Source organism: Nelumbo lutea, chromosome 3, assembly GCF_056320005.1.
Source record: "Nelumbo lutea isolate HS-2025 chromosome 3, American lotus-T2T, whole genome shotgun sequence".
Taxonomy (NCBI): domain Eukaryota; kingdom Viridiplantae; phylum Streptophyta; class Magnoliopsida; order Proteales; family Nelumbonaceae; genus Nelumbo; species Nelumbo lutea.
In genome coordinates this window covers 115,463,693-115,598,287 of record NC_142686.1, presented here as the reverse complement: position 1 = coordinate 115,598,287, position 134,595 = coordinate 115,463,693, and the positions used below count along the sequence as shown (strand labels likewise).

The 134,595-nt window shown below is 40.2% G+C and overlaps 9 protein-coding genes across 61 annotated transcripts; 4 read left to right on the top strand and 5 right to left on the bottom strand.

The window, feature by feature from the left end:
- Positions 1 to 16,182: 16,182 nt before the first annotated feature.
- Positions 16,183 to 25,156, top strand: LOC148867851 (uncharacterized). Of its 50 annotated transcripts, XM_088977662.1 has the most exons (10): positions 17,398 to 17,887; positions 18,694 to 18,850; positions 19,016 to 19,135; positions 19,255 to 19,350; positions 19,478 to 19,533; positions 19,648 to 19,719; positions 22,718 to 22,849; positions 23,969 to 24,120; positions 24,359 to 24,509; positions 24,730 to 25,156. In XM_088977662.1, exons 8-10 carry the CDS (start codon positions 24,008 to 24,010, stop codon positions 25,129 to 25,131), a joined length of 666 nt encoding a protein of 221 aa, XP_088833788.1. In that variant the 5' UTR covers positions 17,398 to 17,887; positions 18,694 to 18,850; positions 19,016 to 19,135; positions 19,255 to 19,350; positions 19,478 to 19,533; positions 19,648 to 19,719; positions 22,718 to 22,849; positions 23,969 to 24,007; the 3' UTR covers positions 25,132 to 25,156. The 50 variants fall into 50 exon arrangements, with proteins under 50 accessions (XP_088833778.1, XP_088833796.1, XP_088833806.1 ...); XM_088977652.1 differs by lacking the exons at positions 19,255 to 19,350; positions 19,478 to 19,533; positions 19,648 to 19,719 and adding exons at positions 16,183 to 16,657; positions 18,372 to 18,455 and having other exon boundaries at positions 16,731 to 17,887; XM_088977670.1 differs by lacking the exon at positions 19,648 to 19,719 and adding an exon at positions 16,186 to 16,657 and having other exon boundaries at positions 17,701 to 17,887; positions 19,255 to 19,533.
- Positions 25,157 to 26,183: 1,027 nt separating this feature from the next.
- LOC148867850 (calmodulin-binding transcription activator 1-like) lies at positions 26,184 to 61,922 on the top strand. 4 transcript variants are annotated; one of them, XM_088977645.1, is made up of 12 exons: positions 26,184 to 26,764; positions 27,391 to 27,510; positions 39,711 to 39,826; positions 40,653 to 40,741; positions 44,279 to 44,324; positions 48,323 to 48,599; positions 53,334 to 53,602; positions 54,125 to 54,526; positions 54,689 to 55,383; positions 56,963 to 57,545; positions 59,997 to 60,305; positions 61,360 to 61,922. In XM_088977645.1, exons 1-12 carry the CDS (start codon positions 26,725 to 26,727, stop codon positions 61,447 to 61,449), a joined length of 3,036 nt encoding a protein of 1,011 aa, XP_088833771.1. In that variant the 5' UTR covers positions 26,184 to 26,724; the 3' UTR covers positions 61,450 to 61,922. The 4 variants fall into 4 exon arrangements, with proteins under 4 accessions (XP_088833771.1, XP_088833773.1, XP_088833772.1 ...); XM_088977647.1 differs by having other exon boundaries at positions 26,385 to 26,764; positions 40,644 to 40,741; XM_088977646.1 differs by lacking the exon at positions 26,184 to 26,764 and adding an exon at positions 26,904 to 27,262.
- A 2,140-nt stretch (positions 61,923 to 64,062) lies between these two features.
- Positions 64,063 to 65,476, bottom strand: LOC148867849 (wall-associated receptor kinase carboxy-terminal protein). The gene is made up of 2 exons (XM_088977650.1): positions 64,571 to 65,476; positions 64,063 to 64,423 (listed from the first exon to the last, which is right to left on the bottom strand). Exons 1-2 carry the CDS (start codon positions 65,349 to 65,351, stop codon positions 64,323 to 64,325), a joined length of 882 nt encoding a protein of 293 aa, XP_088833776.1. The 5' UTR covers positions 65,352 to 65,476; the 3' UTR covers positions 64,063 to 64,322.
- A 307-nt stretch (positions 65,477 to 65,783) lies between these two features.
- Positions 65,784 to 66,957, bottom strand: LOC148867848 (1-Cys peroxiredoxin-like). The gene is made up of 3 exons (XM_088977705.1): positions 66,751 to 66,957; positions 66,488 to 66,636; positions 65,784 to 66,372 (listed from the first exon to the last, which is right to left on the bottom strand). The coding sequence occupies exons 1-3, from the start codon at positions 66,866 to 66,868 to the stop codon at positions 65,980 to 65,982; spliced, it is 660 nt and encodes a 219-aa protein (XP_088833831.1). The 5' UTR covers positions 66,869 to 66,957; the 3' UTR covers positions 65,784 to 65,979.
- Positions 66,958 to 73,165: 6,208 nt separating this feature from the next.
- Positions 73,166 to 76,294, bottom strand: LOC148867847 (uncharacterized). The gene has a single exon (XM_088977644.1). It carries the CDS (start codon positions 75,550 to 75,552, stop codon positions 73,597 to 73,599), a length of 1,956 nt encoding a protein of 651 aa, XP_088833770.1. The 5' UTR covers positions 75,553 to 76,294; the 3' UTR covers positions 73,166 to 73,596.
- A 12,294-nt stretch (positions 76,295 to 88,588) lies between these two features.
- LOC148867846 (uncharacterized) lies at positions 88,589 to 91,613 on the bottom strand. Its single transcript, XM_088977643.1, has one exon. It carries the CDS (start codon positions 90,869 to 90,871, stop codon positions 88,916 to 88,918), a length of 1,956 nt encoding a protein of 651 aa, XP_088833769.1. The 5' UTR covers positions 90,872 to 91,613; the 3' UTR covers positions 88,589 to 88,915.
- A 10,197-nt stretch (positions 91,614 to 101,810) lies between these two features.
- Positions 101,811 to 116,617, top strand: LOC148867845 (ARM repeat superfamily protein). The gene is made up of 21 exons (XM_088977786.1): positions 101,811 to 102,098; positions 102,255 to 102,427; positions 102,546 to 102,716; positions 103,082 to 103,192; positions 103,304 to 103,381; positions 105,255 to 105,451; positions 105,541 to 105,601; positions 106,397 to 106,471; positions 107,366 to 107,443; positions 107,610 to 107,672; positions 107,756 to 107,839; positions 107,935 to 108,110; positions 108,610 to 108,649; positions 108,734 to 108,877; positions 110,284 to 110,403; positions 110,497 to 110,715; positions 111,444 to 111,620; positions 112,280 to 112,961; positions 114,048 to 114,265; positions 114,638 to 114,773; positions 116,256 to 116,617. Exons 1-21 carry the CDS (start codon positions 101,954 to 101,956, stop codon positions 116,411 to 116,413), a joined length of 3,306 nt encoding a protein of 1,101 aa, XP_088833912.1. The 5' UTR covers positions 101,811 to 101,953; the 3' UTR covers positions 116,414 to 116,617.
- Positions 116,618 to 118,294: 1,677 nt separating this feature from the next.
- On the top strand, positions 118,295 to 119,187 carry LOC148867844 (ubiquitin-ribosomal protein eS31 fusion protein-like). Its single transcript, XM_088977788.1, has one exon. The coding sequence runs from the start codon at positions 118,447 to 118,449 to the stop codon at positions 118,915 to 118,917; it is 471 nt and encodes a 156-aa protein (XP_088833914.1). The 5' UTR covers positions 118,295 to 118,446; the 3' UTR covers positions 118,918 to 119,187.
- Positions 119,188 to 128,117: 8,930 nt separating this feature from the next.
- Positions 128,118 to 134,026, bottom strand: LOC148867843 (protein rolling protein). The gene is made up of 8 exons (XM_088977787.1): positions 133,406 to 134,026; positions 130,724 to 130,757; positions 130,044 to 130,265; positions 129,875 to 129,964; positions 129,043 to 129,108; positions 128,640 to 128,731; positions 128,496 to 128,543; positions 128,118 to 128,392 (listed from the first exon to the last, which is right to left on the bottom strand). The coding sequence occupies exons 1-8, from the start codon at positions 133,750 to 133,752 to the stop codon at positions 128,278 to 128,280; spliced, it is 1,014 nt and encodes a 337-aa protein (XP_088833913.1). The 5' UTR covers positions 133,753 to 134,026; the 3' UTR covers positions 128,118 to 128,277.
- Between the last annotated feature and the right edge of the window lie 569 nt (positions 134,027 to 134,595).

Here is a 134,595-nt window from a genome sequence, read left to right as displayed (position 1 = left end):
ACACCCACTAAGTGGGAGTCTATTTCGGCATAATCATGTTGGGACAAAACTCGCATCCAACGATAAAGAAGATGAGTCCAACTACTGTCCAAGTCTGGTAAAAGGAATTGTTTTCTTCTTGCACTCAGTTGAGCTGTTTTTGGCATCTCTCTTCCCATGAACCATGAATGCCTCCACCTCCATAAAAGGCCCACATAATTTGATCATGCAATGCCATGAATGGATGACCATTTGTGTAATCAGAATTCACAAACATGCCTAACCAAAAAAAAGAAAAAACCGAACCAAATCATCCATAATTAAACGTTGGATTGTATTTTAATTCCATTTAAGTGTTATATAGGTGTTTTCACTTTACCAAATCAAGATCTTCCTCATAAAGTATAAACATTTTGTATTGTATTATTCCCTTTCTTGATCTGATATATAGTACTCTAAAAACCGTGTCTCCACTCAGAATCAGCATCCTTGGCCATGATTTATGATTTGTGAGACTTGCCTAAAATTTTATTTATCATTATCATCATCATTATGATTCATCATTATGATCATGCATATAGTACTCTAAAAACCGTGTCTCCACACAAGTGTTCTGTTTTCCTTTTATTTTGAAAAATACAAAAAAAAAGGGAATAAGTTGATTGAGCGTTTAAAGTGATTTGACTTAGTGTTATAAGGGAAATTGTCTAAAACTCACCATGAGGGCACCGCACCCGACTGACTTGGGATCTAACGCTTGACGGCCGCACTCTAAAACGGCCACCTGCCACTACCACCTGACACCGCCATCTCCAATTAGAGAGACGGTTAGGCAGTGGCGATTCTGTCCCAGTAGAAAGGACGACGATCGAATTGACGGACGCAAGAGTAATCACACCCGACCTGACAAGGGCCTCGAAGCGAGTGCGCGAAGTGATTATAAGAACCCCCTGCCCCCAACAAACAAGGTATGTGAACTTTGCGCTATCTGGTCTACACTTTGCCTTTGAGAGATTACTGACTTGAGCTTCGGAGTTATCACACCGGGTTCCCCCCGGAGCTCTCTTCTTTCCCGTTTCAGGCTCCCCGACGCTCCAGCTCAGAGGCGAGTTCGTTGACAGCTAAGACCGGCCGGATTGTGCTCCATCAATTGGCGCCATCTGTGGGAATAGCTTCTAAAAGCCTCCCTCTAAATCTCTTCTACCTACCCTCCTTTCAAAAACTCCAACACCCACTCCAACACTGAAATGGCCTCCTCCAGCAGTGTCGGACGTGGAACCGAAACAGCCACTACCGGAGAGCAACTTCATGCTCCGACGGTGTGCATTGGGCAGTTCACCATCCCCCTTTCAGTGGATGGGATCCCAAGCTTGAATGTGCCACACGCGGTGGCACCTCTCCCACTACCCATCGAAACGAACTTCGCGGAACCAACTGTTGTCCCACTGGCATCCCACCAAAACCAAATAGATGATCTGATGCAATGCATGCGGGCAATGCAAGCCTAAATGCAGCAGTTCCAGCAACACCAACTCTAGCAACACAAGGTGTTGCACCACCTCTCCCAACACCATTATCAACAACAATTCCCTCAGCTATCCTTGAACCAGCCGCTCCCCCCCCCCGGCACCCTGTTTCAAAGCCGCTCAAGGCCTCCCCCCAAGGTGGACGACCTCACCAAGGAGAGGCTTCCCGACCGCAAAACCCCCCTAACAGTCAGGCCTCATCCCCGAGCCAAAAGAAAAGAAAGATCACCCCCACCTCGCAGCCCGCGGGTGGGTCAAGAACCTCGCCAACAAAGTCACCTCGGTGCTCCAAGCACGAGTTCCCACTCACGGAGAACTGCTTCAGCGCCTTAGCAGCAGGCCAGCAATCCGGGCCCATCAAGCTCGGCAACACGGAGGCAAGCATCACCGGCACCAGGCCCACTCAAAGAAGGCACCGACAAAGTCGCCGAACTACTACTCGCGTGCTACCCGAGCTCAGAGGCAAGGAAGAAACGAGCTCAAGCGAGGTAAAAACCGTCCCCATTCTCTCAGTTCCTTCCCCCCTTTCAGCAGAACTTTTGGCAATCCCCTTGCCTAGAGATTTCAAAATCCCTTCTCTCGACAAGTATGATGGGTCCTTCGACCACGTCGACGCGTTTCAGTCGCAAATGCACCTCGCTAGGGCAAGCGAGTCGTGCATGTGTGTGGCCTTCACCACCACCTTCAGAGGGGTGGTCCGCACCTGGTACCGGAACCTAGCTTCCGGGTCAATAAAAAGCTAGCCCCAGTTCGTGTAGATATTCACTGCGCACTTTGTCACCAGTAAAAGGTGTCCCAAAATTGAGGAAAGTATCTTCGGGGTAATCCAAAGAGAGGGAGAACCTATTCGGATCTACATCAAACGGTTCAATGAAGCATGTTTGCAGATCCCTCGGTTAGACCCCACGGTACAACTCGCCGCGGCCAAAAGAGGGGTGACGCACAAAGAGTTCAAATGGCACATGGTGGCCAGTCAACCAGCAACCGTGGCCGACTTCCTCAAGCTCGCGAACAAGTTTATGAGAACAGAGGAAGAGATCAACCACAGAATCAAAGGCGGATTTGAAAAAAGAAAAAGAGAGGGTGAGCAGCCCTCCAACCCCGGCGACAGAAGAGGCCATAACCGAGAGGTGAAGCCGAGCCAGCCGTCCCGAGCTCCCTTAGCAGTTGGACGGATTACACGCCATTGAACGCAAGGTGGACCAAGATTCTGATGACGATCAAGGACGCGCCTTACGTAAAGTGGTCACCTCGCCTGAAGAGCAACCCCAACGAGAGGAACAAAAATTTATATTGTAGTTTTCATAAAGATCACGGTCATAGCACTGAGCAATGTAATAATCTCCGCGACGAGATAGAAGGACTCATCCGTCGCGGGTACTTAAGAAATTTTGTACACTACGACAATAGTAATAAAGCAGGTCGGCAAGGGGAACACAGGAAGGATGTCCCCGAGCCAAGCAACAGACCGGCCGAAGTCTTGCAGCGACCTCCCCCAGAAGAAAGGCCAGTCCGGGGAACCATCTACGTGATAGTGGGCGGTTCGGTGGTGGCAGGATGCACTTCGGCGGCAGCAAGGTCGTCAGTCCGCGAAGCAGCCCGAGAGGAGCAGAACCCTCCCAAGAGGCCGAAGAAGGAAGAACCGATCTTTTTTACAGAAGACGACGCGCGAGGTGTTCACTACCCCCACGACGACGCGCTCGTCATAAAGCTAAGGATCAACGACTTCGAAGTTCGGCGCGTGTTGGTCGACTCAGGCAGTTCGGAGGACTTACTATTCAAATCGGCGTTCGACCAATTGCAGTTGCAGAAAAGCGATTTGAAACTCGCTCACACTCCTCTGGTGGCTTCAGCGGAGAGGAAGTCAGGCCCTTGGGAAAAATAACATTACCTGTGGAAGTCGGCACATGGTCGTGCGCGGTAAGACTCAACAACGATTTCCTCGTGGTCGCGACCCCCTCCCCATACAACGCCATAATAGGGCGACCAATTACGCATATTTTGCGTGCAGTGGTCTCCACCTATTATCTAGCAATGAAGTTCCCCACGGACTTCGGTGTGGGGGTAGCGCGGGGCAACCAACTCGAGTCCCGCAAATGCTATGTTGCTGTCATAAAGGGAAAAAACAAGGCAGCCGACGACCTCGAACTAGAGCGACCTGCGGAGCAGGGCGAGGAACGAGCTTCGCCCACTGAGGAAACAGTCGCAGTCCCGACCTCGGCTACAGATTCGACGCGAACTCTACAGATCAGCGCCTCCGTCAAGGAGCCTTTGCGAACTGAACTGGTGAGTTTCTTACTCCAAAATTTAGATATTTTTGCATGGTCCGCGACAGATATGCCCGGTATTGACCCTGGCCTCATAACTCACAAGCTTAACACTGACCCTGTAGTCAGACCCATTAGACAGAAGAAACGCAACTTAGCCCCAGAGCGCTGGAGGGCGGTCGACGAAGAAGTCGAAAAGCTCCTCGCAGCGGACTTCATAAGGGAAGTTCATTACCCGAGCTGGGTAGCCAACCCTGTGCTGGTGAAAAAAGCCAACGACAAGTGGTGCATGTGCGTCGACTACACTGATCTGAACCGAGCTTGCCCAAAAGACTGCTTCCCCCTACACCGAATTGACCGCCTCGTGGACGCGACCTCGGGACACGAGCTGCTAAGCTTCCTGGACGCCTACTCAGGCTACAATCAGATTAAGATGGACCAATCCGACCAAGAAAAAACTTCATTACCGAGTTCGACCTGTACTGTTACAAGGTCATGCCCTTCGGGCTTGTAAATAAACTTTTTCGGCCTTTAATTGGCACAAAAATCGAATGTTATGTAGACGACATGGTCGTCAAAACACAGTTTTCGCGAGAATTAATAAGTGATTTGGATTTTGTCTTCCAAATTCTGCGTCAGTATAATATGAGACTAAACCCAAACAAGTATGTATTCGGTGTCACCTCGGGTAAGTTCCTATGGTACATTGTCAACCGACGCGGCATTGAGGCCAACCCGGACAAAATAAAGGCCATCCTTGATATGAGACCACATCGGAAAGTAAAAGAAGTTCAAAGGCTAAACGGCCGCATAGCCGCTTCATTTCCAAGTCGGCAAACCGTTGCCTGCCTTTCTTCAAGGCAATCAAAGGCAAAGGGTTCGATTGGACCCAAGATTGTCAGCTCGCGTTCGACGAGCTAAAGACTTACCTCACCACCGTACCAACCTTAGCCAGACCCGAGGAGGGCGAAGTCCTAGAACTGTACCTCTCGGCGAGCGACGAAGTGGTCAGTTTGGTATTAGTAAAGCAAGTAGATCGAGTCCAGCGGCCCGTCTATTATGTTAGTAAAATTCTGCAGGGAGCAAAAACAAGGTACCCGCAGATAGAAAAAATTGCCTACGCACTAGTGATATCAGCTCAGAAACTCCGCCCGTACTTCCAAGCTCACACCGTCATTGTCTTAACTGACAAACCCCTAAGACAAGTTTTGCTGAAGCCCGAGGTCTCTGGTAGGCTAACGAAATGGGCCATCGAACTCAACGAGTACGATCTCCAGTACAAACCCCGGACCGCAATTAAGGCCCAAGCTCTAGCAGATTTTATCACCGAGTGCACTTTCAGCCACGAAACCCTACAGGTCGAGCCCGAGGTCCCCAATTCTGGCGAACCCAGAGCTCCCGAGCCAATAGAGTCTGAACCCCGTGAAGTAGCAGCCAGTGTGGCATCTCTCCTGGTCAGGCGAAACATGAACTGGGATGAGGAGCCCTGGATCCTTCACGTGGATGGTTCCTCGAACCAGCAAGGCAGCGGGGCTAGAATAGTCTTATGCGGCCCGGGCGGCACAAAATTAGAATACGCACTACGCTTTGAGTTCGCGGCATCCAACAATGAGGCAGAGTACGAAGCACTGATAGCCGAGCTGAACTTAGCGCGAAAGGTAAAGGCAAAGCACTTGGTCATCTGCAGCGATTCCCAGCTCGTAGTCAACCAAGTTACGGGCGAGTATGAAGCACGCGAGCTCTCCATGATCGCATATTTGGCGAAAGTAAAAGAGGCCCTGCTCAACTTCCAGTCACACTTCATCACGCATATCACGAGGTCAGAGAACACTGAGGCCGACGCTCTGTCCCGGTTAGCCAGCACAAGTCACAACAACATGAGAACTGTGTACATAGAGGATTTACCTTGGCCTAGTATTCTCGGGGGGGCAGAGGAGGTCGCTCCCGTCATCGAAGTAGATCCGAGCTAGATCGACCCACTCGTGAGCTTCCTGATAGACGGAACCCTCCCTGCAGAATGCAATGTAGTCAAGAGGGTGCAGCGCCGGGCAACCAAATACGTCATAATAGACGAACGGTTATACCGATGGTCCTACACGCTCCCCTACTTGCATTGCCTGCGACCTGCCGAAGCCGAGTTCGTACTCTGTGACACTCACGAAGGCCTGTGCGGCGGACACTTGGGGGGCAGAGCACTCGCCCAAAAAGCACTTCGATAAGGATACTACTGGCCAAAGATGAAGGCATAAGCTGTCGAGCTCGTCAGAAAATGCGACAAGTGTCAGAAACACGCCAATATCCACCATCAGCCTGCTTCCAAACTCAAATACCTCGCCAGCCCGTGGCCCTTTGCGCAATGGGGTATTGACCTCCTGGGATCATTCCCGCCAGCAACAGGCAGAAGAAAATTCTTAGTTGTTACAGTAGATTACTTCACGAAATGGATAGAAGCCGAACCTCTGGCAACTGTTACGGCTCGGAACATACAGAACTTCTTTTGGAAGAACATAGTATATCGTTTCGGGTTACCTCGGGTACTAATTTTCGACAACGGCAAACAGTTCGAGGATATCAAGTTCCAAGAGTGGTGCCAGAACATGGGGATTCGGCAAAACTTCACATCAGTCGCGCACCCGCAGGCAAATGGTCAGACGGAAGTAATGAACAGAGCCATCCTGCGCAGACTGAAAGTATGTCTGGATCGAGCTAAGGGACTGTGGGCCGAAGAGCTACCAAGTGTCTTGTGGGCTCACCAAACTACAGAAAAAACCGTCATGGGAGAAACCCCCTTCAACCTCACCTACAGCACTGAAGCAGTGATCCCGGTGGAAATCGAAGTACCAACATTGCGACTAGAAACGTACGACAATCGGACAAACGGAGATGAGTTACGTACCAACCTTGACCTACCGGATGAGGTAAGGGACCTCGCACATATCCGGACATCGGCCTATCAGCAGCAGGTAGCTCGCTACTACAATGCCAAAGTAAAGCAACGAAGCTTCCGAGTCGGCGACCTGGTCCTTCGTAAGATTATGGTGCTCGAACCCGGCGTGGGCAAACTTGGACCAAACTTGGAAGGGCCCTATAAAGTAAAGAGAGTGCTCGGGGATGCATACGAGCTCAAAACCTTGGAAGGCAAACAAGTACCTCAAGTGTGGAACATCGTGAACTTAAGGTGATATTATCTATAAACCGCCAAACGAAGTGGACGAAATCAGGTCCTATGGGCCACGATGCAGAGCCAAGAGGAACATCAGCGTAAACAAGCAAAGAAAAGTCGAGCATATTATCAGCTCGGCAAAAAATCAGTTCGCCACAAAAGACTCGCGGCAAAATAGGTCGTGGAAGTATAATAACCCGGACAAGTGGCATATTATCAGCTCGACAAAGAAACAGTTCGAGAAAAAGGAACATGTGGGCAAAAAGATTATCTATTCTGTTGCAAGAAACAGTACATTGGCCATCAAAAGGCACTTAACAAAAAAAAATTACATGCTCGGAGCTACTTCTTCGCCATCAGAAGGCACTTCAACAACACCCGAAGGCCCTGCCTCTCCTTCAGAGTCCGGATCGCCATTGGCAGCATTGGCCATCTCCTGAGTTATACGCGAAGTGGATATGGCTCTAACATCACGGTCGGGGTACGTGTTCCGGATCATCCACCGGCTCAATTTGAAACCCCTTCTGTAAGAATCCACCATTAGATCGTCAAAACGCGGAGAGCCAATGTAGTCTTCAACGGCCTTCTTCTTGGCGTCTTCAATGCCTTGGGAAAAAATCTGCGTTTTCTCCCTGATGTCCTCCTGAAGATATTCGACTTGATGCTGCAAATCCAACTTCAAGTCTGCCATGTGCTTGACAACGACCCCCATGGCCTCGGCATCACGCTGAGACCTTGCCTTCCTGGCCATTGCGACGCTAGCAGCCTCTTCGGCAGCATAAGCGGCCGCCTCAGCAGCTCGGGTATTCGCCTCTGCAGCAGCATGAGCGGCAGCCTCAGCAGCTCGCGCCTGTCGCGAGCTCCTCTCCACTTGGGCTGCTAAGGCATGAATTGAAGAATTCACCTACCAAAAGAAACAAGTGAGCAATGACAGCAAAAGCGATAGAAAATGAAAAAGGCAGACAAAATCTAACTTACCACCATAGCATGAGTTACGACGCAACAGGCGACCTGGTTCAAAGGAAGATCGGTCCACGCCGCAATCTCCTCAGGGAAAGTAGCCTCCCTACTCTTCTGAAGAGCGTAGTTCGGCGTAAACACGCTCCTGAACTCCCCTTGAGCTCCCGAACCCGAGGGCCCAGCCCGCGTTTGAGCGGACCCAGAGTGAGCAGGAGCACTTGAGTATGCAGGAGCACCCGTATAAGTGGTCTCAGCGTTAGGCACCCCGGCAGCTTCATGCATCGGTGGAGTCACCTCGGGCTCCCTGGGTAGATCCTCCGGCGTGTTGTCTGGAACTTGAGGCTCCTCTTCCGGGGGCAGCTCGGTACGAGTTTGCTTGGCGACCCGCTTCCTCCTCTTCATACCTTGGAACAGACGCCCCCCACGAGTTCTCTTCGTGTCCATCACACCTGTAGAAATGAGTTCGACATCAGAAAAAATAAAGGAACAAAGCAACAAGAAACCGCAGAACTAGAAACCTACCCGAACTCAGGCCGACCGCAATAAGCTTGGCCTCCGTTAAGTAGTAATGACACTTCAAACCTAGTCGTGCCCATTGCCGGAGGCCCTTCACTGTCTCTTTGTCGAGAGTAACACCTGAATCAGGAGTGGCCTCACCCCACCCGGTCTGAAAAGGGCCATCCTTGTGCACTTCGCACACCGAAGTAGTCCCGCTTCCACGCTGGGACTTTATTAGGAAGATCGTGCAGAAGCTTAAAGCCCGGGCGAGGAGAAAGGTAATACGCCCGTCTTCCCCCAGGAAGAGAACCTGCCTATCTCTTGAGCATCAAGATGGAGTTGAATATCTCTAAGTCTAAAGGGAAATTCTGCTCGAAAAAAAGGGAGACTGTCCCCACCAGGTTCCGAATAGAGTTCGGATGAAATTGGCCAATGGTGACACCGAAGTGGTTTATGACTTCGACGAGAAGGGGGTGGAAAGGAAGTCGCAACCCCGCAGCGAGCTGCTCTCGAAAAATCACGATCTCATCAGGACCATGTTTCCAAGGAAAGCTACCCGAATGAATAAATTATGTATACCCCCCAGGCAGATTGTAAGACACAAGTATAGAATGAAGCCCCTCAGGCGTCATGGTCGAGGGACCAAACCTGTCTAGCATCCGACCTCGGCGAGAGGTAGACACCAAACTGCCCGAAGCGGCTCGGCCTACTAGTTCATAGTCCTCGGGTTCCACCTCAGGATCACTGAGGCAGTCGGGGGATACGGCTCGGTTTGTAGAACCTACGTCAGTCCTACTTGAAGAGTCGTCCGAGCTATCAAAGGTAGACATTGAGGAAAGGAGGTGGATTCAGGAAAGTACTCACCGGAAGAAAGTTTTGAAGGCTCCGGAGTTGGGAACAATCCAAAAAACCTTGGAGGCTATGTAACCAGCCTAGATGCGAGCTGAAAAAACTTGGACGCGAGCTGAAAAGTTGGACGCGAGCTCAATAGGCAAATCGCAGAAGTGACAAATCGACTGGGGTCCCTCACTATTTATAGCTATAGTAACCAAGAACCGACCGTGTAGATCAAAGACGATCCGATGGCCCACATTTGCGCTGACTGCACATCCCCTGAGGTCGAGACGTGATTGGCGCACGTCTTTCCGAAAAAAGTGAAACGTAAGCGCACGTCTTTTTGAAACCGATGTCGCGCTGACGCATGTCTTTCTAAAACTGACTGCGCCGCACGTCTCCCTGACAAATGCCAGCGCACGTCCAGCAGTGGCGTGCCTTTTTTTGACCCGTTGTCACATACCAGCGGCGCGAATTTTTGAAATTCAAAACGCGCCATCAGTTTCCCGCCTTCTCGGAAACCAAAGAACCCTTGCAAAAGCAACTCGCGCAGTCAAGATTCAAAGAACGGGACAAATCCACCTACCACCTCGCAAAACTCCCCGTACCAAGGCAAGACCCTTGGCACGAGGAGTGGGGGGCAATTGATGAAGGAAGATTTGGCCCGAACTCACAGTTATGCGACACGTGGCAAAGACAATAGCTCGACACAAAAGCAAGCCTAAAGCGCAAACACCAAGGGGACACCAGCGGACCGAGCTCTCTACTGGGGGCCCGAACTCACCCTTGGCCCCAAACCAGAAAGTAATCCGAGTTGGCCTACATTGTAACAGTTCGGGATACACCTCGCCGAACTGGCCGATCTTGTAACAGTTCGGGCTACACCTCGCCGAACTGGCCAACATTGTAAACAGTTCGGGATACACGCCGAACTGGCCTACCTTATCAGTTTGGGATATACCTCGCCGAACTGGCCAACCTTGTAGCAGTTCGGGATACACCTCGCCGAACTGGCCCGCCCTATACATACCTCCGAACTCAAGACTTTGCCTCGTTCACCACTCCGCATCACCTTCTGGGCACCAAAAACAAACTAGTCGTACCATGCCTGGCACTGAGGAAGTCCGTACCCGAGGGCACCGCACCCGACTGACTTGGGATCTGACGCTTGACGGTCGCACTCTAAAACGACCACCTGCCACCGCCACCTGACACCGCCATCTCCAGTTAGAGAGACGGTTAGGTAGTGGCGGTTCTGTCCCAGCAGAAAGGACGACGACCGAATTGATGGACGCAAGAGTAATCATACCCGACCTGACAAGGGCCTCGGAGCGAGTGCGCGAAGTGATTATAAGAACCCCCTGCCCCCAACAAACAAGGTATGTGAACTTTGCGCTATCTGGTCTACACTTTGCCTTTGAGAGATTACTGACTTGAGCTTCGGAGTTATCACACCGGGTTCCCCCTTGAGCTCTCTTCTTTCCCGTTTCAGGCTCCCCGACGCTCCAGCTCAGAGGCGAGTTCGTTGACAGCTAAGACCGGCCGGATTGCGCTCCATCAATACTATTTATTGACTAAGTTAATATATTTTTTGTACTTATTTTATTTTTGTAATTATTATATTTTTCACTATCAATATATTTTCAATAATTGTGTATTTTTTCTATAAAATTTCAATAATTATTGGAGATTAAATTATTCTTATTTATCAGAGATGAGACTATTAATTTAGCTAAAATTATGAGTGTTCGTGAGTTGGTTCAGTTCGGTCGTAGGTTATTTGGCCAATCAAACTAACTTGGTTATGTGTTGGTAAGCTAAAACCGATTGACCTTTTGTGAAATTCAACCCACTCAAATTGTATCGGATTGGGTCATTTTTTTGGTTTGGTCACTCGGTTCAAAAGATTTAAACTTAAAAATTAAATTAAATTTTAAAATTTACACTACAATTATTACAAAATAAATTTATGATATAAAAAATTTTAGAGTAAGAAATGTGTGAAATTTCCCACATTTCCATGTTAAAAATTATATTTAAAATATAAAATATTAATATATATCCATGGTTAGGTCATTCGATTTTGGTCGATTTACAAATGACCAAAGTGAAACTGATCCAACTTGGTCGAATTGGGAAATTTTTGAACCAAAGCTGAGCTAAAATACTAGAAAAACGAGCAACTCAAGTCGAGTTGATCGAGTTGGTCGATTTTCATCAGTTTGATGAATAAACCTAACTAAAATTAATTAGTTATTTTTGTATTATAAAAAATTTATTAAAAATAGTATATAAAATATGAATAAGTATTAGTTATTTAAAAAGTTGAAAATATAAAACAATCGTATACTCTTATGTGTTTTTATTAGGGTCATTTACTAGAACACACATTTAGGGATGGCAATTTTCCCTATCCTCGATAGGGATCCGACTTCCCCTGACCTGACCTGATGGGGTTGGGGATGGGGATTGCTTTGTCAGGGCGAGGGTGGGGGCGGGGATTAATAGGAATCCCCAATCGGGATCGGGGATGGGGATTGAGGTCCCCGCCCCACCCCGACCCTGATTATATATATATATATATATATATATATAAACATATTTAAAACATTATTTATAATTTAAAAATTTTATTTATTTTAAATAAATTTATGTAAAAAAATAATATTTTTCTGAAAAACATTTTGGGGATTCGGGTCCCCACAGGAAACCCATCCCGTCGGGGATCGGGGATGGGGATTAATTTCAGAATCGGGGTCGAGGACGAGGAATATGATCCCCGCCCCGTTGCCATTCCTACACACCTTATAGTTTTACATATTTACTTTAACCTACCTTATAGTTTTCATTTTACTAAAACATCCCATATATTTTACAACTTATTTATTTAATCAACCTTTCATTAAGGAGTGATTGTTTTGCCATTAGACCCATGATTTTTTCCAAAAATACCCTTAACACTTTTTTGTATAGGAAACAAAATTGACCAAATATAGCCAATAGAGTGGTTGTCCGTGTCTTATTAAGGGCAAAAATGATATTTTTATTTTCTTTTGATTAAATTTATTTAAATGATCATTAAGGTCAACACTATCATTTTTCACTGTCATATAATAAAATATTGATTAAATCCATTACAAATTATAAATAATGTTTTAATAAAATACTAAATATAAGATAGATTTTAATCCATAAAACTATAAAAAGTCCCCGCTAGCTTATATAACACACATGACACATCAATAGAAACTGAACGCTTGTCAAACACCTCCAACCTAATGTTATACAGTGGTAGAGACGTTGTATGAATCCCTGGGATATAATAATACTAATACGTGGTTTATTTATTCAATGATTATCACGTCATTATTTTCCTAAATCTCCTCTTATTTTGAATTTTTGGGGGCTGTGAGTCTACTTGAAAGGAACCAAAACCTTGAATTGGCTATGGTTGAATTTTTGGTTGACGTACGTACAGGCAAGCATTGGTTTGTGTTAATGGCTCATCAGTATTCAGTAAACTTCCAACCAAATAAGCACCACCACCACCTCCTCTAGTCCTCTTCTTCCATCCATCTAGTGTTATTATTGCATCTGTTTTAGCTGGGTGCCCTTCTGTACCACAAAAGCTTTGCTCTAATTGATAAATAAATAAGACTTTTTTTATTACTTTGTTCTTTCTTTTTTTCCTCTCTGTAGCTTTCTCTTCTCTCATCCATTTGAATGATTTGCTTGATGGCAATTCTTCTCCTTTGGGTTTTTCTATAGGAAGACGTGATTTTAACAATGTTTTAAAAAATGATTTAGAGGTTGAATCATTTTTGTCTACAGGTTATGGGTCATTGGTTTGATCATTATGGTTGAATGAATCAATTTGTATTGCATCAACATTTTATATATTTAATTATATGTATAGTTATATATTTATATACATATGTATATGTGTGTAAACACATATTTTATCAATAAATAATGCATAATTATATTCATATATAATATATGTATTATTTTATATTTAATTTATATTTTATACTTATTATTTATAATAAATATTAAAATTTGTGATTTGAGGCAAAAAGACTGTTTATTTATTTTTAAATAAGACACCTATAATACATTGGGATGCATAGACTTCAGAAAGTTATCAAAATGAAAAAGAGATTGTCCTAGTCAGACATAGTAGTGCAAAGTTATGACATATCGAAGTTTGCATGCATAATTAACATGCAACTCATGACTTGGTCACTGGGTTGAATGATCAATGGTTCACCGACCAGGTTAGATTCTTTTTTACTTGATTAACAATTTTTAGGTTTACTTAGAATCATGACTAAGTAAGGGTTTTCAACCAACCAATCAAAAACACTGAGTTTTAGAGGTTGAATGAAAAAGAGGGTAAAATTGTTTAAGCTGCACATGACATCACGTGTTTGGGATAATTACTCGTATGCTAATGATTAGATTTGAGTACTTTTCAAAAAAGAATCATTTGCTAGAACACCCCCTATGGTTTTTATAGATTTACTTAAACCTACCCTATAGTTTTCATTTTACTAAAATGTCCCTTGTAATTTGCAACCTATTTGCTTAATCGACCTTTCATTAATAACTGCTTGCTTTACCATATGAAAATAGTAACATGATCACGTAAACTAAGAGGAAAATGTTTAAGGGCGTGGATCCATGATTGTTTATTCCAAAAGTACCCTTAAACTGAGTAGAAAATGTTCAAGGGTATGGATCTATTGTTGTTTATTCCCAATACGTCTAACACTTTTTTGTATAAAAAACAAAATTGATCAAATAGAGAAAAATAGAATGGCTGTTCGTGTTTTATTAGGGGCAAAAATGATATTTTTATTTTTATTTTCTTTTGATTAGATTTATTTGAATTTTTTAAACTACTTTTGTGGTTTAGCTAATTGACTACGTGTACCCTTACTTTTTGAAAATTGACTAACGCTATTCCTACTCTTTATGACAATTGACTAACTCTACCCTTACCGTTAGCATCCATTAACTTTCCATTACATGTGTTATCATGTGACTAATATATTATCAAAAATTCCAAAAATACCCTTCCCATCTCTATTCCTAAAAAGCCACATTTATTCCTAAAGTATCATCCCTAAAACCTCTCCATCCACAGACGGTAAAGACAGTGGTTCAAATGTGAGTTTCGCCATAAACCAAGGGACGAACGGAGATTCAACAAGGGTTTTTGATAGTCTTTGGTTGAGCTTTAGTCAAAGAGAGAAAAAGGCGATTTAATGGAGGGAGGTTACTACCGTTGGTTCGCCTTCTCAAACACAACTGAGTAGAACATATCCATTGAAAACAATTACTTTAAATCTCGATATAAAAAGGAGCCATAGGATGCAAATGGGTGTATCGAATCAAGTACAACACTGATGGGACAGTGGAAAGATACAACGCCCGTCTCGTGATTTTTGGGAACAAGCAGGTTGAGGGAATTGATTATAATGAAACTTTTGCCATAGTTGCAAAAATGGTTATGTCTATATCTTTCTTGCAGTCACAGTAGCTAGAAATTGGGAGCTTCATCAAATGGACGTACATAACGCATGTTGCACGGTGACCTTCATGAAGAAGTCTACATGCGAATGCCTCATGGTTTTCAGTCAGATAAACTAGGTATGGTGTGTCGGTTGGGAAAATCTTTGTATGGCCTGAAACAAGCGCCGAAATGTTGGTTTGCTAAATTAACCATAGACTTGAAGACATATGAGTTTCAACAATCAGGTTCAGATTACTCCCTATTCACTTTTCATCAAGACAGGGTGCATGTGCTTGTTCTCATGTATGTGGACGACATTATCGTGTCAGGTAATGATCGTATGGCAATTCAAGTCTTCAAGAAATATTTGAGTGATTGCTTCCATATGAAAGACTTGAGACTATTGAAATATTTTTTGGGCATTGAAGTTGCCCGAATCTCAATAGGAATTTTTTTTTGTCTCAAAGAAAGTATGCTCTAGATATTATCTCTGAAGTTGGATTATTTGGTGCAAAACTTGCTCTTTTTCCTATGGAGTAGAATCACAATCTCACCTTGACAGATGGGCCACTCTTATCTGATCCTGAGCGATACAGGCGCTTGGTGGGCAGGCTTATTTATCTCTCAACAATTCGTCTTGAGTTGTCTTATTGCGTGCATGTTCTGTCTCAATTTATGCAGCAATTACAAGAAAGACATTGGGAGGCTGCATTGCGAGTGGTGTGCTACTTGAAAGGAAATCCTGGTTAAGGAATTCTCTTGCGTTTAGATTGTGACTTGCAATTATATGCATGGTGTGATTCAAACTGGGTGAGCTGTCCTCTGTCCCAACGTTCTCTGTCTGGATGGTTTATTCTTCTTGGAAAATCACCGATCTCCTGGAAAACTAAGAAACAACACACTATGGCTCGTTCTTCAGCGGAAGCAGAGTATTGTTCTATGGCCACGACCACGTGTGAATTAAAATGGCTGAAGGGATTGTTATTGGCTCTTGGAGTTACGCATTCAAACTCAATGCGATTATATTATGAAAGTCAGGCAACCTTGTATATTACAGCAAACCCAATGTTTCATGAACGTACGAAACATATTGAAGTTGATTGCTATTTTGTACGTGGTGAGATTCAAAATGGTTACATTTGTCCTATTTACGTGTTGACTACCATTCCACTGCATGACATTTTTATAAAGACACCAGGTCGTAAAGAATTTAAATACTTTCTCCGCAAGTTGGGCATTTACAATTTGCATGCTCCAACGTAATGGGGTGTGTGTTAGGATTAGGAGTCTGTTCATGTATATATCCTCTATGTATACCTTCTTTCCTTTTTTAATCATGAAAGATTAAGTCCCTCTAAACTTAAAATTGCCACAGGAGTTCGGTGGCTGTGTGGCTGTGCATTCATGTATATATATTTGATTTTTCGATGAATAATAGACAATAAAAACAAACCAGAAAAGCTTGGTTTTACAAAGGCTCTCTCTCTCGACAAGTCACAAGTTTCTGTCCATGCGTCTTGGTGCTCTGTCCCGTTGCTCTACCGCTGCGAGTCTCGGAGCTCGAACTTTAGGCAGTCATTCTTCATCTCTCTAATTTTCACCTTTGAAAATCGTCTTTCCTCTGCAGATGAATCCCCTTCTCTTTGCTTGAAGCAAATCTGGGAGTTGCATATCAAGAGCACATTGGCGTTGGACTGTGTATTTCCCAAATCTGGGAGTTACAGATGAATCCCCTTCCCTCAGTCCCCTTCGCTCCGCTCGAAGCAGATCTAGGAGTTGCATATACCATTTGATAGATCATCTGGGATCTGCGAGTTGCAAATCCCCTTTCCCTCCATCCCATTTGATATGTCTGGAAGCTAAAGACGATGCTCCATTTGATAGATTATCAATTCTTCGTTGATTTTCAAAGGTAAATACCGCTGTCATCTGGGTTTTTAGAAGCCATAATTTCTTCTCAATTTCTTATGGTGGTGCTTGTCTAGTTAGCTGCCAGGGAGCTTGGACGGAAGGGCTAATCACATGGTTGAGCTCAACTGCTTCCCTCTCCGTCACTCTTATCTCTTTTATCTCTGTGTATTCACGGCTGAGATCAAATGGTATAGGATGAAAGGGTCTTTTGATACTGGTTTCTTGGGTTCTAGAGCTGTAATTCACCGGACGCAGATGCAGTGGGATAATGGCAAGCGGTGTATTGAAAATAGAGAGCACAGATGATTCATGTGGAAGAATAGGGTCGCTAACATTGCAGTGGAATGGCCATGAATTAAGAGAGACCTGAGACCTACGAATTTATCTAAAGTGTAAAATGGTTATTTTATGTTTAAGGAGTATTAACGGTAAAAAATGTTAATCAATTCTCAAAAACAATAGTTTAATATTTTTATTCAATTCGCTAAACTATAAAATGTAGTTTAAGAAATTTATCCAAAACGAAAGGAGTGTTCTCACTTTACCAAAACGGAATCTTACTGTTCAATTATATTATTTGTTTAAATCTAATTTGCATGAATAACCACTTGTCTGTCCCTCTATTTTGCATGTACGACGCGTGTTTACGTTTTCCTCGTGTTTACAGAACTTTTTTCCCGCTCTCCCCATCTTCCACTTACCGCTTCATCTCACTACTCCTCTCTCTTCCTTTGACGCATTTCTTTCTCTCTCCCAGCTTCCATGTCTATCTTCCCGCTCTCTCTCTCCACTTCCTTCGAAAAACCGGAGACTTCTATCACTTCTTCTTCAAGGTTTCTCCTCCTGCTTGCCATTGAGACTATACACCACCGACAATATTACACGCGTGCCATCAAAACAAGTTCCTTAAGAAGAGCTACGGTGCCATCAATGTTTAGGGTTTGAACTGCTTGCTTCAGGCGGAGGATGTAGAAGAAAACTTTCTTGCCTTGCATAGGGTTGATTTGCCAGAAGTCTAAATCTCGTCTCTTTCTTCGTCTACAGTTTCCCAAAGTAGTTCTTCGCCGGCAGCATCACCCTCTTTAAAACATTGGTCGGGCATCAGTCAGCATTGCTTTGTTTTCCCTTTAACAGAAATTGTTCCCCCAGCTGCAGCCATCTATTTCAAACCATGATTTTAGCCGAAGCTCCCCTGTTCTCTTGATCGAATCAGACCAAAATCCCATCTCAGGTAAGTTCTAACTTACTCTGCAACCTTTTTTTTTTTTTCATTCTTCTTTAAATTTCATTTTCGTTTTCTTCTCTCTAATGTTGCATCTGGTTGTCAACCAACAGAGGCGGCAATGAGGTACTGGGAAACCATCCTCTGTAATTGTTTGGTTGACGCCATAGTTGATAATAAACCCCTGTAATTGATTTTGGAGTCGGTAATTAGGAGTAGCGAACGTGTTGGCAGTAATTAAAAGAGGAAAATCAATAGTTTCCATATTTATTTTTCTTTTTTTCTTCACTTGATTTTACTATTAAAAGGGCCATTGATCTCATCGTGTTTTATCCAGTTTTTTTTTTTTTCTTGAACGAGTTGCCGATCCTATCACATTTCTTGCTTAATTGTTTCCTAGCAGTAGTTATAATATCTGTGGTGTTTAGAAATTTATTCGACTGTGAGATTTGCTTCGTTCACTCAGTTGATGATCAGAATCATATTTCTTTAGTTGTTTCAGCCGGTTGAATGGATGCATTTGTACTTATCCGATTGATTTAACTTCACTGGACTGGGATTAGAGATTTCCAAATCGGTAGGTTACTTTGTCAACCAAGGAAGACTACGTCTCAATGTTTAGGGAATTGATCCTCATAGCTAAATAAGAAATGAGAAAAAGGACAAAAAAATAATTAAAAAAATACAATAATTAACAGTGTGAATTACAATCTCATTGGAAAAATATATATATTTTTTGCATGAAAAACAAGTGGCAATTCTCATTGCATGAAAAACAATTGTCAATACTTTTTCCCTCCTTTGCTCTGTTCTAGCGGTCTGGGCGGTGCACTATGGTGGAACTGAGTCCTTCATCAGCACTCTCAAAAGATTGAGGGCTTTCTTCGTTGCCTTTTTTGATTGAGTTTTCATGAACTGCTGGCTTTTCCACTCCCAAGTGACTCCATTCCATTATTTTCACACACGCATGGGGTTTGCCTTCTCAAACATTCTTTATTACTGGTTTTTAATTTTTAGGATTTAGTTATGCGATATTCTTTTTTCTGTTGTAAAAGTCTTGGAGCTTAAAACTTTGATTTTCTTGGTTCCATGCGTTTAAGAGGAACACTGAAAGAGCCCCTTGTTGTGATAAGCAAGGACTGGGAAAGGGACATGCTGGATGAACGAATGGCTATTGGAATCGAGATGCGCAAGCCCCCTCGCCGTTGTTCCTCGAGTTGGTGAGAAGGTCTTCTACCTCCCAGACACATCGAGCAGGTTCTATTTTTCTCTTGTATCTCTTTCACTGTTTCATTCCTGTGATCTGAGTATTCAGTGCTGTACAATAATCATTTGTTTTCTTTTCAGTTTGTATTAACTATCTAAATTCTTTGTAGGTTAAGGCCTTCTCAAAGCTTGATAATGATCTGAAAATGCCCATCTACCATATACCTTCCAACATTCTGTGCACAGTTGTAAATGTTGAATTAAAGGTCTGTCTCATTGTCAGTCTGTCTGTATATCTTTCTCTCTCTGCTTCCCACCTTCAGTTCGGGTGGGAGGTGGTCGATATTTCGTTTTCTAATAACGTTCTTGGCTGGTTTTTTCTTGGTTTGCAAGCGGAAAAGGAAACAGATGAGGTGTTCGCTCGAATAACACTTCTTCCAGAAACGAAGGTTGCCTACTGACTTGCTGAAATTGGAGAATAGTTTATATACCCACTTGTTTGATTGCAGTTGATCTACTTTTCTAGGTCTTAGATACGGCTAACGTTTGGATTTTTGCATCAGAATGACAATAACCTGCGGCATGGACTGCTTGAATCTCTCCCTCGGAGTCCTCAGAGGCCTAAAGTTTTTCCAGTATTATATCTTTCCCATGTCATAGTTGAACCAAGCAGATATGGAAAGATATTTTCTTTTCTCTTGTTTTCTGAATAAACCAAGCAGAGTCTAAGGATGTGAATCAGGATGCTCTGGTTCAGTGGTTAAGGCCACCACTGATGTAACTGTTTTCGGCCACGTACCAATGTTTTGTGATGTAAAAATTTTTTGGCTAAGTACCTCGTTATTCGACCTGGTGGTGACGTGCCTTAGTGATGAGCTACTTGGTGGCGAACTGCCTGGTGAACTGCCTGGGGGCGAACTGCCTGGTGGCGAACTGCCTGGTGGCGAACTGCCTGGTGGCGAACTGCTTGGTGGCGAACTGCCTGGTGGCGAACTGCCTGGTGGCGAACTGCTTGGTGGAGAGCTACCTGGTGGCGAACTGCCTGGTGGAGAGCTACCTGGTGGAGAACTCCCTACTAGGCGGCCTGTGACTTGGAGAATGGTGGAGACCCCTGGTGCAGCGCAACTCGACTGCCCTCAGCATGAGGTGGTCTTCTTTCCTTTGTAGTCAGTGGGTGCTGAGGGACCTGCGAGAACTCCATCTTTTCCTCATCTTTGTAGGTGACGGGAGTTGAGAGGCCTGAGAGAACTCCATCTTTTCCTCCTCTTTGTAGGCGGCGGGAGCTGAGGGACCTGCGAGAACTCCATTTTTTCCTCCTCTTTGTATGCGGTGGGAGTTGAGGGACCTGTGAGAACTGAATCAGAGGACCCGGGGGTATTTTCCCGGCAGGGGCTCTCCGACGCTTAAGTTAGCACTCTGATTGTAGAGAGCTTTGAAGATAATATTGGAGAAACGAGAGAGCTAGAGAGCAGGGATTACCTCCACATTTCCCCCCCTTTGGGGGGTGAGGTCTTTACCAAAGCTAAGTGAGGACTTAGCTTTGGTAAGATGAGAACTTAGCTTTTTGTAGCATGTTCCCATAGACGGCGCCAATTGATGTAACCGTTTTCGGCCACGTACCAATGTTTTGTGATGTAAAATATTTTTGGCTAAGTACCTCGTTATTCGACCTGGTGGTGACGTGCCTTAGTGATGAGCTACTTGGTGGCGAACTGCCTGGTGAACTGCTTGGTGGCGAATTGCTTGGTGGCGAACTGCCTGGTGGCGAACTGCCTGGTGGAGAACTACCTGGTGGCGAACTGCCTAGTGGCGAACTGCCTGGTGGAAAACTCCCTACTAGGCGGCTTGTGACTTAGAGAATGGTGGAGCCCTCTGGTGCAACGCAACCCGACTGCCCTCAGCATGAGGTGGTCTTCTTTCCTTTGTAGTCAGTGGGTGCTGAGGGACCTGCGAGAACTCCATCTTTTCCTCCTCTTTGTAGGTGACGGGAGCTGAGAGACCTGCGAGAACTCCATCTTTTCCTCCTCTTTGTAAGCGGCGGGAGTTGAGGGACCTACGAGAACTCCATTTTTTCTCCTCTTTGTATGTGATGGGAGCTGAGGGACCTGCGAGAACTGAATCAGAGGACCTGGGGGTATTTTCTCGGTGGGGGCTCTCCGACGCTTAAGTTAGCACTCTGATTGTGGAGAGCTTTGAAGATAATATTGGAGAAACGAGAGAGCTAGACAGCAGGGATTACCTCCACATCCCCCCCCCCCCCCTTTGGGGGGTGAGGTCTTTATATACCGGAGTCCTCGCGGGTTAGGTGGGTGAAAAGCCTCCAAACGGTAAGACTCGTCACACCTCGTCAGGACTGGGGTACGGTGGTGAACTCCTTGAGGTCGTTAGGCTGGCGCTTGTGTCAGGCGGCTAGGTCGGCGCCTAGGCCAGGTTGTCAGGGCGGCGCCTGCGTCAGTCGGTGGGTCGGTGTCTGGGCCAGGTTTTCAGGTCGGCGCCCGTGTCAGTCGGCGGGTCAGTGTTTGGGCCATGTCGTCAAGCAGGAGATCTTCCTGCGATACACCAAACTACTCTTGTACCGAGCTTCTCTACAAGTGACGAGTTGCCTGTGGCGAGCTGCTTATGGCTAGCTGCTTATGGCAAGTTGCTTGTGGCGAGCTGCCTGTGGGAAGCCTTGGCACTTGCCTGTGGCAAGCTGCCTATGGCGAGCTGCCTGTGGCAAGCCTTGGCACTTGCTTGTGGCAAGCTGCCTATGGCGAGTTGCCTATGGTGAGCTGCATGTGGCGGGCTGCCTATGGCGAGCTGCTGCCTATGCCTGTGGCAGGCTTCCTATGGTGAGCTGCCTATGGTGAACTGCCTATGGCGAGTTGCCTATGGCGAGCTGCCTGTGGAAGCTGCCTATGGTGAGCTAGGCCATACTTAGTTGGCACGAGGTGCCACATGTCACAATTCCACTGGAGGGCTAAATCTTCCCTCATCAATCATCTCTTTTGATAAACCAAGCAGAGCCTAAGGATGTGAATCAGGATGCTCTGGTTCAGTGGTTAAGGCCACCACCATCTCTTTTGAGAAGAGAGAGAGAAGGATGTTAAAGATACAACTGAACTGCTTTGTCATCACCAATCACACAGCTTTAAATTTTAATCCTTTATCTTTCCCCTACTAGGCCAATTCCCACATCCTAACTTTCTTGGTAAGCATTGTCAGTCATTACCTTGTCTCATCCATATCTTTCACATCACCCTTGCCAATTGGGTGGAAGCTGGTTCTAAATTCTAATGATATTGTTTATAGTCGAATATGGGGTGAGGGTGACCAACACGTATCTTGAATTTTCTTAGTTAACCACACATGATAAAAAAAGAAACAAAGAAAATTTTATCTTGCTTCAATAGTTGAAGCTTGAAATACATACTCACATGTCTCTTTGCTTCTCTAAATTGTCATCTTTATCCTGTGAAAAATTTTCAGAACTTTATTCAATTGCTTGAATCTCTCTCTCTCTCTCTTTCTCTCTTGAAATGCGTCTCCTCACTTCCATGCAATGACCTTAACTTTAGCTCTTGAGATTGTGAATCAATCAGGTGTATACATTTTCTTGTAACATAACTGAACCTTTATTTAAACGTTTTCCAGGTTATGGGTTATTCTGACACTGATGTTGCGGAATATCTTTTTAAAGCAAAGCCTTCGATTGATGCATTGGTAAAGTTTCTCTGCAATGACCTTACAAAAGCATGTGCAGTTGAGCCACCTCCGGTTCCTAAGGTAAGCACAAAAGCATGATCTCTAACTATTAAGGCCATGGGTTCAGTCACCAGGTTAAGGCCAAGATATTTGCATATAGTAAGTAGGGCCCCTTGTAATTTATACTGTTTACACAAACTACTTCAGTTATATTCTATATTCTTTTGAGTTGATTATATTTATATATAATAATTAACATTAATAATCTAATATCCACTAATTAATAATTTAACGCTGTGTTTGGTTGCAGTGCAATTTTATTTGCATTAGTATAAATGTATGGGACTGCAAATAAAAAAAATGCAAATTCTGGCTTCATTTTATTTTGTGTTTTATTTATACATTAGTATAAATATATGGGAGTGCATTAGTGTAAATGTATGCAGTACAATTTACTTCATTTGTACTGCAATCAAACAAAATAAGCTAAAATTTGAAACAAAAATAGCTCAGAATTTACACTCGAATCATTTGCACTGTTATAGTTTTGATTGGTCAAACAATTTTCATTTGGCGTTGATGTCTGTATACGACTTAACCAAACAATTTTCATTTTTCATTTCGAATCTACAAAGTTGCAGTTATCATTTTTTTTCCTCCTTATTGCTTTGAGTTGTTTCCTCGGGAAATTTTTGCAGGCTATTGATATTAATGTGGTTTTTTCTTAGATCAGATTCCCCCTCCAAACTTCGTTATTTAACTTATTCCTATTTAAGTATATTGTTCTGTCTGCAGCGTTGTGAAAGTTGGAGTTTGGTTGTTTCAGTTCTTCCACCCGATACGCAATCTCTATCTTTATTTATTTATTTTTTATTTTTTGGTGGCAGTCCTCGAGACAGCTGAGACTGAACCTTAAGGCTGTATCTCAAGCATCTGCACCTATTAACTGATCTAACAAGGGTTCTCAGTGAGATCTTTGGAGGAGTCCTAGATGGCAGTGATGAAACATATTTAAATCCTTATTCCAAGTGAAAACCTTTAAGGGCTAAGTTGAACATATATGGACAGAAATTCTCTTAATAAATTACATACAGAAGGCTGAATAGGAGTTCCAGAAATTAATAGCTTATAGGAGATTAAGTCAGATTATTCTTTATTTCTTTCACCTTAGTGCTGAAGTTGATGACACATTGATTATAGATAAAGTAAAGTGAATTCATTGCAAAACACATTGGGGAGATGGAAGGCATCTTGTTGGAAGATGAAACAGGGGCTTTTCTTGGGAAACACCGGGGGTTTTGGTTTTATACTATTGATCAACGCCAAGGTCTACGCCTTCCTGGAGGACTCTGGTATGTTTTCTTCCCTTTTGGATGCAGTGGTTATTCTTTGTAGTTTTGATTAACAAAGTCCAGTAATTTTAATCACCCCAAAACTCTTCTCTTTTATTTCTTATATCCTATCATATTAATGTTAATAATATGCTCCTACCAGTCTTGTATGTCGAGATTATTCTTTCTACATGGTGGTCGTAGTTTTTATTATCCAATGAATGGTTTTACCCATGAAAATGCCGTGTATTGCATGTAGGTATGTTGTGGAAAAGGATGTCAAAAATAATGTTGTGTTTGTCTCAAGAAATTATTATTCATTTGACAAAAGAAGGCGCAGATTCCGTGTTGGATCCCTGAAATGGCTTGCTAGATTGCCTCCGTGTCAGTTTAATAAGCTTCAGCGCAAGGTAGGAATTCCCAAATTTATTTCTTATTTTCCATACCTTGCCAGTTCTTGGTAATAGTTTCCACAGGCAAACTATTTCGATGCATATAATGTGTTTTCTACTCTTGGTAATGATGTTTATTCTGTCTTGATGAGATTTAACATCAGATAAATCTATTCGTGTGTGCTTCTAATGTAATTATGATTATTGATAATTTAATTAGATGATGTACAAATTTCAGGTTCGACATGGTCCTGGCTTTTATGATTGTAGTTTAATAATGGAAACTGGTGAAGATGGTGGCAGAACTACTGCTGTTGCTCATTTATCTGAGGATGATCAAAGCTTGGCTGTTGGGCAGTTTGCAGCCTTTTTACCAAGGAAAAACTTGCATAGAGGCTCTGGCACAATCTTGGCGTGTTGGGATGGCCAAGGCTTCCCTGTCTGTGCAAAGGCTCTTGAAATTGCAAGAATGGAAGATAAATCCAAGCTTGGGAAACCTGTTAAGATTAAGGCCAATCCAGAAAATTCTTTAAAGAGTTTTAAAATTACAGATAAAGTGGAACTTAATGGAAAATTTTTGAATTCAGAAGATACTACCCTTGTAAAAGTAAACAATCATTTCAAGGATTTTAAAATGTAAACTGGTTTCAAAAGCTTAGAGAGAAGTGGTTGTAGATATTCTAATTTTCTAGACTTTCTGACCGTTGAACTCACAGTGCAGAGAGAGAAATATAATCTTTACTCGTCTCTTCTCACGGAGGTTAATTCTTGCAATGTATTGCCTGGTAATGGAAATCTGTGGAAAGCTCTCTTTCGTTCTTGTTTTACTTCCAAGTTATGGTGCCATTTTCGCCATCTCGTTGATAATTTAATGGCTGTGTTATAATGGTAAATGTTTTGGAGTCTGGGCCTCCTTGGACTTGGTAGGAAGTAGGAACTTTTAAGAGCAGCAAGATCCTATTGAAATTTGCTTTATTTTCTTAAATTATTATATACTCAAGTCATGTAACAACTCGCTCACGGGCGCCCCTTGCTAGTGTTTTAATAAAACACCAACTATGTGTAGATTTTAATAGATGACCCTTCTCGCATGTATATTTTTTTAAAAGTTCCACAACGTACTCCATTTGTTATTTATCTGTCGACGGAAAACGGTATGACCTATCACCGTTGGATGGTCGTTCACGCCATCTCTATCCTAATTCGCAGACATTTTGCCCTCCAGCTTGCGGGATTGGATCTGTAATCATTCTCATATATAATTCAAACTTCAAAGCCCCAGACCACGTCAGATCCCTTCAATTTTTTTTTTTTTTTTTAACTTCATTAATGATGACGAGGATGAGGAAGAGCTCTAGAGCGGGCCCCAACGTTCCACCCAAGCCATCCCTGACCCTGATCGTGATCCCTCTCATGTCGAGGGAAAACATTTTATACGTGGATCCCTACATCTATTTGCTAGGGACTCATGATATGCCCAATCTCGACCTTACGTCAGATTGCAACTTGGGTGGGTCCAATTACACTGACATCATGCTTGGTGGGCCCACCACCACATATTGCTGGGTCTTGGGACATGAAAGATTTCGTGGTCAATACGTTACTCCAACAAAGCTGCCACGTGTGGTACTTCTTGCCAGGGCAATAACAGGAGCCAGGCTCAGGTACTGTTAACGGCTGGGTTAAATTGTAAATTTACATTTCGACCAGCAGCTGGCCAGTCCCCCACTTCTCTCTTTGAACAGGTAGAATGCAAAAATGGGTGTTTTTCGGTCTGGATAAAGATCTTGACTTTCCTCTCTCTCTCTCTCTCTCCTGAAATATTTTTAGTGGCTTTGATTCGCTTCATATAAGGACGGTTGTTCTCCATCGCTCTCTTCTTTTTTGCCCTTTCTTTCTTTTTCTTTTCCTATGTCGAGCAGTAGAGGGGGCCACATGAAGCTTTTATTAGGGTTTTAATTTATGGAATCTCTCTCTGATCGTCTTTTTCATTGATCACTGTCCTACCTCTCTCTCTCTCTCTCTCTCCATCTGCACTTTTCTCGACGAAGGTTGTTTTTCATCTTCTTACGGTTTTATGATTTTCGACCGAGAGTGGATTGGTCGAAGCTTTTTCTTTCCTTTTTTTTTCCCCCTGAGATTATTCTTTGCAGAAGCTTGTTTTCGCTCTTGCTCGTCTGCAATCGCATGTTCTGCTGATGAAAGCGGGTTCCTGTCCTAGTCTTTCTTGCGAATGGCTGAGAGCAGAAGATATGCCTCAAATCAACAATTAGGTCAGCTTTTTCTACCCGTCTACTGTAATTCTTGTGTTCTTGTGCCGAATTGAAATTTTTGGCCTGTTCCATGCACGTGCACATGTTTGTTTTTGGTAATGGTGATCAATAATTTAGTTTGCATGCCAAGTATGAGAATGGTGGATGAATATGCTTTTTCCTTTTCCTCTACCACCTTTATTTCTTAATGTCTTGATATTGCCTCGCTCTATAGCAACTTTTGTATGTGTTTCAGCTTCTGTAATTGAAAACCATATACGAAGAATGATATTTTCTTTTTCATTTCATTCTATATTTTTGTTCACCTTATCCAGTACTTTGCAAGCTGCTTGTAATAGTGGGACTGTTGAGGTGTATAATCCTTTACCTCTCTCCAGAGTACGCATTTGGTAACTGTCAAAATTGGCAGTTATGGACGGTGTGGTTCCTAAACTTCCAAATCAAGGCAGCAGAAATGACATACTTCACTTGATAAATTCCAATATTTGTACTCACAATGTATTTCGATATAATGTATCTCGTATTTTATTGCTACCTCCACTTCTGAGGGATATTCTCATCACTATATTCATCTATCAAATGAAAGATAGTGTTTCTTACTATCTCTTCTTACATGCATTTGGCAGACATTACACAAATATTGTTAGAAGCACAACACCGTTGGCTCCGGCCAAATGAAGTTTGTGAAATCCTTCGCAACTATCAAAAGTTCCACTTAACACCAGATCCGCCTTATAAGCCTCCAGGTAAGTTGTCAGGTTCTTCTGTAGTTGATGTGGCATTTTGTTGATTTTAGTAAAGCAAGGTATAACATTCTTGTTTCAGGGTATATCAATAATTGGTAGCCATTGGTCAACTTTCATTTTATTTAGCAGTGTAACAACGATGAACTTTTGCTATCTCATAGTTGCATAAAATGTAGAGTTTTAAGAAATTTGATTTTTCTATTCATTTCATTTGGATTGGATTTTGCATCCATTGTATATTTAATGAGTCATTTCTGTTTGAGTTATTAATGCTTTGCTTTTATGCTTTCTGTATGCTATGGGTGAAGTTGAGCAAAACAAAATGGATATCTAGGGATAGAGAGAGCCCCAAATTCATGCAAGGATGTTGGAATGACCTCTTTGGATTGGAAATGCCATCCACCTGTAATATATTTGGACCAATGTTTTAAAATGTGGAGGCATGACGCGAGGTGTTCTGTACTAGAGTCGTGAGGCATAGTTCAAACAAAATGTAAGAGGCATAAGCCTGCCGAACACAAGGAGGCACAAGCCTCCTTAAGAGGATGGGGATGAGGAGGAAGAAGAGGATCTCATTTTTATTTATTTTTATAAAAATCTTTTTATATTAAGAAGAACGAAGATGCATAAAACTAGATGGGGAGGGGGGGGGTCTTGTTGAAGCAAAGGCAAGTGAGCGAAGCGAGCGATTGAGCCCCAACCTAAACTTTCTTTCCCCATCTCTTTCCTTCCCCTTTCTTTTCTTACTTCTCTCTCTCTCTCTCTCTCCCTCTCTCCTCTTCTTCTTCTTCTTCTCTTTTCTCTTCTCTTCTCTTCCTTTTCCTTTTCCTTTTCTTTTCCTTTTCTTTTCTTTTCTTTTCTTTTCCTTTCCTTGACTTTACCTTTTTTATCTTTTGTCTCTTTGTATGAGGTGTGTGTGAGGCACATGAGGTGTACGCCTTAGCACGCCTCATGAATTAGGCATATGAGGCATATGGCTCTTGCACCCGAAGTGTATGCCTCAAGGTGTTTTGGGGCACCTTGCCTGGAGGCGCGTCTCCAGGTGTAAACCTCCCACGCCTTTTAAAATACTGATTTGAACTAGGTTAATGTTGGAATTAAAATACAACTCCTAGTTTGTAGTGGGATGAAAGCTAAATTCCACTTTGGTGTCTTTACCTTCCCATGTAATTGTTTTAGCAAACAAGCATGTGTGAAGAACTCATGGTCATGTTCAAGATAACTAGCTTTTTGCATATAAGAATCTTTTAGCCCTCCGATAAAGCTCCTCCTTTCACTGAACTTCTTTGCTTTTTTCTGTATGTAGGGGTTGAACTTGGGTTGAGTTGTGTTGGAAACTTGATGAATTTTTTATTGGCCCGAGCCCAATTCTGAGCCAATATGATTGAAGTTCCTCAAATAGGGGCAACCCGACTTGTACCCCAATCTTTACGGGAGTAGGGGATGAGATTGCTATTATAGAGAGATAGAAGTGCATCAAAGACTTTTTCTTGAGTGGAAGAATTAGGAGTGTTGATTTCCACCTTTAGGAGTTAGAAAAAAAAAAGAGTTCCAAGTTTTGTTGCAAATGTTTTCTTTATTCTTATTCATCAACAAAAATGTTTTCTTTATTCTTTTTCCCTTTAATTGGTAACAGAAGGTTTTATTACAAAAAGTAGCGAAACCAGTACACATGTACAACATTACTGATACTCCTCAGGAGAGACTAACCAAAACAGGAAATAAGGGTACACAGTTTCAAAAGAAATATGGACTAGCCAAGGTGGCATGGGCTGCATGGTATATACCCCAGTCATGCATCTCCTCCCAAATCCAAACATGCCCAAGTTGTCAACAATCCAATTAGCCTGCCTTGGAATCCATTTGAAGTTTCAAACAAGCTGTTTACTTTAGAGTTTGGGGTTCTAGCCTCTATAATGGTGATGGTGCAGTTGTCAGGAGTTGGGGTACAACTTAGGTTGAATATTAATGAAATTTTGAATGGACTTGAGCCCAAACCCAAGTTTGACATAGTTGAAACATTTCAACTCAGGCAATCTGACTTGTATCTCAACCAGGGATCATCTCCAATCATCCATCCAATAACCCCCTGAGAATTTTGTTTAATCTTCATTATTTTAAAGCCCCGTGATAAAGAGAAAACAAGCTCATTGACAAGATCTATAATTTGAGGATTAAGGAATCCCTGAGTTTTGTTGGCATATTTGATGTGATTTGTTCCCTGATCTCCGTTTGGGATTATTAAAGATTCTGTGGTTACAGATAGTGGAGATACACGGTGGGATTGTAGTGATTTTGGTGGTCAGTAGATTGCATATTTGCAGTTTTTTTTTTGGGTTCTGAAGTGTAGAATCTAAAAAGTAGGTATATGGGATCCTTGTGAGAATTGGTGAGTTGCATTAGCTGAAATTCATGGATGCTCACAAACAATTTTCTCTAATCTCCTAGCCACAGGCACTGGGATCCTGAAGAAACAATTTTTTGATCAGTAATATTGGTGGTAACTTGGTGTCATGGAGTAGCAAGAAACAATTGGTTGATGAAAGTTCAAGTACTAAAACTGAATACAAAGAAATTGCTCATGGAGTTTCAGAAAAATTTTTTGATTGGTAATATTGTGTATAAAACTTTATTGCAAATCTGCAATAATCAGCTAGTAATTAACATATCTCATAACCCAATTCAGTGTGAAGAACCAAACACATTGAGGTTGACCACCATTTTATTAGGGGGAAGTGGCTAGTGGAAAAGTGTGCCTACCATTTAAAGTCAAGAATCAGCTAGTGATGTATTCACAAAGGGGGTTGTTAAATCTAAGTTGTTTGGATATTCTAGGCAAGCCAGGCCTAATTATTATAGCTCTCCTTACGGTGGTATGTAACATATTGAGTTGTTCAATTAGTAAGATTGAAGCCGTTGTCTTTTCTTCTCTTTTTTCTTCTTTCTTCTTTCTTCCTACTCTTTCTCCCACAATCTACACTCTTTTTGTATTGTTTTGATCACAACTCTTGATTGCTCCACCCTTCTGAATAGAGGATGTCACTTGTATAACAGGGTTGCAAGGAGCCAAGGACATGATATGTATATTAGTGTCCTTTTTTTTGTCAGTAACAGTGAAATTTTATTAATGATAAAAACAAGGTTACAATGGGATGGAGCTAAAAGGTCTTAACTCCAGTTACCCAAGAGCTTTCTGATCTTGTAGCGGTTACAAAACTGCCCAGAATAATGTGTCTCTATTTACCCCTTGCCTAACTAAACCATCAGCCAATGCATTTGCACTTCTCTTTATCCAATTACATTGAATTTCCATGTCCCTGGTTAACCAGTTATATTTCCTCTTTTCATTGCTGTATTTCCACATCACAGCACTGTCCTCTGTTAGCCATTTCACCACCATTGCAGAATCACCATTGCATATTAGTGTCCTTCACTGATATGATATGATCTTTATATCATTAATTGATAATGTGTATATTTATGATAAAAGTTTGTAGTTTCTGTTTACAACAGTGTTTTCAACTTTCAATCAAACTGGCCAATTCATCATCTGGCTATATTTCTTTCACCCCCGAACTGCTCACCTGTAAAAAACCATTGGCCCAGTCAGCAACTTGGTAACCTAGCTGGTTGAACTGCTGAGCTGTTTGGCCCAGTCACAAGTTAGATATTTATTCTTTTTTTTTTCTGGTTCTTTTTGTATTTTTAGCCATTTCCATCATTAATAAAAATAATTCTCATTGTCACGCTTTTTTTTATTTAATATTTTTTTTTGGAAAAGGTAAGGTAGATTTATTCAATCAAAGAGGAGAAAATACAAACAATACCCAGGCCAAAAGACAGCCCAAGAGCAAATCAGGTTACAGACTCCACCAAGACTGAGACCAAAACAAGTGAGACAAATTCAGGTGTTTAAATTCCTCAGTAATTGATACCCAAGAGAACAGCTTGCCCATAGCTCTCTGCACTAACGTTTATTTTTATTTAATATGAAAAACAAATAATATCTATCTCTCCTACGATCCCAGATACCTGGGATCAACATTGGGTAATGTCTTTTAATTGACGATTGATGAAACTAATGAATGATTAAATGCAAAGTTGAACTTACGGACAAACAAGAGGTTTTAAAATAAGTAGGACTAAAATAGAATACATGATATGTAAATTTAATAATAATAGGATTGATAAAAAAATTTAATAATAATAGGAGCAATTATAAAAAAAAATTAATAATAATAGGAGTGCAAATCAGGGTGCACTTGGGATTGGAGACCAAGAGATAATTCAATGTGATCTTTCTTGGTACCATGGTTATATAATTCATAAGCAGGAAGATATTGTGGAGGATTTTTCCATAGAATTAATGCAAGAAGGGCAAAATGGAGGGTTGCATCCAAAGTATTTATGTGATAGTCAAATACCACTTAGATTAAAAGGAAATTTCCATAAAATAGTTGTAAGGGAAGCTATGCTGCATGAAGCGAAGTGTTGGGCAGTCAAGAAACAATATGTCCCAAAAACGACTGTGGTAGAAATGTGTATACTGAGACGAACGAGTGGAAAAACTAGAAAAGGATAGGATTAGAAATGAAGATTGGAATACCAAGGAAACAAGTAATAGATTTTCTAAGGGGATTATCAACCATCATTCCTATGCAACCCTCGTAACATCTCATTTCTTTAAGACTGACTGTGCTTTGCGAATGATGTCTAGAGTCCATCTCATTTCTATCAATATTCTAGATTTCAAGGTTTACAATGGTAGGAGTTGCTATGGAAGATGTTGGCAAATTGGAAGAGATTAAAATGGATGGATTCATGCTTGGTGGGTAGGCTTATCAATTTTGATATGGAGGAAATTAATGTTTTGGGATGGGCCAAAGAAGAATGGTGCAGTTTGAGATTAGTCGACATTAGAAATTGAATGCTGGATTGTTTTTATTGATGTTTAAAAATAGAGAAAATGTAGATGTTATTCTCAAGTTTTAAGCTGATTGCTTGTTGTGTAGTTGCGACGTGAGGCTTGGAAGGTGTTTGCTTGTGGTAGGTTGGATTGGAAACTTGGCAAGAAGGAATTTTGTTTGGATTGATCAATGATTTAAAAGGCGTGCCTAGGTGCATGGGTGAGGCGCATTTTAGGGTAGGCGCCTTGCCTAGGTCCTAGGCGCAATAACACTTTCAAAAGGCACACGCTTAGTGCGCCTAGGCGTGCATTTGCTAATGTTATTCATCCATTCATCTTAATAAAATATCTTCTTAAAAGGCAATTAAAATTATAAAATCATTATTATTTTTGTGTGAGAATTAAGAATTTAAGACCCAAACATGGACTTGTTTGGGCTTGCCTCAAGGGGCGTGGCACGAAGACGACTCGTAGAATTAGGAATGTAATATGTTCTACATCACTTTAGCTGCTTGAAGTAACACAATTGAGGAAAAAAAGAGATTGTGGGCTTTACATGCTTGAAAACGTTTTATATGTTTGGTTTTATTTTTAAATTTTCATTTGAATATGCTTTACATGTTATGTTTAATTGTTTCTGTATTTTAATTTTAGATAATAGGTTTTTAAACCATTAATTTTAAAACTTAAGTTTATATTTCTTGTTAATACTATGTTTAATATCTTCTATTTTTTTTTTTGCATTTTTTGAATGTTTTTGGCATTGTTTGAATTTTTTGACCTTTTTTTTTTATTTTTAGCAATTTTTTGTATTTTGCACCTTGCTTCAAAAAAGGCACCTCGCGCCTCTCGCCTTGGGTGCAAATTGTCCCTTGCGCCTTGAGCTTTTAAAACACTGGGATTGATGTGTTTGGTATCCTATTGCGTGCTTGGTACACCTAGACCTTTAGGGCAATTGGAGATGCTTGTGGATGTTTCAAGATATTTGGTTTTCAAAATAGGAAGCACTATAAGTTGTAGTATGTAGGTATTTTGATCAATTTAGGTGATGTTCAATCTACCCCAGTTTAGTTGAGTTTTTTTTTTGCAAGTGAAAGTTATGAGCTAAGGGTTGTGATTGAAGGAGTCAATCCCTCATTGTTGTGGTAGGGAAAATACAAGATGATGAAAAAGATTTAATTGAAAGGAGTCAATCCAACATTTACCATGGTAAAGAAAATATAAACAAGATGGTGAAAAAACTTTAGGTGGATGGAGAGTAGATGTTGTGAAAGATACTTGGGAGTTAGAGGAAGAAGATGAAGCTAAATAGTTATGGGGGGTTAAGGGTAAAAAAGGAAAATTTCCAAAAGATGACAAAAAGAGTCAGGGAGATCAAGGGGGAAAGAACTTGAAAGGTAAACAAGTGATTGTTTACATGGAGGGGAGGGAGGAGACAAGTGGGACTAGTGGTTAGAAAGAGGGACTTAACAAGTGGGGAAAGTTAAAAGAAATGATAAAAGAGATGTTAAGAGAGCTTGGTTAAACCTTAATAGGGGGAATCGATCCAGTAACTTGTTGGTCCAACCTGGAACCAGATGGGCTTATCTAGTGGGTTGAGTATTAATGCTAATGGGTTTGGGCTGAATAAAGTGTTTGCCCATTCGAGGAATTAAGCGAGGAAGTTTTTTATCAAATGGGTTGAGTTGAGAAAAGAGAAGGCCCAACTAAGGATCCAGGAAGACCATTTTACAAATAAGGGGGCTCAATTTGAGATCCTAACAGAGGATCAAATGAAGGAAGAAAGATTCGGAGCTCAACACAAGGGTTTCCCAAGAGTTTGGTTGGTGTGCTACTAGGTATATATACATTGATTTGTATGTGGAAGATGAGGCTCAAACGAGAGCATTGAAGTAGACTATGGAAGTTGGAGGTGATAGAGAAGTAGAGGAGAAAACAGAGCAAACTTGACTCAAGGAATGGTGGGAGAGTAGGAAGTTAGGGATGAGGTTATTATAGATGTTGGCATTGATGTGATCAAAAGGAGAACATGTGCAAGTATTTAAGATGTTCCAAGAATAGTTGTTAGTGCGATTGATAATAAGGGGCAAATAGAAGCCTTGCAAAGTGCAATCACATTGATCTTGGTTATAGTTATAGAGTTGGTATTCAAGAGATGGATGTTTAGGTTGAGATTGTGGAAGAATTTTTTTGGCGTCTATGCGACATCTTTTCTAGGGTAGAGGTCAATTGAAAGTGTATTTTATGTTGTAGGAAGTGGGTGGGAAGGTGTTAAGTATTGGGAATCAAATTGACTTGGAGAGGGTGGCAAGAAAAGGAGGGAAGAGAGGGCAGGATATTATGAAGGAGGGAGTTTTTGGTGTTGGATTACATGAAGAAAAGGAAAGGGAAAACATTAGAGAACAACGCAAGAGGAGGGAAGTGGTGATAGGGTGGGCGCTATAAATGCAAGGGTGCGGGTTGAATTAGAAAAGGAGGGTATGGTTGTAGAGATGGAGAAGTAAGACTAGGGTGTTTGGAGGATGGGGATCTTTAGGTTTCAAGTGAGGAAGGTGAAAGGGTTAAAATTGAAAAGGTTTTGGTTTATTAGGGGTGATTAAATCAGAGATTGGTGATGGCAGAGATCTGGGGGTAGGGTGTTTAGAGGGTGAAGGTGATGAAAGTTCTATAGAGCTGAGCTGTTATAGGATGGTGTTGAGGTTGAAGCTGAAATTAGTGAAGAAATGGGTTCAAATGAGGAAGATGTTGTTATTGATGAAGCTCATGTATTTGGAAGAGCAATTGGAGGAAAGGTTTGCAAGGGAGAAAAATATGACAAATAATGGAAGAGTTCTCTTAAGGTTGTGTGAGTGGCCTTAGACTGATTGGAGATGCCATTAAAGAGGATGGTGAGGCAGGTGCAGAACAGATATTTAAGAAGAATGCAGTTTTGGGGTTAAAACGGATCATTGCCAAGCCTAGGGACTCTTAGGTTATTGAGAATATTCCTAATGCAATTAAACAATTTTAAAGGAAATAACATCGAATTGACCAAGTTTTGAAAGTTTTTGCAAGATTAAAAGGGAGATTATTTGGTTTTGGGCCTAGCAAGAAAGTGAAGAAGGCTAAGAAAGTTTGCAAGTAGAGTATTGAACAAAATAAAGTCTGCACGAGGAGCAAAGTGGGTCTCGATCAAGCTATTGGAGTTGATGAGTAGTTGATTAAGATTAGGAGTAGTCTTGCTGGATTTTTTCCCTTTGATGTTGGGTTTTGGTGTTCGTGAATGGGTTTGAAGTCTTTGATGTTTTTTTTTTTTTTCTTTGATTATTTGGTGTTCGTCAATTTGGTGTTTGATTAATTGGTTGTGGTGGGTATAGGTTTTTTTCCCCTTTCTTCTCTTGGATGACTTCTGGTCACCTTTCTTGTAATTTCTTTTATATTTAATGAATTTTATTTTATTACCAAAAAGGATAAGAAATGAAATCATTTGAAGGAACCTAGGAATAGCTCTAATAGGTGATAAAATGAGAGAAAGTAGACATAAATGGTCTGGTCACGTGCATGTGAAGACCACCAGTTTTTTTGAAATAGTAAAAGAAAAGATTCATTAAAAGTAAAAAGATGATTACAATCACTTTGGTGTTGAATATGGATCCCTTCATCCGGCTCTTTCTTTTGTGCTTCATTTCTTGAGACATTTGTCCAACCTGCTACTCCGCTTGGGTTATCATTCCCTGTTAAAGAGATTTAGAGCAAATCCATTCCTCCTCGGGTTGGTAGTTTTCCTGGAAAGAGTTAACACAAATGGTTTGCTTCAAAGAAAGATGCCCAACTGTTGTTTACTTCCCAATAGGTGTATTCTTTGCAAAGATGATGGGGAAACGGGTTATCATATTATGGTTACTTATCCAATTACTAAGACTGTTTGGGAGTGGGTGTTTTCCCTTTTTGGGTATACTTGGAATCCCCCTGTGAGTGTGCAATGCTTGTTCTCTCCTTCTTTCTTTAGTTGACCTAATAAAAGGGGGAAGATTATGTGGAGAAGCATTAGGGCTGCAGTGTGCTGGTCAATATGGGAAGAAAGAAATTCACGATTTTTTTCAGATAATGAAAGAACCACAGAAAACCTAACAGATTTGATACTTTCAAGGGTTGCTCATTGGCTGAAACCAATGGAGATATTCTCTGAATTCTCTATGGCAGACTTGCTGAGAATGTTGAAAGATGTTGCTACTGCTGCTATGTATAAAAGGAACTGTAGTCCCACTTGGACCCCCCCTCCCGCTGGATTCATAAAACTGAATTTTGATGGATGTAGCTTAACGAATCCGGGGCCTTCTGGGGTAGGGGGTGTTTTCAGGAATGAGGAGGGGTATATTACTACCATGTTCTCTGGGCCAATTGGAGAGGGTGACTCTCTTAGGGCCGAAATTCTAGCTGTTCTTGAAGGAATCCAAAGAGCAAGAGAATTAAACATCAGATGCTTAGTGATTGAGGGGGACTCAAAAGTGGTGATTAGGTGGCTGAAAGGAGATATCAGTGGCTTGTGGAGCTACAGCAATGAGAAGAAGAAATTTAATTGGCTGTGTAAGGACTTAGAGGTACAATACACCTGGGTGAAGAGAAGTGCTAACTCAATGGTTGATGGGTTAGCTAAGCAAGGGGTGGCTAAGGATTCTTTGTTTTGGGCACATTTTTACCTCCCCATTTTCTATAATTAATTTTCACAAGTATTATTCATTAATAAAGATTTCTGTTATCAATACCAAAAAAATCACTCTGGTGTTGAGGGAACACCGAGGCATAGGCAGGTAGATTACAAAAAATTCCAAAATTACAATTTTTTAGTTCAAAACATTCCAAAAGTCAGCCCTTATCTCTGATCGACGAACGTGATCCAATTTAGTTAAGATGACACCCAATCTGCAACAGATGTTCTGATGGTTGCCACAGTCTTCTTAATCTTCCATTGTCCCCACCTTCTGTCCTACTTTTGAGAGCACACAAGGGTCCCAAATTGTCACTTCCTCCAGAAATACTACTTCATTCAGTACCACCCAAACCTTACAACTCAGGCCCAAATTCAGAATTATATCTCACATCCACTCATTCCAGCTTTGATGCTTGAAGCATCACCACCTCTGACTTATACTTCTGATCAAGTTTCTGGGCACTACCCGCTTTCTAATTTCCTTTAAACCTCTGATATTCCAGGTAAGTATTTGTATCCCCTCCTTTTGTTGTTTTTGTTCTTCTTCTTTTTCTACTTCCCTTTTTCTATTACCTCTTCCACACCCCTCCTCTTCTGTCTTCCCCTTCGAATGTTTCCTCCTAAAACTCCTCTCCGTCCTGAATTCACCTCCCTCCACCAACTTTTCTGATCTCTCTCCTCTCTTCTCCTCTTCTTGAAATGCTCAAATGCCTTCCTGGAAAACCCTTCTCCTCCCAGAAGAACAGGCTGTTAAAACCCTCCTCCTTTTGTTAAAATTCTTATCTGCCCTACCACTCCCTTCGCTTCCTCCAAACTCTACCTTTTTTCCCCCACCCCTCTCTCCTTACCAATACTTCCCTATGACTCCTTTTTTTTAGCCAAGACAAACTCAGGACAAAAGGGAACACAACTTACCTCTTCAAGTTCAATCGTCCTCCCCGTCTCCCTAGAAGCTGCAAGAACTTCAAGCTTAGGAACCAACTTCTCAAACTCCATGTCCTTTGCAGCAACCTCAGTGAGAATCTCAATGAAGGCTCGATGACTCATAAGAAGTGATTTGTTGCAAATTGAAGTGGCTAGGCATAGACCAAAAAGGAGGTGGGTATAAATAGTAAGAAATGATTTAAATGATTTAAGTGTGTTGCTTGAGGAGTGTGGGAGGAAAGGAATAACACAATTTTTGCTGGAAAAGTAGAACTTTGGAAGAGGTAATGGACAGCATAAAAGTGAGAGTTGCCTTGTGGATAAAAACCTTAAACAGTTTTCAACTTTTCTCAGTAACCGACATCCTAAGGGCATGGAAGGAAATAGCGCAGTCCTCTAGAGAAAAGGAAATTCTAAGAGTCGAGTGGAAACTGTCAGAGGTTAGCAAAGTAAAAGTGAGTTTGGATGGAAGCTTTATGGGCAACCTAGGATTGGCATGAATAGGTGGAGCTATCAGGAATTTTGAATATAAGATATTGGCTCATATTCAGGACCAATTGGCATTGCAAATTCAACAAGTCAGACCTACTGGCTTTACTGCAGGGGCTCCAGTTGGCAAAGCAATTGGGTTTTTGACAGGTGGAAGTGGAAGGGGATTCAAAGTAGTTATTATCTTGGACAAGATGTAACAGACATTCCATGGACCCTTAAACATATCTTCAGGGAAGCAGAAAGATTAGCGAAGGATATAAATGCTGGTTGTACTTCTTGGGGATGACATTAAGGTCATCAGGTTGCACTTAATCCCATATTTTTTTAATTAATGAATCAATCTTTATTGCTGATAAAAAAAAGAAAGGTTTTAAGTGCCAGTAATTGAACAACAGATGTGACATTAAACAGAATGGAATAGCGAAATAGGATTCATGTAGCTGGCCCCATATAGTTGGGATAAGGCTTCAATGATGATGATGATGATGACATAATTTTTTCTGCAACTTCTCTATAATTTTATATATTTAGTACTTGCCAAAAGAATAATTTTATATGTTTGTATTTTTATTATTTAATTATTATTATTATTATTATTATTATTATTATGACATCATGGTTTTGCTTGGATGGCTCAACCACTGACCTGCTACCTGGATGGAAAAGCAGTTCTATTATTGGGTTGGTTTTAAAAACATTGGTTCACAATAGGAAGTAGTTATTGTATACAACTGTATTCACTATTGAGCTATCCTATTTGATGGTACCCCATAGCTCGTGGAGCCCCTAATGCCAAATTCCTTTTCTTTGCTGATAATATGTTGGCATGACGCTTTGAAAACCTGAAATACAGATATTTCTATTCAGTTCATGTCTTATTTTACATGTTCTTGAAATAATGCAGCTCATCTAATGTGCTATATGTAGAGGATTTAGACTAGACCGATCTGCCTCAAAAACTAAATATATGGTGTGTTACTATATAAGTAATATCAATAAAAAACTGAAAGTGAGGTGTTTTTTTTTTTTTGTTTAAAAAAGAGCGTTGGCATGTACTTGATCTGAAAAATGCATGGTGTTTGGCACTGCTAAACTTCTGAACTGAGTATTATTTGTTGGGTAGGTTGTTGACCTAACATCCTGGTATATAAAAAGCAGTTGGTGAATGTTAATTCGTTTTTATATTAGGTGGTTCCTTGTTCTTGTTTGACCGAAAAGCACTTCGGTATTTCCGTAAGGATGGCCACAACTGGAGAAAGAAGAAAGATGGAAAGACTGTACGTGAAGCTCATGAAAAATTGAAGGTGTGTTGCTTTTCTATTACTTTAAGTTCAGAACTTTTTGGTGGACTGCATATTGCAGTTGCTACTGAATACACCGCGTGATTGATACTATTTGTGCGTGAGAAGATATCGAAGATTATTGTGTTTTGTTATTAGGTGTATGAAGTATGTCAGAATTCTGCCCTTTTATAATATTGATTTTCTAGTTTGTTTGACAGAGTAAATTTGAACATCTTATTGAAGTACTGTCCTTTTATAATATTGATTTCCTAGTTCATTTCTACTTGTATAAGCTATCATCTCTACTTATATAACCCTTCTGTTTATGCTACATTAGGTTCCATACCATGCACTTTCTATTCCCCTCTCTTTTTTTTTTTTGATAAATATTCCCCTCTCTCTTTCCTTCTCATCCATCTAGTACTTCCCATCCATGTTCCCAGATATTTCTAGGACATGGCTGTAGGGGTGTAACTTGTATACCCAAGTTGAAAATTTTGCATTGCATCAGGGCCAGGCCCTTGTGCGGACCCATTCAAAATTTAACAAAAGCTTGACCCTTCTACAGACTACAGGTATCTAGGTATTATAGCTTCCCATTTTCCCATCAATATGGGCTTGTCTATTTCAATTCCATAGTTCTTAAAGATCTATGGGTCCAACTTCAACGCTTTTTTCTCTATATTAGATTGGTTCTGGCATATTTTGTTGCATTTCCTTTATACCTAGTTTTTCTTATCCAGTCTGGAAGTTTGATAGAGTTTATGTTCTTAATGCCTTTTTTCTAGCATATTATGTTCCATTTCTTGTATACTTTTACCTAATTTTTCTCATCTAGTTTGAATAGGCTGGGAGTGTGGATGTTCTTCACTGTTACTATGCCCATGGTGAGGATAATGAGAACTTCCAGAGACGGAGTTATTGGATGCTTGATGGGTGAGTGATGCTCCATTTGCTGTTGATTTTAAAATTAATTTTGTATAGTTTCATCTAGACCTAGTGCTACACTGAATTGGGAATTGCAGTCTCTTACCTTAAGACCTCTAGTGTCATGCCATTAACTGTCCTACTCACTCCACCACTATCTCAGTAATAACCAAAGTTGGTCACTAATATATTGAGAGATAATTGATGGATAACCCTATTTGTCCATAATAACTACTACTGTCAGTCTGTTATCATTCTTATGGTTGATGGGTGAATAGTGATGAAATAAAAAACTTAACAATAAATAGAATAATGATGACAATAATAACGAAGTAAGAATGCAAAATAGAGACAATAACTACTACTGTTATTGTTGATAGGTGACTCAATTTTATTGAGAAGATAAATGAAAAGGTGCTATACAATAATACACAGAAAGAAACTGTAACTCATTAAGAAATGATTGGGTGAAATATAAAAAAATATAAATGGTAATTAACAGGGAAAAAGTAAATGGTGAGTCAAAAGAATAAAAAAAGTAAATAGTTCTTACTGATCAAAAAAAGCAAATAGTTCTTTATCTTCTTATCTCTTCCCATCTTTTACCACTCTCAGTTAGAAATGATATGTTTGAACACTTTTATTTGTGAAAATAATCTGTTAGTGTTTTAGTAATATAAATAAATTATTCAAGTAAATATTTGTTTAAGGGTTTTAGAGTACAAATAACTTGATTCAAATTAGTACAACTCACTTCCATATAGACACAAACCTAGACCTTGTTACTGTTGGTACTGTGCTCTCAGCTAAGGAAACTGATGCTTTAGTAGTTCTCTTGGCAATACTTTCACATTTATCATTGTTGTTGTCTTTGCTTGCTAATGATGACAATGATGTTCTTGATCATTGACCAGTTCCACTTTTATTAATTTAATATTGTACTATATGTGATTCTTCAGGGTTGTTTTCATGATTACAAATAGTAGCGAGGATACAATTAGGGACTTCTTATAGGACCCTAGAAAGACAAATAAAGATTATTTAGGTGAAACTGAAAGTGGTCTATGTGCAAAGAAGATGGTGGGCAGACATAGGGGATAGGGCACATTAGGAAGAGGGTTATTGCTAGAAAAGCATCTATGGTATTCATCATAATGGTTGGGGTTCTGGAATCTATGATATCTGGACTCTTGAGGCCTTTACATGGGTATTGTGTTGTGTCAAACATGTAAATTCTGTGTCTGACACCTTATCCAGCTGTCATTTTTTGATAAATAATGAAATTTTATTAAAAATAAGATAAAAGTGTTACAGTAAAGTATTACAATAAAGCAACCCAACAGAGGCACGAGATGCAGCCCCCATTACAGAATCAGAATTACAACTGAGCCAGAAACAGTGGAAAACTGGAATGGACAAAGTCAGAAGTGATGATGAATGTTTTATCTTGAATGATGGGAGGGACCATGCTTGGGTCTTTGAATACATGCTAAGTTCACCCATAATCTTTCTTTGGGTCTTTGTGTACAACATGATTTTCATCCCTCACCCTTCTTTAAGTTATTACTTATTACTAGGTAATGACCACCCCATACTAAGTATGGGGCAACTACACCTATCATATCGTTTGAGGTTCACTATTTATCTGGTACATCTAATTTCTGTTCCTTATTTAACTTAAAAGAATTAAATCAGGTTTAATTTGTAATTGACAACCAATTTCATCTAAAAGAATGGGATCGGAACCACTGAAAGTCTTTATAATGAGTCTTTTATTTGGATTAGGAAGTTGAATTAGATAGATTGATGAGTCTCATATATTTTGAAGTAGGGTTTTTTTCATAGGTAGTCATGCATCTGAAGTTAGTACTTTTTCTGAGAGTGGAGTCAACTACTCTTAACTTTTTCTAAGAGTGGGTAGACATGCGTCAGAAGGAGGCTTCTATTTGAGAGTGGACTGAACCACTATCTGGATACTCTTTCTTGAGAAGATAGGTTGCCACTTGTTTGAAGCAGAAACCCTCTAGTCTGAGAGTTTTCCTTTAATATATTAGATATGGTAGGATAATAGCCCTCAGAAAACACACTTTTTTTTCCTGGAAGGTGACTAATGGGAGAATTTGTATTTGATGGATGCTTCTAAGAAAAGGTGGGACATGTTCCTTATCCTATATGAATGTTGTGCCTCTAAACCTTAGTCAGGAGATAAGAATGTTTTTAACATAAACTGGAGCTGTCCACTGAACCTCCTCTAGGAGGAGAAAACCCAACTCATCATAGGCTAGCTAACATTGGAGAAGCTGGGTCTCCTATGGTGTTTATTGTTATTGTTATGGTTCTCTAGGTGCCCCCCTCCCCCAGCAATACAATTGATATCTATTCACCCCTTGTCATGCCAAAGTATCTGCCAAACTATTGTGTGACTTTTATATGCAAAGCTTGTTCTCAATTCACTTACAATGTATCTCACCTCCCTCATGGTGTGCGTATTCTTGCCAAGATCCAATTCTATTATTCTTGGACCAGCCCATTATAACTCAAAGTGTCCCCTTCCACCACAAGGTCTCTGTAGTTTAGATAATTTAGTCTTTAAACTGAAGCCATGTAAAACCACCCATAGTTGTTCCCTTGTTGAATCACCATATCCTATGGGTTTAGAAAATACTTTGCCCAAGTATCACAACTATTCCCCAAACTACACCAATTCCAGAGTTTCCAGGATTACCCGAACTGCAACCACCAAGATTTAACTTTATGATGTCTGTGGCAGGACAAGACCATTGCTTGATAAGAAGAAATTGCAAAATACTGCCAATTTCTGACTATGTCATTAATGGAGAAAGGGCCAAAAATGCTCAAAGAATTTACCCAATGCACCATGTTCGTAGAATTATAGTTTCCTTGCTCTGGATATTGTCTTTAAAGGTTCTTGCATTCCTTTGCTCTCAAGTGGGTCCGTAATATTGCTGTCCTTCTCTTTGAGGATTCTTGCTTTCCTGATCTCCTGCATTTTAGCATGAAGTGTTGCTCTTAGGATTGACCTGCCTTCTTATACTTTTCTGCCCGAGATTTACCCATCATACCAAGCAGTGGCCCCACCATTCCTTTTTCAATTTATAAGCATTACAAAAAATGGAGGAATAGGCGGAAAAACTCCTAGAGCTACCAGTAGATGTGGTTGAAAGGATAGGCATATCAAGGCAGGCATGCTTTCATTTTCTCTTCATTATTTTCTTTTGTTTTCTCTTTTGAAATAATTGTAACCCTTTTACCATGATAGTCTCTTTTACTTGACAGTGAGAACAATTTAGCCCTCCCAACCTAACTCTTAGCTAAGCTATTAGCTAGAGTTAGCAGATGGTACTGCTCTCCATTCTCTTGGTCATACCAAGTGCAATTAAGGCTATTTTGAGTATTCCTTTTTTCTCTCACCATGGTACTGCTCTGCTTAGTCCATTTCACTGTGCACTTCTCCTATTATGATATTATCATCATAGCTTTTTATTTGTTTGGTTTGGTACTCATTCCCTTTTTTCTTGTTTTCAGGCAGTTAGAGCACATTGTTCTGGTGCACTACAGAGAGGTTAAAGAGGTACTTTTTGCATCTTCTATTTAAGTGTGCTTCTCTTTCTAATTTTCCATTGATTTTTCAAGAGTTGTTTCAGATAAAGAAGATAATCATCTAAAGATGCAAAAACCATTTAGGCACCAATTTCTTTTTAATATATACAAAAGAGTTTGGCATATGAGAATTTAGTAGTGGAAGGAACTATCAGACACTTGTCAGCTAGTAGAGAAATGGGGTTGCAGGTCCATTGCAGATTCTTGTTAAGTTGGGGGTGGAGGGGGTGGGGGATAGAGCCTTGGATTCTATGGATGCTACCAATAACACCAGATTCTTCTTAGTTCCTAGACTGGCAATTGCTATCATGAATTTTGTATATGGCGAGAGTCAGACGATAGTTCTTTTTTTTTGTTCTGATATTATCTGGGGTTGTATGCGTGTGGATGGGAGAGTGGGTCTATCTTCTCCTAGTGGGTGCAGAGTTGATAGCTTTCTTTTTTCATTGTAACATTATCCTTGTGGGCTTGTACTTCATTTTGATTATTTCTGGTTTAACTAAGAAACGATCAGTACATGTAAAAATAGCTCTCTTTTTGTAATATATAGAAACAGGTAGTTTCTTATAGCTTGATTTTTTACTATGCTGTACATCTACCCTCCCGTAAATGCCCTGCTAGTTAATTTGTGGTTTGTTGCTGTAATATTTAAAAAACATTCAGCTATCATTTTCATTTTGTATGACATAATCCTTTCACTGCAATACTTACCAATACCTGTACTTTTTACATACTATCTAAGCTTGTTTCCATGATCCCATCAATCAACAATAGAAATTTAGAATGTATGTCTAGTGTTGTCAATGTGAATTCATCTGGTTACCAATGGTGGAAACAGAAAAAAAAAATAGAATTCTATTCAATTGAATGGAATAAATTGTTCTCTATAAGACCTGTTGACACCCTTTTATAGACCCAAAGTAGCAACTTCCAGCTTCTATTTGGACTCTAAGGTTCTAGTTTCCAAATGCATACTTCCAAGTCGTATTTTGACTCTAAGACTAACTTCAATTCCTACTTGTATTCAAACATAGAAAAAAAAATAGAAACTTTCTTTTAAAACTAGGACACTATAACTCGCTAGTTCACCAAACATAAGAAACTAGAAATTGCAAGTCATCTTTTACTATAAATACTAATATTTCTACTAGTAAATTTGTTGACTAAGATTTTGAACATGACTTGCAGAACCAAAAAATCAGCCAACATATTATTAGTGTACTTAATTCTATGGTATTTACAGTATTATTGTTGTACTTAAATGCCACTCAATTTCAGCCAAATCGAACAAGGTTTGACTGCTCAAACAGTCACTTCTTTTCCAGTTGATGATGCATTCTGTAGGTATACTAACTTCAATTTCTTTCTTTGCTTCCATATTTGCATCAATTTAATTGTTAAAATAGGCCATTACCCGGTCCTGTGGGAGTGGGGGATCCCATTAGGGTGGAACTGCTTGCTTCTATGAAAGGGGTACAGATTGCAATTTGGGCTTGATAGATGTGGAGATTGAAGGGGACTCAAAACTGGTGATAGGTTGGCTGAAGGATCCAGAGTCTATAACCTGGTGCTTTAGGGATGAGATGAAAAGGTTTAAATGGCTAACCATAAGCATGATTTTTTTAGAATACTTTGGGTTAGGAGAATGTCTAATGCTATGGAAGATGGGTTAGCTAAACAAAGGGGTAAATAGGGATAATTTGTATTGGGCTCAATTGTAATTGACCTTTGTAATTTGCTTGTTGAGGTGAGAGGTAGCACTTATGCCTTTCTGCGGGCTGCTTGTACTGCCTATTTTCATTGTTCTTTAATAAATATTAAATACTTACTTTTACTTATCAAAAATAAAGCCTACAGCACTGCATATTAGTTCAATGAATAAAAAAAGGGCTATTACCCAATGTTGGTCCCATCTATCTGGGGTCTTGGGAGGGTTGGACTGTATATGGATTTAACCATTCAATTTTTTTTTTTTCACAAAATGGCCGCTCTCACGCTTGTACCATGTTCTTCTCATGCTTGACTGCCTAAGGTTTCATTGTTATGCCCCATAAAAAGTTTTCTGTCAGCAGTTTATTGGTTAAACTGGGGATTTAATCTTTTCAGCCCATAAACATCATCAAAATACTGGAAGCTGGAAAGCCAACTAGATCATAATTTTTCTGGTCCAACCATTCAATCTGATTTGGGTCCGATCACTACTCTGGATTTGGCCAGTATCCACTTCCACTGTCACATTAACCCTATGTCCTATGTTTATTGATTATTGAAGGTTCCAATTATTTATTTATTTATTCAATTCATAAAGTCCCAGAAAGAGGGAATCATTTTCCGTGTGGTACAGATAAGTTACATTGGAAGTCTAAATTATAATTAGACTTGGTATCCAGCTATTGGGTAGTAAACTGGCAGATCATGAAACAGTTACATCGGTCTACAGTGATTAGACTAACATTCTTAGCCTTGGTTGGTTTACAGGCAGTTTGTTTACTTGATAAGTTCTTTCTAGGTATGCTCATTATGGTTATATTGATTAGGGTTGATCATTTCTGCCTGTTGGTTCTCTTGTTTTAGTTGAGTTTATACCTTCCCAGTTGAGAAAATTTAGCCAGCCTCAGTTGGGCAGTCAATTATTTTTAATTCATTACTTTGTTATGATGGTTCCTCAACTGCTGATAAATTGATAACATTGATACAGTGTTTTAAAAACCAACCCAGAGGCTTACAATAGGCTCAGTCAACGATGGGTTGAAAACACTGCTTTGATGTAGCCTGTGGTAGAATTCTTTTGTATGAACTCTTTATTTTGTCTTCAGTCATTATGTGTGTTTGATGGTTGAAAAAGAAGTTTCCTGGTTCTTATTGCTTCAGTTGGAAAAGTGACCAGCACACTTTCCCTGTTGTACGTGCCTAGGACTGGTTATTTGATTAACTAACAATTGACATTTGTTGAAGAAAAAGGGAAAAAGGAGAAGGAAATCTTAGGGCTGGAAAAGGATTGGATAGAATCTGATATAACTAGACCCAAATTTTATCTGTTAATATACCAACCGAGGGCTGGCTCGTTGGTGTGTTAACTGGTTTATTCCTGCATTGACGTGGAATCGGATCCTGCAGCCAGCACCTTGGGGAAGAAGGGGTAAGGGGAAGTTATTGATGGTGCTTGGCACCGAATACCAAAAAAAATTATCTGTTAACATATGGAATTTTGGATTCTAATAGAATCTTATCTGTCAGATCTAAAGAAGACAGATTTAATTCAGATACTGAATATAATTAATAAATTAAGCTAAATACTATCATTTAAAAATAGCTCCTGTGAGACTATACTAATTGATGGAAGCTAGTTTTATGTAGATATATACGTACATTTGAATATTAGCAGATTCAATCTTATTGAGCTGTCTTGGGGTTAGTCCTTATTCGATCCAATTATAAACAGATAGATTACAGACCACCTTAACCAGATCAGATGTGAATTTGAATTTGGAGAAGCGATTACCATCTGTAGCCTTAAGAAACCTCTGTGTCATTACTACTTGAATGCTTTTATTTGGGCCGTGATAAATGCAGCTATTTTATTTTGTTTCCATGCTTGTGGAAATGGGGCTAGGATATCTTATCAGATTGGTGGGTGGGCCTAGATGCAACGGTTGGGTTGCTCCCCTTATATCTTATCAGATTGTTTTGGGGTGAATCCATTTTGGGTCCAATTATAAACAGATAGATTCAGATCAGATGAACTTGAATTTGGACAAACGGGTACCCTTTACAGCCCTAAGAGAAGCTCTATGTTTCTACTAATTGAACACTTTTTGGACCATGTTAAATGTAACATGTGTTATTTGATTTTTCCCTGCTTGTGGCAATGAGACTAGCATTTTCAGTTTAATGTATTTGTGAATTACTGAACTGTGGTGTATCTTTTCTCATGCAGTGTTGAATATTGACTGACTAGTTTTTCTCCAGGGGAACAGATCTGGCATCTCTCGCTTGTTAAGTGCAGATCAAACACAAACTGAAAATGCTCAGATCAGTTCAGCACCTTCCACTGCACAGACAACCTCTCCTGTTATCACAGTTCAGGCATCCTATGCATCAAGCCCAAGTACAGCAGACTGGAGTGGACAGACTCCATCTTCTGAATTTGAGGATGTGGAGTCTGGGGATGACCTAGGAACCTCTACTCTTTCTGAAACCATCCCTTGTTCCACATTCCAGAATGTTTCAGCACATGACACATCAGGTATACCTATATCCTGATATGTAGTAACTGTGGTTTATCCTTCATCAGCAATTGACTTTTATCCTTTTTATCATTTTATTATTTTCAATTGACATTGTTAAACTACCATCAAACAAGAAGATAAAACCATAATTGTCCTAGCTGGCTAGGCACCTGCATGGGCTTTGGCTTTTTTTCATATAAAAATCTTGGTATTATCACCTACTAGAAAGTAGAATTAAGACAACATTTTATAGCTTGTGATGAAGTTAGGGGATAAAACCCTATTGTGTTAATGCAAGAGGGAGATATAGGGATAATATATGTGCAAGTGTGTTAAATCAATAAATAGGGAAAACAAACAAATTATGGGACAGAGCCCAAGGATAAAAAAAATCGTAACGTATTGAGGTGTATCGGGAGCTTCCCGATACGCCCCTACAGGGTGAGTTTCAGGTCAGACCCTGGTTCAGGGGTAGAGGGGCCTTAAACCGACCCCTCTGAACCAGATTAAAAAAAAAAAGCTAAAAAAAGGGGGAAGTGAACCACAATACAGGCTGAACACCCCTGCCGGTGTATCAGCCTGTATTGATATTTTGAACCTTGATGGAGCCCTTGTTATGTTGAATGCCATAGAGATATAGAAGAGGAAAAACGTGCAAGTGTGTTAATTCTGAAGGGAAAAGGATTAATGGGTGTAGCCACTGTTATGATTATAGTTAGAAGGACAGATAGATCATAGAAGTGATTAGAATAGAAGTTGAATTTCTACCGCACTCAGCATATTACTTTTTCATTTTTTTGAGAAAAGTAGAGTGTAATTGTATTGAAATAAGTATAAGTAAAATGTCCTTTGTACAAAGAGAGTAGTCTGTACAAGTCAAGAGGACCTCAAATAAAGTCCACTTTCAAAAAGAGCCATAAAAAATACCATCTTTGAAATTGTGATTACAGACAACAAGTTCCTTATGACACCTAGAGCATGATTGATGATTTCAGCTTCAGATGAAGTAACGTGATAAAAAATTCTGCTGTTCCTTTCACTTCACAAAACCCAGAGAATTGCCAAAGGAACAAGCTTTCCCCTTATTGGAAAGCAAATCTTTCACTGAGGCAGGCATACACCAACTCAGGTTTAGGGCCTTTAAAAAATGACTCCACACTTCTGTGCTGAAGTTGCAATGTAAGAAAAGGTGGTTCGAAGACTCAGCATCCACCATGCAGAGACAGCACCTTAAGTCATTACAAATGAAACCTTTCTTTAGAAGCACTTCTTTGGTAAGAGTGTAAGACATTTCTCCCAGGCTACCACCCAAACAAACAACTTGACTTTTGAAGGAGCCACTGTCCCCCAAATGCCTGACTAGGAAAAGAAGCTTCCTGTTCTCCCACAATGTTATTATACATAGACTTAACAGAAAAGTCTCCTGTCTTGTTCCACTTCCACAATCTAGCATCTTGAGCAAGCAGGTCTATTTGCTGATTTTGTAGCAGGTTAAGTCTGCTACTGCCTTACTTTTCCATTCTGTCATGTTTCCCTTAAATTGATATTGTAGCTCTTTAAATTGAAAACTAGACTATTACAAGATCTTCCATATAAAAATGCCAAGGCTAGGCGCAAATATATTACCCTTACTTTTCCATTGCTGTCATGTTTCCCTTAAATTGATATTATAAGCTCTTTAACTTGAAAACTAGACTATTACTAGATCTTCCATATAAAAATGCCAAGGCTAGGCGCAAATATATTACTTTTTGGTAATAAAATAAATTTTATTAAGACAGAAAAAAAAAGAAGATACAAGAAGGGTGGCCAGAAATCACCTGAAAGAAGCCTAACATGGAACAACACAACTTTACTTTAGACCACAAAACCCACAAAAAAAAAATAGAGCTAAAAAACCTCACTGCATCCAGGATAACAAAACACCCAAGCCCAAACTCCCCTGGCATCCATTCTAACTGTAAAGTTAAATCCACCATTCGCAAGAAAATCCCTTAAATCCCTCTCAAAAATTTGAATATCCTTGGAACTCAAATTACAATATAAGTCTCAGAGCTATTAAACAGTATAAATTCTTTGCTCCTTTTGCTGATTCTCTTTGACTTCTTTACCTTCTTGATAAGCCCAAGTCCAAAAAGCCCTCCTTTTAACCTGGCAAATATTTTCAAGGCCTTGACGGTTCAAACCTCTTTCTGATTTCCTTCTGATTTCTAAGTTTTCTTACTGTACTAGAAAATTCGTTAGAATCTCTTAATGTCTGAGAGCAATCACTGAATTCATTTTCATCAAATACTCTTTTCTAAATCTTTAAAGCGTCCTCCTCGTAAAATTTTCCCCACCCATGACAAGCAAACCCTGGGATCCACTGACCTCAATCTCTGTCTCCACTGCTTTTTCATCTTCTGTTTTGTCCCCACTCTCATGCCTTCCTTCCACTAGCTTTGTCCTATAGATCCATTTCTATTCTAAGCTTGAGTGCATGTATCTCCCTGGTTCCCTCTATTCCTTCTTGAAAATATGCATCTTTCCTCCATCAAGCCCTACCAACTTCCTCACCCCATTCCCTTCTTGTCTAGTAAAAGCCCCTTGTCTCTCATCCACCACATATTCTTCTTCCACATCGGCCAACTTTTCCTCTTCTAAACCCATTGAGAAATCCCGTTTTTTCTTCTTGAGAATGCAAACTTTCCTCATCTTTTTCAACTGAAGAGGTTCCAACTCTTACCTGTTGAAACCATCATATCTCTTGTGTCCCACTTTGCAATGCTGAATTTGTCACTTTGATCCTTGGCTCAACATCTGTACCTAGGTTATTGTCTTCATCACCTCCCAACGACATCTCTGGAGTCACACATTTACTTGTTTCAACAAATCCTCCAATTTCATTCCCATTCTTTGCTGAACGAAAGATCATCTTCTTTGCCTCTCCATCACAAGCATTATGGACATACTTGGTCACAACCCATATGTAGCCATCACTTAGCTCTCACTCTGTAACTTGTTAATGTGACCAGAGGGTTTTGAAGAAGGTGACAATTGACAATAAGTCCCATCTGCCATCCACCCCAAACTGGAGGCCACATGCATACTTTAACCTTCCACTAATCTCATCTCACCTTGCCTAAATATGTTGATCGATCGAGCTTCTACACACAATGGCCCATGCCCAATATTGATCATTTGATTATTAAAATTGTCATGTGACAAACCCTCATGGACCACCACCTGGCCCATTAATAATTTTACTACACATGCAACCACTCGCCAAAGCACGTGTGAGATCATGGTCAACTGAATTTCCCAACTGCCTTGGCTTGAGCTCACACCATGCATCTTTCCATTTTCCTTAAGCAACACACCACACTACAAGGAGCATCAGAAGTCTGAACAAACATCTCAGTTGCAAGCACCTGTGTGAATTATTTTCCATGTGCTGAATGAGAGGGACTTTGAAGCCTTCCATTTGGAAGATCATACACCAATCCGGAGTTACCACGTAAAGCAACCCATTCAAACTTTCCTTCCTGCTACCATCACTCCATAGAGAAGCTTCAATGGAGGTCACTAACCACATTCGAGCATACCTCCACTTTGCCAGGGGTGCATTCAAGTCTTGCTCTGACTATCCTGATCGCAGCCAAATAGAGATCATCAAGAAAAACTTCTTCCGTTCGACCCTACAAACAGAGGCTAATGATTGAACTGTTTCTTTCTGCCACAAGTGAAATGGCAACCCCAGCACTGTAACCATCACTCCATCATCTGAGCAGATTTCCTAAGCATTTAAGAGCAGATACCATTTCAAAATCATAATTTGACCATCAAAAGTTTGGGTTGTTTCAGCTGCTAACTCCAAGTTGTCTTCATCAACATCTAACAGTGCTCTATGTCTGTCAAAAGGGGTGATTATAATATTGGCATTTTCAAATTAAAATGTCCGGAATATCCTCTCCTACCCTCATTCAATCTCACTTCTTGTTTGTTATAGATCATGAATTTTTCCTACCGTTTTTTTCTTTGCCTCTATCAACCACCAGCTTACCCATGCTGTTTCCAGTGGCTGAGATTATCTGTTTCTTTTCAACAGAAGTCACTATGGCTGAAAGATCTCTTCTGTGCTGTCACAACAGACAACCTGTTTTCATTATCTATGCTTTGCAGAAACTCCTGAAGAGTTTGGGAGACCTGTCCCCAACCTGAGCTTCTCCTGCCTTAAGGCAAACACAGCAATTGTTTACCCCTCTGCCCAAAAAACCCATACAAAGATATGCACTTACCTTTTTGTTTACCTTTCTTTCACCCAATATCTTCTACTACCTTCAATCTTTCAAATTCTTCTGGTCAAGATTTTGCCTTGCTGAAACAGCACCAACCCAATATTTGAACCAACGAATCTCTTCTCCAGCCAGTATTACAGCAGCCCTTGTCAACTCTGTAATCCTTAAAGTATTCAACCCCTTGATCGTCTATTCTATCTTCAGATAGCTTCTACATGTATATTATATTCGTATACGTACAAAATCCTAGGCTAATCAAGAATGCAAAGGGCCTGCTGCAAATTATACAAAATACCGGTACTTATGCAGGACTATAGCATACTCGATCCCGGTACAAACACTTTGCCGTACACCCTCATTGTATGCAGGGTTATAGTTTGCTTTTATATATTGGGATGCCATTTTTTTTCCTGTGTACAATTCGTCTATTTCCTGAATTTAATCATGTGACATGTTGCCTCTGTTGCTTTTCAGGATTTTCCGAGTTATCGAGCAATTATCCATGCTATGCTGAAGCTAGTTTTGGCCATGATGCTAGCCCATCTATGTGGCCTGACATTCACAACTCACGCAGAAATTTTACTAGCATGCATGGACAGAAGATTTATTTTGATCAGTCCAATGGTGCTGATATTATTACTCAAAAGCTTATAGATGCTAAGTTGGATCCCTATAGCATGGCCAGAGATAGCCTTTTTCCTGATGGGCACATCCAAATTGGGGAAGTTCCAAGGATATCTCAGGTCAGCCTTTTGCTTTCTAGTTATCCCTCATAGTGATTTTTATAGTTCTAATTGTATACATTAATAATTAACATCTTGAATCAGAAAGTTCCATTTCCATGAACACAAAAACCTAGATTTTATATATTAGGTTTGATGTATGAATATTTCCTGTTATTCCCCATGTCTAGCTGCTTTCTTAGATGGGGTCTTCTTCCTTTGCTTCATTATCTTTACTGGTAAAATCTTTTATATGGCAAGAAGCTACAAACCGAGGGCACTCCCATGAATGTATAGGAAGGCTTTCATGGTGATTAGTTATGCCCATTAAGAAGCATAGATATTATTTGACATGCATTGGGACATGAAAAATCACTTTGTATGTCTTGGTAGAGTGTTAGACATTATTATTTTTTAGGAGCATCATATGTTTTAGTACATTGCTCATGTCTTTCAGGAGCATCAGAAAAATAGACTGCCTGGCTTGTAGAATGCCTCCCCTGTAACAAGAGTACTATAAATAATGCAAGTAATGTATTTCAGGTGGAACAAGGGAATGATCTCCAACTATTACATCCTCAGTTTCAGAGTAACTCTGGGTCTCATATAATGGTTGCTGGTAATAACCAATTCTTAGCATCTCAAAATGATGCTCCAGCAGTTGGTCCATATAATGAAGAATTAGGAGAGCTAAAGAAACTTGACAGCTTTGGAAGATGGATGAATAAAGAAATTGGTGGGGACTGTGATGATTCCTTGATGGCATCAGACTCTGGTAATTACTGGAATACTCTTGATACTCAGAATGGAGACAAGGAAGTATCAAGTTTCTCACGCCATATTCAATTGGACATTGATTCACTTGGTCCTTTCCTTTCCCAAGAACAGCTGTTCAGCATTCACGATTTTTCACCAGATTGGGCTTATTCTGGGATTGAGACAAAGGTAATTTGTATTTTATTTTTTGATGACTTCGTTATCATATTCGTCACAAGGTGAAATTTTCATGTGTGTGTGTGGTCATTGTCTTCAATTGCTAATGATTTATAAATCGATACTTACAATGTGTTGATTTTCCCTGCAAAAAGTTAATGGCTATCCTTTCAGGTTCTGATATCAGGTACATTCCTGAGTGATGCAAAGCACTTTACAAGTACAAAATGGTGCTGCATGTTTGGTGAAGTTGAGGTTTCTGCTGAAGTTTTGACAGATAATGTCCTTCGATGTCAAGCGCCGCCACATGCTCCTGGACGTGTTCCATTTTATATCACCTGCAGTAATAGATTGGCCTGCAGTGAAGTACGGGAATTTGAATATCGTGAAAAGCCATTAGATGTTTCAGTAGCTATCAGAAGTGATCCAGAAGATGAGATGCGTCTTCAAATACGTTTTGCAAAAATGCTATATCTGGGATTAGAGAAAAAATGGTTGGATTGCTCTATTGATAACTGTGATAAATGTAGACTGAAGAAAGATATATATTCAATGAGGACTGATGATGAGAAGGAATGGGGGCAGATTGAGAAGGCTTCACTGTCTTTTGATGGAAATCATGAAAATCCTAGAGATGTGTTGATCCAGAAGTTGTTGAAGGACAGATTGTATGAATGGCTAGTCTGCAAAGTTCATGAAGGTGGCAAAGGGCCACATATTTTGGATGATGACGGCCAAGGGGTCATTCACCTTGCGGCTGCTCTTGGTTATGAGTGGGCCATGGGTCCCATAGTTGCTGCTGGTGTAAGTCCTAGTTTTAGAGATGCACATGGAAGGACAGGACTTCATTGGGCAGCATACTTTGGGAGGTCAGATTGTTACCTTAAGGATTTTATTTCTCAAGTTCTGGTTGAATTTATCTGGATAGTGTTATACTTTTTTTATAAGCGATCAAAGTATTCAATTGACATGCATGTATATCCTCTGCAACCCTGTGTTTAAAATCTGTATCATCTACTGACCTGTAAATGGGAGTGGGTCAAATCAAATTTTCCAACTGATGATTGACACAGTGACCTGTTGTATCATAATTAACATAATTTAGTACTAAAAGAAGCTCATAAAAAATATAGAATACCAAGCAAATGAGAATAAATCTATGTTAATGAAACAGAGAAATATCATAAATCTAATCTAAAGATGTTTTGTTGAGCTAAAATCCTGGATGACTATCTATCATGAAATCCTGGATCTGTAGAATTCAACAAATAAATAATTGATTCTCAAGAGTGCCAGGGTTAAAGTGACATATGCCACAAAATTGGCCCTTTGATTTCCAAGGAGGATTGAAGCAAGAAAATAAAATAAATTAAAAACTCAGGAGTTAGGGTTTCGAAAGCAAACCTGAGCTAAAAATGGCATGCTAAATTTACTTTCTTTGGAAGAATAATTGGGGGTGGCAAGAAAAACCTATGAAGCTTTGAACAAAAAGATTAAACTGGAACTGATAGGAAATTATGAACTCAAAGTGAATGAACCAAGGAAAAAAATACAGATATAATGCAAAACAGTTTTTTTGGGTTGTAGAAAAAGGTGAAAATTATAGTCTACCCCACCTCACAAATTTTTATTTATTTTATTTTGCAAAACCCCTACTTATCAGCCACCTCCCCCCCCCCCCCCCAATGGAATTGTGTCAGTTTCCCCCACCTGTCACTGTTACAAACAGTGACAATTTTGGGAGGTGGGGGAATCAATAATTTGCCCTAAAAAAGTGATATAAAGGAAAATATGGTCGCCGTGAAGGGATTGTGGATTTGTTTGAATTAACTCTGCATGACTTGCCACTGTTTTGTCAATGTTCATGACTTCATGTTGTAATGAACAGCAAGACGAGACCAAAGAAAATGATAAGAGGGATCCCCCATTAAAAAAGTACCATTACTTGCCACTGTTTTGTCACTAACCAAGTACTAGAAGCATGAGAAGAAACGAACTGCCTCTTGTACTTTATCCACCATTAAAAAAAAAACATAAAACCACCATGGGAGGAGCCATGAAACATCAGCAATAAGCAACCCAGCATCTTGGATATGTGCTTTAGTTGGGTAGATTGAGGATTTAATGTGCCCAAGAGGGAAAGGAAACGAAACTTGAAGTGGGCAATGGATTGTTGATTTAATGTTTAAAAAAGGATGGATATTAAGAATGGTTTGAAGAATGAGGGGAAAAGGAATAACTAGGAGCTTACCTGTTTGCTGACCACTTTCTCTTCAGCATATGAACATAATCTTAACTTCCACATAGACGACTGCTGTTAATAAGGTCCATAAAAACTTAGTAGTTAATATCTCCTAAAACTCTCAGTTTTAAACATGTATTTGAACAGACATCCTTCTTGTACCATCATTTTTAACCCTGCCAAGTGTCTTGCGGATTTGTTATCAGGGAGGAAGCTGTTGTCAAACTTGTAAGATTGGAAGCAGCTCCAGGTGCAGTGGATGACCCAACTCCAAAATATCCTGGAGGGCGAACAGCTGCTGATTTGGCATCAAGTAGAGGGCACAAGGGAATCGCTGGATATTTAGCTGAAGCAGATTTGACTAGTCACCTTTCTTTGTTGACTCTTAGGGAAAGTGTTATGGACAGTGTTGCTGCCACTATTGCAGCAGAAAAGGCCATTGAGACAGCAAAGGAGCAGAGTGTGGTTCCTCTAGATGGAGGCAGGGAGGAACAGCTTTCCCTGAAAGGATCACTTGCTGCTGTTAGGAAATCAGCTCAAGCAGCTGCTCTCATTCAAGCTGCATTCCGTGCCAGATCATTCAAACAGAGGCAGTTAACCAAGAGTAATGAAAATTCTGAGATTCCAACTGATCTAGTTGCCCTTTCCTCCTTGAAAAACAAGCCCCAAAAGATCGGCCATTATAGTGATTATTTGCATTTTGCGGCTGTAAAAATCCAGCAAAAATATCGTGGTTGGAAGGGGCGTAAAGAGTATTTAAAGATACGCAACAGAATTGTAAAAATTCAGGTGAGGAATTGTATTTAGTTCTTTGCCGTCCTTTTGTTAAGTTGTGCTTCATATTGGATTCAATGATAAATTTCTGAGTACTTAGAATTTACAGGTTTCATATTTAATTTACCAAACTGCAAAAAGAGATTTAGTTCCATAGTTTAGTTTATGTATTTGGGTACGTTATATAAAAATAAGGGGGCCTTGATTCAATAATTGGCCTGAAATAATATTGCTTTTAATCATTTAGTCAATATCTTGTTGGATTGATGCCAATTTAAGGTAGATATGGGATAAGATAAAGTGGACTTGAAACTTATGTATTAAAGTACCTCATCATGTGTGAATCTGCAAGTCAAATTGAAATCCAAAATAAATTGTATTCTATATTTATCTTGACCTTAAATTCTTCAGGTTGCAATTTGAATTTGTTAGTTTTCTATGTAGCCCTGGTAGCTTAGACCTGAGAACATACTGAGATTCAAGCAATATTGAAACTGTAATTGGGATTCCCCATAGTGGGGTTTTGGAAAGAAAAAGACTGATGGAAGGCTGGCCAGTGATGCAGCAGTTTACTGAGGTGCTTGACATGTTGCCGTCTGTAGACCATTCTCTATACAAACTAAAATTTTTGATCTTAAGAAAAATGTGTTTCCTAGATGTAAGTATTAAATCAAATGAAATCAAACATAAAAATAATTATAGTTAAAAGCAGGATATTTGGGAAGGGAACTTTTTTGCTGCAGCATGGAGAACCCAGGATGTTTAGCAGTAGAGGGAGTCTTCAGAAATTGGGAAAGAAATTTCTTATCCTTGTACTCCAGGTCTGTTAGCTTTGGTGACTCAACCAGGGCAGAAAATATGGGCAGTTCTAGAATGTCCAAGGTCGGCAAGATCTCAAATTACAGAGGAATAATGATAAAGGGCTAAATTCAGAACAGAGAACATGTTACGGACATTTACCAATATCAGCCAACAGTGTTGCTGATGGGCTAGCAAAACGAGGGATGAATAAAAGTCAGTTGTGCTGGGATTTAGGCCCCCAGGCTAGCTGCCTTATATGGCTGCTTGGTATCGCTGAAGATCCCCAAGTTTTGAAAACAGATTCTCCTTACAAGCCTACACTACGATATAGCTGAAACACCCTAAGGTTTGAGATGAAGTATGACATGCTCATTAAGCAACACCTTATATATAAGGCTTTTGCGATTTGTGCATATACATAATTACATACTAAAGATTGTACACTTTTTTATGCCTTGTGAGGTGCAACCTCATGAACATGCAAATTGCAAAGTGGTTGTTAAGAAAATATACGGACCTTGCTATCTAATGGTTGAAAGCATGTTTTGTTTTGCTTGACTTTCAATATCAACTGGGATTAATGCAAGCTCATGCTAGTGGGACCTATAATAGAGCACAAAAGATATATATTAGTTTTATACAGTATAAATTTGCCATCCCTTAACAATTCTTGGTTCTTGTTGCAATATGGTACTTGGTCATACCAAGTACCGCATTTCTAGGTTTTTCCATTTATTGATTAATTAAGTGAATGTTTAAACCTGTATACCTTAGCTTAAAAGACTATATTTCTTCTATCTTTTAACACAATAAAGACCTATATTAGCCTCTATCTTGGTATGCATGTGGTACAAGATATTGCATCATTAGTTCTGTGGTGCAATTTTCATGATGCCTATTTTACCATCAATAATTTTCGTCACTATAGGCATTTTCATCAAATTTCTTTTGAGCAAGATAAATAGATAGTTTGTTTTAATAAATTGTTGCAAAAATTAGAAGCTTTGGAAATATCAGAAGTTTCATAAATTTTAGCATTATTTGTATTCCAAATATGGGTACTTGGCCCAAAAGCTAAAGGTTAAAGCATGTTATTAGCATACTAGACACATACCTTTATCAGTGTTTGCTTTCTGCATTTCCATAACGGTTACTTGAGGAGCTGCTGTCTATCCATATCCCTGTACTTGTTGGGTGTCAACCAGTGCATAACAAATACTTTTGAGGTGCTCTTCTGTAACTAGAAATGACACTATGTATTAAAATGCTGTAGACTATATTTCAATTTTTCATATACACATCTCATTGGCCAATATTTTGGGATTTAGAGTTTCAGCTGCCAGGCCTCATAGTTAGTGCAGGAATGATTCTCCCTCAACATTTTAGAATGTGCAACTTTATCTTTGAAATACAATAACAATCATACATTTTTTCCTTTTTGTGATGGTGCATCAATTGGAATCTCTGGCTTAACCATCCTTTTGATCCTATCATCAAGTATTCTTCAGAAATATGCTTGCTCACAACGCATGCTTTTCTATCGTATACAAGATGCACTTGCATAATATTATAATTTGATGTTCTAAACTTTTATGCTATCATATATGCTATAACTTATTGGGAAATGCTTGTTATATTCATTCTTCTGCTTTGTTTCCTTTTCAGGCACATGTTAGGGGACATCAAGTGCGGAAGCAGTACAAAAAGGTTATATGGTCTGTCAGTATTGTGGAAAAGGCTATATTACGGTGGAGGCGAAAAGGAACTGGACTGCGTGGGTTCCGTGCTGAAAAAGCAATTGGAAATGTAGAAACTGACCTCGGGAAGTCTGATGAGTATGAGTTTCTCCGCCTTGGTCGGAAACAGAAAGTTGCGGGGGTGGAGAAAGCTCTTGCAAGAGTTCAATCTATGGTTCGTTACCCAGAGGCTCGTGATCAGTATATGAGACTGGTCACAAAATCTCAAAACTTAGAGGTAAGTTTGCATTTTGTGTAGTAGTAGTTGGATATATGCCTAGAATTTGACACAGATACTTGATGATGGTAGCTGTCACATATTTCTTTTCCTGACATCTTTTCGTTGATGAGTAGCTGATCAAGAAACAAGTTCCCATCCTCAGGACTCTTACTATTTCCTCTTAATGAAGAATGCTAAGGTAGACTATAGAGAGGAGGTCTCCAACAGAGACATTACTAGGGGTCCAACTCATGGTAGCCCAACTTAGCATTTTATACGGCTTCCGATTTGGGCGGCTGGGCCCATTCAAAATATGACCAAAAACCCTACCGAAGCCCACCCAAGTTGCACAGCCTTAAGCCTCAGCTATTTGGGATTGGCTATAGGAATGCTGTCTTGTCATTGTGCTCTATCACGGGCCTTGTTTTCTGCCAAATTGCAAGTTCTTAGATATTGGTGTTCCCCTTGCTCTTTTTGAACCTTCTACTTGCACCGAAGTCCCTGTCTCATTGGCAAATATGGTGAATTGTGTGGATTTGTTTGCTGGCCTGTCAGCTATATTGTGGATAATTATTTGACGAAGCACTACATTTGGTATTTTCTATGGTTGGGTTTAATTTTCTCAGACAAAAAATCCGGCACATTATCAAGTTTTCAACTGGTAAAGTCCTTTCATAAGGTGTAATATCAGATAAGCTCAAATTGTAAGGGATCACAGCTGGGCGTTCTTGTATAAAAGCCTAAGGATTGTTTCTTTCGTGAACCCACAGACTCATATACATCATTTATTTTGTACTCGATAAAAACTATTTGTCTTGTATACTACAGGGATTGTTCAAGATTTTTAGTTCTGAGCATTCCTGGAACGAACTTAATAGCTCCTAAATACAACAGTGATATGTGTGATGAGGAAGTTCTAAGGATTATATTCTTTCTGATTTCCTTGTTAATGAGAAAGTATTATACGTTCCCTTTTTTTATGTATAGCGAACATTTTTTTTCATCTATGGTTGTAGATCTATTGAAAATTATCTAATTTTTGTTCTCGTTTTTTTTTCTTTTTCCATTACAGATGAGAGAGAAAGGGAGCAGCACGTCAAACCAAGTTCAAACTTCAGAAAAGAGTACAAATGAGGATTTACTTGCACATATGACGGATTAAATGTTGACAGCCAACCAAAATAGCGTAGATATTTTCCCAGCAAACTAAAATTCCAGGCTATTCAGCCGACGCCTCTCTCAGTTCGATTGTAAGTATTGTCTGACATGCCTCAATTATATGGAAGGTTGAAAGAAATGAAAGGGAAAAGAAAAAATTAAAGAAAAAAAAAAAGAAATTGTACATGTATGACAGATGACGTGCGATTTTCCTTGTAAGAGAACGGGTTGTTGGAAATGAACGACTCAATGACTGCAGAGACAACCAGATAGGCGCTATGAATTGTTGTACGGTTGTACCAACTACTAAGTTATGTATCTCGCCCATGTCTTGGGCATTTTATTTTATACACTTTGACGAGATAGAGCTGTAGTTAGTTGCTTTAGTGATAATGCGATGCTCTCCTTCTGTAACCAGTAAAGCTTAACCATATAGCAATTTGAAAGAAAAATCGTCTTTCTTTTCTGGTTAACAAATGATGGATGCATCACGGGAATTTTAGAATATGTTATATATTCCTTGTGTGTTAAATAGTAAGAGATCTGGTTCTGGTAGACAATGCCAATTCTTTGTTGACGTGACGTAGAGGATATGTTGATTCAGGTCTCGAGGGCTGAAAACTTGTTAATTATAACCACATGTGGTTAAAATGGTGGAATATGTTATGTCTCATAATTGACATCAAATTGCACCTTAGAAACAGCAATTAAATGGATGTGAACGTATTTTACTTTGTGATTCAAAAGCAGAGGATGTTCTTTAACGTGGATGTTTTTGTTTTTCCCGCATCTAAAATTGCCATATCAGGAATATACATGGCTGATTTGACTACTAGTTTTCACAATTATTTCGAGTAAAATTATAGGAAATCATGAAAGAGCCACATAATCTTCTCTATCTTATAACATATTAGAAGTTTAGAACTAGAAGAGCCCCTCTTTTTTTGGCAAAAATATATTAGAATAGACCCATGCGAACATGGTGGTATTAAAAGATGCCCATGTATTATCAGGACTACAAAAGTTTGGGAAAGGCTGTTAGATCGGTGTGAGCACAGGTTTGCCCTGATGGAAGCTGATCTCAACTCGACTCCCTTAATCCAGGACACATCAAAAGCTGATGACAACTGTACTGAGACTTAACGCAGAGGTCCAGTGTCTCCTAACCAAAGACCAATGATTCAACTCATCAGATTCAAGTGTTTATTGGATGAAAACCCTTTACGGAATGTATCAGTGGAAGATGATAAAACCATTGGCGAAAAGTATAGGGTATGCCTACCTAAACAGCAACACATTCAGGGCAACTTACACACAAGACAGAAAAATTAATAAGAAGTTTTAAATTTTGTAGTTAGGTGGTGCTAATAAATTCCATAGCAGATCTTTAAAGAGGCAATACATACACAAACACTATTGGTTATTGGATATAAGAAAGAAAGCAAGGATATAACATAGATCTCAACTGAGATGGCTATAGACTTCTGCACTTAACGTGGGGAGAGAGAGAGAGAGAGAGAGAGAGAGAGAGATTAAGATGGAGAGAGCTGTTACTACTAAGGTTGTGACCACCCTTGCAATCCTTCTTTTGGCTTTTGCATCGAGTTCAGGAGGAAGAGGCCTGAGGAACAAGGTGATGATGAAGAAGGTGGTTGATGACCCACAAACTTCTTTGGAGGTGGTTTTGCAGGGTCCTTTCCTAGCCCTGGTCTGGGTTTTGGCTTTGGTTTTGGACCTTCGGGCTTTTGTGCGAAGCCAGGCTTCGGTTGTGTCCCAGTTGAACCCTTCAATGCTGGCAGCTCTCTTAGAGGACGCTCACCCTGACCTGATGACACTTCAACTCTCTTTCTTTCGGATTGGGTTTGTCTAAATTAAATCGTTATTTTGGCTTTGCTTGGTCGTTTGTTTGTTTTGTGTGTCTGCATCTAAATATCTAATCATCTACGTATGTGCTTCTGGATGTTCCTTTTTTTTTTATCTGAACGTGCTTCCGGATGTTTATGTTTACGACGGTGTCTCCTCCTCGTGCATATTTTTATCGTAGCTGTGGTGCTGTCACTAACTCACTATATGATGATGATGTAGTGTGTCCGGCGTCCAACCCTAATTACAAACTTTGTCTCTGTACCCTTACCTCTTACATGCTCATTTCTCTGTTTCGCTCTCTATGTGTGTGAGACGGCCATCATTTTAGGGGTTTTTAGGCCATAAAAATGACCGAAGCTGAATAGACAGCCATCATTTCTTCTGGATTATTTGCAATGGCGCTGATTTTAGATTTCAGCTATAGTATAGGCAACTAATCGAGGATTTTCTATTAAAGTATAGGCAACTGATTTTAGATTTGCAATGGCGCTGATTATTTGCAATGGCAACTAATTGAGGATTTCCTACGTCTACTAATGATAAATAAAATGATAGAAATACCCATCAAGTGTGCGGAAGCTCCAATAGTTGATCCATGTAACTAGAACCTATTAGACACAATTTGAAAGTGAAGACATGTTTTAAAATTTGAAGAATGACTTGACACAACCCAAACTACAGGATACTAATCCGAAATTTTCATTGTCTGGCTATTTATACTCCGTGCATTTATAATTAACAAAGATAATCAGGAAGGAACATGAAAATTTTGGATTCCGAAATCACTTGCCACATGTACAAAATAAGCTCATCTTTATAAATAACAATATTGGAGTTATAACAACTAACCAATATTAATTGTGAAAAATAGAAAATGGAGGTACGGCTGATATGAAATGTGAGATTACACATGTTTCCCAATCCAATGGGTCCGCTCACGGTTGTTCTGGATCAGTACCCTATCAATAAACAAGTAATATATCTCATCATATAATCGTAAAACCATACAAATTATATATGGTAAAAGAAGCGAATTGATGCCCCTAAAACAAATAATTGAAACAAGGCTAACGGATTTGGCCTCACTCCCCCGCCCGTGGCATTGATTCCACCTGCAAAATAAAGCAAGTTTAGGGAATTAGATTGATTATACTTGATAATTCGACATTACTTAGCAATACCCATAAGAAGATTAATCGATCTGCTTCAGTTCAGACAACGAATATGGCACTTAAAAGAAAGAAAGAAAGAAATCTTACTGCATTCTCTGGTGGAATTGGCAGTGGTTGAGCATAAGCACAAAGGAACCTCGGTCTCTGTATCGAACCCGCAAGTGCCGCCTGATCGTTGACAGCGTTGGCATCCTGTATCAGCAACAGTATAAGAGAGCTTCATCCCATAAGACCAGTCCAACGGCCCGACACCCCTTAGGTTGTCTGTGTTGTATACACTGGTATAATGCGAGCAGTCCAGTATATTCATGCTCATCAACCTCACCGTGCTGTAACTGGTGAAGCAACACGGCGGATACCCGTTGGAAAGCATGCGGAACATTCGAAATGAAGTGCAGGCGTCGTAAAGCTCGTTGCAGGAGTGTCCAGAGAAGTTGAAACACAGGGAGCGATAGTGATTGAGCACCGGAGAGTCGACAGAGCAATTGACGAGTGCAAAGATGGTGTCCGACGAAGGGGGCATCACAACTGATTGGATTTCAGACATGACCAGGTCATGGTGTGTCTGTAGAACGGTACAAGTGGACATGGCTGGATCGTAGATCACCATCGTCTTCTTCTCGTAATCGATGGATCGGACTCTATAGCTCCCTGAAGAGGTTAGAAAGAACAAGCCCACCCCACTGCAGTTTAACATCTTCCGGTACTGGGGTGCACCGCATCCGTCGTAGATCCCAAATGGGTAGTCGACGGCGATGCCTCCGCATAGGTTCCGGCAGGCGGGGAGGAGACTCCGGACTGGTCCAGCAAGGTACAGAGCTGAGATGAGCAGCTCTATAACGAATGCAAACATTAGGGATGTCTCCATTATTCATTCTACTTTGTCGTTGGATTACTAGTCATGAACTGATTAATTAAAATAAAGATGCCAACAACCTTTTTTTCTTTTGGGTAAAGAACGTAGAAGAGAACTAACTACACGAGGAAAGGAATAAAGAGATGAGCTAAATTTATTAATTTATATATCTCTGTCTAAAGCTATTACTTGACTCGAACATCTGTGATCAAAAGGTTCATGTTGGCTACTTCTTACATTGGATGCTAGGACGACTTTTATCGATTTATGCCTTTGCCAGGTTCTAATTAACTTGTAAATGAAATGAATTCACTGGGAACAAAGGGAGATGCCTCCTATCTTTACAGGCTCTCCATAGATTATATTCCTCCACAAGGACCCATTAACCCAACAATCGAGATACTTGGACCCATTAGCCCGACTATCCAGATACCCAAAAGACAATTACAAAAAAAAGGTGAGATCTTGAGTTCTTGAGTCTTGATACCGGTAACAAGTAAAACTCGGAACAAACATGCAGGGTCCATTAGTGCACCAGTATTCATACTTATATAGTTCACATCCAAACACAGTCTAATAATTAACCTATACCCTATTGGCATACATATAAATATATGGCAGAGATAGAGATGTATCAGAATCAGACGTTGGTAAAACGGAGATATTCCTTCTTGGAGGGGAGATCTGCGATCTTATAACCCCGAGGGAACATCTGCTTGGCCTGTTCATTGGACACGGTGGGTGAAATCACGACGGGATCCCCCTGCTTCCAATTCGCCGGAGTCGCCACCTTATGCTTCGCTGCCTTCTGCAGGGAGTCCACCACCCTCAGTATCTCCTCCATGTTACGCCCAGTGCTGGCTGGGTATAGCAAGCTCAGCTTTACTTTCTTATCTCCGCCCACGATGTGCAGCGCTCGGGATGGCACAGGGTTTCCTGTGGAGTCCTTCTCGTCTGGATCCACCATGTTCAGATGTTTGATGATCTCCCTGTTGGGATCAGCAACGATCGGGTAGTTCACCTTGCACCCAGGCTACAGCATCAGCATGCAAACAAACAAGAACTCAACACCATCAGAAAATTAATATTTTAGGCTCTGTAGCTTCTCCCTCCCCTCTCTTTATAAAGTAAACAAAGCTGTAGCTCACATTGTAGGCCTCAATGTCCTTGATCCAGTCGTTGTGGGACTGGATGTCATCGCAAGAGAGGCCCAGTAGCTTCACTCCTCGCTTGCTAAATTCCTCTTCGTAGGCTGCCATCTTACCCAACTCCGTCGTGCATACCGGAGTGAAGTCCCCTATCGACCCAAGTCAACAACTTTCGCATAAGCAACTGGGAATTCCTTAACAAAATCAACGTTTTCCCAATACAGGAAATTTTAAGACTGATTAATTAATTAACCAATACCAACCTGGGTGAGAGAAGATAATGGCCCAGCCATCTCCTACGTAGTCGTGAAGCTTGAATTTTCCTTTTGTGGTTTCGACTTCCAGGTTTGGAAGAGTGTCGCCGATCGTCAGTCCAGGCATTTTCAGTAACAGAACAAAGCGTTAGTGATCGGAACGTGGGAGGAAGGTGTTGGTTTCTAACTTTCTGGTGCCCTGAAAACCGCAAGAATGAGAGTTCTCTGGCAGTGAAGGGGATTAAAATAGGATTTCCAACTTCATGCATGTATGAAACGTGGCAGTCATACTTGTTAGGGGCCAACTCTGTCTTCTCCCCACATGTAATCGCTACGCCTTGGCTTTCTTACACGTGTGCTACTTAAACTTGTCGATAACGTCCCAAATTCAAACTTCCCAAACGAGGCCTTATGTCCACCCATGTGATGGTGAGTTATTCAAATAGGGCCCGTTTGGTTTGTGGGAATAGAGGTCTTGGATTGAAATGGGACATTGCGATTCCAACTGGGTGGAATCTAAATTTTATTATCATCCCATTTGATTCCCTTCCCTCCTTGGATAATGAAATATGGAAATACACCATTCTGGTTCCAATTCCAAATATTGTTTTAATTGATTGTCTACAACGTAAATGAAGTAAAATTAAACCCAAAAATTGCATTACAAATAGAGAGAGCCCAAGGATCTCACAGGGAGTTAGATGGTGTTCAGATTATATCATACCACTTTTCTAATTATGGTGTGGTGTTTAATTATATCATACCACTTTTCCAATTATGGTGTGGTGTTTAATTAAAATCCACTATTTCATGGTGTGGATAGGGCTGTAATGGCATCGGATTTAGATTGGATACGTCAAAATTTGCATTCAATTCGACAGTTAAGAAATTATATCTGAATCCGATCAAATTTAAAGACTTGAATTTGAATTTGAATATTAAAATGTTTATAATCTTAAATATAAATTCTATAAAATTTATATTAAAAATAATAAATAATATAGTATAATCACATTCAAATTTTAATTATATCGAATGGATCACATCCAAATCCGATTAGTAATTGAATGTAGATTGTAACATTTGAATCTGATCTAATTACATAAATACATCATCTGAATCCAAGATAATTGGATTGGATGTCAGATCGGGTCTCGGATTTTCGGGTATCATTGACAGGCTTAGGTGTGGACTACACACCACAAAATATTGGTCACAACCACACAATAGGCCCCTCTCCCCATCCAATAATTTGCATGTATATTAATTGGTATTTAAAAGTAGGAATTTATTTTTTATGCTTTTACTAATTTTAATACTTATAGATTAATTATTTATAATTATTTTATGTGAGTGTTTTATATTTTTATATTAATTTTAATTTTCTAGTCATTATTTATTTTTTGAATTCATCCATTAATTTTTTATTGATTCATATTACCTATAGCTAAATTTATCATGTGTTAAATTAATTTGTATTTTGTTTAAAAAAAAATATATATATATAATATATATATATATATATATATATATATATATATATATATATATATATATATATATATATTACTCTTGATCATCATCATAGATTATCTCACATTGTGTATCCGAGATATATAGAATCAAAACACAAGGTGTGGCCTGAAACAAACTATACCCTATAGAATGCCTATATGGGTGTGGTGTGGTTCATTCTACTTATTTTTGTTCACGTTGTAAAACACTTATTTTGCCTGTGGTGTGGTTAAAAATACATCACCCAATTTCTTATCTATATTACATAACACCCCCTTAATTTCTTTCTCTTTCTCTAATTAATTATGTTTGATATTATATATGCCAAAATGAATGGAATATTAACCTAATTTAAAATTGAATTTGATCCATTTATATCGAATCCAAATATCCACTTGAATTTATATGAATTAAATATCCACTAACAAAAGCAATCTGATTATTAATTGGATTGTCTTAGCTAGGCCGCTCTGATTTGATCCCCATATGATCCCAACCATTCAAAAATCACAAGGTTTTGTATTTGTACTCTTTCCAAAATTGGAAAATAGTCTTATAAACCAGAAGAGGCTCAATTTGAAAAAGTTGTAAATATAAATATTTTTCCTGCTAAATACTAAAACCATGATTTTGAAAACGAAGACGAGTTAAAGGTAAACCTAAATTTGCCTTTTCGATGTATATGAGAAATAAAATCCTAACAGCTTGCTATCATTTTCTTTTCGACAGAAAACACAGACTAGGCAGTGGCGTTGAAAATGTTGGGATCTCCCGTCTTATTCAACCTCAATGGTGTCCTGGTGGATGCAAAAAATAGGCAAATGACAATCTCTTTTAATGGCGCCATGGGAGATACTCTTGCACCAGTTACTTCCTCTTCTTTGCTTTTAAATCACGGTTTGAACTTGCATTTAAATCAAGTTTGTGCAGCTCAAACTTCAAATCAAAGAAAAAATAAGTTTAGATTTAGAGATTTATTAGCATTTTCACTGCCTTGAAAATATGGTTTTTCTTTGTTTAAACTTCAACTCTACCTCTCTCCCCTTATATCTTTCCCTAGTACAAGTATAAATATGTATAGTATAAATATATACAAAATAATATAAAATACAAGGTTTTGCACTCTAGATATTTATATTTATACCCTCTCCAAATTGAGCCGAAGCTCTCAATGTGTAAGATTTGTGTATTAAGAGTATCAATATTTTGAACCATGACTTGTATATATTTCAATGACAATTTGTAGCCACAACTTACAGATTTCCAGCCATTCCTAAAAGCTTTTTGATGTAACCGTTTTCGGTCACGTACCAATGTTTTCTGATGTAAAATTTTTTGGCTAAGTACCTCGTTATTTGACCCAGTGGTGGTGTGCCTTAGTGATGAGCTACTTGGTAGTGAACTGCCTATTGGCGAACTACTCGGTGTAGAACTACCTGGGGGCGAACTGCCTGGTGGCGAACTGCCCGGTGGTGAACTGTCTGGTGGCAAATTGCCTGGTGGCGATCTGCCTGGTGGCGAGCTGCCTGGTAGCGAACTGCTTGGTGGCGAGCTGCCTGGTGGCGAACTGCCTGGTGGCGAACTGCTTGGTGGCGAACTGCCTGGTGGCGAACTGCCCGGTGGCGAGCTGCTCGGTGGTGAACTGCCTGGTGGCGAACTGCCCGGTGGCGAGCTGCTCGGTGGCGAACTACCTGGTGGCGGACTGCCTACTAGGCGGCCAATGACTTAGAGAATGTTGGAGCTCCCTGGTGCGGCGCAATCCGACTGCCCTCAGCATGAGGTGGTCTTCTTTCCTTTGTAGGCCGCGGGAGCTGAGGGACCTACGAGAACTTCATCTTTTCCTCCACTTTGTAGGTGGCGGGAGCTGAGAGACTTGCGAGAACTCCATCTTTTCCTCATCTTTGTAGGCGGCGGGAGCTGAAGGACCTACGAGAACTGAATCAGAGGTCCCGGGGGTATTTTCTCGATGGGGGCTCTCCGACGCTTAAGTTAGCACTCTTATTATAGAGAGCTTTGAAGATAATATGAGAGAGCTAGAGAGCAGGGGTTACTTCCCTTTTTTCATCCCCCTCCCCTTTGGGGGTGAGGTCTTTATATACCGGAGTCCTCGCGGGTAAGGTGGGTGAAAAGCCTCCAAACGGTGAGACTCGCCGCATCCTGTCATAACTGGGGTACGGTGGTGAACTCCTCGAGGTCGTCAGGCTGGCACTTGTGTCAGGCGGCCAGGTCGGCGCTTGGGTCGGGTTGTTAGAGGGGCGCCTGCGTTAGTCGGCGTGTCAGTGTCTAGCCAAGTTTGTTGGTGGGCGCCTTATGGGCGGCTTGGCCAGATCATGCGGTAGGCTGGTCCAGGTCGGCCAGGTCGCGCAGGCCGCATGCCGCACGCAGTTCGCGCAGGTCGCGCCAAGCCGGCCAGACTGGTGCCCGAGTGGGTCACCAACTTTGTAAGTTTGTTGGTTGGGTGTTTTCCTATTTGTCACGAGGTGCCACATGTCACAATTTCACTGGAGGGCCAAATCTACCCTCATCAATAGCCCCCCACTCCCGAGCTCATAGTAACTCAGCGAAGGGAGTAGATTTCTTTTGGCACGTAAGTCGATGAGCTAGTAAGTGCTGATCCAATTACTAGTGTGGCCCGTAGGCTTTGGGAACGACTCGTAGTCTACTCTTCTTTGACTTTTGCCCGTGCCGGAGAGGCGACCGGGTCTTTAGTAGTAATGTGGCCCGTAGGCTTTGGGAGTGACCAATGGTCTACTCTTTTATAACTTTACCAGTGCCGGAGAGGCAACTGGGTCTTAAGTAGTAATGTGGCCCGTTGGCTTGGCCTGCATCAGCTTCGTAATGTCGGTCACCTACTCCTACAAGAAGCTACTAGGGGCTCGACCTTCGGGGGCAACACTACTAACTTTAGGTTGCCAGCTCACACGGGAGCCTTGGAAGGCTCGACCAATAAGGGCGCCTATGTAGTCAGTTGGCCGCCAACTACCGCGGAAGCCACGAAGAGCTCATCTTTGTAGGGGGGGACCTTGCGGAGAGGACTGATGTGGCATTATCTGAATTGAAAGTAAGGTTGGTAGAGCTACTTAGTCCGTTAGCTCCCTGCATAGTCTATGAGTTCATAAAAAATGTAAACTATAAAGCGATAGCTTCAATTTCTAAAAAGTGAGGACTTAGTTTTGGCAAGATGAGAACTTAGCTTTTGTAGGATGAGAACTTAGCTTTTTGTAGCGTGTTCCCACAGATGGCGCCAATTGACGTAACCGTTTTCGGCCACGTACCAATGTTTTGTGATGTAAATTTTTTTGGCTAAGTACCTTGTTATTTGACCCGGTGGTGGCGTGCCTTAGTGATGAGCTACTTGGTAGTGAACTGCTTACTGGCGAACTGCTCGGTGGAGAACTGCCTGGGGACGAACTGCCTGGTGGCGAACTGCCCGGTGGCGAACTGTCTGGTGGCGAACTGCCTGGTGGCGATCTGCCTGGTGGCGAACTGCTTGGTGACGAGCTGCTTGGTGGCGAACTGCTTGGTGGCGAATTGCCTGGTGGCGAACTGCCTGGTGGCGAGCTGCCTGGTGGCGATCTGCCTGGTGGCGAACTGCTTGGTGGCGAGCTGCCTGGTGGCGAGCTGCCTGGTGGCGAACTGCCTGGTGGCGAACTGCTTGGTGGCGAACTGCCTGGTGGCGAACTGCTTGGTGGCAAACTGCCTTGTGGTGAACTGCCCGGTGGCGAGCTACTCAGTGGCGAACTGCCTGGTGGCGAACTGCCCGGTGGCGAGCTGCTCGGTGGTGAACTGCCTGGTGGCAAACTGCCTGGTGGCGAACTGCCTACTAGGCGGCCGATGACTTAGAGAATGCTGGAGCTCCCTGGTGCGGCGCAATCCGACTGCCCTCAGCATGAGGTGGTCTTCTTTCCTTTGTAGGCCGCGGGAGCTGAGGGACCTACGAGAACTTCATATTTTCCTCCTCTTTGTAGGTGGCGGTAGCTGAGAGACCTGCGAGAACTCCATCTTTTCCTCCTCTTTGTAGGCGGTGGGAGCTGAAGGACCTACGAGAACTGAATCAGAGGTCCCGGGGGTATTTTCTCGGTGGGGGCTCTCCGACGCTTAAGTTAGCACTCTTATTATAGAGAGCTTTGAAAATAATATGAGAGAGCTAGAGAGCAGGGGTTACTTCCCTTTTTTCATCCCCCTCCCCTTTGGGGGTGAGGTCTTTATATACCGGAGTCCTCGCGGGTTAGGTAGGTGAAAATCCTCCAAACGGTAAGACTCGCCGCATCCTGTCAGAACTGGGGTACGGTGGTGAACTCCTCGAGGTCGTCAGGCTGGCACTTGTGTCAGGCGGCCAGGTCAGCGCCTGGGCCGGGTTGTTAGAGGGGCGCCTGCGTTAGTCGGCGTGTCAGTGTCTAGGCCAGGTCGTCAGGTCGGCGCCTGTGTCAGTTGGCGGGTCAGTGTCTAGACCAGGTCGTCAAACTGGCACCTGTGTCAATCGACGGGTCAGTGTCTAGCCAGGTTTGTCGGTGGGCGCCTTATGGGCGGCTTGGCCGGATCATGCGCTAGGCTGGTCCAGGTCGGCAGGTCGCGCGCGCGCCGCGCAGGTCGCGTAGGCGTGTGTCAGGCCGCACGTAGGTCGCGCCAAGCCGACTAGACTAGTGCCGAGGTGGGTCACCAACTTCGTAAGTTTGTTGGCCGGGTATTTTCCTAATTGTCACGATGTACCACGTGTCACAATTTCACTGGATGGCCAAATATGCCCTCATCACTTTTTAATTTAATGACTTCTTCAATGCAGATAATTCGATCAAAGCTTAAGCTCTCCCATTCCCACATGGGGCCATTATCTTCTCCTTTTGTGATGAGGGCTCTATAAATATCCTAAAGAGTAGAGCAGGCCTTGTTCATTGGTTCATTATCCATATTTCGGTTCAACCTTAAAAACTTCAATAGTAAATATCTTTATTTATTTACAAGATATTTTTGACAGTTTCAACAATTACTAATGATCGATTAACAACAGAGACCGATTTAACACTTTTTTGAAAATTTAAATATTATAATGACACATTTGAAAATTAAGGTAATAACTTACACTTACCCCAAATTTTATAATACTAAAGTGAAATTCTCCCTCAAAATCACCGCTACGTCACGAAAGCACAAGTCAAGGATGAGCGTGAACACACCGCGAGTTTCCAATGAAAGCATGTTCTCATGTCCTTGTACATGTTAAATTCTCTTTTTTTTTGTTTGTTTTCTTCACACCACACAAAATTGCACCAATAAAAGTACAAGGCTGCATGTCGTATACATAGTGTCACATTATGAAGAGTAGTGTCTCCCTCACATATATCACATATCGCAAGAAATCCAAAGTGGTTCATCAAATTGACCCATGAGCCTATCTCCCACCACGGAGACCGACAGTCGACCCATATCCATCTCTCCTGTCGTCGAATTCCAGGTTGGGGTTCCATCCTCATACCCATTCCACGTCAATCTCTTTAACCCACTTCCATCCAATCTCACCACGTATAAATCACCATATGGCTGAAATTGATTTGGCATGGACACTGGCTCTGTCAATACACCACCCAAATTGGCCGTAAATACCAGCCACAAGGAATCCGGGCTGAAGCATACGTGATTGATCCTCTCCCTGTCTGCTTCTGCTGATCCCTCCACCCCTGCCACATAGACTCGTCGGAGATCCGTTCCATCCGGACGAATAAGGTATATGCTGAAAGCCTCCACATTGCTGGGATTGTGTCGGTTGGACGAGAAGGCTATCAATTTCCCGTCCGGTGACCAGTTGGGCATTGTATCAATCCAAGGACCGTCAGTTAATTGACGGATCCCTCCGTTAAATTCCCCGTCAACAGCATCCATTATGTACAGATTTTTATGGCCGGATCTCCCAGACCTGAACACTACGAACTTGCCGTCAGGTGAACACGACGGAAATGCATTGTTGCCCGTTTCCTCTTTTGTTAGAATTTTCACTTCAGCGGGAATATCTTCTCGATCATCCATATCTTTTGGATTGAAAGTTATTCGCGCAATCTGGACCGTTGATTTAACGGACTCGAATATCGGTCCCACCGAGGAGTAGATGACGTTCTTCTCCGTCCGATTCCACGAGGTGTAAAACGCGGTTCGGTCTTTTAAAATGCTCCATCTCCTGGAGCCGTCCGATCTCACTATCTTAATGCCTGCATTCGCATCGAAGTCGTGGTTGAACGCGATCAAGTCGCCATCGGGAGAACACGAAGGGAATGATCCGTTAAGCCGGAGCATCCTCAGTTCCCTCACCGGAGAAGTTACAAGTTCGAGATGCGGAACGATTGAGTCTCCTGAAGCCGATTTACCTCGGAATCGGTGGTATCCGAGAAAACCAGATTTCGGGGAGAAAAAAGGATTGTAGTGGTGAAATTTCGGGTTTAGAGTCTCCGTTACCCTGCAAAACGACTCTATCTCTAGATCAAAGATCTCGATGTGCCTAAAGCTATTCTCTCGCCGCCGAGTCGCAACAGCGATTCGTTTGCCGTCATGCGATGCCGCTGGAGTAAATGCGTGGAGTCCCGGTGGGGTAACCCGACGAGGAGCTTCACATACACCGGAAAGCTGGAAATTTTCTGGAAGATCTACTCGGAAAATGCTCCACCATCCATCGTCGGCTTGGCGGTGGAAGAAGATCGTTGAGTCGCCGGACCACGTAGGCCATCCACCGCGCTTACATATAGTGGTACGCTGGGTAGGATCGGATTCCGGGAAAACTACGATATCCGTATCAAGCTCATGAAATTCGCCGCCCCATGGACGGAATCCGTACGACGCGACGGCGATAAATTTTCCGCTCTGCGATATAGAAGGACTGTAATCAACGGCTCTATAAGGAGTTAGTCGCTCGATTTTTCCATGATCAAGCAGCGTTGAGTACAGGGCTGACCAGCTTTTCAAGTGTTTATCGGCCGGTTCGTGAGCCGAGACAAAGTATAATCGGCCGTCTTTCACGACGGGGCGATCGTAGAAGAGGCTGTCAGCCACAGAGGGGAGTTGCTTCGGCTTTGGAGAGTTTGCTTGGTTCAAATAGACCCGAGCATAGCCGGTCCTCTCCGATACATACACGAGAGTCTCGTCTTCGTCAACAAACTGACCATTAAAATTGACGGAGATACCGTCTGTTAAGCGATGTTCCTTCCACGAAGTTGTGGCAGCTATGATTGATGGGAGAGAGACTGAAAAGATGTCGAATCCATAGTAGGGTCTGCCGACGGAGGTGAAGATGATGGTTCCTTTGGGATTCATTGCCGATGTCCGATGAGTGAGGTGTTGATTTTGTAGTCCCGATCTATAAGGCTGAAGTGAACGAAGAAGTAAGAACTGAACTGAAGCCTTTGAAAAGAAGTTCTTCAGCTTTCACTCTTTTAACAGTGTTGCAGAAGCGTGGTAGGCGAGGCAGGACCAAGACGTATGAAGTGACGTGGTGTTATTATCTTCTGCTTGACACATTTCCAGACTTCCAACCACAGCCGTGAGCCGGCACGCCCACTTCCGATCTATCTTTTAACCAGAGAACGCGATAACATACTACGTATTGAGAAGTATTTTTATATATAGATATGCTTGTAACTTAAAAATCAAATGGAGATGTAGCTCACATGGTAGATCGCTCGTTTTGCATGCGGGAGGTGCGGGGTTCGATCCCACGCTCGATTGTTACCTGACGAATTCTATCTTTTTCCCACCCGATTCGGATGGATTTGGATAAGCTTTTATCAGTTTATATGGATTCTATTTTCGGACATGCTATTTTATCATATTTATGTGGGGATAAGGTAAAATTTATTTTCTTGGATATTACTAGGTGGGTAAATAATTTTCCCAAGGGAAAGTTATGGGACAAAAATGTCAATTTTAATAAGTCTAAGGAGTACAAACACAAATATGTATTATATAAATACATACAAAATACAAGGTTTTGCACTCTACATATTTGTACGTGTACTTCCAAATGAATCCTATTGGATTTTTATGGCTAAAATGGTCATTGCCTTATTTACATGAAAATAAAAGAACATGGGTAAAAGTACTTACCCAGGTAAGTCTTTCCTGGGAAACACTTACCCGAGTAAATAACTTACCAAAAAGCAAGGCCTAAATGGCCCGCCAATCTTATTAAGCTTTGTTTTTGGGTATATTGATTGCCTGTTGTTTATTTTTAGATTCCCAAATGATATTTTACCACTTATCCAAGGACCAAGAGGACCACAACCTATGTGTCTAAAACAATCATCACTTCATTATTTTGTAACACTTTGCATATCGCAATATTGTTAATGGTGGTGGTTGCTACGATGGCACACTCTTGAGCTTCAATTTCCAGTGTAGACATAGTTGTTACCGATAAAACTGGGGCACTCTTTTTTCAGATTTTGGTTCCCATTGACCAAGAATCCCACGTTCTTTTTTTTTCAGATTTATGTGGGGACCAGGGAAAGTTTATTTTCCTGGGTTCCACTTGCCTAGGTAAGTGATACCCATCTCCTAAGTGGGTAAATAACTTTTCCACCTGGAAGGAAAGTTGCCAACACTTGAATGGGACAAAAATGCCCATTTTAATAATGTATTTTTATGGATAAAATGGCCATTGCCTTATTTACATGAGAAATAAAAGAACATGGATAAATGCACTTATTCGGGTAAGTGTTTCCTAGGAAAAAATTACCTAGGTAAATAACTTACCGAAAAGCGAACAGAGGTTAATTGTAATTCGATTTCTACATTAAGGGTGAATGAAGTAGCTTTATTGAATTCCTATATTGTGGTCTAAATCAAATGAGAAGGAACTCTACCGTCTACCACAAAGAAAAAAAAGGGAATAGAGAGTTTTGATTTGGTGTTTTATTGCCCATACTTGGGGGTGGTATGGTAAGTTTGTAAAAAAATGTTCATCAACTAACAACATGTTTAGGTGGCTCTGTGGAAGTTTTCAAAGAGTGTGGGTTTAAGAGAAATACTATGAAAAATGTCATGGGGAGTTTTAATAATTATTGGTAAAAATTTTACTTGTTTTCCTAAGGGTGAGCAAATTTGTAGGTCCTAATTGCCCCTATTTGATCTATTAGTAGGTAGGTTTTGGTTTCATGTTCTTGGAATTAATCCTCTCACAGTCCGGTCTAAGGGTTTAGAGGTTTACCCTACTGTAAATAACCCAGGGAACCAACCTTAATTGGCCTTGGTGGAACCAAATTTGCCTTGAAATTTTGAAAAGATCCAAAAAATCTAAGGATGTGAAAATTCAGACCCAATCACTCATGTTTACAAAGATTGTGGCCTCACTTGACCATTAATAAATCACTTTAAAATGTAATATTTACAAAATTTATATTAAGGCAAATTTCTTAAAACATCCCTATTGTTTAGCTAAATAACGAATTATACCCTTATTGTTTAACTATTGTCTTAAACCACCCCTATTATTTTTGACAATTTACTAACTCTACCCTTGCCATTAGCATCTATTAATGTTCCAGCAAAATCCATACACATGTGACACAACATGACGTATAAATTCTTTTTAAAGCCCAATATTACCCTTCATCCCTCTTCTAGGTAAGGATCACCACTTGTGGTCACTAGAATACCCACTCGGTTTGGTAGTTTTTATTATATGTAAAAATTGAACTAACAAAATACAAATCGGAATCTTGAATAGGTCGGTGAGCGGGACATTCAGATGTTGGGAGGACATAAACAGAGAATAGTAATCACACGAGTAGTAATTAGAACGCCCTGAATACTTTTGCTATACGAGGCAACTGGTGCATTGTACTCAAAATCAGAGAGAATCATCCAAGAAGCACTAGACAACACTACGGTAAGCCACATAATGATTGTGATCACTCACTGTCTCTCTATAATCCGCAACGCCGATGTGATTCTAGTGGTACGGAATGGTCAGGTTGTTAGAGTTACATCCATTATTCATGCAACGTAACTCATGCAACTCATGTAATGGCTATCTCAGTCGTGCACAATAAGGTTTATCCGCATGAATGTATTGTACATCTAGAACTCTATCTCAAATGATAGAATTCTATGATATCTATCCTAACCAATAGACTTATCTTGTATTTTATATTTAATTCATCATTAACCTGAGATAATACATTGAGTGTTATGTATCCTCTTGAATTCGATCTTCTCTCTCACTTCCCTATGAGCTACTATTTAGACGTCCCCATATTATAGCCGCCTCAAAGTTTTTGGGTGTGATTGCTATCCCAATCTGCGCCCTTACAACAAGCAGAAGTTCGACTATCACACTCTTTGTTGTACTTTTCTCAGCTACAGTCCTTGCCATAAGGGGTATTGTTGCCTCCACAAATCAACTGGTCGCCTCTACATTTTCTGATGATGTGATCTTCGATGAAAATACTTTATCCTATAGTGTTGGGCCTTCTCAGAGCACTCATCATAAGGATACTCTATCAGCACCTTCTCCTTCCATTTTGGGCCCAGCTCTGGTACTGGAACCTGCCTTCAGCCCACCAATCATCCTCCAGCTTTCGAACAACACTGCACCTCCATAAGCTCACCATCCTACCAACCAGCCCATTGATGCGTTTAGCACCATCGCACCGTCACAGGCCCATCAGCCCGCCACTTAGTTCACTGATGTGCCCGCAACCATCGCAACTCCACAGGCCCATCCGCATTCTCTAGCGGCCCAGTTCACTACACAGCCTAGCACTATCGTTATTAGTGAGCCATCCCCTACCACCGACTCTCTTACTTCTTTGGTTCCCGCTTCAGCTCCTTCCCACGGCATGCAGACCAAGTCCAAATATGGGGTGTTCAAGCCGAATCCCAAATATGCCTTAACCTCTACCACTACTTAGACGGAACCTACTTGCTACACATAGGCTGCCCGTGATCCCAACTGGCATAACGCTATGAACATTGAGTTCACTGCCCTTGTTCAGAACCACACTTGGTCACTCATCCCACCCCCTCTTGACAAAAACATTGTGGGTTGTCGTTGAGTTTACAAGATAAAGCGCCACGCCAATGGCACCATCGAATGGTACAAAGCCCGTTTAGTTGCTAAGGGTTATCACCAGCAAGAGGGTATTGACTTTACAGACACTTTCAGTCCTTTGGTTAAGCCTTCAACCTTTCAATTGCCACGTCTAGATCATGGCCCACTCGCCAATTGGATGTCAACAATGCATTCATCCACGGATATTTAAGTGAAGAAGTTTATATGAGCCAACCACCTGGCTTCCAAAACCCCTCCTTTCCCGACCATGTGTGCAACCTACACCGGTCTCTCTATGGCTTATGACCGGCTCCATGGGCTTGGTTCACCCAACTCCACAATTTCTTAATTGCACATGATTTCACTGAGTCCAAAGTTTATGCATCATTTTTTATCCATCACACATCTCAGGACATCACCCTGATACTCATTTATGTCGATGACATTATTGTCACTGGGTCCAACCCAGTCATCATCGACCCTTTCATCAAAGCTCTCACCTTTGAATTCTCCATACGAGACCTTGGACCTCTTCACTTTTTTCTTGGGCTGGAATCAAAGCCCACATCTGATGGCATTCTTTTGTCTCAGTCCAAGTATGCTCTGGACCTCCTTCAATGCACTAGAATGGTGGATGCAAAACCTTGTACCACTCCCCTGGCAGCCACCATTAAGCCCTCTGCTGAAGACTGATGCATTTGATGACCTACTCTATACCGTAGAACTGTAGGTGCTTTGTAGTACCTAACTGTGACTCGTCCAGACTTGGATTTCTCGGTCAACAAAGTTGCACAGTACATGTCTAAACCCACAGTTAGTCATTGGGCCGTTGTAAAACGTATCCTCTGGTACATAAAGCACACTCACACTCTGGGTCTTCACATTCACCGCTCTCAGTCCACTCAACTTCACGGTTACACTGACTCCCATTGGGTTGGGTGCTTGGACGGCCGCCACTGTCAGGGAGGTTACTGCATCTACTATGGGCCCAATCTCATATCTTGGTCCTCCAAGCAACAATCCAATGTCTCCTATCCTTGCAGCTGAGCTCACTTGGATTCAGATGCTTCTTCATGAAATGGGTCTACCTTCGGTATCCTCTCCAGTTTTGTGGTGTGACAACATCAGGGCAACTTACTGAGCCTCTAATCCTATTCATCATTCCTGCAACAAACACGTTGAACTAGATTTTCATTTTGTTCAAGATAAGGTTCAACGTCACCTTCTTGAAGTTTGTTTTCTCACCATCGTTGATCAAACAACTGACATCTTTACCAAACCTCTCCATGTTCAGCACTTCACTTTTTTATGTGACAAGCTCTCCTTAATGAGCATGGCATCGCTTGAGGGGGCGTGTTAGAGTTACATCCGTTATTCACATAACGTAACTCATGTAACTCATGTAATGGCTATCTCTATCTCATCCATGCATGATAAGGTTTATCCGCCTGAATGTATTGTACATCTAGACTTCTATCTCAAACGATAGAGTTCTATGAACTCCAACAAACCGAATCGGGTAGAGAAGCAGAGGCTCCATCAGCATCGTCCTTACCATCCCATCGTGAGCCAAAATAACTACAATAAAGGCCACAACACTAGTAGCCGACAATTCTCAACGTTAAGTAGATCCAGTTGAGTGAACTTGATAGTTGCAAGGAGTCGAGCATCATTGGGGGGTGACGTGGAAACCAACAAGGAGCAAGACTTGCCGGTACCATCATTGTGAAGTTGTTGCTTAATTCCATCAATATGATTAGTTCAATGCAAACTGTCTGGTTAATCCCATCACGAAATATCTCTTGCTTGCTTTGGTGTTATTTGGAGCTACTGCTACAACATCGTTGATGGTGGTGAATTTTCCACTTCCATCTTGGCTCACCACCACCAAATCACTAACTAGGACATTAGGTATGGTTGTTTGAGAGATATCACATCTCCGCCCCACAATGAGCCGCCCCATAACGGCCTACAACACATCTCTGTCGTGTATTGGAAACATCTCCCGATGATGACATTATCGGGACAGATACTATCATCGGAAGATATTCACAATACACTATGGGGATGTGTGTGGGGCGGTTCCTGATAGGGCGGAGATGTGAACTCTATCTGAACAAGCTTCCTTCTGCTCACCGACTCATACATTTTCTGGATACGACTCAACATCATTAGAGGTAGGTGATTGTCTTGACCTTCTTCCATGTCAGAGAACATGGGCTTCCTCCCCTTGGCTTTGTTCTTTTTATGAACCCAACCACATGTAAACAATGCTTGAGAGACACTGTAGAGTTTGTTTATGTTGGAGAGAGGGGTGTAAATACCATTCTTGACACTCCGATGATGCAGTTGCCTGTAGGCCATCTAAACAAGTTCGTTGGTTAGTCATTATGGCACTAAGCAAGGTATGGATGTCATTGGGTTGCAAGTTGGGTAGAGCTTTGTCAAAACCGACCATATTGATTGTACTTGAAAAGAAATCCAAATTTAGGGCTTGTTTGTTCGCTCTAAAGTCTGATATCCGAAAGTACAATAATTACATTAAGAGGTATATTGGTATTTGTGAACTTTTCTTTCCTCTAAACTCTAAATGCAGAGAATGTTGTTTTAAACTCTAAATTCTGAAATTTGAAAATGACCAAATATCCATTTTGACCCTATATGTTAGAGTTTTTGTTTGTCTTTTTGGGTGTATCATTGGAAAACAAAAAATTGTATGATTGCACTTTAAGAGATAAGAGATAAGAAGAAACAAACAACCATTTTTCTCTTAAAGTTAAAAGATTCCTATTAAGAGATAATAGTTAAGAGGAAAAGAACAGGCCCTTAGCCTGGTTTGGAGCTGTCGATCATCCTCATTGTTTGAACATTATTCGGTGGGGTGCAACCGGTGTACATGCTTGTGATGGTAAGTATGATATCAATGTATTTCTTACTAGATTTTCCTTCTCTCCTTTCGACTTTCGTATCCTCGGTTCTTCTTCACTGAATCACACCCCCTATTTTGTTATCTTCTCTCTTATCATCTTCCCCTGTTTTGAATGTTCAATATTGAACCAGAATTATAACCTCTCTCTCTCTCTCACACACACACATACTCTCTCTCTCTCTCTCTCTCTCTCTCTCTCTCTCTCTCTCTCTCTCTCTCTCTCTCTCTATCTCTTCTCGTATTGTTCTTCTCCACTTTCCCTCATTCCTATTGCACATTTCAACAAACGGAGAAACAGAGCTCCACTACCATGAAACAGAGCACACGCATCCATCATATGATATTCCAACGATAATTCGAGCACATCCTCAATGATGCCGATGCCCAGTTCGTGACTAAGTGAAGATTTTGTCAAGCATCTTTTAATCCCCAAGAGATCGAGGAGAAACTTGTCAACATCATCTCCATTCACCAAAGCGAGTATTTTTTCCCTTTTTTATTGATTGTCTACAACGTAAATGAAGTAAAATTAAACCCAAAAATTGCATTACAAATAGAGAGAGCCCAAGGATCTCACAGGGAGTTAGATGGTGTTCAGATTATATCATACCACTTTTCTAATTATGGTGTGGTGTTTAATTATATCATACCACTTTTCCAATTATGGTGTGGTGTTTAATTAAAATCCACTATTTCATGGTGTGGATAGGGCTGTAATGGCATCGGATTTAGATTGGATACGTCAAAATTTGCATTCAATTCGACAGTTAAGAAATTATATCTGAATCCGATCAAATTTAAAGACTTGAATTTGAATTTGAATATTAAAATGTTTATAATCTTAAATATAAATTCTATAAAATTTATATTAAAAATAATAAATAATATAGTATAATCACATTCAAATTTTAATTATATCGAATGGATCACATCCAAATCCGATTAGTAATTGAATGTAGATTGTAACATTTGAATCTGATCTAATTACATAAATACATCATCTGAATCCAATATAATTGGATTGGATGTCAGATCGGGTCTCGGATTTTCGGGTATCATTGACAGGCTTAGGTGTGGACTACACACCACAAAATATTGGTCACAACCACACAATAGGCCCCTCTCCCCATCCAATAATTTGCATGTATATTAATTGGTATTTAAAAGTAGGAATTTATTTTTTATGCTTTTACTAATTTTAATACTTATAGATTAATTATTTATAATTATTTTATGTGAGTGTTTTATATTTTTATATTAATTTTAATTTTCTAGTCATTATTTATTTTTTGAATTCATCCATTAATTTTTTATTGATTCATATTACCTATAGCTAAATTTATCATGTGTTAAATTAATTTGTATTTTGTTTAAAAAATATATATATATATATATATATATATATATATATATATATATATATTACTCTTGATCAGCATCATAGATTATCTCACATTGTGTATCCGAGATATATAGAATCAAAACACAAGGTGTGGCCTGAAACAAACTATACCCTATAGAATGCCTATATGGGTGTGGTGTGGTTCATTCTACTTATTTTTGTTCACGTTGTAAAACACTTATTTTGCCTGTGGTGTGGTTAAAAATACATCACCCAATTTCTTATCTATATTACATAACACCCCCTTAATTTCTTTCTCTTTCTCTAATTAATTATGTTTGATATTATATATGCCAAAATGAATGGAATATTAACCTAATTTAAAATTGAATTTGATCCATTTATATCGAATCCAAATATCCACTTGAATTTATATGAATTAAATATCCACTAACAAAAGCAATCTGATTATTAATTGGATTGTCTTAGCTAGGCCGCTCTGATTTGATCCCCATATGATCCCAACCATTCAAAAATCACAAGGTTTTGTATTTGTACTCTTTCCAAAATTGGAAAATAGTCTTATAAACCAGAAGAGGCTCAATTTGAAAAAGTTGTAAATATAAATATTTTTCCTGCTAAATACTAAAACCATGATTTTGAAAACGAAGACGAGTTAAAGGTAAACCTAAATTTGCCTTTTCGATGTATATGAGAAATAAAATCCTAACAGCTTGCTATCATTTTCTTTTCGACAGAAAACACAGACTAGGCAGTGGCGTTGAAAATGTTGGGATCTCCCGTCTTATTCAACCTCAATGGTGTCCTGGTGGATGCAAAAAATAGGCAAATGACAATCTCTTTTAATGGCGCCATGGGAGATACTCTTGCACCAGTTACTTCCTCTTCTTTGCTTTTAAATCACGGTTTGAACTTGCATTTAAATCAAGTTTGTGCAGCTCAAACTTCAAATCAAAGAAAAAATAAGTTTAGATTTAGAGATTTATTAGCATTTTCACTGCCTTGAAAATATGGTTTTTCTTTGTTTAAACTTCAACTCTACCTCTCTCCCCTTATATCTTTCCCTAGTACAAGTATAAATATGTATAGTATAAATATATACAAAATAATATAAAATACAAGGTTTTGCACTCTAGATATTTATATTTATACCCTCTCCAAATTGAGCCGAAGCTCTCAATGTGTAAGATTTGTGTATTAAGAGTATCAATATTTTGAACCATGACTTGTATATATTTCAATGACAATTTGTAGCCACAACTTACAGATTTCCAGCCATTCCTAAAAGCTTTTTGATGTAACCGTTTTCGGTCACGTACCAATGTTTTCTGATGTAAAATTTTTTGGCTAAGTACCTCGTTATTTGACCCAGTGGTGGTGTGCCTTAGTGATGAGCTACTTGGTAGTGAACTGCCTATTGGCGAACTACTCGGTGTAGAACTACCTGGGGGCGAACTGCCTGGTGGCGAACTGCCCGGTGGTGAACTGTCTGGTGGCAAATTGCCTGGTGGCGATCTGCCTGGTGGCGAGCTGCCTGGTAGCGAACTGCTTGGTGGCGAGCTGCCTGGTGGCGAACTGCCTGGTGGCGAACTGCTTGGTGGCGAACTGCCTGGTGGCGAACTGCCCGGTGGCGAGCTGCTCGGTGGTGAACTGCCTGGTGGCGAACTGCCCGGTGGCGAGCTGCTCGGTGGCGAACTACCTGGTGGCGGACTGCCTACTAGGCGGCCAATGACTTAGAGAATGTTGGAGCTCCCTGGTGCGGCGCAATCCGACTGCCCTCAGCATGAGGTGGTCTTCTTTCCTTTGTAGGCCGCGGGAGCTGAGGGACCTACGAGAACTTCATCTTTTCCTCCACTTTGTAGGTGGCGGGAGCTGAGAGACTTGCGAGAACTCCATCTTTTCCTCATCTTTGTAGGCGGCGGGAGCTGAAGGACCTACGAGAACTGAATCAGAGGTCCCGGGGGTATTTTCTCGATGGGGGCTCTCCGACGCTTAAGTTAGCACTCTTATTATAGAGAGCTTTGAAGATAATATGAGAGAGCTAGAGAGCAGGGGTTACTTCCCTTTTTTCATCCCCCTCCCCTTTGGGGGTGAGGTCTTTATATACCGGAGTCCTCGCGGGTAAGGTGGGTGAAAAGCCTCCAAACGGTAAGACTCGCCGCATCCTGTCATAACTGGGGTACGGTGGTGAACTCCTCGAGGTCGTCAGGCTGGCACTTGTGTCAGGCGGCCAGGTCGGCGCTTGGGTCGGGTTGTTAGAGGGGCGCCTGCGTTAGTCGGCGTGTCAGTGTCTAGCCAAGTTTGTTGGTGGGCGCCTTATGGGCGGCTTGGCCAGATCATGCGGTAGGCTGGTCCAGGTCGGCCAGGTCGCGCAGGCCGCATGCCGCACGCAGTTCGCGCAGGTCGCGCCAAGCCGGCCAGACTGGTGCCCGAGTGGGTCACCAACTTTGTAAGTTTGTTGGTTGGGTGTTTTCCTATTTGTCACGAGGTGCCACATGTCACAATTTCACTGGAGGGCCAAATCTACCCTCATCAATAGCCCCCCACTCCCGAGCTCATAGTAACTCAGCGAAGGGAGTAGATTTCTTTTGGCACGTAAGTCGATGAGCTAGTAAGTGCTGATCCAATTACTAGTGTGGCCCGTAGGCTTTGGGAACGACTCGTAGTCTACTCTTCTTTGACTTTTGCCCGTGCCGGAGAGGCGACCGGGTCTTTAGTAGTAATGTGGCCCGTAGGCTTTGGGAGTGACCAATGGTCTACTCTTTTATAACTTTACCAGTGCCGGAGAGGCAACTGGGTCTTAAGTAGTAATGTGGCCCGTTGGCTTGGCCTGCATCAGCTTCGTAATGTCGGTCACCTACTCCTACAAGAAGCTACTAGGGGCTCGACCTTCGGGGGCAACACTACTAACTTTAGGTTGCCAGCTCACACGGGAGCCTTGGAAGGCTCGACCAATAAGGGCGCCTATGTAGTCAGTTGGCCGCCAACTACCGCGGAAGCCACGAAGAGCTCATCTTTGTAGGGGGGGACCTTGCGGAGAGGACTGATGTGGCATTATCTGAATTGAAAGTAAGGTTGGTAGAGCTACTTAGTCCGTTAGCTCCCTGCATAGTCTATGAGTTCATAAAAAATGTAAACTATAAAGCGATAGCTTCAATTTCTAAAAAGTGAGGACTTAGTTTTGGCAAGATGAGAACTTAGCTTTTGTAGGATGAGAACTTAGCTTTTTGTAGCGTGTTCCCACAGATGGCGCCAATTGACGTAACCGTTTTCGGCCACGTACCAATGTTTTGTGATGTAAATTTTTTTGGCTAAGTACCTTGTTATTTGACCCGGTGGTGGCGTGCCTTAGTGATGAGCTACTTGGTAGTGAACTGCTTACTGGCGAACTGCTCGGTGGAGAACTGCCTGGGGACGAACTGCCTGGTGGCGAACTGCCCGGTGGCGAACTGTCTGGTGGCGAACTGCCTGGTGGCGATCTGCCTGGTGGCGAACTGCTTGGTGACGAGCTGCTTGGTGGCGAACTGCTTGGTGGCGAATTGCCTGGTGGCGAACTGCCTGGTGGCGAGCTGCCTGGTGGCGATCTGCCTGGTGGCGAACTGCTTGGTGGCGAGCTGCCTGGTGGCGAGCTGCCTGGTGGCGAACTGCTTGGTGGCGAACTGCCTGGTGGCGAACTGCTTGGTGGCAAACTGCCTTGTGGTGAACTGCCCGGTGGCGAGCTACTCAGTGGCGAACTTCCTGGTGGCGAACTGCCCGGTGGCGAGCTGCTCGGTGGTGAACTGCCTGGTGGCAAACTGCCTGGTGGCGAACTGCCTACTAGGCGGCCGATGACTTAGAGAATGCTGGAGCTCCCTGGTGCGGCGCAATCCGACTGCCCTCAGCATGAGGTGGTCTTCTTTCCTTTGTAGGCCGCGGGAGCTGAGGGACCTACGAGAACTTCATATTTTCCTCCTCTTTGTAGGTGGCGGTAGCTGAGAGACCTGCGAGAACTCCATCTTTTCCTCCTCTTTGTAGGCGGTGGGAGCTGAAGGACCTACGAGAACTGAATCAGAGGTCCCGGGGGTATTTTCTCGGTGGGGGCTCTCCGACGCTTAAGTTAGCACTCTTATTATAGAGAGCTTTGAAAATAATATGAGAGAGCTAGAGAGCAGGGGTTACTTCCCTTTTTTCATCCCCCTCCCCTTTGGGGGTGAGGTCTTTATATACCGGAGTCCTCGCGGGTTAGGTAGGTGAAAATCCTCCAAACGGTAAGACTCGCCGCATCCTGTCAGAACTGGGGTACGGTGGTGAACTCCTCGAGGTCGTCAGGCTGGCACTTGTGTCAGGCGGCCAGGTCAGCGCCTGGGCCGGGTTGTTAGAGGGGCGCCTGCGTTAGTCGGCGTGTCAGTGTCTAGGCCAGGTCGTCAGGTCGGCGCCTGTGTCAGTTGGCGGGTCAGTGTCTAGACCAGGTCGTCAAACTGGCACCTGTGTCAATCGACGGGTCAGTGTCTAGCCAGGTTTGTCGGTGGGCGCCTTATGGGCGGCTTGGCCGGATCATGCGCTAGGCTGGTCCAGGTCGGCAGGTCGCGCGCGCGCCGCGCAGGTCGCGTAGGCGTGTGTCAGGCCGCACGTAGGTCGCGCCAAGCCGACTAGACTAGTGCCGAGGTGGGTCACCAACTTCGTAAGTTTGTTGGCCGGGTATTTTCCTAATTGTCACGATGTACCACGTGTCACAATTTCACTGGATGGCCAAATATGCCCTCATCACTTTTTAATTTAATGACTTCTTCAATGCAGATAATTCCATCAAAGCTTAAGCTCTCCCATTCCCACATGGGGCCATTATCTTCTCCTTTTGTGATGAGGGCTCTATAAATATCCTAAAGAGTAGAGCAGGCCTTGTTCATTGGTTCATTATCCATATTTCGGTTCAACCTTAAAAACTTCAATAGTAAATATCTTTATTTATTTACAAGATATTTTTGACAGTTTCAACAATTACTAATGATCGATTAACAACAGAGACCGATTTAACACTTTTTTGAAAATTTAAATATTATAATGACACATTTGAAAATTAAGGTAATAACTTACACTTACCCCAAATTTTATAATACTAAAGTGAAATTCTCCCTCAAAATCACCGCTACGTCACGAAAGCACAAGTCAAGGATGAGCGTGAACACACCGCGAGTTTCCAATGAAAGCATGTTCTCATGTCCTTGTACATGTTAAATTCTCTTTTTTTTTGTTTGTTTTCTTCACACCACACAAAATTGCACCAATAAAAGTACAAGGCTGCATGTCGTATACATAGTGTCACATTATGAAGAGTAGTGTCTCACTCTCACATATATCACATATCGCAAGAAATCCAAAGTGGTTCATCAAATTGACCCATGAGCCTATCTCCCACCACGGAGACCGACAGTCGACCCATATCCATCTCTCCTGTCGTCGAATTCCAGGTTGGGGTTCCATCCTCATACCCATTCCACGTCAATCTCTTTAACCCACTTCCATCCAATCTCACCACGTATAAATCACCATATGGCTGAAATTGATTTGGCATGGACACTGGCTCTGTCAATACACCACCCAAATTGGCCGTAAATACCAGCCACAAGGAATCCGGGCTGAAGCATACGTGATTGATCCTCTCCCTGTCTGCTTCTGCTGATCCCTCCACCCCTGCCACATAGACTCGTCGGAGATCCGTTCCATCCGGACGAATAAGGTATATGCTGAAAGCCTCCACATTGCTGGGATTGTGTCGGTTGGACGAGAAGGCTATCAATTTCCCGTCCGGTGACCAGTTGGGCATTGTATCAATCCAAGGACCGTCAGTTAATTGACGGATCCCTCCGTTAAATTCCCCGTCAACAGCATCCATTATGTACAGATTTTTATGGCCGGATCTCCCAGACCTGAACACTACGAACTTGCCGTCAGGTGAACACGACGGAAATGCATTGTTGCCCGTTTCCTCTTTTGTTAGAATTTTCACTTCAGCGGGAATATCTTCTCGATCATCCATATCTTTTGGATTGAAAGTTATTCGCGCAATCTGGACCGTTGATTTAACGGACTCGAATATCGGTCCCACCGAGGAGTAGATGACGTTCTTCTCCGTCCGATTCCACGAGGTGTAAAACGCGGTTCGGTCTTTTAAAATGCTCCATCTCCTGGAGCCGTCCGATCTCACTATCTTAATGCCTGCATTCGCATCGAAGTCGTGGTTGAACGCGATCAAGTCGCCATCGGGAGAACACGAAGGGAATGATCCGTTAAGCCGGAGCATCCTCAGTTCCCTCACCGGAGAAGTTACAAGTTCGAGATGCGGAACGATTGAGTCTCCTGAAGCCGATTTACCTCGGAATCGGTGGTATCCGAGAAAACCAGATTTCGGGGAGAAAAAAGGATTGTAGTGGTGAAATTTCGGGTTTAGAGTCTCCGTTACCCTGCAAAACGACTCTATCTCTAGATCAAAGATCTCGATGTGCCTAAAGCTATTCTCTCGCCGCCGAGTCGCAACAGCGATTCGTTTGCCGTCATGCGATGCCGCTGGAGTAAATGCGTGGAGTCCCGGTGGGGTAACCCGACGAGGAGCTTCACATACACCGGAAAGCTGGAAATTTTCTGGAAGATCTACTCGGAAAATGCTCCACCATCCATCGTCGGCTTGGCGGTGGAAGAAGATCGTTGAGTCGCCGGACCACGTAGGCCATCCACCGCGCTTACATATAGTGGTACGCTGGGTAGGATCGGATTCCGGGAAAACTACGATATCCGTATCAAGCTCATGAAATTCGCCGCCCCATGGACGGAATCCGTACGACGCGACGGCGATAAATTTTCCGCTCTGCGATATAGAAGGACTGTAATCAACGGCTCTATAAGGAGTTAGTCGCTCGATTTTTCCATGATCAAGCAGCGTTGAGTACAGGGCTGACCAGCTTTTCAAGTGTTTATCGGCCGGTTCGTGAGCCGAGACAAAGTATAATCGGCCGTCTTTCACGACGGGGCGATCGTAGAAGAGGCTGTCAGCCACAGAGGGGAGTTGCTTCGGCTTTGGAGAGTTTGCTTGGTTCAAATAGACCCGAGCATAGCCGGTCCTCTCCGATACATACACGAGAGTCTCGTCTTCGTCAACAAACTGACCATTAAAATTGACGGAGATACCGTCTGTTAAGCGATGTTCCTTCCACGAAGTTGTGGCAGCTATGATTGATGGGAGAGAGACTGAAAAGATGTCGAATCCATAGTAGGGTCTGCCGACGGAGGTGAAGATGATGGTTCCTTTGGGATTCATTGCCGATGTCCGATGAGTGAGGTGTTGATTTTGTAGTCCCGATCTATAAGGCTGAAGTGAACGAAGAAGTAAGAACTGAACTGAAGCCTTTGAAAAGAAGTTCTTCAGCTTTCACTCTTTTAACAGTGTTGCAGAAGCGTGGTAGGCGAGGCAGGACCAAGACGTATGAAGTGACGTGGTGTTATTATCTTCTGCTTGACACATTTCCAGACTTCCAACCACAGCCGTGAGCCGGCACGCCCACTTCCGATCTATCTTTTAACCAGAGAACGCGATAACATACTACGTATTGAGAAGTATTTTTATATATAGATATGCTTGTAACTTAAAAATCAAATGGAGATGTAGCTCACATGGTAGATCGCTCGTTTTGCATGCGGGAGGTGCGGGGTTCGATCCCACGCTCGATTGTTACCTGACGAATTCTATCTTTTTCCCACCCGATTCGGATGGATTTGGATAAGCTTTTATCAGTTTATATGGATTCTATTTTCGGACATGCTATTTTATCATATTTATGTGGGGATAAGGTAAAATTTATTTTCTTGGATATTACTAGGTGGGTAAATAATTTTCCCAAGGGAAAGTTATGGGACAAAAATGTCAATTTTAATAAGTCTAAGGAGTACAAACACAAATATGTATTATATAAATACATACAAAATACAAGGTTTTGCACTCTACATATTTGTACGTGTACTTCCAAATGAATCCTATTGGATTTTTATGGCTAAAATGGTCATTGCCTTATTTACATGAAAATAAAAGAACATGGGTAAAAGTACTTACCCAGGTAAGTCTTTCCTGGGAAACACTTACCCGAGTAAATAACTTACCAAAAAGCAAGGCCTAAATGGCCCGCCAATCTTATTAAGCTTTGTTTTTGGGTATATTGATTGCCTGTTGTTTATTTTTAGATTCCCAAATGATATTTTACCACTTATCCAAGGACCAAGAGGACCACAACCTATGTGTCTAAAACAATCATCACTTCATTATTTTGTAACACTTTGCATATCGCAATATTGTTAATGGTGGTGGTTGCTACGATGGCACACTCTTGAGCTTCAATTTCCAGTGTAGACATAGTTGTTACCGATAAAACTGGGGCACTCTTTTTTCAGATTTTGGTTCCCATTGACCAAGAATCCCACGTTCTTTTTTTTTCAGATTTATGTGGGGACCAGGGAAAGTTTATTTTCCTGGGTTCCACTTGCCTAGGTAAGTGATACCCATCTCCTAAGTGGGTAAATAACTTTTCCACCTGGAAGGAAAGTTGCCAACACTTGAATGGGACAAAAATGCCCATTTTAATAATGTATTTTTATGGATAAAATGGCCATTGCCTTATTTACATGAGAAATAAAAGAACATGGATAAATGCACTTATTCGGGTAAGTGTTTCCTAGGAAAAAATTACCTAGGTAAATAACTTACCGAAAAGCGAACAGAGGTTAATTGTAATTCGATTTCTACATTAAGGGTGAATGAAGTAGCTTTATTGAATTCCTATATTGTGGTCTAAATCAAATGAGAAGGAACTCTACCGTCTACCACAAAGAAAAAAAAGGGAATAGAGAGTTTTGATTTGGTGTTTTATTGCCCATACTTGGGGGTGGTATGGTAAGTTTGTAAAAAAATGTTCATCAACTAACAACATGTTTAGGTGGCTCTGTGGAAGTTTTCAAAGAGTGTGGGTTTAAGAGAAATACTATGAAAAATGTCATGGGGAGTTTTAATAATTATTGGTAAAAATTTTACTTGTTTTCCTAAGGGTGAGCAAATTTGTAGGTCCTAATTGCCCCTATTTGATCTATTAGTAGGTAGGTTTTGGTTTCATGTTCTTGGAATTAATCCTCTCACAGTCCGGTCTAAGGGTTTAGAGGTTTACCCTACTGTAAATAACCCAGGGAACCAACCTTAATTGGCCTTGGTGGAACCAAATTTGCCTTGAAATTTTGAAAAGATCCAAAAAATCTAAGGATGTGAAAATTCAGACCCAATCACTCATGTTTACAAAGATTGTGGCCTCACTTGACCATTAATAAATCACTTTAAAATGTAATATTTACAAAATTTATATTAAGGCAAATTTCTTAAAACATCCCTATTGTTTAGCTAAATAACGAATTATACCCTTATTGTTTAACTATTGTCTTAAACCACCCCTATTATTTTTGACAATTTACTAACTCTACCCTTGCCATTAGCATCTATTAATGTTCCAGCAAAATCCATACACATGTGACACAACATGACGTATAAATTCTTTTTAAAGCCCAATATTACCCTTCATCCCTCTTCTAGGTAAGGATCACCACTTGTGGTCACTAGAATACCCACTCGGTTTGGTAGTTTTTATTATATGTAAAAATTGAACTAACAAAATACAAATCGGAATCTTGAATAGGTCGGTGAGCGGGACATTCAGATGTTGGGAGGACATAAACAGAGAATAGTAATCACACGAGTAGTAATTAGAACGCCCTGAATACTTTTGCTATACGAGGCAACTGGTGCATTGTACTCAAAATCAGAGAGAATCATCCAAGAAGCACTAGACAACACTACGGTAAGCCACATAATGATTGTGATCACTCACTGTCTCTCTATAATCCGCAACGCCGATGTGATTCTAGTGGTACGGAATGGTCAGGTTGTTAGAGTTACATCCATTATTCATGCAACGTAACTCATGCAACTCATGTAATGGCTATCTCAGTCGTGCACAATAAGGTTTATCCGCATGAATGTATTGTACATCTAGAACTCTATCTCAAATGATAGAATTCTATGATATCTATCCTAACCAATAGACTTATCTTGTATTTTATATTTAATTCATCATTAACCTGAGATAATACATTGAGTGTTATGTATCCTCTTGAATTCGATCTTCTCTCTCACTTCCCTATGAGCTACTATTTAGACGTCCCCATATTATAGCCGCCTCAAAGTTTTTGGGTGTGATTGCTATCCCAATCTGCGCCCTTACAACAAGCAGAAGTTCGACTATCACACTCTTTGTTGTACTTTTCTCAGCTACAGTCCTTGCCATAAGGGGTATTGTTGCCTCCACAAATCAACTGGTCGCCTCTACATTTTCTGATGATGTGATCTTCGATGAAAATACTTTATCCTATAGTGTTGGGCCTTCTCAGAGCACTCATCATAAGGATACTCTATCAGCACCTTCTCCTTCCATTTTGGGCCCAGCTCTGGTACTGGAACCTGCCTTCAGCCCACCAATCATCCTCCAGCTTTCGAACAACACTGCACCTCCATAAGCTCACCATCCTACCAACCAGCCCATTGATGCGTTTAGCACCATCGCACCGTCACAGGCCCATCAGCCCGCCACTTAGTTCACTGATGTGCCCGCAACCATCGCAACTCCACAGGCCCATCCGCATTCTCTAGCGGCCCAGTTCACTACACAGCCTAGCACTATCGTTATTAGTGAGCCATCCCCTACCACCGACTCTCTTACTTCTTTGGTTCCCGCTTCAGCTCCTTCCCACGGCATGCAGACCAAGTCCAAATATGGGGTGTTCAAGCCGAATCCCAAATATGCCTTAACCTCTACCACTACTTAGACGGAACCTACTTGCTACACATAGGCTGCCCGTGATCCCAACTGGCATAACGCTATGAACATTGAGTTCACTGCCCTTGTTCAGAACCACACTTGGTCACTCATCCCACCCCCTCTTGACAAAAACATTGTGGGTTGTCGTTGAGTTTACAAGATAAAGCGCCACGCCAATGGCACCATCGAATGGTACAAAGCCCGTTTAGTTGCTAAGGGTTATCACCAGCAAGAGGGTATTGACTTTACAGACACTTTCAGTCCTTTGGTTAAGCCTTCAACCTTTCAATTGCCACGTCTAGATCATGGCCCACTCGCCAATTGGATGTCAACAATGCATTCATCCACGGATATTTAAGTGAAGAAGTTTATATGAGCCAACCACCTGGCTTCCAAAACCCCTCCTTTCCCGACCATGTGTGCAACCTACACCGGTCTCTCTATGGCTTATGACCGGCTCCATGGGCTTGGTTCACCCAACTCCACAATTTCTTAATTGCACATGATTTCACTGAGTCCAAAGTTTATGCATCATTTTTTATCCATCACACATCTCAGGACATCACCCTGATACTCATTTATGTCGATGACATTATTGTCACTGGGTCCAACCCAGTCATCATCGACCCTTTCATCAAAGCTCTCACCTTTGAATTCTCCATACGAGACCTTGGACCTCTTCACTTTTTTCTTGGGCTGGAATCAAAGCCCACATCTGATGGCATTCTTTTGTCTCAGTCCAAGTATGCTCTGGACCTCCTTCAATGCACTAGAATGGTGGATGCAAAACCTTGTACCACTCCCCTGGCAGCCACCATTAAGCCCTCTGCTGAAGACTGATGCATTTGATGACCTACTCTATACCGTAGAACTGTAGGTGCTTTGTAGTACCTAACTGTGACTCGTCCAGACTTGGATTTCTCGGTCAACAAAGTTGCACAGTACATGTCTAAACCCACAGTTAGTCATTGGGCCGTTGTAAAACGTATCCTCTGGTACATAAAGCACACTCACACTCTGGGTCTTCACATTCACCGCTCTCAGTCCACTCAACTTCACGGTTACACTGACTCCCATTGGGTTGGGTGCTTGGACGGCCGCCACTGTCAGGGAGGTTACTGCATCTACTATGGGCCCAATCTCATATCTTGGTCCTCCAAGCAACAATCCAATGTCTCCTATCCTTGCAGCTGAGCTCACTTGGATTCAGATGCTTCTTCATGAAATGGGTCTACCTTCGGTATCCTCTCCAGTTTTGTGGTGTGACAACATCAGGGCAACTTACTGAGCCTCTAATCCTATTCATCATTCCTGCAACAAACACGTTGAACTAGATTTTCATTTTGTTCAAGATAAGGTTCAACGTCACCTTCTTGAAGTTTGTTTTCTCACCATCGTTGATCAAACAACTGACATCTTTACCAAACCTCTCCATGTTCAGCACTTCACTTTTTTATGTGACAAGCTCTCCTTAATGAGCATGGCATCGCTTGAGGGGGCGTGTTAGAGTTACATCCGTTATTCACATAACGTAACTCATGTAACTCATGTAATGGCTATCTCTATCTCATCCATGCATGATAAGGTTTATCCGCCTGAATGTATTGTACATCTAGACTTCTATCTCAAACGATAGAGTTCTATGAACTCCAACAAACCGAATCGGGTAGAGAAGCAGAGGCTCCATCAGCATCGTCCTTACCATCCCATCGTGAGCCAAAATAACTACAATAAAGGCCACAACACTAGTAGCCGACAATTCTCAACGTTAAGTAGATCCAGTTGAGTGAACTTGATAGTTGCAAGGAGTCGAGCATCATTGGGGGGTGACGTGGAAACCAACAAGGAGCAAGACTTGCCGGTACCATCATTGTGAAGTTGTTGCTTAATTCCATCAATATGATTAGTTCAATGCAAACTGTCTGGTTAATCCCATCACGAAATATCTCTTGCTTGCTTTGGTGTTATTTGGAGCTACTGCTACAACATCGTTGATGGTGGTGAATTTTCCACTTCCATCTTGGCTCACCACCACCAAATCACTAACTAGGACATTAGGTATGGTTGTTTGAGAGATATCACATCTCCGCCCCACAATGAGCCGCCCCATAACGGCCTACAACACATCTCTGTCGTGTATTGGAAACATCTCCCGATGATGACATTATCGGGACAGATACTATCATCGGAAGATATTCACAATACACTATGGGGATGTGTGTGGGGCGGTTCCTGATAGGGCGGAGATGTGAACTCTATCTGAACAAGCTTCCTTCTGCTCACCGACTCATACATTTTCTGGATACGACTCAACATCATTAGAGGTAGGTGATTGTCTTGACCTTCTTCCATGTCAGAGAACATGGGCTTCCTCCCCTTGGCTTTGTTCTTTTTATGAACCCAACCACATGTAAACAATGCTTGAGAGACACTGTAGAGTTTGTTTATGTTGGAGAGAGGGGTGTAAATACCATTCTTGACACTCCGATGATGCAGTTGCCTGTAGGCCATCTAAACAAGTTCGTTGGTTAGTCATTATGGCACTAAGCAAGGTATGGATGTCATTGGGTTGCAAGTTGGGTAGAGCTTTGTCAAAACCGACCATATTGATTGTACTTGAAAAGAAATCCAAATTTAGGGCTTGTTTGTTCGCTCTAAAGTCTGATATCCGAAAGTACAATAATTACATTAAGAGGTATATTGGTATTTGTGAACTTTTCTTTCCTCTAAACTCTAAATGCAGAGAATGTTGTTTTAAACTCTAAATTCTGAAATTTGAAAATGACCAAATATCCATTTTGACCCTATATGTTAGAGTTTTTGTTTGTCTTTTTGGGTGTATCATTGGAAAACAAAAAATTGTATGATTGCACTTTAAGAGATAAGAGATAAGAAGAAACAAACAACCATTTTTCTCTTAAAGTTAAAAGATTCCTATTAAGAGATAATAGTTAAGAGGAAAAGAACAGGCCCTTAGCCTGGTTTGGAGCTGTCGATCATCCTCATTGTTTGAACATTATTCGGTGGGGTGCAACCGGTGTACATGCTTGTGATGGTAAGTATGATATCAATGTATTTCTTACTAGATTTTCCTTCTCTCCTTTCGACTTTCGTATCCTCGGTTCTTCTTCACTGAATCACACCCCCTATTTTGTTATCTTCTCTCTTATCATCTTCCCCTGTTTTGAATGTTCAATATTGAACCAGAGTTATAACCTCTCTCTCTCTCACACACACACACACACATACTCTCTCTCTCTCTCTCTCTCTCTCTCTCTCTCTCTCTATCTCTTCTCGTATTGTTCTTCTCCACTTTCCCTCATTCCTATTGCACATTTCAACAAACGGAGAAACAGAGCTCCACTACCATGAAACAGAGCACACGCATCCATCATATGATATTCCAACGATAATTCGAGCACATCCTCAATGATGTCGATGCCCAGTTCGTGACTAAGTGAAGATTTTGTCAAGCATCTTTTAATCCCCAAGAGATCGAGGAGAAACTTGTCAACATCATCTCCATTCACCAAAGCGAGTATTTTTTCCCTTTTTTTATTGGTTACGATGAATACCAAATATCCTTTTCCTTTTTTCCTTTCAACATCATCTTCATCCACCGATGATATTGAACTCGATGAGGAATGGAAAGGAACCAAATCTTCTCTTTTGAGAGCCCATAACAATGTCGCTCACTGGCGGTGATTTTTACCCAAATTAGAGAAGAGGGACAAAGATCAAAGATAGTGTTGTACTATTTGCTTGTCAAAAGACATAAGGGTAAAAAGGGCATTTTATCATTTATGTTATAATTTAAGGTGATGGCAATTGTCAGAAGCAGTAAGGATGGTTTAAGACGATAGTTAAATAATAGGGGTAGAGTTAGTCGATTAGCTAAACCATAAGGGTAATTTAAAAAATTTGCCCTTTACATTATAATGATAAGTTTTAATTTTGAACTATATATTAACGTATTGTGATAGTTTATGTACTTAGCTTAAGTTTTGGACTATATTACTATTACTATTATTATTATTATTATTATTAAAAACTAAGTTTAAAAAACATGTTCCATTTTTGAGGTAAAGAAATAATAAGTAGGGTGGATTTGAGCAAAATTGAGTCGAATATTTGGCTATTCATGCCCGACTCATAAAAAAACATGAGGATTGAGACCAATTTGAGCTAAGAGACTTGAGCAAGAATTTAACTTGGCTCTAAAGCATGTATATTGGAGCTCAGCTCGGCTTAAGCTTGATTATGAGCCAAGCTTCCTATAAAAAACATATAAAAACCATTTTTTTTATTTTATATACAAAAGATAAAAAATTATAAAAATGATTTATTATCATACATATAAAAAGTAAAAATATTATTTATACATAAAAACTATTGTTATACATATTAAACCATTTAATATTATTTATAAACTATTGTTATACGTACTACAAGCTGAGTTTTATCGGACTCGAATTCGACTCAAAGCTTGATTTGATCCTAACCAAATCGAGGTTTTCACAAATCAAACCCGAATAACTCATGAAAAATTGGATTCATGTCCACCTTTAAGATTAATTTCCAATGTTTACCCCAAAAAAATGTTCAAGGCCCTTAAAAGAACAAAGCTTTCCGTTCCAAAAGTGGAATCGATTCTTTAGCTGTTCCACGCCAATAATAAATTCATGACCCCCTTGTAAAAATGCGAGCCCCGGATTCTATCAGATAAATTTTTGTAGAAAAATATAAAAAAAGGCAGTATAAGCTGCTCTCTCCAAAACCAGTTAGGAAATCCAAGTTCCTCAGTCTTGAAAGTGAACTTTTACGGGAATAATAACCGGAATCCTGCGAAATGAGCCATCCTCAACTCAACCTTTTTTCCTTACACCCAGAAAATCTCTTACAAGACAAAGACGTTCTTGATCAAGACAACATGCATTGTTTCTTTCACGGCAGAGGCAGAGCAACTTTGAACGGTCTCCTTGGCGGGTGTGCCGGGGATGGGAGTAGCGTGGTGTTGTCCTCTGATGAGGACTCCTTGTGCTCGTCAAAAATTTTCCGCCACAGATATATATGAAGACGGATTGTGCTGAAGGGTGTGGCGGGAGTGGCGGTGCTCTGATGAACTGCTACTCCCGTCAAAAATATATCTGTAGCGGGTGTGGCGGGAGTAGCGTTGTGCACGTAAAAAAACTTTCCGAATCTCAGCACCGCCGGATTCTTCGTCTTCTTTAACTAGACGTGAATAAATCCGACGTGTTGGTTTCTCCACTGCAAATCTGTAGTTAGTAAAGTAGTAAAAGCACCATATAAGTAGGACTCAGGAGTCAGGAGGAAATGCTATTAATTAGGTGTGTGGTAGTCTAATACCGACGATGTCCGGAGAAATTGCACTTTTAGCGTAGTTACAACAGTCATGTAACCGGAATATGGGTCGGCCGTTGTTCCATCAGCAACAGACATGAAATTTTTTTTGGTTACAATCAGAACTCTGCAACTAAAAGGGCATCCATCCATCCGGTCTTGTTCTCCTCTTGCTGAGGCGGATAGAGTCGTTCCATCCATCATTTATTCACTCATAGTCATGGTCTCGTGGACAATGTAATGGGTTTCTAGTAGATAAGGGCAATTTTTGCCCTTATTCAGGACAAAAATATCATTCCATCGCCTTCCTCTTGGGAGTAGCAGAGGAATACGATGTATTTGTCCTTGATATTCTTCTAAAAAAGTTATGCTGTTTTAATTATTTTAAAACAGCGCAAAAAATTGCCTCTAACCCCTATATTTAAATACTGACATAAAACGTTATCGTTGGTTCCACAACTTCATTCGTAGAGTAGGTTTCATGTTATCCCTTCGGACCGAACCGAATCGACCCCGGCTCAACCTTTTGTTTTTCCACACACTTTACGAATACAATACCTTCATTATCCGTATATATACAGTATCTATCTCTGTGTGGCCTTCTTTTAAATAAGCAACGTTATTTGCCATTTTGTCACGGGGTAGTCGTTGGGGCCCCGTGCGGTATTCGAAATGGGCGAGTAAGCCTACGAAACAAAGCAAATACAACCACAAAGGCAACAAGATGGCACACGAGTTAGCAAAAGGCTATTTGTATTGCATCAATCAGTGGTAAGCACAAGCACATAGTACAGTGTCGAGGGGATCTCGTGATTAACCTTTACACGCTTATGAGCTCACTCGACTACCTACCTCCCCTCCTCAATTCGATCTACGTCCTTGGAGATCGGCTTCGGCTGGTCCCTTAGACCTATCCACGTGTTTGGTAGCATCATTGAAAAGCTACCAAGAAGACGGTTGAGCCTTGAGGTAAGATGACGCATGGGGCGGACCTCCGCGAAGCACTACACACATTTATTCGAGGGCCCTCCTTTCATAAATCAGCGGCATAGCCATTGCGCGGTTTGAGTAACCTCAACATTGGAGGGGTGAAGTTCAGGCAGGCCGGCATGGTGAAATGGTTCCGTCCGCATAAAATGGACACCAATATAGGCAAGACCCGGGTTGACCAGGTGAGCCCAGGAACTGGTGGAGAAGTGGATGGCGCGGGTCACAGACGTGCATTCACCTGAAGACCATTGTTGAGGTCGACAATGGATTGAGTGAGGGAGCTTGTGACGATCTGAAACAGACTTAGCCTTGCCTACGCTTGGCAGGCTTACGTTAGGGACATGCCCGCCATTTTCGTCTGTAAGATTTTTGGGAGAACTAATGTCATCTTCAGGCAGACCACCAAAAGCTTAACGTACTCTTTGAGGAGGGGTGGTCGACCTCCTTGGGTGCCTAACCTTGGCACTCTTAGACCATCATCCCCTTGCGGGGCGGCCCTGGTTAACAGCTAGCATGGCTACTAGGGTTCCTCATGGGCGCACACTTGCTCATGGGGATAGTGTTGGACCGGCACTGTGCTGCCGATACTCAAGGGAGGCTTGGCATGCGGGCTTGGCTCAAGTACGTCCCTTTACAACGCCAATCCCTTGCCCAAGCTGAGTGAGCTACCCCGTTGCCCTTGGCGCACGGGTGTGTTCCGTCCCAAGCGGTTGCCTACCATCAGGGCACACAGGTGCCTGTCATCATCGGCTTACAGGAGACCCATCACATCGGTGCCAAGTCACCTCATCGGCGCATGGTCACCTTCCATTATGATTGTCCCCCTTTAGCACGTAAGTGGCGCCTCCCATGGATCGGTCTGAGCCATGAGAGTACCCCGCCATTGGACTTTGGGTCATGACCCAGTGCTACTGACTTTGGTGGAACCATCCCATCGGGTAACTCCTAGACTCTATGCGTTAAAAAGAATTGTTATGGCCAAGACGCAATTTCCTTCCTGCGATATAAAAGGGGCATTTTCTTTTTCCCGCCCATTCGTTTCTCACATCGTTTGTGCTTCGCTGTTGGCTGGCTCCATCTTGACTCTCTGCAATCATTATACTGTAAAGCAGGGTTTCGTCGAAAGATTGGATCGTAGCAGCATGGAACCTTTAATCTCTCAACTTGCTAAGCTGTTCAATGACACGCTCAGCCCCGATGATACTGTAGTCCGCTCTGCGACCGAAGTCCTTGACCGTCTCTCGCTTCTTCCGGAATTTCCCTTTTCTCTCATCTCCATTGCCACCGGTAAAACCCTAACACCCGCAGTTATACTTTGACTTCTACAATTTTCATTCCCCCAGCCCTCTGTTTCTCTGTCGCTCGAATCTGATCATAATTTGCTCTATATTATTTGATTTCTCACAATTGAAGCCTTCTTTTGAAATTGCCTTTGCATAATAGGAGGCGAAAATCAGGGGCAAAGAATAGCTGCTGCCACTTATCTTAAGAATTTCACTAGACGTCACTTCGATGGTAACGACCCATCTACCAAAATCAGTAAAGACTTCAGGAGTTCGCTTTTCCACGCTTTGCTTCAAGTCGAACCATCGGTTCTTAAAGTTTTGGTTGAGGCTGTATGTATTTGATGTCTTGATTGCACTTCAGATTGCCTTCTCTGGTTCCCTTTCTTTGCATTATGCTACTGTCTATAAGATATTTAGTTCCTTGTATCTGTGTGAGCTATATCTGCAGTTTCGCATTGTGGTTGTTGCTGAATTTGTAAAGGAGAACTCTTGGCCCGAACTCGTGCCTGAGCTGAGATCAGTTATTCAATGTAGTAATCTAGTTAACGAAGGTCTCGGTTCTCAATGGAACACCATCAATGCACTTACAGTTCTTCATACAATTATTAGGCCGTTCCAGGTACACATTCTACTTGGCCATAGTGGTTTGAAATTGTACGGGCGTGAGTTTGGTGCTTTACTTCTCTTTTTGCCATTATATAAATAGGTAAATTCGCTTCAATATTCATGGTTTACCAAAGAGAGTGATCTAAGACGAGGTTTTGTTACAGTAACCCAGAGTTGACGTCCTTTCCCTGTAACGCTATTTTCAATAAGGATTTTCTTCCGTACTTGTATCGATGCGGGTTAAAATAATTCTCTATTTCAGTCTTTTGCATTAGACCCTGAACTCTTCTTTCTTTGGCAATTTTCTTTCACCTTCTCACATTTTCTCTGCAAATCCAAAAGGGACCTTACTTGGTAATTATGTTTGCAAATTTTCAGTACTTTTTAAATCCAAAGCTGGCAAGGGAGCCGGTTCCACCACAGTTGGAGCTAATAGCAAAAGAAATTCTTGTACCTTTGCTTTCCGTCTTCCATAATTTCATCGAAAAGGTTAAATCTTGTTTTCTTTCCTTTTATTTATGTAGTTACCTATAACATAGTTCTTCTTGCTCTTATCATTGGATAGTAAACAGAAATTTGAGTTTAATGGTCTGTGTACAGGTTATATCCACCCAAGGTAGAACAGAAACAGAAATTGACAAAATGTTTCTTATCATATGCAAGTGCATGTACTTTGCTGTAAGTTCTGACTGTGTTCATAGTTTTCTTTTTATATTTTTAATGTTCATAAGAGTTAATACCAATGTAAATTAGATATAATTTTCTCTTTTTCAGGGACTTATTTGTCTAGACTTGCTCTCACTATAAGTGTACAACCTTGTTATTCTACAAATAAAATGAAACATGTTACTGCGTGAACTTTCATTGGTCAACCATAACATAGAAGAGTTGTCAAAATTTAATACATGGACATAAACTACAAAATTGGCAGTTTCATCCATTGTACAATAACATATTCATTTTAGAAATTCGTTTGTCATTGATCCATGATCCATGCTGAATCAAGCTTTGCCCTTCTCTCTTATCTCTCAAAACTGAAGTGCTGGGCTTGGGTTTAGTTCATCTCAGCTGGTTGCAGTTGGAAAACCTGGTTTCATGGACCATAAATTGAATCATCGTTATTACCATGGGTGCATAATTTTCTACATATTACCGGATTTTTAAAACCAAATAAAATGGAAGGGCATTTGGCACCTTCCACCATGATCTCAATTACAGTATTTTTTTTTTGATAGGAAACCGTAACTTTCATTAGATAAAACCATAAGAAACAACCGTCACCTTCCAAAGTAAAAGGTGACTCCTGAATAACAAAAATCTTACAACACTGCACAAAACAAAAACTCCTGATTCACCCCTTGTTTTGATACTCTCAATTACAGTATCACAGATGATTTTGCACTAGAAGTAGAAAAGAAGACAATATTTTATATAGAACTACTTTTTCTAAGTAAGAATGCCATATATTTGCAAAGCCATCAGAAGCAGGATTAGGGCTTGGGGTAGGGAAATTGGATGAGAAGGCTAGGGTTTTAGTCCATTGTTGGAATGGGATAGAAGCTGGAGGCGATGTTGGGTGTGGGGATGAGTGAGTAATGATGGTCCTATGGTTTTAGTTTTTCATTGTGTTTTGTCATTTGATCATTTTTTGTCCTTTTCCTCCCTGGTTGTAAGGGGGTATTTAATTAATTTGTAGGTTTTTCTAAGATATGTACATTAAATAACCCCTCATGGGGGTTATGAGAACTATGTACAACTATTTGGCTGAATTGAGGCTTAGTGCATGATGAAAGCTAGCTTGGTTCATTGAAAGGTTTAATTTTCCTATTCCATATGTTGAATGAGCAATGTTAACCTGGTACCATGGGCATTTATACATCTAACCTTTTGTGCTTTCTATCTTTCATACTTGGGGGCCATTCGATAACAGCCGAAATTGCTAACTGAAAGACTTGTTGCCTTGCCTTTTAGTGGATACAAATATTAAATAATAAAATAATCATGGGTATAGTAATATACCAAACTTCAGCTTCAGCAATTAGGAGCCCACAACCTCCTTAAAATCTTATTCACTAAAAGACAAAGTGATGAGCTTTTCAGTTCAGCCACTTAAGCTGTTATCAAACAGCCCCTCAAACTGAAAGACTGAGTACATGTTTCTGCAGTGCCATTTTATGACTTTTCAAAACCTGGTCATACTGACAAGTGGCAAGTGATGAAATGGAAAATATATTTTGTATAAAGCTGTTTCATTTTCTTCGCATAAGTAATAACATAATTTTATATCTTTTTAAGCATCCAAAAGTTCATAATGAGAGATATCAGGAAGCATAATATTTAGAGGGTTTTCATCTGACCCTGCCAATGAAAAGCTGTTGCATATGATGTAGAGTTACCTGGTTATTTCTGTTGTTCTCTTGTAAATGTTATAAATTATAGTGAAGCTGTCAATGGTTCTACAGTTACTCTTCTGTTCCTACTATTAGGTATATAGCTTCTTGATTTAATGCTTATATATATTTTTTGAGAATTTCCACATGTTTTTTTATAGGTGAGGTCATACATGCCATTGGCTTTGGCCCCTATGTTGCCTACATTTTGCCGTGATCTATTTAAGTTCCTGGATTCATTGGCTTTTGATGGTAGAATGACTGGAGAAGATGGGTACTTGCTGAGGCTGAAGACCGGGAAGAGGGGTTTGCTCGTTTTCTGTGCCTTGATTACCCGGCATCGGAAGTATTCCGACAAGTAATACAGTTGATATACTCATCTCCCTTTTGGTTCAGTTAGACTCTTTATATTGCAGTGTAATTTTTTTGGTACCCTTACGCACCCAGGTTGATGCCAGAGATGATGGGTTGTGTTTCCAGAATAGTCAAGTACAGCCATAATATTAGTGTAAGTTCATATGCTTCTTTTATGCTGCTTAGCATGTCATATGTGAGGTTTAAACCAAAAGGAACAGAATTATCCATAAATTTGGATTTTTTTTAAATTAAATATATGCTATTTTTTATACACATATTTTTAATATTTTAGAGGAAAGTATATATTTTGTGATTGTTATATTTACAAGTCTTTTATATATTGTATTCTGATATTATATTACTCTCCTCTTTCTAGTTTAACTTTCCAGGACATATGTGTACTAAATGAATTGTATATATATGTATATCATATTCCACTTTTTTGCAATTATTATTTTTCTGATTAACATAATGATTTGATTTAAGTTCCATGAAAATCAACTGAGATTTTGATGCATATTCAGATTTTTGTTGAGAGATCTGATTCAATGTGAAATACACCCCCTTTGGTTACATTCCTCAAGTGCTAGCTATTTTGAAAATTTGTGGAACTTAAAGACCACGAACCATAAACTTAGACATTATGTTTGGTTCCTATTCTCTTAGTCAATGCTTACATAAAATGGTCTTGTGCTTTACCATTTATGTAGTTATTGAGCTGAGAATATCTATCAGTTGATACCTATATTACATTGACACTTGAAAATAGGCACCAACACCTGTGTCAGACATGTATTGACATTAATGCCAGCATGACACTTGAGGGACTCTTTGCTGCTTTTATACCAGATGTCCTCCACCCCTCCCTTGTTTTAATTCTGGTTTGTTGTTTGCATGCAAAACTTTTTCACTTCTGTGCATGTCTAAAGTATCTGTCATCATGCAGAAACTGGATTTCTTGTCAGAGAGGATTGTTTCATTAGCTTTTGATGTTATTTCACATGTTCTGGAGACAGGGCCAGTAAGTTGACCTACCTTTTCAGTCTACAATCATAAGTAAATACCTGCTGGAACTAGTTTCTGATGTTGTCACAAGATTTTTTTTTAAAGCTTCACAAAATTTTTCCAAACAAAGTAGTTGCAAACTCAGGTTCTTGCATTTGAATTATCTTCCAGGAAAATCTAATGTACTTTTGCTTTAAAATCCTTGATGATGCTTGTGCAATTTCAAATACATTGATTAATTGACATTTCACCTTTCCCCATCATCCCAACAACAACAACAACACACACACACACACAATGAAAAAAACCAAACATCTACCTATTGACAGAATTAGAAAGCTTTTTTTTTTATCAGTAAAGAAGAAATTTTTTTTGACAGAATTAGAAAGCTTCATTATCAGCATGTCCATTCAGAATCCTCTTCTTTCTGTTCAGGATCCTGAATGCATTTCTAAAAGGGCTACTACTTGATGTTGGTCCTAACTATACTCTCAGACTTAAATTTACCTCTCTTGTAAATCAGCAATAAAGATGAGTAAACTTAACTGATTCGAGAATCAAAGAAGGAAGAAGATAGCAGAAGAAAGTGAGTAGAGAAGATGAAGAAACGCTTAATCGTGGGCTGTCTATTGTAGCCCACTGTGCTTTATATTAACTGCTGAAAATAGATAACAGAAAATACAAGTTTGCCCCTAGCTAAGTGGCAGCTACATGTAATGATAAAAATAAACAAAGGAACAAAGCCCAAGCTCATTATGTGATAACCAAAGCCCAATAAAAAAATAACAAAAAAACTGATCACTTCTCAACAAACTTGCTTTTCTCACACTTTTCAGCTTGATTTTACCCTTGCACCAAGCAATGTCTCCTTTCACATCTGTCTAAGAATATCAATTTCTTCTGTAAATAGGGATGGAGATTAGTTTCACCTCATTTTACGTCATTGATGGAGTCCGCAATCTTTCCGGCACTAACTATGAATGATAAGGTGAGATTTCTGTTTTAACTATCAATGAGTTTTAGGCACTAATATGCCTGCAGAGCTTTCTGTTTTAAGTGAGATTTTTTGGTGAGTGTCGATATTCTTTTTAACTGTATCTTTGAATAGCTATTTATTTATTTTCCAATTTAATGCTGTCTCTGCCTATTATTAGGATGCTTCAGAGTGGGAAGAAGATGCAGATGAGTACATGCGGAAGAATCTTCCATCTGATCTTGTATGGAAATATCCCTTGAACATTGTCTTTTAGGCACTATTTTCTTTTCGTTCAGCTTTTGTTTTACTATTCTATTTTTCCAGGAAGAAATTTCTGGGTGGAAAGAGGACCTGTTCACAGCCAGGAAAAGTGCAATAAATTTACTTGGTGTTATTTCAATGTCAAAGGTCATTTTCTGGTGCCAGTAAAAAGAATCTTACTTCTGCAGGAATCTATAGTTAGAGTTAATTCTTGTCATAAAATTGGTTTTTGATGCCTACAGGGGCCTCCGATGGTGACTTCTGCTAATGATACTGCTTCATCAAAAAGGAAAAAAAGTGAGAAAAATAAGAGGAGGGAACAGAAGTCTTCTATTGGGGAGTTGTTGGTGCTCCCTTTTTTATCAAAATTCTCCATTCCTTCAGATGTCACGTTGTGCCAAACTGAGGCCTCAAATAAGTGAGTTTATGAGAACCTCAATTATAGATCCCAAGTCTTTGTTTTGTTTTTTCCCAAGAGATGGAATTTAATTTCGTTCTGGCACCTCAGCTGTGGACAACTTGTAACTTGATTAGTTCTGATGTTATGCTATTTGCTTTTATACTATTACCTATACAGGAGATGATGCACTCATCATCATCATCATCATCATCATCCATGCCTTATCGCAGCTATATGGGGTTGGCTACATGAATCCTGTTTCGTGAATCCATTCTATTTAAAGCCAGATGTTGCACTTGATAGATCCTTCAAGTCAATTTGACCATGTGAATTATATAGCATATAAGAATTAGGATGCAAATAATGGATATAGGACATTTTCATTGTACCAACTACCTTTTCAACTTATTGCTGGTGTTGTCACTAGTTTTCACAATCTGCAAGGTTATGTCACTTTTTTTTTTTGGTATTTTTATTATTTTCTTTCCCTATTGATCCTTACCTTCAATTATGGCAGTTATTTTGGTGTTCTCATGGCATATGGTGGTCTTCAAGATGTAAGGAGATCTCTTGTGCTATAATTCTTAGTTGAGGTCTAGGAAATCTTGGAGGAAGGACTAACTCTAATGTTGCTTCTGCAGTTTCTGAGAGAGCAAAGTCCTGGATATACAGCAGCTCTGATTCGGAGTCGGGTGCTACCATTGTATTCCTTATTGCCACCTCCCCCTTACTTGCTTGCTACAGCAAACTGGATAGTCGGAGAGCTTGTACCCTGTCTCTCCCAGGTAAGGCATCTTTTGCAAATACAATCTCAAATCTCAAGTTTTTACTTAATCCCAGTTGTTTATCTTGTTATAGTTGTATGGAACGCATGTATTACCTGCCATTTATATCTCAAATTTCATGACTCTGTAATGCATATCATTTCTTTTCATTTGGTCTTTTTTCCTCCTTTTCCTCTCCTGAACACTTGAAAGAAAGTTATTAACATGCTAGGGTGCAAATGGATCGGATCAAGTAGGATATACCTAGATCCAAATTTGATTCATTAATATTCAGATTCAAATTGAATTTGCACTGCAATCATATATTGATTAACATTAATAATTAAACAAAAGTGTAAGAGAATTTAGGAAGAAAGAAAGAGAAGGTTATTTGAAGACAGATATTCCTCTTTGGAAAGTGTAAGAGAGAAGACTTTGTCCACAAGATCTTTTCCTGGATGCTGATCAATAAGCTATTTTCCTGGATGCTGAACAGCAGATCCTGCTCACTTCCCCAGCTCCTTCTGCGGTAACTCTTCTTCCTCCTAGGAGGGAGTGTGACTATTTGTTGCAGTTTGGTGGTAGTTTTAGAAGACCACTTTTTCCTCCCTCAGCAGCTGGAATAGGGGGCATCTTCAGGAACTTAAATGGAGATATTGTGTGGGTATTCGGTGGTCCTGTATCAGCTGCAGATGCTTCTGAAGTGGTCTCTCACTCCCTTCTTGAGGGATTAAGGACTAAGAGATTACACCTGAGCCCCTTAGCTGTTGAAGGGGACTGCAGAAACACCATTAAGTGGGCTAAAGACATGGAAGAGGGTGCGTGGAGGATTGCTCACTTTCTGTCAGAGATTCATGAACTGTCATCATTGCTGAACTGCTCTTTTAGATGGACCCCCAAGAACTTAATCAAGCAGCTGATGTTTTAGCAAAGCTAGGTTTGGGAAGGGAATTTTTGTGTAGTGTTGATTCAATGCTTACTTAATTGGTTCGAGTCTTCTTCTTTTTATTTTTAAGGCCTGTTGTACATCTCTTGTATACATCCTTCCCTTGTTTTGAATACAAGTTATCTTTTCTTCAAAAAAAAAGTGATCAAATAATTATATATTATTAATGAAATGAACTAAAAATCACCCATGAATAAAATGAACTGAAAATAACTAGTATGAAGCTTGAACCTATGATTCTTTAGTGAATATGCAACATTCAAACTAATTTTCCCAATTGATACAATATAAATTTTAAGTATATCTAAGTATATGTATTTAAATTGAATTCAGTAAGATCTTATTGTATCTGATAGGGGTGGATCCATATTTGATTCAATTATAAATGGATTGAATTTGGGTTACCCTTATCCAGATTGAACTTCCCTATAATTATACATTGTCAACTTGCACTCAATTAATTTCAAATTTTCTGGCTCAGGAGATGAGTACAGAAGTATATTCTTCATTGTTGAAGACTTTGGCCATGTCAGATTTGGGAGATATTTCTTGTTATCCTGTCCGGGCTTCTGCTGCTGGGGCAATTGCTGAGCTTCTTGAAGTAAGGGATGCCAAAACTATCTTTTAAAATATGTATAAGCAAAGTGTGTACATTTTCAATGTATTTTTATACAACTCTTCTGTTTCCCTTCAGAATGACTACCCACCACCCGAATGGTTACCCCTTCTGCAAGTTGTGGTTAGTAGGGCGGATAATGAGGATGAGAATGAGTCTTCTATTCTATATCAACTTTTGAGTACTATAGTGGAGGCTGGCAATGAAAATGTTGCACCTTACATCCCATCCCTTGTTCAATCCATGGTTTGGAATATTTCAAAGCGCATACCTCCTAATCCAGAGCCATGGCCTCAGGTTTGTTTTGATTACCTTGAAAACTTTCTTGTGGTGGCCATTTAGTTCTGTGTTTCACATTTTGATTTACCAGATGTAGGTTGGAAGTTTAAATGATCTGTTGTACTCTTTTGGTTGGAGATGGGAAAAAAAATCTTTGATATGCACTGGTAAAGTGCATATCGATAGACCGATAATCTTGTTTTGTTTTATTTTTTTCCAGCCTGAGGGGGATACCTTCTACCATCTAAAACTTTCAAAACCCCTAAACTCTGTATATATCAGTGTATCCATGACCTTTGATGCAGATATGGTACACCCAATATCAGGCATATCATATTGATATTTTGATCCTTGCTTCTGATCTTAATGCCAGAAATGGGTTGTGAACTAGAAAAGCAGTTCTTTATGATTATTGTAATGATATGTGGTTTCAGCGGGGCAGTGGTTTAGGTACACTTAATTTTCACAAGTTGAGCAGTTCCTAGTGGAAAGAACAAATCACCCTCTCTTAAATTGGGAATGGCACCCAAATTATAAGGATGTTGCTTTCTCTGTGGAGGCTTCATTTATAATTGTCTTTGCTTTTTTCACCTGGGGGGATTTTCCAATTCCTGTCCTCTCAGCTAGTCTTTTGTTTTGTTATCTACTTTTACTCTGGAGTCTGGATTTCATGGGGTTTCTACAGTACTGTCATTTGGCCATTGTGCTCTAATTTTCAAGATAACCTGACAGTGTTCTCATTTTAGGTGGTTGAACGGGGCTTTACAGCACTAGCCACAATGGCTCAAATTTGGGAAGATTCTGTTCCTGAAGAAACCAAACAGAAAGAATCAGGTGAAAACTGGAGTTCTGGATGGAAGAACATGGCTGGTGCATTTTCAGTTCTCCTGCAACAAGCTTGGATCAGACCCATACAACCAATGGTATGCTCATGTCTGCAGTTTTAAAAATTGTTTTTGTCAGTTTTGGAATGGAACTAATTGTAGGTTTTGAACTTCTTTCATTAGTTCATTGTTATCTCTTATTATGAACTAGAAAAGAAGATTGTTGGTACATGCTTAAAAAGTTGGGTGGAAGTATTTTATTTCTTAAAATGTAAGCCATCAGCTTCATGTGTTCATTGCACAAAGAAAACTAGTGTTGCATGAGCTCTCCTAAATGGACATGTCTGTGTCAGACCTGTGCCTGAGTCTGACACTCCATGGATTCTTGAAGACACTTTTACGTAATATTTACTTTATATCTGAATATCCCCTAGCTTATTTGGCAATTGGCATAACGAACAGCTAATAGCTAATATACAAGATGAATGCCATGTTTCATATAAAAACTTTACTTAGGAAGGCAACATTTTTTACCCCTTTTTGCATGTATATGATGCTAGAATTCAAAAAATGTTAGTCTTTAGTGACCAAAGTACCAAAAAGTAATTTAGTGTAAAGCAAACATACGTTCTTTGTTTTCATGTTTTTTTTTTGGAAATACTTGACATTCCCCTCGTTTTTACTCTTTTCATATGTCATAATTATTTAGCACCTTTTTCATGTATGATTTATTCTCTGCTAAACTTGACAATGGTCAGGAAGACATCTCTCATACAACATCCCTTCCATCATGCATTGATGATGCATCAAAGTTGCTTCTGTCTATTCTGAGATCTGTTTCTGAAGCCGGTATGATTTCAGAACTGAAAATATCAGAATTGCTGGTAGCTTGGGCAGATGTGATTGCAGATTGGCATGCTTGGGAAGAAGTTGAGGATTTATCGATCTTTGAGTGCATCAAGGAAGTGGTTAGTTTAGACAGAAAATATCAATTAAAGAATTTCCTAGTACAAGGGATTCCATCCTCTCCAGGCCCACCTGTATCACAACAATCCATTATTGAAGGTATTGGTGCTTTTATTAGCGAGGCAATTTCTCAATATCCATCTGCAACATGGAGGGCTTGCTCATGTGTCCATTTACTTCTCCATGTTCCAAGATTCATGCTTGGTAGTGAAAGTGTTAAGCAGTCACTAGCAGTCACCTTCAGTCGTGCAGCTTTTTCTCGTTTCAAAGAGCTTCAAAGCAAACCTTGTGCACTTTGGAAGCCTCTCTTGCTTGCTATTGCATCATGCTATTTATGTTATCCTGATATTGTTGAGAAGATTTTGGAGAAGGATATGGATAAAAGCTTCACAGTCTGGGTGTCTTCACTGGGATATATCTGTACTAGCTCTTTTGAACCCGGTCTCTCAGCTGAGTCTGAGATCAAGTTAATTGGTTAGTATTCCTACATGATGTTTCTTTCATAACAGGGATTATTATGCTTTGTCAGTGTCTGGTTAAGCTTATTGAAACTTATTTCCTTGGAATGAACAATGGTTGTGCTTGTAAATAAGATACAGTTAAATGGATAATGGATAAGTTTTTGAGAATCAAATTATGTTTAAATCTTGAAGGGTCATTGGTGATTTAAAAATTTTAACAGAAGGCTACTCTAGGTATTAGGAAGTTTTATGAGGTAAAACATAATAATCAAAATAAGATTTCAGGGGTGTTCCGGGCATTTTGGAGGGACAATAGAGTTTCTTAATAAGCACATGTTTTTTCGTACAACTAGAATCAAATAAATAGCAGCTAGAATCTATTCAAAATAACTTCTTCTTGATCTGAAATAGGGCTGAAATTTATCCAAAAGCCTATGTTAATCCAGTATAGCCAAACAACCAAAGTAGGGATTTGTTCTTAATTTCACCTGCAAGCCAAATGGACGAGTCACATGCTGCCTTTGATCTGAACTTCTGGTAGAGGTTCTATCATTTGGTAAAAAAGCATAGCTACCCAGCTGTCTACACGGTACATTTTCTATATATCAGAATTTTTTATTTATAAAGAGTTCTAGTAAGCAATTATTTTTTTTATAAGTACTAGTAAACAAGTTTATGTAACTTTTAATTTTCTTCAACCTACAGGAGGACCAATTGTAACACATGTCCAATTTTTCTTGTAGTGTGTCTTTCCCTCACAAACCCTAAAAACCGTAATGATTTTATTTTTCCATTAATTTCTTATTGCAAGCCCTAGAAAACTCTAGTATTTCCCCCCCTCTCCATTCATTTCTTTTCCTTGCAAGCCCTAGGATCACCCAGGTGACATACTTCTGGGGCTCTGCCCTGCAGAGTATCCAGTCAATTAGTTGAATGTTCCTGATAGATGACTACCCTTAGAACATGGTATCGGATTATTGCCTGATACCACTCTTTCATAATTCCTTATCCATCCTAAATGGAAAGGTTGGTCTGTTATTGTATGCTATTTTTGCTAATGAAGTAAATGGTTCTAACTATTGTTACACAATGATAACAGTGATGACCCTGGCCAAGGTGGTTGAACGGTTGCTAGGGCCTACTGGGGGTCCAGGGGGTGAACTGGTGCAGGATTGCTTTGTTTGGCTAATGGAGGCAGCTATACGCCTCAAAGAAGTGCAGGAAGAAGATGAAGATGAGAATGATGGTGAAGAAGAAAAAGATGAGGATGAAACTGATGATGATGATGATGATGATGATGACGACGATGATGATGAGGTATAAAGGCCCAAAATTTCTTATTCTTTCTTTAATTCTTTTTGTGCATTTGACAGTTCATCCATAGAAGTAGATTTATGGACATCTTACTGTTTGAATAGTATTTATGAAGCACATTCACGGTCCCATTAGTCAACCACTTATTGTAGGACAAAATATTCAATATCTGAATATCCTAATCATGGCATCCATCGTGTTCTTGTGGATGAAAAGAAAAGAGCATATAGATAAGCACAAAAATTTGAAATGAGGATTGCTGTATACATGGCTTACTACTAATTTTCCCTGCTTTTTTGTAACAAAATTCAATGTGCTTATTTTAAAAGAAAAAGGTGACAAGGAATGGTTGCTTTTGTAAATGACTTTTATTAGGACTCTGAGGATGATGAGCGTGAAGAAACAGAACAAGAATTTTTAGATCGTTATGCCAATGCAGCTCTTGCCCTTGAAAATGGGATGGTTGTGGAAGAAGGGGATGCAGAAGATCAGAACCAGGAAATTGAATTGGGTAAGCTTGTATAATTTTTTGATGCCCGCTGTTTGTTTACTCTTTTCAGTTTGAATTGGCTTTTATCTACTGGGTGGTATGAATTGGCTTTTGTCTGTTCATGGATGGCATAAGGGATTTTTGGGTCTGAGTGCCCAGTAATCATTTTTTGTGCCTTGCTTCTAACTTTGAGATCACATGTTTCAGCTGCAACTTTGTATTATGTCTTAATTATCAAATGATGGAAACCAATCTAGGTTGCAAAATCCGTGGTTTTCTAGTTAGTGAGAAAAAAAATATAAGTAATGCTTTTCTATAAGTATTGTATTGCTTATTGGAACTTATATAATGTAACCAATTGCTTCCAATTAATAGTCCATCTTTTGGATGATTTGTCGTCCCAAAATGATTGACTTTTAACCTTCCAACCTGTCAAATTCTATTATTATCCAATAAATTATGAGAACTTTTCTTCCCTAGCTAAAAAGAACCAAATATATTTGATTATCAGAATCTTCATACCCATACAATATTTGGCTAAGATTCCAAGGCATACTGGAGGGTCGAGACTTTTGGACTAGGGCTGTCAATGGTCCAAGTTGATCTGAAAGACCAAAAGTGATCCGACCCTATTACATTGACTCTGGGTCTTAGTTGTGTCATAATTTGGTTTGCTTGTTCCAAATTTCTGATCTGATTAAAGACCTGACCTGATTATAGAAACACATATACATATACATATGTATACACATGGCATACCTCCCAACATTTTGTTTGTGTTTCTCATTGTTTGCCTGTAATAGTTTCATACAAAATGTCTAAAATTGTCATTTTGTAGATGTAAGATGCTTTGAGAAGAGAGCAAGAAAATTAGCAGATTCATTATCAAATTACCAATTTAAGACCACTTCGTTAAAAATCAGGTCTTGGGTTGGACCCAAAAAAAGGCCATTACCCAATGTTGGTCCCAGCTATCTGTGGTTTTGGGACGGGTAGTTTGGATACGGTCCTAACCTTAGGCATTTTTTTTTGGCACTACCACTTTCCGACAGGTTAGACCCAAGAAACCTGATTAATAATAAGGTTGGTTCTGGGCAAGGTTCAAAGTATCGATACTGGCCGATACGCTGGTAGGGTGTATCGGCCCTTTTTTTAAACTTTCAGTTTTATTTATTTATTTATTTTGGTTCCGAGGGGCCGGTTTAAGTCCCGGCTACCCTCTGACCCAGGCCCTGACCCGATACAACCCCTGTAGGGGCATATCAGGAAGGGCCTGATGTGATACGTATCGGCCGATACGTAATGATTTTTTGATCCTTGGTTCTGGGTATATGAGTCTGATCTCGCCTGGAGCCGACCCATTGATAGCCCTGTGCTGGTTAACTGACTTATCAGGTCGGTGAAATACAAACATCTGCTTTTTAACCAGTGTCATGGCTTTGTTCTTATGCAATTTGTATGAAAGTCTTCGATTTTTCTTATTTTGTTATCATGCGACTGCAGGTGATCTGGGTGAAGTTGATCAGCAAAGAGTTGTACTGACATTGATAGAGAGGAACCATCATGTTCTTGTACAAGGGAAGACATTACCGCCACAACTTATAAGAGGCTTTTTAAGCACCTTCCCTGAGTATGCTTCTTTCTTTCAGCACCTGCAGTGAGAGAAGAGATGATAGTTGAGTTAGATTTTGTAAAAAGAAAAGAAATTTGTTGTAATTCATGTACCGCTTGTTTTGCTTATAGGTAATTTGATCCGTTATCAGTGCCTTAATTGATATGCATCCTAATTTTTTAATTTGTCAAAGACTCAGAATGTGCCCTGGGACGACTTGATCATTTTATTCATGGGTATTTGAATGGTTCCATACTTCCATCTTTACTGCAAGTAGGTTTATAAAAGGGTGGGAGAAAAAATCACACTCCTTTTGAGTCTAGAATAAATTGTCACACAGATGATTCCCAGACCGTTTAAATGAGTCCACTTCCTTTCATGCGGTTACCCCTAAAAAGTCTTCCCATGCAGAGAGACACTAATGGGGTTGTTAAGAAGTGTCATTAATTTTGGAATTTAGGCTCAGTTTGGAACGAGTAAAAATGCAAAATCTTGTATTTTATATTATTTTGCATGTATTTGCACTGTACATATTTGTATTTGTACTGTTTCCAAATTGAACCTTACATATAAAATAAGAAAAAAAAGTCGCTGTTTGCCTCATTGGTGTAAACAACCACTGGATTGGATTAAAGTTAATGTGGACTCAGCATTCAAAAATGGCCAATCAACAGCTGGTGTTGTGGTTAGGGACCGTCGGGTTTATATTGGTGCAGGCAATTCCTTTCAGGTGTGAAAGTTCGAATTCGGCAGGGGCAAAGGATTTATGTTAGGGTTCCGTTTGGCCAGACTCTTATCTTGCTCTGGAGTTGTTATTGAAGGTGATGTTCAATTGATTATAAACCTACTACGCTAGTATCTTTGCACTATTATTGCCGATTGCAGGAATGCTCTCTCACCTGAATCCTAGCTCGGTGAATCATTTACTTGGTCTTCTTTTACTTTTGATTGTGGACTTTTTGTCTGTAAAGATGTCCATCAAAGCACTTTTTATTCGTCATTCTAAAGAATCCAAAAGAAGTAACCTAATTTTTCATTCGGTCCATGGCGTGTATGCCTTAGGGTGTCTCTCTGCTTGTCAATTGTCATGCTGCGTGTATCGGGATCTTGTGCCATCATATTGGCAGATGTTGGATTGGCAGGAGAACTGGTTACTTAACCAACCACGAGTGAATATGCCAGTGTTCCATTTCTTTATAACTTTAAAGTTTTGATTTTTTGATGCCTTCTAGCAAAACTTCATTAACACTTTAGTGATTACAGACGGACAAAGCAAAGCTAGGTGGGCTCGACCGTGTATAAGGAATTAAGGATGAGAAAGAGTTGCAGTGTGTCTGGCAAACTTATATCCATCCACCTTATTACAATCTCTTTACACAAATTTCACTGAGTTGTATTCTCACGTCTCACCCTAGCTTTATTACTTTAAAATCATATAATTGACTTGTTTTCTAATTCATAGAGAGTTCAATTAATACCTCTTAGTTTTGAAAGTTGTAGTTCAAGTAAAAAGAAAAAGAAGCACCGTAATATGAAACATTAAAACATAAAAACTTATTATTTCAAATAAAACATTAAAACCTAATTTGATCTACTAATTTTTTTTGCAAGCCTTTATTTTAAAGCCATTTGATCTACTAAATGAAATTGAAAAAAAAAAAAAAAGCCCAACCATATTACTTAGACTAGCTAACGTGATTTGAAGTAAATTGAAGAAAACCCCCCCGCCCGGTGATTCAGGCCTGGTACCTCGGTCTGAATTTAGGCCTAGATCAGCCCGATCGGACCAAAGTATGTATCTGGGATGGACGTGGACGGTGGACCTAGACTTTTCTAGGGCCGGGTCCCCTCCCTCCAAAAGAGCGGCCTAACACGGGAAGTTATATGCTACGTCCAAGAGGGGGTTTTCCGTAATTTTGCTTCACATAAACTGCCCTAGAATATCATAATGGCATTCGATCCTTCTCTAACCCTAAAATCTCTATCAGTCCCTCGGAGAAGGGCGCAATAGAATTAGGGAACTGTTGCAGTGTTATAGGCCTTCGATTTCAACTCCCTTTTCCATCAACCCCGGCGGCGGCGATGCAAATCTTCGTGAAAACCCTAACAGGGAAGACGATAACCCTAGAGGTTGAATCGTCGGACACTATCGACAATGTGAAGGCCAAGATTCAGGACAAGGAAGGGATTCCTCCCGACCAACAGCGCCTAATTTTTGCTGGAAAACAGCTCGAAGATGGAAGAACACTAGCCGACTACAACATCCAGAAGGAGTCCACACTTCACCTGGTTCTCCGCCTCAGAGGAGGAGCCAAGAAGCGAAAGAAGAAGACTTACACGAAACCCAAGAAAATCAAGCACAAGAAGAAGAAGGTCAAGCTCCCCGTACTTCAGTTCTACAAGGTCGACGATTCCGGTAAGGTTCAGAGGCTCAGAAAGGAGTGTCCCAACGCAGACTGTGGTGCCGGGACGTTCATGGCCAACCATTTCGATCGCCACTACTGTGGTAAGTGCGGCCTTACTTACGTTTATCAGAAAGCTGGAGGTGAGTGAGAGTCAGTGGTTGTAGAAAAGGAAAATAAAATATGTTCCTGGTGGCGGTGGTGGTTGTGGTGGGATGTTTAGGGTTTTGAGGCGGGTTTTATTTCGTTTTTATTTTGCATCAATGGACTGCGTTGTTCTTTGAAATTCTCCTCTAAAGAATCAGGTGGCAAACTTGGTTAGGATCTTATATTTAAAGTTTTAGATTGGTATGCTATTGCTAAGGAGACTGTTGCTGCTCAATTACATATTGGAATTATAAACTTTCATTTTCGCCGCTTATGGTCGTGGTTTATAGTTCTCCTTTCTATTGAATATGGTTTTTTGGAATTCGGTTGGTTTTGTCGCATTGGATATCTGCAAGTATTGGATATCTTGTTATTTTGGATATTGCTTCTTTTTCATTAGGCTCAGTTTGGAAAGAGTACAAATACAAATATGTATGGTACAAATACAAGATTTACAATACAATATACAAGGTTTTGCATTTATACTCTTCCCAAAATGAGCTTTATGGCTGTTTTGGGGTGGCGGTTACACCTGCTTGCTTGCATTTTTGTCTTTGAATGCTTTGACCATTCTTGGGTGAATGTAAAATGCAGTAGACAGGGTTGCTTATACAAGCAGACCCTTCAATTTCTTGGGTTCCATTGAGTTGAATGATTTGATGTCTTCATCAGCTTCAAAGGCTTTTAAAGTGTGCAGATCAGAAACATAACGAAAATGAGTAAAATCATATCCTTCTGTTTTGCTAGATTGTTTTTTTCCTCTAAATTGCTAGATCCGGTTTTAATTTGATTCATTTGTTCTCTCCATCAAATGTTTTATTTGTGATATTTCTTTAATCATGTCAAATATGCAATAAAGAGTGAATGCTGTGGGACAAGGATGTGGGTATATTTCTAGATAATATGTTGGTAGCTAGTGAAGATTGAAGTTGATTGCCAGCAAGATCCAATCAGCCTGGGAGCAATTCCTTGACAAATTAGAGAACATTCCTTTGTAAACACAGATTTTTAAAGCATAAATGACAATATAACACTGCTATTTTTTTTTTTGGGGGGGGGGGTTGGATATTAGCACTTTTCTGATTTGCAAGGCTGTTAATTACTTGTTTGTGGAGTCCTGAAAAGATGGGATTAAAGATTATAGGCGTCTAGGATGCTTTTACATATGTTGTTACTGGCAATTTTGTTAGACCCAAATCAGGTTAGAAACCTTACTGGTTCTGATTTGTCTGTGCAATCAATCCAATGTGAGTTTGACAACATTTCTTTTTAAAGAGGAAGAGGTTCTTTTGTATGCTCAAGCTTAGTACAAATTTCATTCCCCCTTAATGGAGCATAGAAACTAGGTGACTTGGTGAGAGCTTGAGAGGACCTTTTCTGCTGGAGTTTGTTGAGGGAGTGGGGAATTACTGCATTTCTAGTTGAGTTTGCTTTGGTGTTCTAGGGTATTGCATGGAGCTCATTAGTTCACAAGAGTTTAGGGGAACCAAGTTATCCAACTTATTCAACATGGGTCTCTTTTTGTTCACGAGGATATATGCCTCGACATACAGGCACTTTTGGGCAGTATAGGACCTATAGGTCCTTGCCTTTGGAAATGTAAGCATCTAAGTGGTTATTGGAAGACTACTAAAATTATCAGGAAGTTTACTTTTGGTGTTAGCCAATTGCCTGTGGGAGTCTGAATCAGCAAGAGAAAAGAAACAAGGACTTGTGAACATGACTATGTAAAAGAATAAACTACTAAAAATGCATGTTTTGTTGAATTTAACATTTGAAACCTACGGATAAAGGCATGCAACAAAATTTCTTTGTTACTTGATGGCATTTTATAGGAAAACTTATATTCATTTTGTACATTAGCTTTTAGTTGTTAATTTATTTAAAGGAGAAAAGGAAAAATGTCATCTTTCAAGAGTCTATTAAGTGTTGGTGTTCAATGCATCTCCGACTCAGGCACTTCATCCATTTAGAAAAGTCCATTCAACACTGCCTTTCAACATTAGGAAGTTAAGGTTTCCCATGCCTAGATACGTATACCATAAACAAAGCTGTGATTTTGTGTAGTCTAGACTTTCAACATTACGGAGGATTTTAACATAGAAGATAATAGATAAATGAAAGTAATTTTATCGACAATCCAAGGAATGATATAAAAATTAATTATGTGATTTGTTAATTAAGGATGAGATAGGGCAGTGTTTTTTTCTGCTTCCATTACTCTCTGTTATATGCTTTTGTTATGTGTTTGTGTGCTTTGGGGGGAGGGTAACAAAAACTCTTTTACCTTGCATTGTTTATCTTATTCGACACCACCATGCTCTCTAAATTTCCCTGGTACCAGGGTTTCCTCTTGTTTTTCCATTCAGTTCTAATAACTTTAATTTGGCCTTTTTGGATGGTGCTACTTGAGTGTTTGTTGAATGAAAATTGGATTTGATTTCTGCTTCTTTTCGTTTCGGTAAGGATTTTTTTGGTAATAATTTCAGTGATGACTTGGGAGCGATCACAGGACTCCGGATTTATATATTTAGGTTTCTTTCTGCATTGGCCTAGGTCCAAATGTATACGACCTAGGTTACAGATCCTCCCTAGGGTGTTTTCGTTTCTTTCTTCTTTGTGTTTGTGTTTGTATTTGTGTTTGTTTCTTTGTTTGTTTGTTACCAGCACGATTTTGGATCGACTCGGCACAGCACGATGGCTCATGCCAGGCCTGACATGGAGGTCTGTATTGTGCTGGGCCGGGGGTTTGAGGCCCATAGGTTGGCACAACACGCTACAACAGCACGTGCTGTGCCGCCCGTGGCTTGCGGCACAACCCGCCAAGCCTGTAATGGGCTGTGCTTGGCCTGCATGGGAATATAGCCGTTAGGCCCCCCTCCCAAAGGGGCCCAATGGCTAGTTTCACCTTTTGGTTGGGGGTTACAAAAATACCCCCAATAGCTATAAATAGCCATATTAGGGGGGTATTTCTGTATTTTGTTTTTGGGGGATTGAAAAAATGACATAAATGCTCCCCCAACAGTAATATAAAAACTAGTTTATGGGGGCATATTGGGTGAAGTTATACGTAGCTTTACAATAACCAAAATACCCCTCTCAACAACTAAATAATAGACAGTTTTTTGGGTAATTGAATTATGTTCAATTCTTATAAATAGTCGTATCTTCCACCATTCTCATCACAACAATTCAACAATTCTCTTAATTCTCTCTCATACTCATACATTCTCAATTATCTGCAATCTGAGAAATTTTGATTACCTGATTGTCTAATTCTGCATTTTCCAATTCTCAAGTCTCAACTTTATCGAAGTTTCGACTTTCAACAAGAAGGCTTGCTCAAACAGTTATAGTATCTCAACTCGGGAGGCTTGGATGTTGAAAGGCTTCAACTGTTGAAATCAAGTTGGGATTTTGAACATGCAATCCGAGTAAGTCGAATTAGATTAATTTTTATCTTTTTAGAATTAAAAAAATGGCTGGCCTTTCCTAAAATCGATTCCCCAACATGTTCACCATGGATGACATTCAATCGCATCATGATTGTATTAGTGTTAACATTGATGTCGATGGAAGTGGATCTTTCACCCCTAGTAGTAGTGATACTAGGGGAAAAATGATGGCTTCTAAGTTGAGTAGCCCGGTTTGAAAAGTTTTCAAAGTAGATGATATTGAGGGAAAGGGGAAAATGGTTGTTTGCCAAAAATGCAGTAAAGACTTTAGTTGTTGTAGCAAGGGTGGTACGGGTCATTTAAGCAAACATTTGTTCACACGAGCGAGAGAAAGATGAAGGGAGAGAAACAACCCAATCACAGATTGGGAGGGGGACTAGTTTTGGTACTTTTAGATATTCACAAGAAAAAAAATGAGACAAGAACTTGCTAAGTATATTGTACATGGAGAACAACCATTTATGTTAGTTGAAGATCCAAAGCTAGAAAAATGGTTGCGTAGTTCTGTAAACCCACAATATAAAAAAGTTATTAGGAATACTATAAAAACTGATGCCTTAACAATTTTTTTATTCATATAAACAAAATTTAATTTTTTTGTTAGCAAATCTTAATTTTAAAGTTGCAATTACTTTGGATGTTTGGACATCCAAATTTAATATTAGTTATATTTGTGTTACTGGTCATTTCATTGATGAAAATTGGCTTTTAAATAAAAAAATTTTAAGTTTTACTAGGCTTGAATAGCCACATAGTGGCCTGGTTATTGTTGCAGGTATTTTAACTAATGCTAGCAATAATGATTTTGCAATAAATATTTTAAAATTTCAATTAAAATCATGCTTAAATGGTAAATTATTTCATATTAGATATGCATGTCACATCTTAAATTTATGTATTTAAGATGCCTTGAATATTATTTCAAAAATTAGAAATTGTTTTATATATATAAAAAGTTTAGGGGCAAGAAAACAAGAATTTAAATATTTATATCAAATTCATGGTTTAAAATATAAACATTTTATATTAGATGTAAAGCATAGGTACCTATGCTATGTTAGAAAGTTGTATATTTCATAAACAAATTATTTTTTATTTTTATAATTTAAAAATGCCTAATGATATGCTATTTGAGGAAGATTGGGATATGATAATATAAAAGATATTTTAAAACATTTTTATGATGCAACAAATGAATTATTTGGAATTTATTATTCAATTAGTTGTAATTTATCGTATCAATTAATGGTAATTAGTAATTGTTTTGCCAAATTTAGAAATAATCCAGAATTTCAATGTATTGTTGAAATTATGGAAAATAAATTTAAAAAATATTGGAAGAACATTTCTTCCATTTATTGTTTAGTTACAATATTAGACCATAGGATTAGGAAAGATGGTTTAGATATTTTATTTGAAACATATTATGAAAATATGAATATTGATAAAGGAAATGAAAAAGAAGAAATTAATAATTTATTATTTGAAATGTACAGTTTGTATGAATCTGATTCATCATCTTCTTCTTCTCCTTCTGACTTTGAACCTAGTAGTAGAAGAGAAGCTTTTTTAGTTAATAAGTAGAAGGCAGAAATCTGCTAGTTCTACAACAAGTTCATTTATTGAATATTTTTATTTGTAAGCAAATTTTTCTAATTTAGGTGAAGTATCAAATGATTTTGATATTTTAGCCTAGTGGAGTGAACACTCAAAAGTTATCTAGTTCTCGCTGTCATGGCACGTGAACTACTAACCCCTCCGGTGTTTATAGTTCCATCGAAGTCTTGTTTTAGTATACGTACCAAGTTGTTGGATGACAAAAGAAGTTGCATGAACGATGAGAGTATAGAAATGTGCATCTGCTTCAAGGATTGGCTAGACGTAGAAGATAGATTACAGAACAAATGAGGGATGATATAACATCGGACATTTCACCCGGAGCATATGATGAAAGTCATGAATGATGATTCATGAATTTGACTACTAGAATTTTTCATTTTTTTAAATTATTGTAAAGTTTTTAAATTTTATTTAATTTATTTGATATATATATTTTTTAAATTTTTTAATAATGTAATTTTGTATTTTCAATTTATAATCATATTGTATTTTTTGTATTCTATTAATTTATTCCATTTTTATATTTCATTCATCCAAGTATGCAATGATCCAATCATTGTATTCGTAATTCACTAATTTGTATTATTCAAATGTAAATAAAACAAAGTTCCTATTTTTCTTTCAATTTGTTATTTCATCATTCTTATTTCAATTTGGTTAAGTATTTTTTTATTTATGTATTAAATAACTTAGATATCTCATTTCTTAATTTTTTAAATAGTTCATAATTCCCAAAGTTCATTTTAGTTTTATAATTTTACTTAGAAAAGAATCAAAATTTTCAAAAAAATAATAAAAAAAAACAGTATAGCTCTGTTTGGCCTAGGCCCAAGGCCCGCCTTATGGCCCAGCTCGGCACGGTCCAAGCCCACGACACAACCTACAGCCCTGCCTGGCCCAGGCCTGCGTGCTGGCATGGCACGGCATGGGCCAGCTTGGGCCGTGGGCTATGCTGGGTTGGCCTCCAAAATTTCCATCGGGGAGGACGACACGCCCAAGGGCCACTTTACATCTCTAACCTTGTTTTTCATTTAAAAAAAAAAACAGACCCTAAGGTCTGTGTTTTTGTTGCCATCGCTTCACCGTAACTATCACCATCATTGTTGCCGGTGAATGGCCGGATTCTCTCTTAGTTTCTCCCCTTTCTAATTTCCTCTACAACTTTATTAAACTATGAATCACTGTTTTGGTCGAACAGGTCAACGATTTGATTGCCCGGCTTAGTGTTTTTTGACTAAGTCAATGGATTTTCTTCCAAAAATGGGTTTAGGGAGAAATGTAACTTATTGTCTGGACGGTTTTCGGGCCAAACAATCCAACCGTTCAGCTTAACGACGGTTGGAAAACATTGGTCTAAGCTAAAGGGGTCTTTGATCGAATCGTGAATTAAGAGTCCGTAGGCTATGTGGCTTATTATGATATTACATTGGCCATTCTCCTGGCTTGAAGGTTTTGTTGAGGAGGCAACATGCCAATGTCTATGCTTTAGTGATGTTGTAGAATAGAGCCTTGTTTCTACCTTGTGGCTCATGAATTGTTTCTTAAATTTTTAAACTATCAAGTTTTAGGCTCCGCTTGTTTGTGGTGTAAATTGTTATTGATTTTAAACTCTATTGTCGATTCATTTTTTAGTGTTTATTTGTAGTGTAAATCAAGATTGATATAAAATTTCACTTCCGGTTTAGTTTTGTTAGTGTTTTGATAGAGTTATGGTAGAGTTTTACATCAATTATTGATATAAGTATTACATCGATTAGAGTTTTAGTAGAGTTTTACATCAATGTAAAACTCTACATTGATTTTTATCAATGTAGAGTTACATTTTTTTTTATCAATAACACTTTTATTAATTCATCAATAAAAAATTTACAAGTGGAAGACAAACGCACTTATCTTTCAAGAGTCACAAAGAGCTTCAAGAAGTGAAAAAAGAAAATACAGACACTAACATTACAGCTTAGCCCAAAACAATGAATCCCTTTCTGCCCCTTGTTTAGTTAAACCGTCAGTTAAGGAATTAATTGATCTTTTAATCCAACATGTCTTAACTTCCATCTCCCGCACTAGTCAATTTCCTCTTCTCATTATTATACTTCCATAAATCATTTTGATCTTTAGTCAATCACCCTATCACCACGTCAGAATCCCTTTCAATTATAAGTTTCTTGGCGTTCAATTCCTTAGCTTTCTGGACTCTTTCCATAACTGCATAGATCTTAGCTCTAAGGGAGTCCACCCACTCCAATTGGAACACAGCAGAGATGACCCCATTTTCATCCCTAAAAACAGCCCCGATCTCCGATTGTCCCGGGTTTCCCCTACTACATTCATCAAAGTTTAATTTCAAGAATCCACTAGGTGGGGGGGGGGGTCCAAGCCACACTCATTACTGACTTGGTCTGCGTGCAATTTGCAATTTCATCATACTTCCTCAACATGTCATCCACTGTGTAATCTGTGAATATTTCCAAAGATTTCAGCCACTGTGTCGCCCTAAAATGTATGATAGTTCTCAGATCTGTTGTTCCTCTTTGAGTTTTTAAGAATCTCTTGGAGTTTCTTTCTTTCCACAGTGTCATTCCCCTTTTTAACCGCCACCTGAAAAAGGAAGGGGAGAAAAGGCTCTGCATGTCTGATGGGGGATTCTAGTTGCATCCAAATAAGGAGAAAGCCCAATCCCACAATGACCTCACGAAGTGGCAAGACACCATTAGGTGAAAACCAGTCTCCCCATCAATGTAGTATTACATTGACAATCACATTTTTTAAAGCACAACAGTTTAGAGACTTGAAACCTTCTGTATTGAATTCTATTGATTGGCTTTTACATCGTTGGAGTTTTACACGTGTAAACAAAAGTTTCCCTACAAACCAGGTTTGGTTTGAAGGAAAAAATAGGAAAATGTAAAAAAACCTTTACAAACCTTGTATAATTTTCCCGACCTATATCTTCCTTTCGCTACTTTTTCCTTCAAAGTAAAGATAGCATTAGGGAGTAGGGACTTGTCTACACCAAATTGTATATTTGTTGATTGTCTCAGGGTGCAGAGATGGAGAAACGGGGTGTTGAATAGTTTGGTTGCTGCAAGTGGAATTATGACTGAGAGACCATTCAGCAGGAGTGGTCATGTTGGGTAGTAACGTGATGGGACTGGAATCCCAACCCGGTTGAACTATTCATGAATCATGCACGATCATTGTGATGAAGCCGTCAATGGAGCTTTCCTTTGAATATGATGATGCGCTGACCATAAAAAAAAGGGGGGGGGGGGGATCGGTAGACTGCATTCACCCTCGAAATCTGAAATTACAGTTACCTTTTAGTCTACTAGTACCCCCCCCTTGTAAAACACATCCTGCCCAATTAAGATTTCTAGGGGTGGATTGAACGATAAAACCCCAAAAAAATTGCTTTGGTAGCATAGCGGAGTCACTGACGTCTATCAGGGGAGGGGTGGGTAGAGACCATTACTCGGTCAGTATTGTCACCAAATTGAAGATATGGGCTTCAATGCTCACAAGGCCGTGTTTACACTGTTCCAATAGCTTTTAACAACCGTACATTGTATCCGTACTGGTAATCACTGTTTTCAAAACTGGACTGGACTGGACGGTCGGATTGGAAAAACTGGGAACCAGTCACTTGATTGGTTTTGTTTTTTTCACAAAATTGTTGATTTTGGTCAGTAAACCACTGAACTGACAGGTTAACCATTCAAACGGTTTTGACCATTTTCTAATTTTTCTAATTTTTTTTGTCAAAATGGGCTGGCCATTTAGGTCAAATGGTCAAACTGTTCGAACTGGTAACTGGACCCCTGACCGGTTCAGTCACCGGTTCGTTTTTAAGAACCATGGTGGAAACGGTGTAAGCACGTCTTATGAAGACCAAATCTGATTCCCAAATTGAAGCCGTGGCCCTTAATGCTCGTGATGAAGTTCAAGGCATCGAAAGTCAACTAAAAACCATCTGATTGGAATGACTGACCGAGACGAGACCCCTATCTGCCAGAATCACTTCTGATCCAGGGCTGTGAATTGATCGGGTGGAACCGAATATCTTTGAAATTCAAATTTGATCCATTGAAATATACCTATCACGTTACATATTTGTCTCAACTCAACCATATTTCTATAAAGGACAACATAATAAACATCCTTTTGATTGATTCACTAGAAGAGGTGATTGCTGCTACATCAAATCCTCTACGTACACTAGGCATTCACACAGACGGATCACGATCAGGTACAACCATTTTTCGAAGAACAATAAGAAATGGAGAAGCTAATTAACACCTTATGTATGCCTCGGGGAACAATCTCGAGAAAACTGCGTTTTTTATTTTTACAATCAATGCATACAGACCGTAACATGGGATGTGAACCACAGCCAAACCGAAATACCTGCCAGACAGACATCCTCACCATTAGATGACCCTCAATCTGTCTAAAGACTTAAGCTAAGAAAATCTAGATGATGGCTATGGAATACTGTCTAATAACTTACCAAAGAGGTGCCCATGGGATCGACAGTTCAAGAAAAGGATACGGCCACCTAAGAAAAGAAACCGTAGTAGTTATTTAGATGACAAATGACTCCTTGATGCCATAGAGTGAGTTAGAGCAGAAACTATGAAAAGTAGATGCTTACCATGTAAACCCACAAGCGTGAATAATCCATTGGAAAATGACGTAGAGACAACTCCAGAGAACAAAATATGCAAGCCGGAACCAAGGGAAAGGCTAAACAGAAAGGAGAGAACAAACCATTGGTTCTGTAAGCCAAGAAACTAAGTACAATGCAAAAAAAAAAACAAGGAATTTATATTTTAGGGTATACTCTAGTCATGGATTGTCCACCAAGAGCATGCACAAGTTAGACTTGGAGAACGGACTGAGAGGGAGACATTCTCATGGTATGTGAAACACATGCATGCATCAAAGCCACTGGTGAAAGCTATCCTAATGGTCTCCGGAGGGGACATCTTAGATTTCCTCCCAAGGGAAGAAATAATCTACAATACACTCTTCTCTTGTTAATTTGTTATACTTACAAGGCTGTTGAGAGCAGTGTCAAGGAGAAGAAACACAAGGTTGAAAGAATGCATGCACCCCATTAACTGTGGAAAAGAAGTCACCAACATTAGGTAAAACATGATACAAGAAAGAAAGATGGGATAGCTAAAAACTGTCATATTCAGAAAAAGAAAATAAAGCAAGAAACACTAATGCAGATAACTTCCACAAGGCACAAGCATTGCAAAAAAAAAAGAAGGGGAAAAAAAAGAGGATCTCCCAAAGCTTGTGTTTCATGAGAGTCATGGGATCTTCTAAAATAAAGTCCATATATACTGTTAGGTGCCAATCCAACCATTGTATCTGGGAGGCCAAGATTATGTGGCAGCTTCTTTAGATTCCAACTTCTCTTATTGACTTGAAAGAAATGCAAAATGAGAAAGCTGCCTTTGTTTAACCAAAACACAACCAAACTCAATTAAACAGAGAAAAAAATGGCAAAAGGAGAGAGAAATATCTGATGATTGAAGCTAGTTAGTTGACTAGTTTACCCCAGTGAGCAGTCAATTTCCTCTATAAGAAATGATCCTTCATTAAGAACTGTTCATTTATGAAGGTTCAATAATAGATAATTAAGTTAAATGTAGAATATGTTGTAAATGCTTAAGACCTCTTTTATTGTTTGTCGAATTGGCACACATATTTGTATTCTAGCATTCTTCTTTATGCTCAGATGATGGAAAAACAGATTTTCAATCTATACTGATTTATATATGCATATAATGTATAACAGACAAAAGAAAAAAAACCTTAGTTCAGTGTAAATACTAGCAGTTCTTCTTAAAATGGTTGAAAGGATAAGAACCTCACCAGGTTTAGGCTAAAACGCTGGATTGACAAGAATGGAACTATGACAAACCAAAATACAACATCCGTAAGAATCACAGCACCTGCACAGGTCTGTTCAAAAAAAAAAGTTTGAGGCAAAAATGAAAAATTGCAAAATAAGCAGGAAAGAGGAAGCCAGGAGAAACTAAACCTGAAATATAGTTTGCATTAGATATCCCCAAAATCCAGCTCTTTGTTCTGTCGCATCTTGCTCATGATGACTTTGCAACTTGATGGTGCCCCTGACTTTGTGTGTTCTTAAATTTATGGTGCTTGTAGAGTTACGTCCTTCTAAATCATTGTTTTCATCATTTTCAGTCCAAGGTCTTTTTGAATGCATCAAGCATCCATGAACAGATGCAATGATACCAAGCTACAAGGAGAAGTGATACATGTTAAGTTGTTTAATTGAAGAGCACTTGGTGCATGCTTAGATATAAGAAAACAGTAGTCAAATCAAGTCAACTAGGTTCATTTTCTAGAGAACTCCACCTATTTCTGCCAAATGAGAGAATCATGGGTCATTCTGAAACATCCATCTATTAAGGGACCCTCCTGATTGACCATGTCTTACTTCCCCGGAATATGTGAGCCATACATTTTAGCTGGGTGTATTAGATGATCTCAAAGTTTGAATTTATAATTTAAAAGAATGCCACAAGAAAGGGCTTATTCAGGACATGTGGCAGGTGTCCTTATGGTGAAAATTTCCCTATAAATTAAGGGTTAAGGGATGAACATGTGGGCCAATTTTGTGCCTCAACCATGTTACAAACTAATCTAAATTCTTACTAATAATAGAAGAGGGGTGGTGCAGAGTGCAGAACATACCGCAAAATAGAGAATGACTAATGTAAATGTCCACCTGTAAATCAGTTAGATCACAAGAATGAGAATTCAGATACCATTAATTGTCAAATAGAATAAACCACAATCTATAAATGCTCGAAGTCAAAAATATCATTTCTTACCAGCAGAAAGTGTTTCAACTCAATCATTACACTACTTTGGAAACTATAAGAGAAAAGACAATCAAGTCCAAACAGGTAAGTAGATTTCCTCTTTGACCTCTATTTTTCTCTCTTCATTAAAGTAGAGAAGGCAGATTGAAAACAATGGAGAGTGATAGGAAACAAAACTGACCCCATGCTATCCTAAAAGAAGATTTCTCATTTTCTAGGTAACCAAAAGCAGATTAGAGAACCAAGTTAATGAAAACGCCGATGGGAGAAATACTTCTCCAAGAATATTTTATATAAGAAGAAAGTATGATATAAGTAACAAATTTGGGAATAAGACTAGTTTTTAGTCCTGATTTTACAAACATTTGCATCATACTAATATTTTAAATGTTCCATAGGAAAGAGAATTTCAAATAACCATTAGGAAACAGAGAAAGAAAGACAAAATTTAATCATATCTTGAGCTCGGTCAAGAATCTAAAGTTTCTTTTTCTTCATTAGCATAAGCACTGTCTTGGAAAACATAGACCCTAGAGCAAAAAATACTTATAGGAAGCATAAAAAGCAAGGGAATTTTAAACCCCCCCTCTCTCTCACCAATTCTGGATAGGTTTTTTAATTGCCAAATTACAAATGAACAATCCTAGCTAAGGAAAATTGTTATTAATGTGAATGGTGTCATATTCCTTCACTGGAATCAGGCCTACGTTATGTTTGGTTTGAAAGAAAAGGTAGGGAAAGGAACCTGTACCAGGTTTCCCTACCTTTCCCTTCCTTTCCTTGCCTTTTCTTTCAAACCAAACACAACCTAAAGGTGAAATACTATGCACAGCCATGACACAATTGGAAGATCATAAGGTCTATACATGAAGAAATGCTCCACATAACGTGAACCAACATAAAAGTTGGATGAAATTTAAAGACCAGGAGAAGATACTCAGCGACAAAAGCCTGGTAATGCCTGCTTCATCTTTTGGAAGTGTGTGAAGGAGATAGGGATCTTCCATGTGGCAATTTATTATGGGGGCCGAAAGGAAACACCCTTTGCTCATCTAAACTTGATTCCTGAACCACCCTCCGCAGGTCAAAAGTCTGTTTGTTTTATGGGGAAGGGCCAGGCAGTGAGGTCAGTGATACTGGAGAAAAATCCAATTCAAGGCGGGGTAAAATGTATGATGTGGGCTGCATGAATGAATAAATGCCCAATTCAAGGTTCTATGTCCAATGGATGATTTGGGTTTTGGATCGACCATAGGATCCATCTATGTGGCAGAAATAGGTGAGGTCGTGTAGGGAGGTTTGCTAATTGACCTGATTAATTAGAAAAATATAAACATGATATCTGATATTTCTATGAGGAAAGCTGAGGAAGTATAGTGGACCTACTTTTTCACAGAAAGCTGTGAATTTATACACTCATGCGGTGATTTTGAGGAGTTAAGGATCTTTTTTGCGAGACATCTTCATATGTTCATCTTCTGTAGTATCAACTAATTGGTTTCTCTGTTAATTCACAACAGTTAATGGAAATAGCTCGAAGCTTATCATTTCTGAAAATCAAGGGTACTGCAGTCACGAATCACAACAAATCATCATCTTCAGACCATTCCATTCTAAACTAGAGAAACCCATTTCCCCCCTCTTTTTGTATCGAAACGAAATTTAATTAATGTTATCACATGTTAGAACACAAGTTGATTACTTGACACATAATATAATCAAGCTACAGCAACCAACCCCAGAAAATGCTGTGAAATTCAGCATACAAAATTAATTGTTCAAGGTATAGATTAAGAAAAAACCATAGAAATTTCCTGTTTTCCAATCAATGTACTAATCAGAAAAAATGAGTTCCAGAGGAAATTGCTTAGAGCTCATCTTACAGTGTAAGAAAATACAAGGCCAAGGCGTAAAGGAGACTGAGCTTTGTCCAGCAAGGAAACCAGAGAGAGATCGTTGGCGCTCAAAGGAGCATTCTGTACTCCGTAAAACAGAGCTACCACTGCCCAAGTAACGAGAACGAGTACCCCTGAAGACTGAGAATAAAACAACTCATTGGCGGAGCCACCGGGCACCAGCCAGAGTCAGAGAGACAGTAGAGAATTGCAAGTTGAATGCCGATGGGGACATTTCAGTTTTTGCAGGGGTATTTTTATCATTACAGTGTTTCACTGGCTCGCTGCTATACATCATCTAAAATTAATAGACGAAGGTTTACCGTCGGATCCTCTACATAATCCGTCCGATCGGAATACGGCTAATTAAGGAAGAAATAGGAGCATCAGATTGTCAAACCATGCAGGATTATCCGATTACGCAACAACTAGAGATTATAGAATATTTGGGATTGATTGATTCTAGATTTCTAGCCCGTTTCACATAAAAACTAACTAAAACAAAAAATAGGATTAATTAATTATAAGCAAGAAAAGAGGGCAATGAATGATTTATTCAGTGACAGGTAGTTAACGGCGATAATGGAATAATGGATGATAGTAGATATGCATTAGGTAGAGTAGAGCAGCAGAGAAGGGAGAGAGGAAGAACGCACTCGGTGTAGTAGACGAAGATGCTGGCGTCGTATCGACGAACGTCCCAAAGAAGCAGTCCGATCATGACTACGGCTGAGACGGTGCGTGACACTAAGAGCCATACAGGGTGCAGCCCACGCCAACAACTGGTCCAGAGTTGAGTGGAGCTGAGGTGACCGGCCCGTAACCGTGTCACCCCAGCAAACCCTTCGGTGTCCGACTGAGCCACCAGCAGGCTCTCGTATGCGGAGTGGTCGTCACAAGTTCCGGAGCCCTCTCTCCGCCTAAGAACCCATAGAGAACCTAAGATGGCGCCAGCGATAATGGCGAAGCAGATGAAGTCGTACCAGTAGATCACTAGCGCCATGGCCTCAGTTGGGCGTTCCTTTCTATCCGATAGTAATCTAAATAACAAGCATCAGCTGTGGACCATCACCAGCATCTCTAGAATCTAATGCCAGCCAGAGAGAGAGAGAGAGAGAGAGAGAGATGTTCAAGCTGCTCCAAGGGTCTGATAATGCAGTTAGGCTGGTAGTTTTGACTGTTTGGTTTGGTATTTGAATCACGTTGACGTTGAAGGGGTATTATAAGGGAGCTTGGTGGGTCGCTAAGACCGTAAGAGGTTTTTTGTGGAGGAGGACGGCTACGCTCGCTCTGATGCTCAGAATTTAGATCCAACTGGGCATTGACCCACTGTGCTTGCCACGTATTATTATAGTAAGGACCGACCACTAAAGCAGTATAAGCAGTTGAACCGACAAAAGGTTTTATTTTTTTGGAAAAATTCCTATGAATTATCCTATAATTTGGCTCGAGTGACAATTGGGTCTCAAAAATTTAAAATGCGATAATCTACAATGTGGGTCCGGATGAGCTGAAGACAATAATTTAGAAAGCGGGCCTGGTCATCCAACTGCGTTGCAACACGTAAGCACCCCACTTTTAACCCACTTTTAATGTTTGAAGTTAACGAAAGAGAAATTCTCCTCTCCGTTACTTTTAATATCTATTTTAAATTAATTAAAATAAATAAATAAATAACCCCACTTCCTCCTCTTCCCCGTTATTTTCCTAAAGAGACAAAACCCTTTTTTAAACTTAAATGTGAAAAATGAAGAGCTGAAGCTGGTGCCGACGACCAACTATCGATTTCCGACAATCAACATCCGATATCGGACGTAAAGCAGCACTAACGACTGAATTCAATCCG

What these genes read in the sequence shown, in the direction of transcription:
- LOC148867843 (XM_088977787.1), bottom strand. Translation starts at nt 133,752, where the DNA reads ATGGCGCTAGTGATCTACTGGTACGACTTCATCTGCTTCGCCATTATC. An exon ending in TAATGCAAACTATATTTCAG is followed by an intron (nt 129,965 to 130,043) that starts GTTTAGTTTCTC and finishes TTTTTTGAACAG; the next exon opens with ACCTGTGCAGGTGCTGTGAT. An exon ending in ACACTGCTCTCAACAGCCTT is followed by an intron (nt 128,732 to 129,042) that starts GTAAGTATAACA and finishes CTTTCTGTTTAG; the next exon opens with CCTTTCCCTTGGTTCCGGCT.
- LOC148867847 (XM_088977644.1), bottom strand. Translation starts at nt 75,552, where the DNA reads ATGAATCCCAAAGGAACCATCATCTTCACCTCCGTCGGCAGACCCTAC.
- LOC148867846 (XM_088977643.1), bottom strand. Translation starts at nt 90,871, where the DNA reads ATGAATCCCAAAGGAACCATCATCTTCACCTCCGTCGGCAGACCCTAC.
- LOC148867848 (XM_088977705.1), bottom strand. Translation starts at nt 66,868, where the DNA reads ATGCCTGGACTGACGATCGGCGACACTCTTCCAAACCTGGAAGTCGAA. An exon ending in CATTATCTTCTCTCACCCAG is followed by an intron (nt 66,637 to 66,750) that starts GTTGGTATTGGT and finishes TTGGGTCGATAG; the next exon opens with GGGACTTCACTCCGGTATGC. An exon ending in AGGACATTGAGGCCTACAAT is followed by an intron (nt 66,373 to 66,487) that starts GTGAGCTACAGC and finishes CTGATGCTGTAG; the next exon opens with CCTGGGTGCAAGGTGAACTA.
- LOC148867851 (XM_088977652.1), top strand. Translation starts at nt 24,008, where the DNA reads ATGGAAGGCATCTTGTTGGAAGATGAAACAGGGGCTTTTCTTGGGAAA. An exon ending in CGCCTTCCTGGAGGACTCTG is followed by an intron (nt 24,121 to 24,358) that starts GTATGTTTTCTT and finishes TATTGCATGTAG; the next exon opens with GTATGTTGTGGAAAAGGATG. An exon ending in TTAATAAGCTTCAGCGCAAG is followed by an intron (nt 24,510 to 24,729) that starts GTAGGAATTCCC and finishes TACAAATTTCAG; the next exon opens with GTTCGACATGGTCCTGGCTT.
- LOC148867850 (XM_088977645.1), top strand. Translation starts at nt 26,725, where the DNA reads ATGGCTGAGAGCAGAAGATATGCCTCAAATCAACAATTAG. An exon ending in AGTTATTGGATGCTTGATGG is followed by an intron (nt 40,742 to 44,278) that starts GTGAGTGATGCT and finishes TCTTGTTTTCAG; the next exon opens with GCAGTTAGAGCACATTGTTC. An exon ending in ATTCTGGGATTGAGACAAAG is followed by an intron (nt 54,527 to 54,688) that starts GTAATTTGTATT and finishes CTATCCTTTCAG; the next exon opens with GTTCTGATATCAGGTACATT.
- LOC148867845 (XM_088977786.1), top strand. Translation starts at nt 101,954, where the DNA reads ATGGAACCTTTAATCTCTCAACTTGCTAAGCTGTTCAATGACACGCTC. An exon ending in GTGTTATTTCAATGTCAAAG is followed by an intron (nt 107,840 to 107,934) that starts GTCATTTTCTGG and finishes TGATGCCTACAG; the next exon opens with GGGCCTCCGATGGTGACTTC. An exon ending in ATCCAGAGCCATGGCCTCAG is followed by an intron (nt 110,716 to 111,443) that starts GTTTGTTTTGAT and finishes TTCTCATTTTAG; the next exon opens with GTGGTTGAACGGGGCTTTAC.
- LOC148867844 (XM_088977788.1), top strand. Translation starts at nt 118,447, where the DNA reads ATGCAAATCTTCGTGAAAACCCTAACAGGGAAGACGATAACCCTAGAG.
- LOC148867849 (XM_088977650.1), bottom strand. Translation starts at nt 65,351, where the DNA reads ATGGAGACATCCCTAATGTTTGCATTCGTTATAGAGCTGCTCATCTCA. An exon ending in CAATTCCACCAGAGAATGCA is followed by an intron (nt 64,424 to 64,570) that starts GTAAGATTTCTT and finishes TTTATTTTGCAG; the next exon opens with GTGGAATCAATGCCACGGGC.